Raw genomic sequence first — 117,501 nt, 5'->3', positions numbered from 1 at the left:
CCCAAGACTTCATATGAAATGACTGGCTTAACGTAACTTAGCAGCTAATGCACACACTAGGCTACACTGTCTCTGACGTAAAGGGATGTCACTCAGGAATGGAATGTGTTTCATATGAAGCTGAGAGGTTGACAAGTTGCGATGATGTTGATTTGTTGCAAAAGTAACGTACCGCTTCGTCTCCAGTGTCATGCATGATAGAATGTAGAGCCGCTGCTTCTTCCAAAACGTCAAAAGTTCAAGGCATTCATGCATTTGGCAACTCTTTTCTATGATTTGTCGCATGAAGGAAAACTGGGAAAAGCACTTTGTGGTGGATGATGATATAGTCACAATGTAGAAGCATGGCCACCATCAGTCACACAAGAAATGACTTGGAGGAATTCAAAAACGCAGCGTTTCTTCTCTTCCATTCGAGGGAAATAAACTTTTGAAACTGTCCAACTAGAGGTGGATCATGACATACAGATATGATAATCATAAACAAAAAAACGACAACAGTTGATAATGTTTATATATCTCTGATCACATGTTAATAAAAAGACAAAGAAAATGCAGTGGAAAAACGTTTCGATGGGCTCTTGCCCCTGACACCGGATGGCTTTGCTTCTCATCTGTTTATGCCAGATAATTCAAAATGAAATTAGCTTACTGTTATAGGAGCTAGGCAAGTAGTCTCATTAGAAAATATAAAGTAGCCACAGATGAATCATTCATTGCACGCTTATTGAAGGGCACGAGCGTCGCTATACCGTTCACCGTAACCGTTAATAGTGACTCTCACACAAATCCATTAAGGAGTGAGATGAGGTGAAAATGTTTACACAAAATAAAATGCCAACATTCTTTACAAAGCACCAGCTGGTACCACGGAGGTCCTAATGATACAGTCAAAACAAAAGTTTTTTTTTTTTTAGTTTAGGTTTAGTTCAGCAATGACTCAGATGTTGTGGCAAAGCATTGATCACTGCACACTTATATACTACATGTGTATAATATTACCAGAGGTGACAAGCACTAACAAATAACCGCTGTCACACGATGTTTGCTGCAGCTCGAAACATTTGAAACTGTCTGATATGTTGTTCAGTTTTACTTCCTGCTTTTATGGTTTGCTTTACATTCAACTTTGCAAATATGGATCCATGTGCCTAAACTCCTAAACACTTATGATCCATTTCAGACTTCCCTTCCATGTAACAATGTTGACATGCACACACTATGAAAGTGGTATTCTATCAGTAGAGCTCGTGTTATGATTTGTAAATAAGCATAGATTGCAACCCAATCTATTTCTCTTCAAATAACATCCATAGTTTATTAGATAGCAAAAACAATACCATTTATTATTGGATATATTATTTCAGCATGACATAAATTGCTCTTTCCTCTCTGATGTTTGTTGTTAAAAAGCAAGTATGAAAGGATAAGATTTGCTTTGACTGTATCTCTGTAACAAAGGGTGTGCTTCATTTTAAAAAGAAAATAGAAGACGATGCCACTGAACTGCAAGAAAGACATAAAGATATTTTTATAAACTCGTACACTTATCCTTCACAGCGACCTGTTTACTATGGAATGCACTGTAGGATAGCTTCTCCTTAAATATCACAGATCAAATGAAGCCCACATTTCTGAACAAACAGCAACTTCATATATGTAAGAAAGGTCGGCTTCATGATGTAGGTAGACTTAAAGTGTAATGCTCACACTTTCAGTAATGATTCATTTTAAAACAAGTTATTGTGAAAGATAAGTTCAGTTATTTATATAAGGCATATTTAAAAAGTTGACAGAACTCCTTTGACACTCCTCCAAAGAGGCCTTTTGTGGATAAATAAGGGATGTCTTTGTCCATTTCCAATTTTTCCATTTCTGTGTCTATTTTCACAAACATATTCCAGAGGGGACGAGCTGGAATATGACGTCCCGGGTTACGGGGGTGGAACCAAAAGATTGTGGAAAGAGTCCCAAAGTCGTCATAGGCGTCAACCTATAAAGAGTCTCCTTCACGGGAAGTGACGACAAAGATGGCGCTACATTCAGAGGTTCAGGCAGAGGGGAGCCACCAGGAGCAGGGAGAGTACGCTGAGAGACGGGGCGGACATGACACCTCCACCTGGGAGACACAGAAACAGAGGTATGTCAGTTTTTGCTTAAAGAACACCTGAACCGACGGACAAATTTGCTGTTGCTTTGAGGAAAAAAACATTTTGTCCCTCGAGTGTCCAGCTCTCATCCATCAAACTAAAGACCATGTTTGGTGTGTGAAGTGTGATATTATACCCCATCTGTGTGGAGATCACCCTAAATGCCCCTCCATTTGTCAATGCCCTGCATTTGAAATCCCCCACGGCTTAAATTCCCGGGTCTGTGAAATCAAGCTGTCAGATGGGTCTGGACTGAGCGATAAGGGATAAGGAAAACCACGGGAGGGGTTTCCTCTACTCATCAAGATCAATTACAGAGGCTTAAGGCCTCCTCCATCCAGTCAGCCTACCTGTCAGTCCATCAGCCAGTGAGGGGATCGAGTCAGGGGGCTATCAAGGCTTTAGTCACGGATCGTAAGGTTTCCCATCTTAGCCCTCCAATATAAGGTATGAAACCTGAAGTGTCAGCTCTGCTTTGGCCCATGGGAACCCCTCTAGCTGTGACAAATGATAACCCACCGCCAACTTTCAACCTGGCATAATCTCACTAGCAAATGGCAGGCCAGGAATGAACCGTCACAGTGTGTCACCTCAGCACTATGGATTTAAAATGAGGACAGATGACTGAAGGCTTTCTTTATTTTTCGATCCCCTGATGGAACTAAACCTGGGTGAAAACAGAACACAGTCGTATTTTTCTCTCACTCACTAAATTCGATGAACACTGAAATCATTCAGTGTTCATCGAACAGAAAACACAATTAGTGTAGTAAGAGGATACATCTTTACTAAAAAGAAAAAAATGTAAACACTGAATAAAACTCAGGCACCTAAATTGTACCATAACCCTCCAGAGGTTGCTTTTTGGTTAATTTTGCAGACTTTCTACGCATTCATACCCAAAACAAGTATCATGAATGTTTTTCAAAATACTACATTACACTATTCAGAATTGTTAATGAAGGGGACAAGTAAATGGTGGATTCTCGTGTTACCTGTGATGCTGATTTGTGCCACAGCCCCGTCTCCCCCCTCTGATTGCGCCCGGACCTCCACCACATAGATCTTATTTACGTACAGGGGAAGGTCTATGTTCCGCTTGGTGGTTGTGTACAGATCGCCTTGGGAGTGGCCCTGCTCCCTGTACAGCACCTAGGAATACACACACACATCATCTATAAGGTACGTAAGGTGCCCAGCAGCTACTGCTTCACTTCAGAGAGGTTATGAATAAGTGTAAAAGTAAATGTAGAACTGTACTCACTTTATAACCTTCTATTGATGACTCGTTAGCAAGTGGTTTCACCAGTTCCCAGGCAATATTTACATACTGGCCCTTCAACTTTTTACCAAGTATTTTGGGAGCTCGACTTGGAGCTGTTAAAAGAAAGAAAAGGGGTAATGAATAACAAGTATATTAAAATGACTCGTGTTGCCGTTACCCATGCATATCCCTGGACCAAACCGCTTTAAAGCACAACATACGGGGTCTCTTGGTGTGGATCTGGAGGTGATCGCTGGCCGGACCGTATCCTGCAGAGTTGTAGCCCCGGACCTCAAGAAGGTAGTGGGTGTCTGGCTTCATACCCTCCAGCCTGGTGTGGTTCTCACTGCCGGGTACCACCACCCTCTGGGCCTCACCTTCACTGTCATTCCTCCAGTACTTCACCTGGGACACAGATGGACAGAGGTGAGATGCCTAGGATCCAACACCAGCTTGGTGTGCACATCTTGCTTTTACAGCACTTTCAAGAACTGATTTAAAGCAGGAGGAAGGGGAAAATGTCATAAAAAGCAAAGTAAATAAGATGAAAAATAAATGAGAATTTGAGAGAAAAAAATGACAATTATCTTTAGAAGAATTGCCTATTATACACTTCATATATAAAACATTTCCCACTGACCTGGTATCCATCTATATTGCTCTGGGAGAGAGGCAGCCACCACACGACGGCGTCCGTGGCAGAGAGAGCTTTGCCGTCAACCCTTACAGGAGCTTCAGATGGAGCTGATGAAGACACAGAGTACAGTTCGGTAAACAGGTTGCAGTAAGAAAACCCATTTTCCTAGAGTCCATCAGAGCCAATCTTCATATTGACCACGCAAAACTCCGACGTAGCATATTTTATATGTATGAGCATATTTTGCGCTAATGGAGCCATGACCATAAACTATCTAGTGTTCATTTTGCTGTGTCTCTTGGCCTTAATGATACCATTTTTCTCTCAGCGCTGCTCAGGCATCATTTTAGTAATGTGAATTAATCACTATACGGTACAAGGGAGGTGACACAAATCTCTCTTGGCCCACATTCCTTCACTGGGCACTCTGACACTTTTCCGTGACTTATTGGGCAGTTTTACCCTTTGAGTATAGGCTGCCCCTGCCAAGAATCTGTCCTTGAATGTTAAATTGTCACGCTGGCCCTCTAACCAGCAGCCCATCACGTCACAGTCATTGTGTTGCACAAAGCAACAAATGCACAAAAACAATACCGCGCAACCAGCGTGCAGACGAATAGGAATGGTCACAACCCTGGAGGCAAAGTGCTTCTGCAGGCTGAGCTATAAAGTCAGAGACACTCAAACAAACGGCCAAGGGGTGCATCTCTGTAACCCATCACGTCTGGGTCCCCGGTGGTTATCTCCACTGTCTGTCAGTGGAAGTTAATAACTAGGCTAAATGCTTTGCATCCTTGGGCGAATTATCAGCTTTCTGGTTCATGCTACATAGATCATGGTAATCCCCCCGCGAGGGAAGACGGAGAGAGGGGAAGATAGGTTCACTTTCAAGGGGTATTAAAATTCCTCACAGCTATACATGAGAACTCCTATTAAATGAGTCCTACTCCATTGAAAACCCTGCTCGTGATAAGTAGCTGACACTGACAGATTGAAATAGCAGAGTGTTGGCATATTGAAGAACTCCTCATTCTCTGTGTTACCGAGAAAACAGAAGCAGGTTGATCTGTGACATGGTTTTGAGATCAGTTTGCCACATTTTCCCTTTTTTTAATGCTTCAGCGTTGAGAGCTGCAGATCTCTTCAGTGCTTACCGTCCTGTGCAGAATAAATGGAGGCTGTTAGGCTGAAGGGTCCCTCTCCTTTGCTGTTGAACGCTTTGACTTTGACTTGATACTCTGTCATTTGAGGGATGGAGGAGTCTTTGTAGACGTAGCGCTTGGCCTCGGGGTCAGATACTGTCACCCTCATCCACTGGGATCCATCTTGTGGTTTGAAGGCCACAATGTAGCCAAAATCAGGCCCGTAGTAGTACTGTGGCTGGACAGGCTGATGACAGAAACATCAAACATTACTTTAATGTGGCAAATGTTTTATCTAAAACACCTCTCAAGCCTGCGTATCCCTAAGGTGAATTAAACGTAATCCGTCAATCAATATCATTCACTTATGCTTGTGCTGTATACTAGGATTAACAGCAAGACTCAAAAAAGGACAATTCCACTTATAGTGTTGGGTAAAATGACTGCATTCTGTGAGTGATACACAAGAGTTTAGAGTTGTGACACTTTGCTGGCTCGTCCCTCTTGATCTGTCCTCACGCCTCATTTCCTTTGTTGGCACACTCTGGCTTTATTCTCATCATCATATTTCCAGTAAGACATGCCTGCACTTAGGCACCGCGAACCTATCTCTACACGCAACGCCTCATCCTCCAGCTGCTGGAGAACTGAGAAGCCAATGCTTCAGTCAAGCTAAAGGCAATTTACCTATGAGAGCTAATTCATCAACGGCTGCAGCGGGGAAATAGAAGATAATGATTCAGTTCAGGCATTGATTTTTGTTGATAGTGATTGTTTTTGTTTGGTGTGAAGTATGAGACTATTCAATGCTTCAGTTCCTCTGCTCATCTGTTGATGTACTACGTTGTTGTGTTCCAAAGTGACTGGAAACTTATCAATGGCTCACTTTAAATTCATGGACCACTTTTATTTTGTATCGTCAAAATTATGGCCCATTTTACCAAAACATTGATCAAAGTTGAAATAAATGCAACTGGAGTGATGAGCGTGTGACGATCCATTCTCTTTCTTTTTTTATGTCTGCCTGTGAGTCAGCACCTCACTGGAATAGATGTGCGTTTTCCCCTCATCGTTGAAATGTCTGTTTATTTTTCATTGTTGTGGCATGTTATTTCTTTCCTCTGTGAAGCAACAGTGCTCTAAAGGTTATTATTGTCACTAGAAATTGAATACATTCTGACTTAGAATTAGCTCGAGGTGAGATAAGGGCGGCATGTCTCCTTTCTGTGAGCTTTAACATGAGCCCTGTGGAAGGTCCAGACCTACCGTCCACGTGACGGTCAGCTCTCTGCTAGTTCCTCCACCGCCACCGACGTCCGAGGGCGCCACCACAGGAACTACAATGAGACAGCAGAACTCTGAGCCCACATGCTAAGAATCCACACAAACATCGCCAAACCCACACAGGCTGTAACCTATCCCTGGCAGCAGTACTGAAACATCCTTCCTCTGCAAATACAATATCGATGTCTTGACCTGTGCCAAATGCAACACCATTATGTCAATGCGGGAGCCTTGCCACTAAAGGAGGCAAAGGTCTTCTTGTTTTGCCTCGAGTCTAGTAGCTCACTCGCAAATGAAGGTTCTTTTTTTAAGAGAGGTCACCGTAGGCCTGTGATTTCCATTTTATAATTGAATTTCAGTATACAGTTTCAGCAAAGTGCTCATTTGTAGAGGTTTGTGTGGTGAGTTTGGCAGCATGCTGCTACTGTAGGAAGTTCAGATTGATGGGATTTCTGCTGACTCATTTCTACAGCGATACTTAACATAAGTAAACAGCGCCATAATTGAATGATGTAGAATAAATACCAGGATGGAAAGCTAGACTGTAGGACCACATTTCCATGGCATCTTAGGTTACTCTGAGTCTTCCTAAGTTATATGTACCAAATGTTAGATCCAAAGTCAGGACATGATCTTACATGCTTCCAGGGTTTTGTCTTTCGGTGACGGGCTGCTCGGCTCTCCTGTCCCCAGAGTGCTGGAAGCTATCACTCTGAACTCATATTCTATCCAGGGGAACAAATCCACCACTGTGGCCATCTCTGTATTCCCCTCTACATCTGCGGGAGCTGGAGCGAAAAACACAGATTTCATTTTACAAAGCCAAAAGTTCAGGGTTATACAGCGCTGTAGTGTAGGTTGTGCTTTCCCTCTATTTAACAAAAATATCTTTAAAACAATAATGAAGTTCCATTTTCAGAATACATTCCTATATTTCAAATCCTCGATGCATGACAAAATTCTATTTTAGCCATCTTTAAGAGGCATTAACCACTATGTAGGCCTACAATATTACTGTGGCATGACCCAAATTATTATAACACTGGAGCCAGCTCAGCATTAAGCTAGCAGTGTTTATTTGACCAACTAGTGTGCTGAAGTTCTCACATGTAGTGGCATTCTTCCAGACATCCTTTGAGAAGGAGTCCCTGTACTGGATGGTATATTTGGAGATGGGGTTGTGGTTGTCTGCTCCACGGCTCCACTGCAACGTTACACTCTTGTCAGTTTTGTTCACCACTCGCACCCCACCTGGAGCACCGGGGGGACCTGGGGTAAAGACGAGAATAGGAGACAAGTTAAAAGTGTTGTTCGATGGATGATGAATACAAGTGGGGCTGCACAGTAGTGTTGAGAACAGTGACACTGTCCCCTCGGCCTTCTCAAGTTAAAATCCCCGCAAGTAGCCACTTTGACTTGTCCCTCAAATTGTGGACAGACAGAAAGTGTGTGTAGCGTTTCTGAGGAAATTCTTAGCAAAAGTCATGAGCCGCGAAACAACGTAATACTTCAACACCAATCTCCTCCGTCTGATGCGTATGAAACACAGCACATCAAAGCTCTTACATTTTCTCTTTTTAGTCTCTTCTTTAAAAGACGCCAGCAAAGACAGATGTGGATTACAGCATTAGAAGCCATTAACATACATGAACTAAGGCTGGAGCAAAAGCTCCTGAATCCAGTGTTTCTCTTGGTCCTCCTGCTCCCCTCGATTCTTCCTCTGGAACATAAAAATGGCCTAATTGAAAACCCAGACTGTGTTAAAGTTAGCCTCCCAACCCACAGCCTCAGAAATCAGCCAGGATTTACTTTTTCCAAGTCATGAATATGAGCCGAGACAAGTGAGGCGATTAGACATAGCTGGACAGCCCCCTAAGCTTCCCCTCTCCTCTACAAGTCAGGAGAGAAAGTAAAGTAGTGAAAATATTTAGGCTTTGTACAATTCAGTGTCAGGGATGAAATATTGTACAGATTTCCCGTGTCTGTACTACACTGTGTCATATGGATGCTGGGCACAATGTGTTTAAACTGATTAGCTTCACCGCTTTAAACTAACTGACATCCTTCACTGCCAAGAACCAAATTTAATACAGCTTCCGAATAGTTTTCCCAATTCACAGACAATTACATAAACACAGCCACATTTCAACGCTGTTCCAGGCAAGCCTGGATTACATTACGCTACAATAACACACACGCCCGTCATATGAAAACAGCTCTTCTCCCTATATCTCAAATCCCCACTAATAACAAGCTACAGGTGCAGAGCTGTGTTTTTAGCTCGGACGATCTCCCGAAGCAGAGCTGCTTCCTCGTCTGCCGTGATAAATGGCCGTCTTTCATCTCTACCTCGCTGCAACCCGGACTGCTGGCATTTGGCACTCCATTAGGAGCGGCCCAGGGCCTGTGCTTTGGTTCCACTCTGGGAAACGTTACAGTCAGCCGCTGTGCTTTCACCTGGCCATCTGTCAGCACCTGCTCAGAAAGCAGCAGCGGTGGCAGCACACCCAGCGCACAACAGGGATCACTGGCAACCAGATCACTGCTAGAGCTCTTGGGTTCCTATCTGAAGAGACCCTTTGTCCGCCAACACTGGGCCCTGTTTCAAGAGCCGAGGGCAGGCTGTAAGGCAAGCTCCCACTCATCGGGAAGTGAGGGCTGAAAACAAGCTGATGAATCATCCAGGAGGTGAATTACAGTAAGTGACAGACGGCACACTGCGGAAGAGCGGCGGTGTTCATTTTGTGCGTGTTGATATCTGTATGTGGCTGGAAGAACAAGTGCTGAAATCAGCAGCTCTCCGTATCAAAATATTGTGGTGAAAGATAGAAATCTATGATGTCCTACACACTTTAGTCATCAAATACTTATTACATGACATTACACAACGAACAACCACAAACATACTCGTTGCTGTGCTGTCAACAGCTCTCAGGCTACCCTATAAAAAGTGCTACTTTATTCAGTTCTAATGAAGACAAGTGGAGGCTGACACTCTATTCAAAACACTTCATAATGACACAGAAGCATTGCTTGCCCCATTCAGTTAAACTAAATCTTTCAACTGTTTCTAATTAATCAACCACAGCAACAGCTTATCAAATTAACTACATTTATATACTTTGCCTGCATGGCTGGACACAGAGAGGTTTTTTTGATAAATCGCGCTCTCTCTTTTGCTGTCCTTTGCCCCGGAGTCTCGGGGTCGACAGATCGTCTACGGTCCGGTTACTCTGGAAAGACTCATTTCTCTTGAAACCCACGTTGGATACAGTACTTGTGTTATCTCCCTCCGTCTCTTCTCTCTCTTTTGTTACACGTAGGGTTTGACAACAAGGAGTTGGGGAAAAATTTGAATGAGTAGTTTAGAAATATGTGTCTGAGGAACTGTGAAATTCTTTTGTCTTGTGTTCAGTTTAATAAGCTCGATGGAACTAATGCCCCTGAAAACTTAGCTTTAAATCTTAAGTATTTCTCTACAACATTAAATATTCACAACTGTCAACCATTAAGTTTAAAAAAAACCTCTTAATACTTATTATTTTAAGCAGTTTAACACCAACAACTGCTTCATCAGGACCGTGTGGGCGTAGCTCAATCAGATTTGAACGACAGTACCCAAACAAACCACAGTGAAGAAGAGCACAAACAAAACACAAAATACAGAAATCTGTCATGTAAAATAACTAAAACTGTCAGACATTTGACAGAGAATAGTGTGTTCATGTTGGATGTCTTAAGAGCCTTCGAGACATTTTTTATACATGACTGCATGTGTGATTGTGCCGCTCATGACTCACCCCTGACGACCAGGTGGGCAGAGGCGGTGACATTGTCGATGGGGGTCTGTGCAGTGCAGGTGTAGCGTCCAGCATGCTTCAGCTGGAGGTTCTTAATCAGTAGCTCGCCGTTTGAGCTTCCATTCTGCAATAAACAACACAGAAAGACTGAGTTATCCAACTTGAACGTGAACTGGACGTAGGCTTCAGCTCAAGGGCGTCACCTCTGCTCCTATGAAGAAATCTCAACCTCCACACAGTGTTTGCACTCTAAAAAAAGCCATGACTGCATAGAACTCGCAGATTGAGACTCAAACTTGCTTTGCTAATACCACACAAACAGTATTAAGTAGAACTGGACCACATTTTTTACGAGGGGAAAATCCTCCTTGTGTACAAAAATGTGGTATCATCAATCACAATCATAACAGTGTTTGCCTAGTGGGCAGAGGGGCAAATCAGAAATGCTAACCGCTAAGTGATGGTTAGAGCTGCACGAAGAGAGAGAGTAGGCCATGTCAACAATAATGGATATTAGCGGAAATTGCAATTAAATTGATATACAATGCACTATTCCTCTCAGGGAGGAATGTGAAATGGCTTTTAGAGTCCTATTTATTTAAAGCAGGCTGTACTTTTCCATTTCAGGTATTCCAATAAAACTACTACAGACATCAACCCGACCTGAAATATGATTTGACTGGATGAACTCCAGACTAGAGCAGAGATTTGCGAGAGGGGGCAAAGTTAGGGCTATCAAGCTAAACTTTGATTATTCATGTTTCATTTCCCTTTAAAATACTTCATGAACCAACATGTTGTCTCACCGGGGTGCGTTCATAATGGAGACTGTCCTTGTGTGGGTCAATGACCCGGCCATCCACGGACCAGATGAAGGTGATGTCCAGGGAGGGGTCATGTGACGCGGCGCACTGCATCCTGGTGTTCTCACCCACTTTAACGTCAGCATTGGACGGTGCCAAGGTGATCTTTGTGGAGTCTGGGGAGAAACACGGGAGGACGAGGGAATCAGTGACGATGAGAAAGAGATCAGTCCAGCCGCTGAAACGTCATTTAGGTTATTACAAATGTGATGATATGGATGAAAATAACAGATAAATGACTTGAATGAAAAAGGGGATCTTGAGCAGTCACATGGTGGACAGCTCAATGGTGAAGTATATGGTGTTAACATGAAATAGCTAGAATTCTTCAATGTGCACAAATGTCCAGAAGAGGGCAGAAAAGAGCTTTACATCCAGAACCACATGAGAGCAACGGTAACAAACAGTTTGACAGCTGAGATTGCATGTTTAAAGAAAAGAAAATCACAAGAAAAAAAACTCATATCAATGTTATTATTCGCTATTCAATCAAACTATCTCAACGGGTTCACAACTCAAGTCCTCTCCTCATTCCTCATTGAACAGTGTGTCTCATCACATCGGATCTAAAGCAATCCCGTCTCGCCTTCTGTCCTTGGAGGATGACTGAATATCCGCCAGTAGCCCGCATACTGTCACTCTGCTCAGAGGGATAATAATTCAACAGCAGAAATTTGGAGGTCGGGACTTTAGTAGTGGGACTGAGAGTGACGGAAATGATTGGCAGCGAAGGCTGACATCGGTCAAAGCAACACAAGCTGTCCTGGATTACAAAAAAAGAGGTATGAAGAGAGTTATCAATTAAGCATTGTTCATTAGCTAGAACTTGCCTGTAACCACCAGAGAGCCCGTACTGTTAGCCTTGCCCCGGTCGTTCTCGGCGAAGCAGGTGTACCGGCCTTCATCTGCTCGCGTCAAGTTGAGGATCTCCAGGCTCCCATCCTCCCAGATGAACGACCTAAAGAGAAACCGGAATTAATTTCTTCCACACTGACAAGAAAGAGCTATGCGATATGAAATATTCAGCGCGATATGAAGGTCAAAAGTCTGGCGTATGTTATTCCATAGATATGTGGATAATGATAAATGATGAAAGTACTCTGAATCTTCGCCGGCTCCCTAATGGGATATATGTTTTTACAAGAAAGACAAGTACGTCGACTTGAATTGCGCTAAAACCAAGGGGGCAATGTTTGATTCATTTTCATCAGCATATTTCGTATTCATGCATGACAAATAGCATCGTGCCAGATGCCCGTCACTACTCCACACCACGACAGCCGCCATAGAGATTGTTATGAAGCATATGCTGCATAGTAATTTGGCCACTGCTCCTCCTCTATGCGAGTCACCACTGTGGTGCATGGGGGTGTGTAGGTTGGGGTTGGGTGGCTTAGAGCTCTTAGATTAGGCTTGTTTTGTCAGTGAGGAGGACATGACAGGGGTTTACACATGCAGTCTGTCCACGTTGATGAGCTTGAGAATGAGTTTAATGTCAACTACTGACAGACAGCAGAGCAGTGCACAGCAACCACTGACAAACAACAACACTAAAGATTTTCTGGCGCAAAGTAAATTTAAGAGCTCTAGAGCTTATTTAGATCCCAAAAAACACTAAACTGTATGTGTCAAGCCCCTCTAGGGAGACATCACATTCTCAGTTGCTCGTCCTGGTGTTAACCCAAATGTGTCTCCCAGCCAGAGAAAGGTGGATGAATATTTGCATTAAAAACTACAGTAGAAAGGAAAATTCATGATAAACCAGCCTCTCTAAATGAATATATATCCATACAACATTTACAGATCAGAAGACAAAAAGGAAGTGTGCCATCTTGTTAGGAGACTGCTCACCTGGTGGAGTTGTGGAGCAGCTCGGTGTCTTTGCTCCAGGAGAAGGTGGGCTTTGGAGCCGCTTTGGGTCGACATTCGATCACCACCCGGCCGTTTTTAGCTGCCAGGACTCTCTTCACAGGGTTGTGTTCAAACGTGGGAGCACAGGCTGAGGAGGGACAGTTTGGATTATTCATCACACACATAGCAGAATATGCATTGACTGTAGAAATGCATGGTCCATTTTACATTAATAAAAATGTGTAGTGTGCTGATCTACTATGGTACTTTGGATGACCAAAGTACATTTTTAGACAACATTCTCAAGCTATGTTTTATTCCGCTGTGAAATAGTTGTTTTTCTGTATAAAATCTGACGTTGCGCTCCATAAATCCTAATGAGCTCCAATTAGCCAGCTTGAAACTTGACCTTTAAATCTCTAATGTGACTGCAGCCAAAGTGTGACTCACCGTACACACGCAGTTCAGCATCGGCATATATGACTCCGTGGTGATTCTCTGCAATGCACTGGTACATTCCTGAATCATCAAACGTCAAGCTGCTGAACCTCATCTCTTTCCTGTAAGACTGTGGAAAATAACAGTGTGAAATTAAAATATCATCGCATCTACATTTAACCACATTCATACAGTTTCAATTATATTAGTAAGCAAATGATTGAAACCATTGTTGACATCCACAGAGGTACAGAAGACAATTAGTTTATTTGACTGGGAGAGGATTTCATTAATACATAATGATTTATCTAGCCGCATATATCAAACAACCTCCCCCACTCGGCTGCCTCTAATTGTTACTCTCTTGGGTATTTAGGCCTGATGACAGGTGTTTCTATGGAGGGTTACACAACCCATGCTGGCACACACTCAATACCAACAGGTACTTCCTCCTGACATGATGTGTACCCACAGTGCCAGCTTCCTGTCACTGCTGTGCTACTGTAACAACCCTGGGATGCACACGGTGCACCTCACAGTGATGCTAAGAGGGGCTCTGCTAATATTACAGCTAGAGCTAAATTAAGGTTCATGAGACAAGACGTATATTATTAGTTTCAATTTTACCGGTTGTCCGTTTTTCAGCCAGCGGATGCGTGGCTCAGGTTTGCCGCTGGCTATGCAGGACATAGTGTAATCCCTGCCGAGGTCCTTCTCTGTGCTGCTGATGTGCTCCACCCACTCAGGAAAAGCTGCAAATGAGCAAAATCAGAGTTACAGTGTAAATCTAATCTAAGCAAACTAAAAAAGCTGCTGAATAATATGTGATATGATACTTGAGGCATAACAGTAGGTGTTAGATCTAAAGAAAGAAAAACCTGAGAAATGATACGAGGCATTGGAAAGAACTAAGGGCTGGTAAATTTACCCCACGCAGCAGTGTCCAGAAGATAACAAATACTGATAAAGAATAAGCCTTACATATGATGAACGAGTGTATTCCCTGTTATACACTTTAGAAGAAGAAGGCTGATATGAAACACTTCTTACCTTCTACAGACACACGAGCAGCGTGGTAGTCATTCCCTTTAAAGTTCATCACCTCGCACTGATAGATGCCCGCATCTTCAAACTGCACATTGTACAGGTGCAGATGAGCCCCCGCCATCCGCACCTCGTGATTGGGTGGAAGCTGTCCGTCTAACTTCTTCCAGCGGATCTCGGGGACAGGACTGGGAAGGGCAGAGAGAGAGAGAGAGAGAGAGAAAAAAAATACACAAGGCAGGCGATCAGGCTTCAACTTGTAATGCATCGCTGCACTCAAGTCCTCATCTTTCTGAAACATGCTTTATGAATGATTTAGCTCAGTCAATCTAAGGCAATCTAAGCTACAGTAAACAACATTTTACTGGGCATTAAGGGTGAACCACTGAGAGATTGATACATCATCCCTATATTTAACATTGTTGTTTTTGATAATCAATATATATGTATTGATATGCTGCATCATTTCAACTAACTTATTTAATGCCACAATAATAACGAAGAGAAACCTTTCCTCATTTCATTACTGAGCGAGCATAAAAAACTGTATCTATATTCATTTAAATTCTCCTTTGAGATCCATTTCACAACACTTGGAACTTAGAAGATAAGACTCACTGGCTGATACCAGATTTTCATGAAATCTTTCAGTGCAAACGCTGCACATGTCAAACCCGATTTCTCACACTTACTTCCCCAGAGCGAAGCATTCCAACGTGATATTCTGCCCCACCAGAGCAGTGGTATCTGGGAACTTGACTTTGAGGTCAGCAGGGTATTTCCTGGTGAGACCTAAAAGGAATAAGAAGAAGCCAGAATCATGACTCTGGAGATAAAAACATTTCTAGATGCTAAGCATGAAACAAATAGAGGTCCCAAATGATTTTGTGATGATTTTAACCGTTGCTTGATTCAAGGTTTTGCTTAAAAGCCTCTTCTTTCATTATTTCAGTGGGTCAAATGAAACAAAAGATACTTCTTTGTAAATATTCTTTACTCAGATGTCCCACTGAAGCACACACACAAAAAGCATTACATAACAAGGCTTTTTAGGTTAGCAACACAATGGCTGTTTCTACAGTATTTGGGTTATGACGTTTACATGGAACATGAGAGACCAGTTTATTTGCCTCCCTGTATTCCTGTTCTTTTACAGGAAGTTGTAGCGGCTCATTTCAACTGGGGTTTGTCTCTTGCAGCATAAGTCAGAGGAGTTTGTAATTTTAGAAGGAAACCCGTAAACCCGTAAGCGGGATTGTCAGGATCAAGATTTTGTGTGTGGATCTAGCTGTGCCTCTGATTTCTCAACACCTCAGCCTGTCTGTCACAGATTTACCTCAGCAGGTGGGAATGAAGACACAGTGAAGCTAATATACAGTACCAGAGCACTTACTGGTCTGATGGTTTGAATTTTTGTCGTCATATTATCACTTTTATTTCTAGATCATCCTTTTTTGTATTAAGAACAAACTACTAACATAACTACATTTAATGAAACACATGCCCACACTGCACAGACTGATTGGATCCTCGGATAAGGTGTTAACATGCTGAAGTATCCAGGTTTCAATCAGGGTACTTCAGGTAGCATCCAGGTAGGTAAGGGCTTATCCTGCTTTCTGGAACCAGATTATGGTGTTTACATGCTGCATACATGGACAAGGTAGGAGCATATTTAGATGGTTGAGAATGTTTGGTGCATCTGGAGTTGATTTTTTTTCTCTTAACAGAAAATGAATATAAAGCATAAGAGCAATGTCAGAGAATGTTGCTGCATGAGGCCCTTCGTGTCCTCTCTACACATATGCAAGGCATTTTAAAAAAGCCCTGACAAAATGCAAAGGTATGTTGTCCCTCCAAAACACAAACTAGTTAGAGTTAAAAACAGGACACAACATACCCAGCAGGCATCTCATAATAATGCACATATGCATGAGAGAGCCCAAACAACTGGCCGGCTCCGCTCTGATCCTGACCTCTTTGGTGGGACAAAACATTTTATTCTGTGTTAGGTAATGATAGTACTTTTCAAAACACACCTGCCACAGGTGAAGCAGGCTACAAGTTACATGATCATGAAAGTCTAAATCAAACTGATGGATTCTGGGAAGGCCACCTAGGAAAATGCTGAAATTGTCATCTAGCTTTGTGTTTGAACCTTTTACATACACACAGAGCATTAATAACTACTCCTGTGTACGCTAGTTTGCGGTCTCCATCTACGGTGCTGTTCATGTTCCAGTTCATTTAAAATTCTTGTCTAAAATGCTGGCTCTGTCTGAGAGCAAGTTTGTGCGTGTCAGTTTACCTCTGAGTTAGTTTGTTCCTATAAATCTAATTTAAAGAGTCAACAGCAGTGGCATGACCTTATCACATTTAAAACAAGCACTGTTGTGATGAAACACGGTGCTTCAGCAGGGACGCCAGAGAAAAAAAAAAAATCAATGTGCTACTTTGCTGCAGCCAGGCAGTCACTTCCTATCTTCGAGCTTTTTTTTGAAACTCGTCTTTACACTCACACCTCATTTGGCTGGTAGAAGAGCACAGTCTGGATGCTATTTCTTTATCGAACACTTCTTAAACACGTCTGGCTATTATAGAGACACACACATTCAATCTCTCTGTTGTAATGCAAGATTGTATTCAGCTTAAGTGCATTTTATACATCAAAAAACATATGTACTGTATTGCATACTGAAGTGAGTGGCATTGCATGTAATTAGTGTAAAATACTGTGATCAATCTGGTACAGGACAATTAAACCAACCCAGATTTAGACTTTTATGTCTTTTTTTTTTAAGATCACTGGCTGTAAAACTGAAGAAACCAGGAATCGCAAACAGCTTCAAGGTAATCATAATTTAAAGAAAGGTCAGAAATAAGCAACTGGAACGAAAATGGGAAGCAGAAAGTGAGGTACTAACGTTCAGCCAGAGGTACGAGGGGGATGTAGTTGGAGAAAACGCTCTTGGAAATGGATGTGCTGGACGCAATGCAGGAGTAGTTGCCGCTGTCGGAGGAGTCCACCGTGGAGATATAGAGGTTACCCGTTATCTGGGAGACAAAATGCCTTTTGTCCAGTGGGATGAAGATGGGGAATTCATTGAGGATCCATCGGAATGACAGCTCATCTGCACAGATAGAGAAACGACAAAACGGCACCCGTCAATCAAGGCCCTGGACACACAGCCAAAGCTTTGGAAAGAAGAGGGGGGGATTGGATGTGGAACTGGCTCACTTTGAATAATGTGAAAACACGCAAATAAAAATAGAACAATTCTTTGGTGCTGAGGGGGATTTATTATTCAAGCATCTATTGACCTTTCAGATGAAATCTTATAATTCCTTTAGCTGAGAGGCATAATAGAGGAATACTGTGAGCACATTGGCTTTTTGAGGTAATTCTGATGCTGCGGAGAGAGAGTTAACAATGCTTTCAGACTGCTGTGTTTGACAGATTTGCATAAGCATGAATATGGAAAATATGTGTACAGCTTTTTGGGTTGATGGCTATGTATAAATTAACGCCAATGCTACTAAAACGCTTTATATAATGAGGCCACATGCAGACAAGCAGAAGGAGGGAAAATAAACAACAACCCTTGTAATGACATTTTAGCTTGAACTAGATATGAGACTGATGAAAACATGTTGAATTCTTTCCATTTTACTTCCACAAGGGAGTAGAACTGAAACCAGCAAGGGGATGACTGCAAACTGAGAAGGAAAAAAAAGCTTAAAACTCATATTAAGACAGTGACAAAGTCAGTGATGTCGTTATTTTTATACCTTAGAGGACATTAAGAAGGGCGATTCAATCCCAAGCCAACAGTGGACAAAATATATACTTTGGTTCATTTCATATAATCGGTTCATCAGTGTCATGAAATCCCCCATGTGCATTAAAAAAAAGCTCACAGTAATGTCTAATGACACTCACACTTTCATTTAAATATATAGGAAATGTGCACTCTTCAGTCCCCCTGACTTGCATGGCTATGGACAACAGCAGCAAGCAGTAAACCCACTCAATCAAGCACAGAACATGACACACAGAGAGGACCAGAACTCACAACAGGGAACAGTGCAAACTACTGTGCCAACGTCCGTCCACCCACTTCAATCAATCAGATGCTACCGGCTACGTGACGATGGAGGTTACACACGGACCTGTAGGAACACTTCAGCTGAAGCACACTCAGCTGTCACATGCTGTACCTGGATAATGTGGCGGGGGAGCGCAGAGCAGCACTGCCCCCTGTCCCTCTTTGACGTACACCGACTCCCTCTCCTCCGACGAGAAAAGGTCGAGGTCTGAGAGAGGCAGAGGCAAGAATCAATTGTAAGAGAGTTTCTGATTCAAGAGCTACTCAGAATCTGCTGCCATACATTCACATTTCAGCATCTCTTGTAGCTAATTTATACAAAAACCAACACTAAAGGCTGCATAAAGTTCAACGACTGATTTTGAATTGAGCTGTAGTATACACACAAAAAAAGTACATTAGTCATGCTGGCATCATAAAGTTAGACCATTCAATAATTGCACTTTCCACACCACTTATGATTTGTTGCCCTTGCAATTTCAGTACGCTCAATATGCATGACAGTACAGCTCCAGGGCAGTTCTCTCTTAGGTCTGTATGGTACTGTACTGTACATCATCGCAGCCCAAACGGGATTCACATCTGGGTTACTTACATCCGAACTGGACTGAGGCCTCTCGGCTGACGACTGTGCCGTAGATGTTGGTAGCCAAACAGAGGTACTGTCCTACATGCTGGGTTTTATTGGGGTTGCTAATGACCAAGTTGCCTCCAACTAAACTGTAGTGGTTGCCTTGTGTATTCAAGTCAATTTCTATGTTTTCCAGCTTCCACCTGCAAGAAAAACAAATTGGGGTCAATAGAGTAGTGCATTGTGAAAGCAGTGAGCTGTAAAGTATGATATGGGAGTATATAACTACATTTGGCCCCTCAAAGCAGGTCAAAAGCTGAACAGAGTCTGCATTACAGTTGCTCTTTCTTGCAATCGACGTCTGCACATACTGTAAGAATTAACCAGGCTGTTCTATATCAATGACAAATTGCATGTTTTGAAAGGCATAACAGACTGTACTGTAGATGAACCCTCTTAAACACTTTATACCAGCTGTGGTCAAAGCTAATTCCTTCCCCCTCTGACATCTAATTCTGGGCTCTCTGACAGTGAAACCAATTTGGAGGATGCCAAGCAACATGATTTACATACATTTACATCTAAATTGAAATGGATCATGCGAAGCGCTTTAAATTTAGAGTTGCAAAATGAGGTTGCGACACGGTGGCAGTGCTGTTAGTGCAGCTGCTGCAGCAACAACATCCTATTTGTTATTCATTTTTTTCTGGCGTGTCATATTTTGGCATTCAAACAACAACAATCTAAGTTGTGCCGGTTGTTGAACAACAACACAATAATTTGGGGAAAATGTATCACACAATCATGGCCTGCCGGATGGTCACACACACACACATAATTAACCTTTGAGGTGCATCGTGGGTTAGGATCAACATCTGTGTGACCTTGCCATTTACAGGCAGATCCTAAAACAGTCAGAATTCAGCCTGAGAGATGACAAGCGATGGGAGGCACACGGGATGCGCACAGCGGGTAGTAATGAGACCGGGTTTAGAGGGAACATATGTTACTTGTATGTGGCAGGTGGATTGGCCCGGGCCCGGCAGCTCATGGTGATTTTTGCCTCGGGCGACTCCTCGGGGTAGATGGTATCCACCGGCTGCTCCTCAAACACTGGCCCGTAACCTGTGGCTTCTTCTGCCGACAACAAACAAACGACACAGGGTTAAATAACAAGCTGGGTCAGACCTACAAACAGGAAACATCGAGGTGTTAGAGCTCAGCGTCTGTCTGGCACTTCTGGGGCAGCTCCATCAAAAACGAGACAGCAGGGTTCAGATGTAAGACACACAAAAAAAAAAAACATATTGACTAGACTGTGAGATCGGCCCTGTAAGATATTTCAGTCTGGTTTGTGTTTTTTTCCACACTCTTTTGCTCAGCAGCGAGTTTCAGGGAAATCTTGGTTGGAGCTGAAACTAATCTTATCCTTGATTTCTCTCAAACTGCCTCTTTAAATGATGCAGAGTAATAAGCCCCTGCTTCATCCCAAATCACAACATCACACTAATTTTGACAGAGCTGTGCTCACTCGGGTGCCAGACCACAGCGAAACATTAATCTGTTGCCAGTGCATATGATATTGTTGCACGCTAATACAAATCCTGGAACTGGAAATGCTATCTTGACTTAGCATAATCCAAAACCCTTTCATACCGCATGTGTCATCCTCAGTGCCGCTGTGAAGCGGTTGCACAGGCAAATCCAGGGAGAAGAAGCTCCTTGATGAAAATGCCTTTTACACCACCAACACACACGTACAATTAGCCCCAATTACTCATTAGAACAGACAGACATCACGGGCAGAGGCATGAATAACTCATAAACACAATGCCAGGCTATGAATAAGCAATGAGGCGAAATGTTCCCAAACGCTGATTATTCTCTCAGATCAAGAGTGTATGTAGGTGACTGCAGGAATACAAATGCGCGGCGCGTGTGAATGTGTGCACGCACACGTGTGTTATTCCCCCAGCGCCTCCGAGTTCTAAGAGAGCACAGCTGACACCTCAATGGGGAGAAGCTCGCCCTTTCAGACGGTGATATCCTGCTTCCATTCGATCCCTCTCACCAGCCCTGCATTGGCGCTTTAGGATTCATTACCTCTGAAAATGTCATATTGACTGGCGGCGAGCATCCTTTAGAAACCTGAACAAAAGAGCGTTTTAACTATTTACTCCCACAAAAAACGGGATGTGTTTGTGCAAAAATAACGAGGAAATAAAGCAATAGTCATATACATTCCAGCAGTCAAACGTGTGTGAGTGCTTGACATTGAGGTACAGTAATCTCCGATACTATGTAGTTAAACATCAGTGAACCAGATGAATATGTATCTGCTGTAGGGGAGCAAAAGGAATTAAAAATCTTATAATCCTAACCAGTATGAAGACCGGCTTGTAACCAGGACGGCCAACCAGGAGGCAGCAATTAAGATGTTAGGAGACAGGATCCCCTCCCACTCACACACTCCAGCAGCCGTTGGTGTGTGAACGCTTGACATTGATGCTAATCCCAAGGACTCTGAGTTATTGCTGGCTGAGAGAGAATCAAACATACTCTTAATGGGGCATTCTGGGGCTGATGGAAGGCAAATTAAGTTGGAAAATATGTTCTGGAAACAAGAGAGAAAGAAGAAAAGAGTGACGACGAACTGAAAGAAAGAGGGATGAGTAGAGTAAAGGGAATGTACTACAGTAGTGACCCTATTCTACCGTTGCACTCAGATTGCTCTGCTAAATGCTTTGCATGTAAATATGAAATATAAATGTGGGATGGGGTGGAGGATGGGAGCCACAAAGGCTCTGCAGGCAGTGCTGAACTAGCAGTTGGAGTGAAAATGGGAGAGATGAGCACTGGTGCCGCTCCTATCCTTTCCCTGCAATGTGGGTTGTGACAGATGGTGAAGGGGAGTGTTGAAGCAGACCACATAAGGCCCACTGCCTGGAGACACACACACAGGCCTCTTACATTCTTTCTGCCTCGCTTTACCTTCTCCGTCTATCTGTCTGTAACTCTCTCTGGCTTTGCTGTGTCCTCGCTCCATCTCTCTAACCTATATCCTACTGTCACGCTCTGCTCCTCTTTCTTTACCTTTCTTGGACTTCCTTCTACATCTACTTCCATTCTGAAGGTCTCTCAACTTTCTAGTTAGCCATGGTAGCTACATGGCTCCAGGGAGCGCAACGTCAGTCGCAAGACTGAAATATTCAAACAGTTATTGGACGGGTCGCCAGGAAATTCTACATAGACATTCATGGTCCACTATAGAATGGATCCTACGGACTTGACTGGTGATCCTAGAGTCTGGTGCCATCGTGATGTTGCCGTTTTTGTTTTTGAGTGAAAAGCCTCAACTCACTGGATAGCTTTTTATCAATATGTGGTACAGATAGTCACGATGCTCAAAGAATAAACCCTAATGACCGTTGAATGGATTGTCACAATAATCAGTAGAGACATCCATGTCCCCCTCAGGATGAACTGTTTTAACATGGGTGAATATTCCAACTAGCAGCATCATAAGGTCACATTTTTATTTTGACCAACCCTGGTTTATGGAAAAACTCAAACCTAAAACCTCAACCCTACTTTACGTTTAGAGCTAATTAGAAGATGATAGCATGCTAACATAAAAAAGAAAGATGGTGAAATTGTCAACATTATATACCTGCTAAAATCCAGCATTGCCATTTTGAGCTCAAAGCACCACTGTGCAGCCACAGAGAGCCCCAAAGTATGTAAACTCTGAGTCTTGTTTTTCTCAAATCATCGCTCTTTCTCTCAAACCCTCTCACCTTGAGTTGACTAGTGTATTCTCTCAAAAGCTGTTTCCAGCCTCATCCTCAACATGCCTGATATGTTTTGTCCAAAACACAGAGAATCTCTTTCCAGCTCTCCGAAGCTACATCGCTATATTTTAATCTCTCTGTTTCTCAGGTTCTCGTTTTCTCTGCATAAAACATTTGTTTGTTTTTCTTTTAAAAATGACTTGACTGTGGATTCCCTGAGTTGCCCGGTTAAACAAGCAAGTAATTGTTTACGCACACACACACACAATCAAAGACAGAACAAACTCTCAGGGAAGACCACATCTGTACAAAAAGGGGAAGACAGATACACACACTACTCGGAGACGGTGTCTCCAGGGCTTACTGTAAGTGATCTTCCTCTGGACAGATTTCATTATAAAACACAGACTCCTATTCAACTGAAGAGCAAGTAAGTTTAGACTCTCATTTGAATTTGAGGTACCGAAAAGGCTGTTATTTTAGGAGCCTGCTATCCGTTTCTAATGAGACATCAATTATTCATTGAGGTTTCAGGTATAATTTGATGTGCATGACAAAGACTTGTCGACTTGAAACGGTATAAGACACAAGAACATAAAACAACAGCAATCATCTGTCCTCTTTGTTAAATTATTTTCTTGTTTAATGTCTTCTGTCAAAATTTCCAGCTGTTTCAAGGGGTTGTACTTCCCATTTAGCAAAATAAATGTTTTTGTTTCACATTTAAATCGTCACATAATTAATCAAAACCCCAGAGGAACTCAATCCTCTAATGAATTTAACTTTACTCACAGCTGTGTGTTTCGGCTACATCTGCTGCACGGTTTGTTTGCATGGCCTAGAGTGTCCAAGTGGGACAGATAACACATTGTTTCCTGGAGGCACCAAACGCACAGTGTAGCACTAATTATCCACAAGCCCTTGAGCCACATAATGAGGCACAGTGGCCAACAAAATTGTCCCTTGGGTAGAAATCTACTCTTTAAATTTCCTATGTTGAATGAATCATTTTTCTGTTTCACTGCCAGCAAAACTATTTTGCAGAGGTGTCAGACATGAGAGTGTCAGTGCCCGTCAGCGTGGTGCCAGCTGTGCAATCACAAGTGCAGTCAAAACTAATTATTCTCTGAAAGAGAGCAGAGGTATTCAAACAGGACATGTGAGAGGGTGAACTTGAATCCAGATGTTTTACAAGCCATAACACATTAATCTTAAACAGAGTCTGCTATAATAAATCGATGACAAGGTTTTAAAGAATCTATCACCAAGCGTTATTAAAATAACTTCATCCACTCCTCAGCTGTTCAGCATATTTATTCACTTATACTTTCTACAGAGCTGCAGCTCACGGTGTAGGGCTGTCTCAACCTGAGTTTCTCTACAGAGAATCTCACAAAAGCACCACTTTAAAACTTGTGTTTACCGGAGATGTGCTCTTAAATCTTCACATTTCAAAATCTGCAACCAGCCCTTTGCTAAAAAATAACTAAAAATGGTTATTCTACAATGAGAAAATCATTGCAAATTACTTTTTGCTGATAGACTGATGGTTGCACCTATCATTTCACGGAGCTATTGGAGACTTTAAATAAACTGCAGGGCAGGCACAAAGCTCAACGAGGTAATGCCAACCAATTTAGATGGAAGTGGTGTAGTCTTCCACATGAAAACTGACTATATGGCTGGATAGCTGAGAAGTGATTCAAGAAGTCTCTGTTGTTGTAGTTCAAACTATTTAATGCGGTGAAAACTACAAACTTTTTACAGCCATCTCTCAAGTCTGCAGGGGGTGATGGTCGCTCTAACAGCAGAATAATCCGCATTAACATTGCTGCGGACTGAATGATAAGCAGTTCACTTGCAAGAACAAAAAAGGGATTCTTCATCTTCTCCCAGCTGGAGGGCCACCTACGCAATGATCTGACCTTGGAGGAGAGTGGGATCGACTGCCTCCTCCTATGGCTACGCTTTCATCTGTGTCCAAGTTTGACAAAGCTTTCAACATTTTAAAGCCTAAGCAGCATTTCTCACATTTATTAGTGCCGAGTGAAAAAAATTGTGGTCTAGTCGTGCATTGGACTGATGTGTGTCGCATCAAAAGCGTTCAGCAGAGTGCTAGCTGCTTCATGCTGCGTTATTTCTGGAGATAATGTCAACATGTCCAGGAGGTGACACTCCATACAGGCACACAGACTGTAAAGGTTATATACGGTCGATGCTTCGTAGAGCAGAACAGCGAGTGAATGGATAGGGGGGGAAAAAGAAATGCCACCAAAAAAATGATTAGTCTCCTTACTGAATCCCTCAACATTTCAACCTGCATGCAGCATCCCAACGTGTTCCCAAGCAACGAATCAGCAAGCCTTCCTTTTTTCCAATTTACCCCTCGCTGGCAGTCTGCCTCCACTTTCTTCTTCTCCCAGAGAGAAACAAACATGGAAGAGATTTAATGCAGAGACTGAAGTGAACACTGACAGTACAGTAAACGACAAGCTGCTCTATATTGTAGAAACCCTCAATTTATATCTATCGATAGAGACCTACAGTATTTTTGGACATGGAGAGAGAGAGTGCTACAGCTTTCTGTTGGATGTTTGAAAATCACACTTGCGCTTGGATTCCCTTTGCCAACATTTTGGGAAATGCATGTATTCACTCTCTTGCAGGGTGTTCGATGAAAAGATTGATGCAGACTATTTATGGACTATTTCTTGGCTGGGCAGTGACTTCCTGGAGTTTCTGCTGGTTGCCTGGAAACCTCTCAGCGAATGTGCCCCACCAAGAAATAGTCTGGCACATATCCCACTGTAAAACCTCACAACGATGGATGGGTTGAATAAAAAAATGGATAAACAATCTTAAAAATAACAGTAAAAATACAATGAAATATATGCATACACACAGATTTCACACTGCCATCCATCATACCAATATCATACCAGTAATCGTCACCGATATAACACCCCCACACCCCCCTTACACAATGAGGCATGGCAGCTCTAATACAGTCTCTAATTCTAATGATCCTAGATTCATTTGCGCAGAACAGTCTCATGTCTCGGACTTTAACCATCTCCATTAGGATTGATGTGCATCTGCAAGTAGGAGAATCCCAGAAATAGCTACAGCTGAAAGAAACATGACCTCCAGATAGATTTTCATTAGTCCTGTGCTATTGTGGACCATGACAAAGGGTCTGTCACTGCCCGTCCCTTAATGCATCCAGACAGGCAGATATGATTGCAGTTTTACCACCTCAGGGGCTGCAGTGGGCAGAAGACGGGTAGAGCTGCAACCGAAAGCCTGTTTGGATCTGACATACTTCTTTTCTTCGGCTTTCATTGTATTTCAGTAAATGAGTAAAACAACAGTACAAAAGCTGAATGCCGTGTTTGACGTACTATCTCTCTTATGTTTCACGAAACGGCATTGTTGATTTTTTGAGCGAGTATTCAGAGGGTTGTATTTCACATGAAAAGACATGCCGTGTGGTTTGGCTTTCTACTAGATTTACACAGAACATTGTGCAAAACGAAAGCAGCCCCTTTTCTGGACGTGAGGAGTTTTTGTGTTTTTGTGAAAATCGTCCATGAAAAAGAAACACCGAAGATAACGGTCAGTGCTGAGAGTTTTCTTTACTAAGAATAAAATTGAATTCAAAACTTCATACCAGCAAACGCTCTTGTGCAAGAGTTGTTTTGACAGTGTAATGCAAAAAGCTATCACCAGTCACAGGCCTTTCTCAGCTCTAACAGATCTTGTGGTGCACCCTAAACTATGAATGATTTGTTGCTATAGATATACAATTGAATTGAATCAGAGCCTCTTTAAAACTCCAACACCACAGCCTCACCAACCTACCAGTAAACAGGTGCAGCGTGTACGTCTCCCTTGATCTTGAAACCTTGTCACCAATCATAAAACTTTGGACACATAAGTACTTTTTTTTTTTAAGTGCACGAATTTAGTGTGAAAACTTGCAGTAGCATTTTCATTAGACTCACTCACATCAAAGACAGTGAGTGGCGGAGTTTCTTGGCTAGACTGATGGTGCTGGCAAGCTCGCTGTACAAACATTCAGCAGAGAGAAATGTCTTCTAAATGTGTGTGTGTGTGTGTGTGTGTGTGTGTGTAAATAGAAGCATCTATTTTCATCATTATTAAGAACTCCATAGTAACCATTATTGTTTGGTATCATAATCAGCCTTACCTCCATAGAAGCCGGGGACCTCCTCATGCATTGATGCATCTGCAAGAGTTAACAAAGCAAATCATGTCAACATATTGAACTATGATGCTTTAAATACATCACTGCTGATATCCACATTTGAATCAGAGTTTCTTTAGAGAGGTGCAGGTCACAGAATTCCTTTTTGCTGCTGAGAATGTGACGAGTAGCTGGAGACCCTGCTTTGCAGTGAAACACTGCCTCAGGCTGAGGGCTATCTCCACTATCCATCCTCTACATCCTGCTCTTCACAATAAAATAGAAAACTCAAGACTTTTGCATTTACAGAAGGGAAAAAACATTTTACCAACCTGATGATTAAACAATCATTCTGGTGCATCTTTACACTGCGTGCTGTAGTGTAAGCTTTGCTATGGGCCAGCTGATCCACAGAGAATACACACTCCCATTCTATACTTTGGTTGTAGGGTATGTGTGTGCTTGACGTTTGTTCTGCTGTCAGAGCATTAATGTCATATTAATCATCAAACTTTATTCTTGTTGGGGCTAAACAAAAGTGTCAAGCCAATGTTCCAGGATTACCACCAGAGTCTGTATGTTGGCTGCTGTCTGTTTAGATGGAGCAGCCATACAGTGAACTCTATATACTGAGTGTATGTGTGCCGTGCAACCATGAATGTGGTGTTTTTGAGCGTTTTTTCCGCCCATTTCTTTTTCTGTAGATGAGTGTCAGCGCATTTTCAACAGGATATTCTAAGCTTTAGCTGCACCGCTGCCAAAACCTTTGGCGAACTCAGCTACAATTGCCTCACCAAGTAGGAAGAAAAGAGACAGATACATCTCCCCAAAGTCTGTTTGAGTAAGATGTGGAGGGAAACCGGGAGTATTCCCATTCCCAGCTCCCCCCTCATGTGAAATCAAATCTGAAACGAGTGAAACAGCCCAAGGCACGGGAACACAGAGGTGGTTGTATTATTTTAGACAGGTCATTTTCAGGCTTGCTGTTTTCTGACCACTTTGCTTTGTTTCCAACACAGCTGACTGCACAGCAGCATCACGAAAATAAATGAAAACCTGCAAACTCCAGGCCCTTCAAGTCACACGACTGTCCAGCCTGGCCTATCAGTATCAGTATCAGTATACGTAAGCTGTAGCTTCTTCTACAATATGAGCTTTTTTTGTTAAGTTAGCCTTAGCCTGTGTATCATATCTTAAGTATAGATCTGATTTATTGAGTTAGTTTAACACTTGACATTAACACGCATCTTTACTGTAGTCAATGAAATCGGATTTCTATTTCCTCCCCTGTTATCACCTTCAGCATCGTTATGTTAGTAGCTTGTTAAAACCTTTTCTCTTTTGTGCCCCGTTCATCCTGCGCTTCTATCAGCTACCTGCCACCGGTGTCATTTTCATGCTTTGTAGCTGGAGCCACAAATCCAAATTTACGTATGATATGAGTATATCAGACACATTGTATTGACAGTTTGTAAATTTCCGAGTGCGTCTCACCAACATGGTTTAAAAAGAACATTCTCTGAGAGCACACTGCGATTACTGTTGAACTAATTAAAACATTTAATGTATCACTGAAGCCAAGTAATTCCTTTTTTGTGATTTACAAGGTTTTATTTCAACTGTAACTCTGAGCTGGGAAACTGAATGACTCATGGGGTCATTCAATAATTCAATAGCTATATAAAGTAACATGATTTTGACATTAAAAGGGCTGATGGTAAGGTATGAGTTTTAGAGACGTGTTGCTTTCATCTAACAGCAGTGATACTCTGTATCTCAAAATACACATTCTGCCAATAAATGGAGCGCTTCCCTTTCATCTGAATGTGCTACTGACCTGCAGGGGAGAGAGAAAGGGCCAGGAGATGGAGGAGCAGGGTGAGGCGCAGCATGATGTTGAAGTCAGGACCACCAGGTGGGGTTACAGCTAGCAGCTCAGCTGATGGAACATTAGCAGGACTGCCTGGTTTTCCTAGGAGACAAAAGAAAATAGAAAGACAGAAATCGTCAAAACATAGAAAACGTCAGTGACGAATGGCTGGAGTGGCTTCTGTTTCAGCTTCTGTATGTGTGTGTAGTGCTGCAACTATTACTTTCATAAGTGATTAATCGGTAAATGAATTTAGTAATAAACTGATACATTTTCTATTGTCTATAAAATGTCCCAAAAAAGTTTGAAAGTTCACAGAGCTCAGGGTAACGTCTTCAATGCCTTAATCTATTGATCTATTATCAGAAATGCTGCTAATTAATGTCCGTTTTTCTGAAAATGTATCAGAACGTCAGCAGCCAATCCCTGCCTTCACGTGGCTCAAAGGCCAACAGTGTCGCAGCATCTTTACCGTGTCTCTGCTTCCTGTCAGCCCTCAAGGCACATGCTCCGTGATAGGTTGACGCCTGATGATTGACATTTCGACCGTTGCCAAAAAAAACAACAACTGAGCACTGGTTTAGCTGAGCAGGCACCTCGCTGCTTACTCACTGCCCCCAAGATGATAACACCACACAAGAACCACCAGGGTAGCACCAGCTCTCAGCCTCACGCCCAATAACACAATATGAAGAGCAACAGCTGTCTGACTCAGGGGCGCCGACAGAGACGGGAGGAAGAATTATAATCTCTACATGATGGGTGAGGAAATTTGATTTGAAATGAACGGATTGCATCTGTAAAATTAATATTCTAAATCAGTTTTATGTGTTTATAATGATCTGTTTTTATTAAACATAGCACAACCCCCCCCCCCCCCCCCCCCCTTCACCATAACAGAGGCTAAGATGCTCACACTGAAGATATAGCTGTTGAATAAAAACATAAGCTTGCAGTAAATATGAGTGAACACGATGTGGACCAAGGACTTTAAATTTAAAATGTTTAATTCGTAGCATCATTATCAAATCTTTTGACATTTTAAGAGCCGACAGGGAAACAATGAAGAAAGAAAAATCTCATTTGCGCCATCATTTTTTTTGTCAGTGTCAATCAGTCCTGCTTTAAACGTCTCTTTTATTGCTTGGCAACCTGCACTGTCAAAACTCACAACACCGAATCTAACACCCTCATCTATTCATGTACTGGCCTTACAGTTCTGAGCATCAGTTCAATATTTGTCCGTTCATTCCCAGGTCGTGCTGGACTGGTGTGTGTTGATGAGAGTGTAATTGAACATTGAGGCAGACACTATTGATTCTTTGTGCACAGCCTGAGGTGTCAGCTGGCGGAGACTCAGAGGTGTGACAGCAGGATTGAGATCTCAGCGCTCACCAGACAAACGGAGTCTTATTACAGAAAATTGATTAAGATAGAAGAGAGTTGGTGTAATATTCCGGTTTTGCACGACACAAACATAACTGCACTGTAACGGCTAAACATCCCAACGCATACACACCGAAGCGGACGCAAAAAATGAATCGAGACAAATGGGCAGAGGCGCTGTACAACTACACCACATGCACGATAAGTTGGACACAATGTCCGAGCTGTACAGCTGCAGGAAAGCAACACAGAGGGGAATTCATCTTCACGCCGGCCTGTATCCTAGCAACGCTTTTCAAAAGGAGCAGTTTAGTGTGCTGCGGGGGGGGGCCTTTTGTGACCGGCAATGAAACTATGCAAACACACGTTTTAATCTGGAACAACACTGCTGTTGTGGAACAAAGACCTATATGGTTCTCCGCTCAGCTGTTACAGACATTCATCTCTTAAACTCACACAAAGAAGAAAAAATAAGTTAATTAAAACTCACTCCCGTACTCCACCGCTATATTGATACTGAAAGCATGATGTCTGTAACTCATAAAACATAAATGATCTTAATAGATGCACTTAGGCGATTAGGGGAGACGACAAGGAGCCTCATTATAGCGCCACAGTACATAGTGAAAGAACCAAGCCCGTCCATCCCATTAAGAACTGCCACTGAATTGATATACTGTAAAAAAAAAAAAAAAACATCAGGCGGTACCACTTAGAAAGGCAGCATGCTCTTATAATCAGTATTAACGGGGCCTCGTACCTCGCCTTCCCTACCTTAGCAGCCTGAATGCACATGATGAGAGCGCTCCAGTCATCACAGTAAATCACAAGGCCTCGACGTGACAGCGCTCAAACAAGGCCATTTCTTCTCCCCCATAAATCACACCCTGAACGTTGCCAGAGCTATTACTGCTTGTGGTTTGATTTTGGTGTTTTTTCTTGTAACGCTTCCCCCACCCCCCCCCCCCCCCCATTTCCCAGCTTGCTGAATTTCAATCTCTTTCCCTCTCCTTATACTCCCCTTAGAATTCTCAGCCTCATTGCCCTGAAATCAGAAATCATATTTCACTGAGTAGAGGCTGCTGGGGGCAGATTCTCACTGCTGCACTCCAATGGCCAATCCTGTCATTTATGCTTTTATCTTGACCCCATAGTCCCCTAAGGGCACCGTAGGATAAGTGAAACCCCTCCCTTTTTCTCCGCTCGGTTCGATGTGTGCTGCATAATCAAGTGGGTAACTTTATGAACATGTCTTCCTCTATCAGCTTTTGGCAGATCCAGTGATGTGGGGGAGGAGAGGAGGAAAGGATAGGCTGGGGGAGAGAATGAGGGAGAGGTCAGAGTGCTAGACTTCAAAAACAAGACGTTGCTCCAACGACCCCACCCCCTTACCACCACCACCACCACCGTCATTCCTTACAAACACAAACACAATCATCATCACCATCAGTCATTAACCACAGATTTGCAGTAATCCTGCAAAGGGGAAGCCAAGATGGGGTTAACGCTGGATTGGTCTTAATCAGTTGGAGATGAGAAGATGAGCGCTGCTGAAGACACAGCGTCAACTACTGAGGCATCCAAGGCTTGTCTGAATTCCACAAGGATGCAAACATCTTTAGCAGCCAAGGCACAAAGAGCCACTTTGCTGCTCTTCTGTTTTATATCATTGTAAACGATTTCTCCACGATTTCAAGACATTTTATCGATTAAACAGGAAAATAATTCAATAATGTGTTTCTTCTTTTGAGAGTTGGAGTTCGCAGTGGGACTGGGAAATATTGTATTGTTTATCATTTACTTTCCATTGTTATTCAATCAAGTCAATTTGTCAATTTGTGGTTATGTTCTATGCAATATGAATTGCAGTGTTTCCCACATAATTAGAACCTATTAGTTGTCGTAGCTCGGGGATTTGGTGGCATCTAGTGGTGTGGTTGCCAATTGCAACCAACTGAATACCCCTCTGCTCACTTCTCCCTTTACAAGAATGTGGTGACGTGAGCCATCGAGTGCAAAACCGTAGTCAAGTAATACATCCCCGAAGGCTATACACTCGCCTTTAGAGTTTTCTGCTTTGCTAATACCTGGTCCAGACGGTCTTTGCACCTCCTTAATAAGATGTGCCCTTTTGAGTCTTTGAAAATAATTTTCAATATTCATCCGGATTTAGGGACAAAACATTCAGCATCAGAGTTTAACATCTAAAATGAAAGTGAATCCAGTTGGACGAGCAGTTGATATCGACTAGCAGCTAAGTACGGCATGCTTACCTTCCCAGCTGTATTCTAACGTTAAAAACCTTAGTTGTTTCCTGTGAAGATGGAAGTTTATTTTGAAAAGACAGTATGCATGTAACAAGCGAAAACAGACTCATGTTGCTGGACTTTTGCAGGACAAACGCACGAAAAGTGAGGAGTAATTTTTCGTAAGATATCAATAAAACGGGGATGAATTTATATCATTGTATAAAGAGAGTGACATGAGAAGATCAATCTCATGTCTGTAAGTTAAATCAGCTATAATCACTATTTTAAAGTGACGAGTGACTCGTCTAAAACATTTAAAAAAGGAATAACTTCAATAGAATCATTCTATACACTGTAGCTTCTTTACATTCTATTAGAATGTAAAGAAGTTACATTCTAATAGAATGTAAAGAAGTTACAATGTTGCCTTTTCTTTTCTTTTCTTCAAGAACGTAATTTTGTCAGGTTGATAAAAAATGCCACTTTACTTCCTGACATTATTGTTACTTTACTCAAAGCTATCCTTTAGGCTCCTTACATGCTTGCTTATAACTTATTTGAAGAGTTTGGTCGCCGAGATTGACAGCGTTGTGTTAGATAGACTAACTTATCAGAGTTACCTTGAATGCATCAGGTTTTGGACAAATTTGTGCACAGAGGTGTTTGTGACGCTAACCATTGGTGAACTCTGCATTGATTCTATTCAGCCGTCTACTCAGCGGGGAACAAGAGAAGCGCCTCACTGCAGTGTGTGGTTTGGGGTGTCGCCTCAATGGAGTCAATAAGCAGCGCCCTCAGCCTTTTGTGTGTGTGTTTTTTTTCGGTCATATCACCCCGCCTCTGGGCAGCATATTACTGCTTGGACTGAGGAAAGAAATGTGGAATCTAATGTGAATAAGGTCTCTGATGACTACTGAAAACTCTAAACTCACACATACAGCAGATAAGATTCAATGTCATCACCAAGCGCTACAGGGAAAAACAAGCGAGACAGGCAGTACATCCAGAATAAATTAAGATGAAAGAGGGAGACATTGGGTCTGAACTCATCTTCGAGAGGCAGCAGTGACTCATTACTGTTCAATGTTCAATTTATTTATCCTGAGCCTGCTGAGAACAGTTGCTGTTTTTCTGATTCACATTCCTGATATTGTACACAAACATGCCCCACAGCTGCCCGATACAACAACTTCTACTGAGGGTCCACTGAAGCACCAGGGAAGTTTCATAATTTCATTTTACCATCAAGAATTCAGATATTAAGCTCATTCGAAACCAGTTAACCAGCCACAAGAACAACAACTTCTATTTGTAGTGTCACTAACTATACTCTACTTTCTCTACGTATTTCTATGTTACATATTCTGCTTGGTGGTAAAAGCTATAGGTTCAAAATGCTAACTTTAGAAATTTACTTTGACATGCTTTTCTTTCAAATGGAAATAGAAGACCGCACAAATCATATCACATCTGATGAGATCAGACACCTGGTATGACTACATACTGTGTTTGGGCACAAGTCCCAGAACGAAACACAAGCTGTGACCCTTCAATTTTCATGCTGAATCGTGCTGAATCGGTGATATTTTACCACAAAACAGCAGTGATACACTTATGCTTACTTATAAATTATTCATGACAAAATCATTGATTTTGATTCAGAAATGTGCCACAGACAGCCAGCGTGTCACTTCAACCTCAGCTCAGAGCGATGCACTCCTTCTATACTGTATCTGTGTGCAAAACAAGACTGGACTGTGCTCCAGACAAACAGGTTTGTATCTCCCAGCAGACCAACAGAATGATTCAATCAAATAAAGGATACAGAGCAGAGCGGTAATCCCAAGACACACATAACAACACCTGCAGAAAAAAATAGGCTTTCTGTGCTTTGTGGTGCACAGGTCCACTGTTGCTAAGCAGGAACTGACTCAGCATTTAATACAAAAAAATGATGTTTCAGTTCGTAACTACTTCATATCTTCTGCAGCCAGAATTCACTTTTCATCTTTTCCTTTGAGCACTTTAGGGCAGTAAATAGCAGAGACATCTTTTACCAGCGGAAATCCAGTTCATCTTGTTCTCTTAAATGAGAAACTGTTAATAATTCAGCATTATTCATTGATTTAAAAAAAAAAAAAAAAAAAAAAAAAGGTAGAGTTTGATTTAAGATGGATTAATTGTGAATCTCATGAACACCTAAACCTACATAGCCATGTAATGGAAGATCCCTGCAACAAATATTTAGTGCCAACCATTTTTTGGTACAACTGTGTTAGTGAGGTGTGAATTTAGTCTGTATTAATCTTCAGGCTGTTATTACTTTGTGTGCTAGCTCATGCTTTTTTTTTGTCCATCCCGTGCAAAAACACCTCAACACCTCCTGAACCCAGAGAACAGGCAGCATGTCTCCGTATGAAGTACAGTATTATTCATGATGTAATCCAGCTGCAGACCGTCCAGTCATGGCTAGTTCACCGTGTCAGTCTATCTCACCTCCTTCCCTCTCTCCCTCCCTCGTTCTCTCTCTGTCTCCCACCCAATAGACAAAGTCATGCTAATGTAAGCTATTTATCCCAACCGCTGCAGTCAACAGCCCCCCCCCCCCCTCCCAAGGCCACACAAGCTCAGCAACCACAGCTGACCTGAATACCAATGACACCAGTCAATCAGTCCCTGAGATCCGGAGCTGGACTTCTGTATGAATTACATTAACCTCAATTCAGGTGATGTCTGCGAACTAATGCAGAGGGGCAATAGCACACACGTGACTTGAATCATAAAAAAAATGAATACAACTTTTGCCTTTCACAGTGTGAGTTTGAGGAAGCTATCATTTCATGCCGTGTCTGAATTGCGAGGGACAAACCGAGAGCAGGGAATGATGGAATAATGGTGATGGAATAATTTTGCTATCTGGAGTGAGTAAAGTGATGATTTAAATCTTGTGCTTTTTCCATTTCTGTAGCCGCTTATTAGCTGTATTCCATCCCATCCAATTAGGTGTTCACTTGGTTCACTTGGTAATGTTTCACAGAATGGAACACATTTTTAAAAAAGGACACGTAAAAAGAGAGCTGCACGAAATGAGCAACAGAATTATTTTTCATCAATATTGAGATCACGATTATTTATCACTATTATTTCTTGTTTTTAGAGACACACTTTGCACTTTCACATTTTCACTGTTCTACAGCCTTGCTAATATATGCATCTTTGCATGACGATGAGATGGTCCGTAGTGCTTCATAAGACTTAAAATAAAGTTATTTTTCAACTGAAATTCAGCGAGAGCAGAGTCAGCAAACCGGCAAACGGAGGAATATGCACTATATTACTTTTCTACTCTGGAGGCTGCAACATTCAGGGAAGTTTTTCCCAGGCTGCCGCTCTATGCTGTGCGCACACACAGCAGACTGACAACTCCCCAGAAGGGAAACATTTAAATCGCCCCATGGTGGCTGGCTGTTTAGGAAGCACTTGATTTGATATGCAGCAAAGTTTTCTATGAGCGGGGCAAACATTTTAAACGTCAATATTGGACTCGACCATGTTCATTTTACTGTTGGAAGACAACAATTCATTTTAATAAAATGTAGAGGTAAAGAAACTGTTGATTTACTAATACAAATGGTATGCCGTGTACAGATGTATAAATGTATTTATGCACACAAAAATGATTAAACAAGTAAATTGGATTCAGTTAAAAAGAAGAAAATCTGTAATTAATTTCCATAACTGATCTCTAAATCTTTAACCTAAGGACTTGCCCCAACCCCCCCAAAAAAATCAAAGAGCATCAAACTCCAAGGAAGCAGAGATCAACTGGTCCAAATATTGAATCTATGGCGGCCATATATCATAAAACAAGATGATCATTCTCTCTGCCTCAAATGAACAGAGCAGATCTGCATGCCAAATCATAATATTAGCTACTTCCTTACCCTTTCAGGATCGAAGCAAACATTTCTTGACAGTGTGACAATCTACGGACTAGACAAAGATGATTCCAAATGTAGTATATTAAAAGAGGATTAAAAGATAATCCCATTCCAAACAGGCCTTTATAATATTTAAAATGCTACCAACATAACATTGGTTTGCAGCTGTTTTAATGTTGAGGTAATTTATCGTAACACAGAAATACGTTGACCTTTCAGTGCAACAGCCACCAAAGAGTGTGATGCAGTTTATGTCAGAGATAAAACTCAAGAGAAAGATATGAAATACTAGATGTGCTTCCAAGTATGGAAGGTATGTCACATCATATATGATAAATTGTGCCATATAGGCAAAGGTCAGAGGAGACGTGCACTCACATAAAGAAGGAGTACTTAACTTAATTACTTAACGCCACATCTGTCCAATAAAGATACGGGCTTCTATAGGAGAGCAGTGGCATGCTTTCACTCATGGCTGCACACTCTGCTGTAAATAACCGTTATTAATAAGTGACAGAGTGAATCTCACACTTGATGGCAAAGGCACAAGGAAGAAGAGTGCATATATTGCAATTAGTGCATCCTGAAGTAAACTGAGAAAACAATCAATACCTTCAGATTGCACAAAGGAAAGGTCTCGGAGGGAAAGTGTGAATGCAGTGCATTTATTCCGCATTGGGCCGCAATGAATGCAAACAATAGAGAGATTAATCTAAGTTGGGCCTTCCCCACGACATATCCCTTTCATCCCCTCATTGGATTAGAGGGTGTGAATCCAACATTAGGCTCCAGATTAACTTGACAAACTGAATGTTTAATTGCATGGTCAAGAAGAGGAGGAGCTCACCAATTAGTGGAAAACAATCACCACACAAAACTATAAGAGAAGCCCGGTAAAACAATCAGGGCAAGGAGAGTGTGTGGTGCTGCTCTGCACAGTGCTTACCTTGCTGTGGAGGGCTATCACGCCAGTGGCTATGTGACAAGATGAGCTACTTAGCAGCCTGTGTCCCCATCCCCTCCAACGTGCCAACCCTGCCAAGTGTCCTAAATACGCCGCTCCATTGTCTGCACTCAGAAACGAGCAGCGCTGCTGGATGGAAGCGCTCTCTCCAAGGTGCAGAGAGGAGGGAGGGACGATGGCAAAAAAAAAAGAAAAGGCTAATTCCCCGAGCAGGACAGGGAGCCATGCAAATCGGACACCAGTGAAGGAGCCTCCCTACAGTGAGAGCGCTCCACAGAGGGGCCTTCTCTCATCACCGTGGCCAGCCTGGGGTTTAATCTTTTAAGCCCTCCCACCCCACTCAGACACACCAGCAAAAAAACACACACACACACACTGTTGTGGCAAAATGACGAGAAGAGACGGCGAATTGAAGTTGCAACCAGCGGGAAGTGTTTTAATAAGCTCACGCCCAACATACAACGAGTTTAGCAAATCCGAACAAATCCAAAGTATTACTTTTCACAGATCACTTTTATAGTCAAACTTCAACCCCCGTAAGTCACTTTCCACCAATCAAACCAGTCCGTTGAACCAAAAACAAAGCACATCTGGTCTCTTCATTATGTCATGTTCTCATGACTTCGTTTGGGTCAAGATAAACTTTTGGCAGAACACACGATTCATGTACGGGAAATGTTTTGGTACAATTTATCTGGCGCGCCCTAATCACTTCCTAAGAATATTTCTGTGAAACAGAATGTGTTTCACATAACACGTTATATAAACTGTTTACTTGTGAATCCAAATGTGTTCAGTTCAATCTTAAGTTATATGATGATTTTCTTCAACACAGACACACACAATTTCAAAAGTAACACCCCTTTTCCACCCGCACCCAACCAATCCATCACTCTCATCATAAGCTTGACAGCGGGCCAGACGTGTCATCAGCACTGTCATAAACTCATCTTCCGTTGCAGAGAGAACTATTTTTCTTCTGGAAAAGATGCCCATTTGTGAGGAGCTGAAAAAGACAAGAAAATGCATGCTTTGCAAAAAAGTGACGATACGGCTGTTGCTGCGATATGGATTAGTAACTTGAAAGTCAGTCCGAAGTCGACTGAAGTTAAATTTCTTCAGTCTTTTCTATTTCCCTTCTTCTTTTCTATTCATCTTACTAAAGAAAGCCAACAATAATTGAGCGTTTCTTTGAAGTTCATTCATCTCCTCTCCTTGAATAGAATTCTACTTTTGCTTTCTTCTGCTTTTATAAACGAATGAGCATATTGAATATCTCAAAGCTCCAGTTTCAACCAAAGGCAAACGGAAGTCACCCGACTTAAGACATAAAACAACAGAGAAAGGTAGAATAAGAAGAGCTAAAATAAGTAGTCAAGAACCATTAAGCAAGACACTGAACCCCACACCTCTGCAGTGGAGCTACTCATGGGCTAACAGCCTAATGATGATCTATTATTCAGCTGCTCCTAGTTGTTGTGAGTTTTATACTGAGCCTGTGTGGTGACGTGAGGTTTTAGTGGTGTGTGCTCTGTTCTGTGGACAGGAGGCAGCCACCATTAAACAAACTCTCACATTGTGCCTTTGGGTTGCATTAACTTGGAAAATGCAGAGCAAGTGGTGCAGGGATTTGGTACAGGGGGCACTAGAGTAGATTTAGGAGATTTGGAGCCTTGTATGGCCCACACAACAAATCCGTCTGAGTTTCAATGAGCGTTATGTTGGTATTAACACATGCAGCAGCATTTTTAGCCCAGCCGGATTTGACAACATGATAAATTGCAGGCTTTATGCTAGGACAACAAAACAGAGAGCAATGAATTGATTTAAAGTATTGCATTCCACGGTGCTTAATCATGCAGAGGTCCCGATACCCTATTACCATCTATCTTACTGTGTAATTTATGTCCAGCTGAAGCTCTAAAGGAAGAAAAAGCTTCTTAATTGATATGATTCACTCCTAAAACCTTAAATGATGTCATGGAGGGATTGGGAATGACCCAGACAGGACTGGAGAATTATAAAATACAGTAAAAGAAGATCCACTCGTAACATAAGGCTGTAAGTAACATAAGGCTGTAAGTAACATTAACTTTGTGGGTCATTCAACTTACATAAGTGATTACAGAAAATAAAAGGGATTATGGAGGGCAAGTGGTGAGAGCAGTGTGTTTCAGTGCAGCAGATAAAAGGCAGTGCATTTCATACTAAAATGTTCCAAATGAAATCTGAAATCCACAAATGTCTGCACTTAACCTTCAAGTCATCAGAGCTAATGGATCAGGTCAAGAGGAGAGCTGCAGATGATGCTTGAGACCAAAGCCAACCTAATGGCTTCCATTAAGAACAGTCAGACAGGACACTCAAAAGCCAGGAGAATTGTGCAAAGAAGCAAGAAGTAGAATTTCTTCTTTTTAGCAAACACTCTGTTACTTTTCATGAACCATGAGCTCCCTGGGTAATCAAAACCAATGCAAATCTGTCAGGAGCATACAGCATGTGGAGCAGGGCAGAGCGCAGCGGCAGAGCATCCGGCCTGTGTCTGGCTGGCCTCACTGCTCCGGCTTTTTTTCTTCGGATGCGATTTACCCAAGACGTCTGAGTCAGCACAATCCCACCGCTGACGGGAATAACAGAGGCTCCTTTCCTCCCTTCTGTCTATGTCACGGAGTCGCGGTATACATTCAGAGTGGGTAAATAGTGTTTGTGCTGCTTCACAATACCACTCTGACCACAAAAGGCAAAAATCCCATTGGCATTTAGAGATAGATGTTGCTGTTTGTTTTAATTGGATATAGTTCTTTGGTGTATATCATTTGGGGAACAAGATGAGCAGGAATTGCTTTAATATTGTAAAGTCTGCAACTGAGAGCTTATTGGAAGTCAACTGCATGTTAGATTGGGGAAGGACGAATTAGATGTTCTTACACTAATACTAAGTTTTTTTAAGTGGGTGACCAGTTTTACTCGGGACAAAGGTATACAGGACGGAAGCTAACACACACAAAGGAGACTGAATACAGTTATTCAAGGAATACACTCCATTTTATACCTGCATACAATCTCATCAAAAACACTATTTCTGCCAATATTTCTCACTTTGCCAATAAAATATATGAATCAAAATAATGCCACATACCCACTTCCACCTTATGCTCTACAGCACAGCTGCAGAAAACAAATAAACAATTAAAGAAACACAGCACATTGTCTAAAAGTGCACGGAAAGCATAAACAATGAAATTCCAAACTCGCACTTAGTGTGCATGACGAGTTTTCCATTTGCAACTTGGCTTTCTGTTCAATACATTAAACTGGCTGTAATCTCAGATCATAAGCAATGTAATTAAAAAGCATCCACCATTCACCAATTATCTAAAAGTATCTAAAACCAAGATCAGTAGCTGAGTGAGCTGTGACACATTTTGCTCCTTTTGCTCCACTGCAAATACGGTTTCATCTGGTGTTAACATGGACTAGATTAAACTATTTAACACTGATGGAAGGCATGTGAGCCTCATTTGTGGTTTGTCTTTTCGCCTTCAAATATCTGTCATGCCCTGGTTGTCTCCTCCCTATGATGACATTTGATTTGGAGTTGCATGTCAGCAGTATAACGAGGAGACTGGATGCATAAAAGGAAGAACAGAAATACAGATTCAATGACATTGTCCATGGTTCTTGTTTTCTGTACTCTACAGAGATTTCGGGGTTTACAATCTTCTTCTTCTTCAGCTTTTAACAGTACATCCATTATTCCTGACCTCTAACATACAGTTGTTTACCAATTTGAACCGTTTTTATTCCACAAAACACCCTCTTGGGTTTCTTACACTGTGAGCTGGTTCATGTAGATAAGAGTGTCTGAATAAGTAGCTATGTGTGTGTGTGTGTGTGTGTGTGTCACCAGCTGTCCTGCTCAAAGTAGTGAACTGCAACCTGCTGGTTAAACGCAGGTCAGTGAATCAGAACGTTTTGACGCCACACATGAATTGATCAACTTGCATAATGTTAATAGGGATTTACTGCTGCTGTTTATGGTTGATTGATAAAAGCAGAGACACGACTACAGTCTCTCCATGGCTTGAGTTTAAGCCAAAGTAAATTACCCCTGATTGCACAGATCCGATCCTTTCTTTGTCTAAGCCTTTTATTGCTGCTCAGTGAGTCGGTCAAACAGAATAGGAGCAGCAAAAGCTGGCCAACTTGTGACTTCGGAGAAGAGCCCCATTTGGGCCCAACCTGCCCAAAAGAGCTTTTGTGTGCACGTTAATATGAGTAGTGCTGAGAGGTTTGGCTGAATGAAGCTACCTTAAAAGGCGTTCAGCTCTTATAGCAAGTGCTTTTATTGTATGTCAGCTGGGGAATGAGGTAGGGAGTGGAGCACAATTGGATTACTTTGATTACTTGATAGGGGAGAGAAAATAAAAACACCTTCTTTCAAGCCCCTAGAAATATGAGTTTCAAAATGACTCAGCTGGTTATGCAATGTGCTAATGGTGATCTTTTTCCTCAAGACTGTGTGTGTGTTTTGTGTTTTGATCAATTTGATTGACAGTGACCTGGTGACATACGCAATCATCCCCAAATCTTTCATCATATTTTGATTCAGAACTGTTCAGACTTTGGCAGACATTTCAGTGTTCATGTGGAACCCCATCACTATCAGTAAAAGCTGTTTCCATGGCCTTTCAAGTTGTGCCAAATTCAAGCCAAGGTTATTTCACCTTGGGTTTTCATTTACTTTACTTTTTTCCAAAGTAATTTATTCAATATTCATTTTGCTCATTTGGTTGAAAATGATCTTTCCATTACCATTGCACATGGAGGGTTGGCTCTCACAACATATTCGGAAAGCAAAGCGAGAGTGCCTGAATTCTTAGAGAAAGAGAGGAAACATGTCATTCTGTTGATGGCACAAGCCCAATGACATCAAATTATGCATAGAAAGGCGTTACAAAAAGGTCATTGAGACTCGTTACATGGTGTTAACAGCTTCTAAGCGGGAAAAACACTCACCACAAGCAACATTTCCATCACTGTTCAATACTTCTGACCTACAAACGCAACATACATGGACGAACAATCCACATATAGGGCACATTACATTACCACAGCATACATTACGATAAAGCTAGACTCCGTTTTGCCCTAAGAAGCTACGCTGGGCATAGAGGACAAATACCTCAGAGTTAAGGCTTGATATGAATAAATCAAACACTGTCCATGTGACACCTGATACAGTATAATGCACCAAAAAGAATGAAAATAAACAATTAATATTTGATGAACTGCTGCCTTGGTGGCTCAAACATGTGCTAGTAACGCCTCAAGTAGAGAAAATGTCAACAAGACAAGACTATCGTCACTTACATGATGCGCTTACAGACACACAACAGAGACACACATGCTGTGATACCCACCATGCCATTCCTCATAACAACCTGCAAACTGACAGACACATGTTCAGTGACCACTCACACACAAACCGCTTCAATAGGTTAATCCTTTCGGTGTGCAGCACTGCAGTGTTGACGTAGGATGTTTCATTCTGAAAATCACAGAGCCAGCAGACAGACACACACACACACACACACACACACACACACACACACACACACACACACACACACACACACACACACACACACACACACCAAACAGTGACCCACTCTGCAACCCGCCTCTGTTTCGGCGCACACAGCCCTGAGGTGCACGCAGACGCACCCCAACACCCCTGTAGCTGCAGCCCTGTGAGCGTTGAGTTGGCATCAGTGGTGCCAGCTGTATATCTCTCCGCTACAGTATGCCTCGGGATAAAACCACTAGTCTGCTAGTGCTGGTTAGCAACCGCTGTCATGGCATCCTGCCCCCTTCTATCACAGGCACTCAGGGGCACAGGAGCCCTCTCCATCACACACACACACAAAAACACACACACTCACAAACAAACGCACACTCACGTAAACATTGAGCTGTCAAATCATATGGCTTCCCAGTTGTGACCTCAGATCACAGTGGAGGGGGAGCAGAGAGAGCATGAGAGTGATGAGAGAGAGGGGGTGGGGGGGGGGGGGGGGGGGGGGGGTTGCATATGTGTGTGTTTTACATAGAGAGGGTGAGTGATAACAGGGTATGGCCAGAAAGCATGGCAGTCACAGAGGGGAGGAAAAAATGACAGCATGGAAGGAGAAGTAAGATTACAGTATGTACCATGTGAGGGATGCTGCTGGAAAAGGAGAAGAAGAAGAAAAACAACAACAAGACAAATAAAAAAAGTTGCAGAGCTGAGAACAAACTGTGAGAGTGAGGGAATAAGACAATTACATTTCTTCTCTGTTCCCTCAGCTGGAAACACTAGACCACACAAGAGGAAACCAGCCACAGCGAGGCAGCTGAGCTGCAACAAAAACAAAAACAGCTGCCAGGCTCCCTGCCCTGCTGCAATCTTCACCTTCATCCCCTCTTCCTCCTTCACTCATTCACTTTTCTTGTGGATCAACTCTTCCTCCCATCTTCACTTCCCCCCTCTTCTCATTCCCTCTCTTTCCTGTATTTCCACCCTCTTATCCATCTGTTCTGGCCTTGTCTTTCATGCTTTCTCCTCTTTTTTATTTTCCATACAACCCTCCTCTCATCCATAATGGATAGTTTGGAGATATCCGCTTCCTGTAGTGGGCCCCGTGCCCCTGGAGCCAGTCAGAATGTATTGATTCCTGCACCGGAGAAGTCATCAAGGCATAGATAATAAGGCTTATAGTCACACTGAATTTTCTGCATCCTTCCCTCACATCGATCTTCTCCTGTCCTACACTGTCTGTCCTGTCCATCATAAGATGCACACAAATCCAAATAACAATATGGATTATTCGGTTAAAAATTGGGAATTATCCAATCCGGAGGTGTATACGGAGGTGTATCTAAGTGAGTAAAAAAAAAAATGAGAGTAGGAGCAAGAATAAGCAAGAGAGGGACTCAGAGAGGATATGGAGTCTCTAGCAAATGTGTGTGAAGGTTTTCATGCGTGTCGTTCTTATCCAGATGGCAGTGATCTGCATTGCACAACAATAAACCCAGAAAATAACGATAATTTGTTTCAGCTAGAGGAATTCACCGAAGCCACAGAAATCCAGTCTCTTCTCGGCGATCTGTGTCGCGTCACTGGGTGCTGCTTTGAGGCTCATTAGACTAGATATCTGCCCTGTGCAGTGGCTAGCCGGCCCCTCCTTTGACCCAGGTCTTCATATATAGGTCAACATTGGCAGTCAAGTGACTAACATGTCTCACACACACACAATGCTGCTCTTTTAAGGACTGGACAGACAATCACTTATGCCCTGCAGTATCGGAATATAACAATGTCCAGTCCAAACGGGGACACACCAGAAATCTGTTGTTCACTTAAAGCAGCACCTTCTGTGAAGTTAAAGGAGCCTTTGGAAGAGAAGGGTCAGTGAGTTCTTCTCTGTGCTTCAAGAAGCGTTGCATCTTCAGGAACATGGTAGGGCGTCATTAAATAGGGCAATTTTCATGCCCGCTGAACAAAACACATACAATGTATGTAGTGGGCGGCTAGATGCAAAGAGACAAGAGAAAATATGTCAAGACAACACATTTTTCAAGCCTGGAATTTGATGTAAAGGGAATGGTAGATGGATGTCAATGGAAAGAAAAAACATGATCTCTTTTTATTCAACATCTCTCTAGTAGTTAAGACTGCATACATTGGGGTCAGCTATGGCTGCAATCTCCCACAGCACTATCTTTATATAACAACAGCGATATATATTACACGCTGAAGCACATTTTCTGTAATTCAGCTGAGAAACCATTTATGGATAAAACATAATAGCATGGGCCACTATTTGCAGAGAAATGCCAAAATATCAATGTCGAAAGTAAGAAATAAATGCCGATCACAATTCAAGTTGAAATATCCATATTGCTTGTTTTCTGCTCACGAAGAGACCAAAGCACAAAGATATTAAATGTAAAGGATTCAGATCGAGCCAAACTGGGCCCTTGTGGAACAGATCACTGGAACCAACACTTGTGACAGTGAGAGTGACATTTTTGCCGGATTAAATCGCGTTGTTACGTCTATGTTCGCAGCTTTATACAGTATTCATGAGAAAGGGCAGCCCATAGAGTTGTATCTCTAATGATACCCCTAACCTTTATTCACATACACACACGCCTGCACACAAAGTAATAAGAAACCCGGGGAGCCAGCCAACAGTAGTGGAATGAGTGTTCCCATCGCCTTCTGGCAAACTAAGCCCGAAGACATGAGCTTTTTTTCCTCTGGAGTGGAAAAATAGGTCTGACACTTAATTAGCAAACAAGGTCACAGCACAGAGCCCAGGTCCCACGTTTGTGTCTCCCGCTGTCCTGGAGATGCGACACTCTCTCTCTCTCTCTGCAAAGCACCCAAATGCAAACATTCTCAATATAAACAGAACACAATCTCTTTCCCTCTAACACTAGAGTATGGAACTGAACCCTGAAAATCAAGCTGTCTGTCAATTATTGCTGTATATCAAAGCATTAAGCCTAATCATAAAGACACAGTGTCCATGGCAGCTAACTGCCCAATCTGCAGTGTGTGGCTGTATGTTTGTACAAGAACAATGCGTCTGAAATGGATCTGCCAAACAGCCAGATCTGGAGCATCTGTCCCTGTAGAGAAACCTGTGGATGCAGCTTCACTCACATTCTCATGTCAAACCGTACAGCTTCATGCAGACAGGAGCAGAAGGACTTATGCGTGCACTTGACGTGCTGAAGCTTTTGGAGTGATAACTTCATTAGGTGAAGCCGACGTGGCTGTTAACTCCCGATGCCACTGTAGCTTTGATGCAACAGCGGCCCTATTGCCAAAGGGCAGCGAGGCCCAATTTGCATCTTTAAGAACTTGATAGCGAGCTCTGCAGATATTTGTTTACTTCTGTTACTTCCCATTTCAAAATGTCTCTGCTAGGCAGATGTGGATGGATGACAGATCATTCCAGGAAATGAGAAGGAGGGGGAAAAGTTCAGGAGGACATGTTCCCTAGTGCACCACACACATGCTGAGTTGTTTACTTTCTTTCCCTCCAACAATAGAGTATGGAACTGAACACTGAAAATCAAGCTGTCTGTGAATTATTGCTGTATATCAAAGCATTAAGCCTAATCATAAAGACACAGTGTCCATGGCAGCTAACTGCCCACTCCCTCCTTTTCCTCTTCACCATCAACATCTCACCTCTGAGCTATTTTGTCTTCATTATCCACGTCTGCCCAGAAGACTGTTTGAACAAACTACAGGTGAGAAGATTTCTTGAAGCAGGGACTGTTATGTGTGGACTGGCTGTAATCTTTACCTTCCTCTGCAGAGGTTTGACACACAGTCGAACCAAACAATCCTCCACTCACTGCCTCATTTCCGCATTTTCTCATCAGCTTTGTCAGAGAAATCCAGCAACTCAAGAGTAAGCGAGTGTGTGGGTGGGTGTGTGAGTGCCAACAATTGTGTATGTGTAAGTGCAAGTCAGCTGAAGAGTCCAGTGTTTCGTCGCCTCAACACTTGAGTGGACCTTTTCACCTCCAGCAAAACTGATTGTAAAATGGCAGGAAGAAAATGTATACCTTCCAAGCACATGAGAATATAATGACCACTGAGACACAATGAAAGTCAGTGAGGGTCACGGGCCAAACAAGATGCTGTTCACTGCAAGAAGATACAGCGACGTCTTTGTGGATGCGGGCGAGACGTCAGCCAATCATTTACATTCATGAATCAATTCACTTGTGTGCTAGAATACACAGAGCGATGCCTGAGAAGATGAAGGAGATGAATCAATGTTCGTCAGTAAAGCTCAGGTAAATCTGAGTCAGAGAGGCTGGATCAATCGCACTGAATTGATTTGTTAATACGGTGCTGAATACCTCGGTATCATGGCACACTAGGATTAGGATACTTACAGAAGGAACCTCCTTTGATTCCAGTGCTGCAGTTAGTGGTTGTGTTTCCCACTGTTTCTAACAAAGACGTGTGCTATTCTGTATTGTTCCTATTGTCAACAAAGCCCATGTATAGACCGAACCCATCTATGTTTACTTTCTGACTACCCAACCCTGTCTGGGGCTCTCAGCCCATTCATTGCCACTGAGGAAAAAGATATTTCAGAACTGGTCAAGAATATATACTTTAACTTTTAAAAACTGCAAAAATAATTTCCTAAAGCAGCCGAGCACTGTGCTAGGACTGAATAATACATGTGTTGGGTACTTTTCCGCTGTGGATTTGGTGCCCAAGTGAGTGTTTACGGTAGGACAGTGTATGTTCTAACAACCTCTATTGTTGAGCCCTGATGAACTGTGGATGTCGGACCTCTTGGCTCCCCATGCTTGGAGGGAGTCAGACTTCAACATCAAGTCCTCTACCCTGGACATTATTTCACAATAGGCCTTTGAGTTACTTCACCATATTGAAAAGCTCTTTGTTTGCAGTGGAGTCTGCACAGATTCTCACGCCGGAATGAAATGTCCTTTCGTGCCATGAGGCAATCTCGCAGAGTTTTTATGGTTTGTTCACAGTAATTACACTAAACCTTTGCTATATACGGCAAGTCCCCATATTTTGTTTTTGCTCAGATTATATTATAAGTATATTGTATATCTATGTTTCCTTCCCAATCTGCAGTGTGTGGCTGTATGTTTGTACAAGAACAATGTGTCTGAAATGGATCTGCCAAACAGCCAGATGTGTTTTGCTTGTTTTTTTCCTCTACAACTGTAGAGAAACCTGTGGATGCAGCTTCACTCCCATTGTTAAGTAAATGGACTGTAGATGTCATCATTCACCCATTAATACACGGATGGTAGGGACTACCATGCACCTGCCCATTCATACAATGCTGGCACAGCCAGCGGGAGCAATTTTGGGGTCAAGCGAGCTCTACAGATATTTGTTTACTTCTGATACTTCCTATTTCCCAATTTCTCTCCAAGGCAGATGTGGGTGGATGACAGATCATTCCAGGAAATGAGAAGGAGCGGCGCATGGACCACAAGAAGAGCTTTGTTAGGACACATTAACGAGCCCTTTTAAACGATCCCTCGTGCACCACACATGCCGAGTTGTTTACTGTGGTAATTTATCACTTAGCAGTTCTTTAAACCAACTCAATCGGAATAAATCCAAAATGAAAAGTCATAATTCCAAGTTGGGTAGTGGAATGTAAACACCCTACGATCTTACTGATAAATAAGTGATTAACTAGTGAGGGAGGAGACATAACACAAAATAAGGCTCCTCGTTCTAACATTTAAAGATTTTCTTGAACAAGATGAGAGATTTCTCTTTCTGATACTTCTGTAGAGGCACTTCAGGGCTGAACAGTTCAAACAAGAGGCTCAGACAAAGCCTGCTCTGTGAGACCGTTGACTGCCATACTGTATTAGTGTGTGCCAGTGCTTCTAAGCAGTGCCATGCATATTCATGCCTACCCATCAGGACGTCTTTCTCCACTTCTTGTGCCACGGCGAGCTCCACAGTCTCTTTCAATGGGTGCGTTTATGTGTAAAATTATATTCCCCTGTTATTTGGCACTCAAGTAACTCCCTCCTTGAAAAGCTGCATTATACTATTTAAAATAGTCAGCATGAGCTAGAAACCTCAGTGTGACAGCTGGCCAAGCAAATAGTTGCTGAAATATTACAGCATGTGAACACATTATCCAATTTACTGTTTCTGTGTTGGTTGTTTCCTTTGTATGAATTAAAAGATTCTGTTCATTTGTGCAAGCAGGAGTATTTGCAACAGGGATAAACACTTCATTAGGACCAGACCCCTCCACCATCATATACCTTCATGTTCGGGACACAGTGTCCATGTCAACAAACCCAGTCAGCTGTGTTTAGCGCAGAGCACATGGCCACAGTCAGACGGCCTGTTGAAAAAGCAGTGTGTGTGTGTGTGTGTGTCGACTGACAATGAGCACAGCTTGAGCAAAGACCTGAGTCATCTGGTGCCTTTTGGCCAAGTCACGCCATGTGATCATGGCTCATAAGGCCGAACAGGTGCCCACGTAAACAACAGAGAACAACAGAGGTACTGAAAAACAGTGCTTAGGTCATGTTGCCAGACAAATGATCAACCAATTGTGTAGATCATTCTGCAACTATGACAAGGCTAATGTGCCGTCTCTTCAAACACCGACATTTTCGGAACACAAAATTGCTACGTCCTCACATTACGTGGCTGTGTTAGCGTACGGAGGTGCCGATGTGTAGGAGCTTTCTGGCATTCAGATCACAAGATTATCACTTCACATAAGGAAACCATCGCCACTGTTATGAAGCTGCTTGCGACACAGTCCAACTGCTGTAGAAGACACAGCTCAGATAACAGCCCACGCAGCTTTCAGCATTTCCAATCAAGCTTGTGTTCTCTACAGTAGCAGCCAGAGTGCTAAACTAGGTTAAGAGACTTTTCATATATTATGCTTCAAACGGACGCTTTCGCTTGACTGCCCAAAGAGTTCTCACGGGGCCTTTTCACCTACATTGTGTTGGGTTTATTCCTGCCAGTAAATAAGTAAAACTGAGCGGTGTTTTTTTTAAAGTAATATTTATATGACTCTCGCTCCCTAATTTAACCTATATCATTGCATTCAGCAAATCTCATATTTCATGGAAAAATTAAATTCTTCAGTTTTGAAGAAGATTAATGCCAAGAGACAGTTAAAGACAGGAAGCAGGGGGCAACAGCGAGCCTGGCTTTGTCCAAAGGTAATCTGGTGTCTCTGCTGGTCACCCGGCAACCTAATGGCAACAACAAGACTCCAAGAAGTCACTGCACTCGCCCTAAAACTACTTATAGTGAATTATAGACTTTGTTTTTTGTATGTAATATAACATGTTTATTTGTGAGTGTTAGTGGTTTAGGTTGTGTCTTATACATTTGGACACAACCACGCTCCCCTGCCTCTAGTCTTTATGCTAAGCTAACTTAACCTACATGTCTGCCTGGCTCCAGCTTCATATTTAACAGACAGACATTATAATCACCTCCTTAGAATGTCAAACTATTCCTATAATAAAAAAGTGTATTAACTTACTTAATTCTAATTTTGTATCCATGATAATATTCTCAGTTTTGTGTTTTGTTTGAAAACCTTTTGTGGAAAATGAAGTTCTTTAGCTTCATGCTCAGTTATTTGAGGCATTCATTTTCTCTTTTCATTGTGCTGGAGTTAAATTATAATCTGGTTGGTCATGGGTCAGTGTGAATAACAATAAGTCTCCAGAAGTCTCTCTAAACACAGAGTAGTTCCTACCCCTCTTCAGTCATAGAGAAGAGCAGTGCTTTGCTTTGTCTTGTTGTCCTCTGTTGCAGGGGAATTAAGAAAAGTCCAACACCTCCTCTTTCCATCCATTGTGCATTTGTGTGTGTGTGTGTGTGTGTTTGTGAGTGTGCATATGGAGTCTATGTGTGCTTGCCTGGCTTCGACGCTGTGCCCTTCGCTCCGTCTGTCCTCCACACACTATGGCCCTGTGTGTGCAGCATGAGTGAAGCTGTGTGTTGCAGATAAGAGTCAGAGCACTGCAAAGGCGTGTGTGTGTGTGTGTGTATGTCTGTGTGAAAAAAGGATTCAGTGCCCTTTCTCCCAGTCAGACTCACCTCTGGATGCCCTTTCCTCCACTCACTGTCATTACACCTTCCTCATGAATAATCCAGCCAGTGACACTGGCCACTATACTACTGACACATTTCACCACATGGCCCACACATATACAGTATGGAGGCAGTCCTCCTCCATGCCCAACTGAACTCTGAACAAATGCCATATTAATATTCATGCATGGCTTATTTTTCTCCATGGAATAATGTGAGAGATAGTTTCAGTCGGGCGGTGAGTTGATGTTGTGATTGTTGGCACCTCCCTCAGTCTAGACTGCCAGTAATGAGAATAAAAAGGGAGATGCCTGTTTACTGTTCATATAAATTATTTTACAGTCAGGCTGGAATGTACAATGGTAGAAAAAGATCTATAATTAGGAAGCTGGCTTCCCCTTCTCTCTCTTTCTTTCCTTCTCGCCCTTGACCTCTCTCTCTCTCTGTTGGCATCAGGATGACTTGCTCAAGCAGTAGTTTGACTCATGATAATTAAAAAAAGATGAATGTGTTATTTTCCATGGGGTGATAGTAGCCGCTTCTTCTCTGGGGGCAATTAGATGTTGCTGAGCAAAATTGCGGAGGATAATTTCAGCAGCGTGAATTAGCAGATTGCAACAAAAGCTCCTGCAGCAACAAACCGAGCCAAGGAAAAGAATCTGCGGCATAATTAGTGCACAAATCTCATGCATAAGTCAGCCAGATTCCCTCAGAATGCTGGGTTCAGATCTGAATAATGATATGCCAACTGAAAGGAACAACTTTTTGTTCAGGGACGTTTTAGGCTAGTTTGTCGGAAGCTATTAGCGCTGGTGTATTGTCCCACCAGCACTTACAGAAAACATGACGCAGGTGGTTACATCACCTTGTGAGTTTGTGAGCCTGATGTGACAGCGATACCTTGACGTGTCAGTTGGCAGGGCTGTGATTTATACAAATGGGACACAGCTTGGACTAAAGGAGGCCTGCATTAGCATTCTTTGACCTCTTTTATTCACTCTCATTAGCTATGCAACAAGAGGGTTGATTTGAGACCCTTTGAGAGGATCCAGAGAGCGCAGGTTTGTCAGCGAGAAACGGAAAAACCAACCTGTTTGTCGTGCTCGCCTACAACGAATGCTAATGTTGGCCACATCAATGGGCTCTTCATGTCGAGATGCAGCCTCGGGCCCAGGAAGCTCGGAGGCTGACCAGTGAAACACAAGCGCGTCAGCAGCACAGCAACAGAGCCAGGAGAGGACAGCGGCGGCCCGCAGCCCAGAGCTTACACCAGCCACAGCTTTTATTTCTGGTTACACTGATCTAAGGAATGAAGGGAGAGCTCCAAATGTTTTGTTCTTCTCCGTTTCTCATTATACCCCCCAAACCCCCCCACCCCTTCTTTCTCTCTCTCAATCCCCTTTCTCTGCCTTTTACATAACCAAAGAGCTGGACTGACAAACAACAGGCATTTTAAATAAGTGTCGAATCAATACAGACAGGCTGCAGCCAGGCTCCGGTCAGCAGCATTAATATACAATCAGCTTGCACACCGCCAACTTGGAACTTTCAATCGATCTTAGTGAGGTGCTCTCGGTGTCCTGGAAATGACAGCATTCAATGCATGATTTAAAAGTGCAGTGCATATAGCATTATCCTTAGAAAAATAACACCAAATGGGATTACCATGGGATATTTATGGATGAAACTGTATAGCAAAGAAACTGGAAATCAAAGACAATTTGATAACATGGTCATAAAATGACGACGGGTGGTCTCGGCAGAAGCAGTGCAGGTAAACAAACAGCGAGAATGAATAATGGGCATAGCAATAGCACTTGCGGAGGCCCCGAGTGCTATGCTTCCCATCTCTGCCAAAGGTAATGGGATTTCTTGGGTTTAAATGCACTTTGCTCACTCTGTGGAGCCAGTAGGAAGCTAAACTATTGATCCACAAACAATTTAGCTGTCCAGCTGTCCAGAGAGAGGGAAAACAGGACGCCCCTAAATGTATAATGAGGCTTCCCAAGAGCTCAGTATTCGCTCCACGTGCCAAGAGGCCTTCGCCTTTGGGCTCTCTCTGCGATTAGCCTTCCATCCATACACTGCTCACACATGCAGGTCCCTCCCGGAGAAGGCTAAAGGTCAGCCAGCTAAAGAGCTAGTACGCTTCTCACCAAGGACGTTTCTGATTAGTGCAAGAATCCTCTTTGACCCCCTCGGTCTTTCATTACATTCAACACACAACTGATGGAGAGTTCATGGTTTCAGTTTAGCATCACAGTGACGGGGCTGGGCTGTAAACAGCATGCATCATCACTATAAGGTGGCGTGCACTGGGATAGCATGAGAAACAACATTCAGTATACCTGAAAGGTGACAGTATACGATGAGGAGAGTGTTGGTTATGCTTGTGAGCCTTGCGTGCTGAACTAGCATGTAGATGAAGTCGTGTCTTCCACACATGCTCCCATGCAGCGCCATAGCAACAGGCCTTGCTCAAAGGCCCCAAGAGTGGCTTGGCCCCAATGAGAAAGACGCTTTGGTACCTAATTGGACAGTTCCCTGCACCATTGGGCTTGTTTTTTTTATCCCCGGCACTATAAGATAACAATGCTAGCGGTTGAAACTATGGTTAAGCTTTCACAATCCCATAATAAACACAGATTAAATAGGATTAAAACCAAAACAATGCAGGCCATTACTGAGACTATGAATGACGATGGATACAAAGGTAAACTAAACTTTACAATGATGCTAAATTCTTGCTTTCATGTGCAGATTATGGAATAAATTGTTGTCAGATGGGATATAGCTGTAAGGTTTTGCCAGCATCAAAGGTGATTATTTCTGTTCCAACCTTTAACCATCCAAAGCGTCTGTTCTACTCTATACAAGAGCTAGCCCTTATTTTTGCAGTCTTATGATCTGGCCTGATCAAGACAAAAAAACAATGTGTAGAGCCATGAAAGGAACAAAAATATCTAAACAGATGAGGAATGTACATGTTAACCACTGCAACAACAACACTCTGGCTGAAATCCCAGGGAATAAATCAGACACACGCCACTGATTTTCAAATTGCATGAAATTGAAGATACTCGTACTGGACCAAAATAGCATATAGTGTTGTCTGACTGCACGGCTTCTCAGCAGCCCTGTAAACAATGGATCTCACTGCATTTAAGAAGGTGCAAAAACAGATGGCTCAGAAGTCCACTGTGCATAACGCTATCTTTCTGCTCAGTGAAATGTTTCACAAATACACAAGAGGTAATCTGACACTTTGAGGAAGAGTTTAATTAAGACCCATTCATATTAGGATGCTTCACATTGACTACTTAATTAGGGAAAACTGTCCTCTGAACTTGTTAACCTTCCAGTGCTGTCACTTTCACTTCTTATCTTCATTAAATACAAACTTCTTTAGAACGAGTTGACAAAATGCAATTAAGTATTTGATGAGCAAACAGCTCTTGATATTACTGCGGAAATTGAATGCATGCCAATGAAGCCAGATAAGGCTTGCTCTGCTAATAAGAACACAAACTGTCGTTTGTGTTGTTATTGTCATGTAGGAAGTCAAATATTATCTGAAAAATCTCAAAAAGCCAATCATGCTGTATAGAAATTAGGAGGCGAAGGGCACACATTTGTAATCTTCTTCTGATTGAGTCCATAAATCCCAAAAGATTTACTGTGATTGTAAAGTCTAAAAATAGAGAAACTGAGCGACAAATCAGAGGAGAGTGGCGGAAACTTGTCAAATATAACCTAGTTAAATGATGTCTTCACTTCAACTCAAGATTTAAAATCATCAGACAGACACAGGTCTTTAATTAATTAATCATTCAGAAAATGAATCCTTTGCCCAGTTCATCAGTGACCTCTTTAATAAATAAACCTTTATGCTTTGTTCCTCAATATCATTTAAATGTGATTTTGAGCAGTTGAAGCCTTCAGCTTCCCGAACGAACAGACCACAAAGAAATCTCTACACATGGAGCTTCTACCCTACTTCTAGATAACATTCTGATGACATTGATCAATGTCATCTTATTTCCCCCAAGAGTGACAGGGGGGCGATACCAGGTAATTTCCGAACACTATACCTGCTTGTCCGGCCCACAATATCTTAATGGAAATGGGGTAATCTGATTTTGAATGAGACATCACTATAGCAGATAGACAAAAGTGTATAGGAGCCACAGAGGAAGCTCAGCACTTTATCAACAAACAAAATCACACTGATAAAGAGCGGGGGAACAGATTAAATGTTCCAGGAGAAAAGACACTTTAAGTTTACATCTTTAAGCCATTTCATCAAAAACCTTGTCAGTAAATAAATAACATCTTACTCCAGGAGCTTTATTGCTATAAATAGACAAAAAGCCAGCAGTTGAAATCAAATATATCTATTTTTATCTTCAGCATTGTGCTGCTTTTGTGTAAAGCAACAAAAGGCCATTTATACAGGCAGTATTTTATCCTAATCTTAGACATGGCAGATACAAATCATGGACTGCAGAAGACCTAGATGAGCCATACACATGCATTTATGCGCGCACGCACTAAAACAACTTTAATCCAGCGTGGCTGAATAATTATTCATTTGGGGTTCTGCCTTTAAAAGTAAGTAGCCTCCAGAAGTGCTGGGAGCAGCTATTTAAGATCATTAGATTCAAGTAGGCAACAATGGCCCCAGAAATAGAACATGAGCCCCGGCAACAAGACCTTATCCAGTGAAACAAAGTGACTGATTTGAGAGTCCTATGTATTTAACACAATGTATAAGGTGCTTCAAAGATCCAGCTGGCTCTCACATCAGACAAGAAAAGCAGCAATTGCTTACATCTGAGAAGCTAGAAGCAAGTGTTTGGCATTTTTGCTGGAAATTAATTACCAAAACAACCCAATTTTTCACTTCAGCTTGAACCTGCATGGCTCTGTTTTCTACCTATTGGCTACACAAAGCCAACAAGTACCACCATTTTACAAAACGATGAGATATCTGAAAGCTTTGCCACATGGATGCAGAGAGCAGGGAGCTGTCCGCAGTGGGAGAATCTATGGTCGTTCTGGTGCAAACTGTATCCAGACATGGCAGATGGGGGACTGAGGGCCTTTCTCCTCCTCAGGCATGAACAGAGGAGAGGTCTGTCTCCAGGCAAACATAGAAGACGTCACGTCTCTGCCTCACCGCCGTACCATTAGTGGATCTCGCTATTGATTGCCACTGCGTAAATTGCTGAGCAATCTAAAGGAAGCGTCAAGACGAGAGCAGTTTTGTCAGCAGGACAGAGAGAAGAAGCACTTGTACATGCAGTGAAGACAGTCGCCGCAATGAGGGCTTGTGTTTGTGTGTGTGTTTCTGCACACAGACGTTCATGTTCATAGGCTGCCTCGTGTTGCTGTATCCTCATTCATTCAGTGCATTCAATTTACCAATGAAACAAGTCCACAGGACGAATTCCCTCCAGCGTGACTGACGCTGTATTCAGTGTGACAGCACAAACAGCGACAAACAAACCAGCTCTGTTGCTGGCAAATGTCAACGATGCCAATCAGTTTAAAGTCTGCTCAAAATCGCACGCAAGATCTTTCCCTCTTTTTAGCTAATGCTTTGACTCTTTGCCCACAAATGTGTCGCCCAGGGCTCAGAAGGACATCTGGAAACAAATCTAATCTCGTGAAACGACTCTAAAATGACTTAATCTTACATGGCTTACATCCAAGGTTCTGCTTTGATCTCCAAAACAATGCTGCTTGTATAAAGACATTAATTAAATTGGAAAATCATTGTCTTTGTGTATATATATTCTTCTTTTTTTTTTTTTCTTTTTTTCTTTTTTTTTTAACTGTTCATGCATTTGACAAATTTGCAGTCAACATTTATACAGCAGATGAATAAAAGCAATCTGTCTCACGTTCGTACTCAAGTTCATAAGTTACATTCTGACTTCAGTGGAGATGGGGAGGTTGAAGGCAGCTCTATTTTCTGCCTGAGGTGAGGTTAACCTGGGCTATGACAGATGTGTGACTGAAGCTTCAAACCAAAGGAGAAGTAAGTGTACGGCTATGTCGAGTCATTTGACTGTGACACTAATGGAGGCTGAGGCTGTAGCCTCGAAATGCATCACAGAACAGCAACATCCTGCAGGGTACTGTGTTACGTAAAGAAAGTTCCCCATAATGCAGACCACTCAAGCCGCAGCAGCCTTACAGACAATATGCTGGCAGGGAACGGCTCATTGCAAAATTCAAAACGCTATATTCAGACATGTTTCGCTACGCAGCAAGGGAGATCAAATATGTAAGATGATGCCTTTGCATGCAAGATTCACAAAGTGCTCCACCTGACAGGCGGCCACGGAATCCCTCTGACATTGTGTGCCACATTTATGGCTCTGATTCAATCAGGACAAATACACAGTGAAGAATTTCACACATGGCACCGACCGGCAAATAAGGTTGAAATGAAAATTTGACTCAAAAACATGTAGGTGTACAGTGCCCAGGAGCAGGAGGAGGTCAGACATTTATCAATTGATCATCTGGAAATATACACATTTTTGTGTACAGCTCACAGGCGTGGGGACACAATTCCAAGAGCAATTTTAATATACTGTAATAATCTAGTCAATAAACCAACATTAACATGTTAATCTAGAACCAATAAACCAAGAGACCATGTGGTTCAGCCACATATGCCCATCACAAAAGCAAAACAACTCTATCATAATTCCCTTTTAGTTTGTTTTGGTATTGATTACATCATTAATCACAGGCTTTGAAAGCTCATTGGACCACAATGGAAAGCTGTGGCTGCTTAAATCATACTCTGCTATCTGCTGCAGGGAGCTGTGCCAAATCAAGTCTATTAGTCAACGGCATTATGAAAACCATAACTGCGCTTGCATCCAAATCAACCCATTATGCAACAATCTTGAGTTGCAGAGACTTGACCATGTAGCTTATTGACGGTGACCGGCGTCAGTTCAGCTATTAACTGAGATCACAGGTTCAAAAAACAATGTCTGATCAATGACCTCCCCCCCCACACACTTAGATGCAGAAAACCAATGTAATATTTCAAAACTCACATCTGGGATTTTTGTTCACAAGTCAGTGCATAGTTGCATGCACTGACATGCATGATTTATATGAGGCTACCATCATCATTTTTGTCATCAAATAAATAATCTATCATGACAAAAAGAATAACTACTAATGAAGTAATCTCTCTAGAACTTCCTGAGGTCCCTCAACATTACTTTAGCAACATGTAGCATGGACGGTTTCTCTCCACTGAAGCCCTTTAGTCTGGTGAGTCAAGGACGCGCCCATGACACCTTCTCCAGCACCTGACATCCTGAAAGAATAACCCTGCGATGGGCCATTATGAGCACTACACGGCTCAATCTGCCAGTAAAGATGACAGAGCCGAATCACACGCCTCAATCGATCGCGGCACTAAACACCAGAACACGCGTTTTAGTTCCACCCCAGATGAAAGTGTTTACAGCCGTCGGGTGCTTCGAAATCTTGTGGCTGTTAAAGGCAGGCGGTAGTTTGAATCATCGGTATGTGCGGCGCTGTTATAGGCTATGGCCTCTGGCGTGCTCTGCAGAATGTAATACTCTGATTAATTGCTTTAAAGCACATTTGCTGTGTGTTGAAATACGTCCTTACATCTGCTCTGTGCATCGACTCATTTTTTTGGGTGGGGGGGGGAAGAAAGTGCATGGCAAGATATGCAGCAAATCATGTTACAGCATCACACCCCACCATGCCACGATATGTCAGATATTGCACACACGCAGTATGTCTCTGCATCTGTCAATACGACACACACAAAAACAACAAAATACAGTTTCCTCGTACCCATGTCGTAGGATTCTGCATTGCGGAGGGGCTGCGTTTAAGCTCCATCCCATCCGCGCATCCCACACTCAGTCTGTTGTAAACAACACTGATTTCCCAGCTGTCAAAACGCAGCGCCCGGTTTCCTGATCGTACTGTAAAATAATCCGTTTTCACTTGATATCTTGCCCGGTGCTCGTGTCCTTACCTTCCGTAGCGGGTTTAAACGCGCCAGGTCCGTCCGTGCTTGTGTCCTTCACGACGCTCGCACCTTCTCAGCACCGCATCGCTGGGCGCTCAAGAGAGGGGGAATAAACTGGCGGTCCTGTCCCCGTGGATTGGATGAAGGGTTATGACTGTCAATTTAGGGGGGCGCTAGACTTGCTTGTTTTCCACGCAGCACCACGGAGCTGGTGGCTCCCACAGTGGTGTCCGGTTCCTCCTGAGCTCCTTCAAAGGGGTTCCCCAGCACGAGGAAGACCTGAGGGACATTGAAAGAAGTGCGTTATATAAAACCTTTAATATCTTTATACATTTAATGACACAAGTTTACCTCAGTGTGTGATAAATTAAATACATTCCTCTTATAGTGGAACGTTTAAGTGCTCGTCGTGTAACATAATATCAGATTTGATTAGCAGTAACAATATCCCCACAGTGAAAATATTTAAAAGGGTTGACTGGTTGTCAATGGACTGATGGTTTGAGGGGTCTTTTCATTAAACGGCCCCATGTGGATTCATAGTTGACCGACATGTAATTAATGGGGAAACATACATGCCATCTACAATATCTTAGTTATTGTTATTAATGTGATGTTTCGGCATATGCTTGTTACTAATTTAACTAAAGGCTGCCTCGAGAGTTTGCCACAACCCTTGGGGTAATGTTACATTACATTACAGTCATTTAGCAGACACTTTTATCCAAAGCGACTTACAATTCAGTCTATCACATTTCTACACCGCAGGCACAACTACAGGAGCAATTTTGGGGTTAAGTGTCTTGCTCAAGGACACATCGACATGCGACTAGCAGAGCCGGAGCCGGGGATTGAACCACCGACCCTCTGATTGAAAGGCGGCCCTGCTATCCCCTTAGCCACAGTCGCCCAGCATGTTAACTTTAGAACAATACACAATAAAGGGGATTGAACCACCGACCCTCTGATTGAAAGGCGGCCCTGCTATCCCCTTAGCCACAGTCGCCCAGCATGTTAACATTAGAACAATAAACAATAAAACATGTTAACGTTACACATCTTCAGTAAATGTTAGCGAACAGCTGCCCACCTTGAAATATAGACACCAGCAGGTAACAGTCATTTGAAGTCGTCTTTCAGGCCATCGGAAGGATATCCGTCTCCTTTTCAGCTCTTTTAGTCTCCTCCGACTCCTGAGAACATCTCTGCGTCTTTTGATAGAGGCTTTACTGTGTTCACTTTCCATTTGCTAACTTTAACTTTGTCTCCCGTTTGGGCAGGGCGCATTAAGGGACTTTATCAGAGCTTTGTTGCTGGAAACGGCTCCTAATGGCAGTTGATGATAAGAGCTGCTGGAACTCAATCGTACATTAAATGTGCAGTCATAAAAGGGGGAAAAAAGCTTCATAGAGCTGCAGAGTTGGCTTTCTCCAGTGTTTGTTTTGTTCAGTATTAATATCAAAAATATGAATATGTATCTTAAACGGTGACATATCTTCACCAAAGACATGGCAGAGTTGGTTTTGTTTTGTTTCCAAATGGACAGAATTGCAGTTATGTTAATTGTGCCTACAAATAAATAATTATATTCCTGAATTGAAAGAAAAAAACCCCGTGTGCACATATATTGATATTTTAATCATGCTATCCGTTGAATGAATGGCGGATGCACCATCTGTTATGTCACAAAACTGTGATGTTTCATCTACTTGATCTGCTTCTGACTCCATTTCTTATTTCTTCCAGTTGTCAGGCTTTGCTATCCTCTCCAGTCACTACCTGTCATTCCTCACCTGGCCACAAGTGGTCCTCAGTGTGTTTTATCACCTGACCGATCTCCTGCCTACACACCTGCTTCCCATCAGCAATCAGCCCCCACCAAGCATTCACTTTTGTCCATAGTGGTTTTTAGACCTGTTTGCCATCTTACTTCCTTTCACTTCTTGTAATAATGAACTGTTTTTGCCCATCAACCTCTGCTACACTTAAGTTATAATTCTTGTCTTTGATTCTCGCAAAAAAAAAAATAAGTTTAAGCGATGTCAAAGATCACAATGTTTTGTTTAACCTCTTTAAAAAAAGGAGTCCAAAAATTTGACACTGAGGTTTGTGTCAAAATGCTTCTAAAAACCTTTCCAAGTGTATTTACCACTTGGTTAATTCCATTCCATTGTTTGTAGCAGCAGTTCAAGTTTCAGAGAAAGAAATCTCACAACATGAGCAGTTAAATGCATTTGCATGACTAGACACAACCAGGGGTAGATGAGAAACGAGTGACACGGCACCCTGCATGTTAACCGTTGCCATGTTTTTCATCTGGCAGATATCGAAAGGGCACCTCTGCTAATTGCAAAGCCTTGCCCGCGTGTCGGTCCAAACATGAGACCGTCTCAATCCCTTGGGATTAGATTTAAATCTTGGATGTAAACACCACACAGCAAATAATAATCTGCTGTGGCGGCGGCCCATAAATAATGCAGGAATCTTTGAGAAAGAGCAGGGTAGAATTAATTGAGGGTCTTAGCCCTCTTGGATGAATTTGGGGGAACATAAAAAATATCTTCTTAATGTGACCACAAACTGACTTTACATGATGGTTATGGCTCCATCTCTTTTTGAATGTTGCTGCTTTGTTCCCTAAGGCTGTTGTTATTATTCAGAATTTCAGCAAAAAAAACGTATTGTTTCCTTTGAGATGGGAACTGCTGTTAATCCACAAGAAAAAAAGGCATTATCTTGAGCCGAGGGGATGTATTAGAAAAACATGTCGCTCCACAGAAAATAGTCACGCCAGAGGGATTCAGTAACACTGAGGAAATTCATGAAATCCAAATAGAGCAGCATAATACTGGGCCCAAAAGGATGTTATTTTGTGTGCAGGTTATCCAAGATCTAGGTGTATTCAAGCCTCAGACAAACACTTTTGTTCCTCTTACAACATGGCAATGCAAATAGAGACAGATCCTGCTGGTGAATAACATTGTTACAATGCCGGTCTCTGGGGTGGATAAGAGGAACAGCAAACACCCTGCTGTCTGGAGGAAAGAATGGGTGGCTGTCATCTATCTGCCTGGCAGAGGAGGAGGGAGAGGTGAGGGTAAATATGATTTAGCCCCGATGATCTCCACAGGGGGCTCATGCAAAGGTAACCCCCACCCACTCGGTCCAAATACACATGGGACATGGAGGGGGGTGCATGGGGAATAGGAATCAGGGCAGGGAATGAGCTATAATCCTGGTGCTGTCATGATTAAAAAAAAGTATGGGGGGGGGGGGGGGGGGGGGGTGATTTAGAGTATCAGATCAATAGAACAAAGCACTCTCACTTCATGTAGCATCCATCCAACAGGACGGCAATGATATCTGCCACCAAATCAGCTCACTCCCCTCCCCCCTCAGGGAAAACATCCTCCTTGAGTTGATAGAAACACTGGGGAAGAAAAGATACCGTCACACTTGGAAGGGGTGATTTTCCTCCTACAATTGGGGTTTTCAATTTCAGGCAAATCAAACCTACCATTCGGCCTCCAAGCAGCTTGGTCTTGACAGATGTGTGTGCATAAGCGAGTGTGTGTGTGTGTGTGTGTGTGTGTGTGTGTGTGTGTGTGTGTGTGTTGGCAAACCATTTGTCAGCCATATGGAAATGTCACAGAGTAATCATAAACAATTATCCTCCTCAGCTCTCAGAGCATTCAGGATAGGGCAAATCTCCATAAAGGCACAAAGGCTCTGCCACGCACATCTAAGAAACAGACGACCCGAAGCTCAGCGCACACTTAAGAAATATCAGAAACTAAATGTTTTTTCTAATACCTGCCTTTGATGTCCTTTATTCTATATGGTGTCTTGTTGGGAAGCTTGTAGAAGCTGAAAGATCATGTCCTTCACTTGAGCGTCTGAGATGCAAATTATGCGTTTTAAAGCTCGCAGGTTGTTTGGAAAGAGAACATCACTGAGAGACCATGTAATGATCTTACTCCCCCATTGAAAGCAGACTGGAGGTAGACATAAAACCAGCTATAGATCAAGTCAAACAAGGCTTTCCGCCCAGCAGTAAATCAAGGAGCTGGACACAGAGGAGGAATGGGTAATGGATGCTACGGCAGACGCACGGCCGACCCTGAATGAATCCACCGAGGATTGGATGAGGAATGAGAGGACGGAAGGAGGGGTGGGTTGAGTGCAGAGGGGGTAATGGGGCAGCTGCTTGTTTGGTCTCAATCATCACCAATCGACGGACAAATAATGTGATTCTGTTGCCATGAAAGTAAATAGCTAAGCCTCTTACCGGAAGCCTTTGTAATTGAGGAGTAGGGACGTCAAGAGAGGGCCAAACAAATTCATAGGCTGTCGGCTTAAATGTATGAGGTAATTGAGTATATTGTGATTTGAATACAGTTAAGATTTCTTTCACTGTTGTTCCCCGGAAATTGATTACCAGAAAAAATGTTTTCAAACAATTCTATTGACAGTTTAAATCATGTGCCTTGCATGACATTTCCTATATTCACTGTTTATTAAAAAGCCTGTTGCTTGTTTCAGTCATCGGTGTGATTGCCTCACATCACTAGGGGGCAGTAAAGTCAAGAGGAAAGATCTGTCAAACAATTACAGATTGATGAATCGTCACCCGGTAGCTGAAGGTCATCAGGTCTTTGAGCTCATTGCTGCTGAGAGAGAGAGAGTCATTTCGGGTGAGATATTATGGACATTCTTCCGACCAGCTGTCGCTCACACTGATGCACTCATCCTTCACAAAACTATCTTTGGCTTTCATTTTGAAAAAAAAAAATGAAAAAACATCATCAAGCCTAGTTCATTAATATGCGTTGCAGCAATTCATTTTCTGTCACTGCTGTTATTATCTGCAAACAATGCTGCGAAAATATCCCCAAACAGCTTTACCTGGGAAAATGAATTAGAGTACCTGAAGGAACAGAAGGCTAAAAAAAGTCCTTGCCAGAGGGAGAGAAAATATTTCCAAGACACTATACCAAGACTTCCCCGCTTCCTGACACCATTGCTGTGTTATAATGCACCAGATGGCGAGCTGGTCTCTCGCTATTACCCTGACAATATGACTGTAATGGAAGTGGAAGTGCCACAAGTGGTAGCCAAAAAGATTGGAGCCCAACTGTCGTGTTCCATAAGGCCTCTCTATAGCTGCTTCACACTAAGGAGACTGAGGCAGGTGTGTTGGCATCCTAGCCCTCAGTCCCTGCTCACTGCACAGCGGAGTGTTACTGTGGGGTGCGTATTTGAGGATGTAGGTTTAAGTCTGCAGTGTACATGGTTGTGTGTGCATTTGTACGTTGGTCTTACTACTCCTGCAATGAAGTTCTGGAGGGCTGAAATCCATCTCGCTCTAAATATATTCCAGGCACGTGAAGCAGGAGATGGTATTGGTCCAATGCCAACACACTGACACAACATTACATTACATTACAGTCATTTAGCAGACGCTTTTATCCAAAGCGACTAAGAATAAGTGTATTCAACATCGGTTTTCGAGAGAACTACTAGTCACCAGAAGTCATAAGTGCATCTCCTTTCCTCAAACAAGCATCTAAGAGCATAAACCAGAGCCAACGTACAGTGCAGAAACAAACGAATGCAATAAGTGCCACAAACTAATAAGAAAACAATAAGTGCAATAAGCTAGTATGAATACAATAGATGCTAAGTAAATGCTAAGTGGAAGGCTCAGGGTAGGCCTTTTTGAAGAGGTGAGTTTTCAGCCTGCGCCGAAAGATGGGCAGCGACTCTGCTGTCCTGACGTCAGTGGGGAGTTCATTCCACCACTGTGGGGCCAGGACAGAAAACAGCCGCGACCGGGTCGATCGGCCGCAGGGACCTCTGAGCAACGGGGCAACCAAGCGCCCCGAGGCAGCAGAGCGGAGTGGTCGGGCGGGGGTGTAGGGCTTGACCATGACCTGGAGATAGGAAGGAGCTGTTCCTTTCACTGCCCTGTAGGCTAGCACCAGAGTCTTAAACTGGATGCGAGCTCTTACAGGTAGCCATTGTAGAGAACGGAGAAGGCAAGTTGTGTGGGAGAACTTGGGGCGATTGAACACCAGGCGAGCTGCAGCTTTCTGGACAAGCTCCAGAGGTCTGATGGCCGACGCCGGGGCTCCGGCAAGTAGTGAGTTGCAGTAGTCCAGGCGGGAGATGACAAGAGTCTGGATGAGCACCTGCGCCGTCTCATCAGTGAGGAAGGAGCGAATCCTCCTGATGTTGTAGAGCATGAATCTGCAGGAGCGTGTAACCGATGCAATGTTTGCTGAGAACGACAATTGGTCGTCCAGGGTCACACCCAGGTTCCTCGCAGTTGGCGAGGAACCGAGTTGGCGTCACCACGGTATCGTCAATGGTGATGGACAGGTCTCTGTGCGGGCAACCCTTCCCCAGGAGGAACAGTAGCTCGGTTTTGTCCAGGTTGAGCTTGAGGTGGTGTGTCGTCATCCACTTCGAGATGTCAGCCAAGCATGCAGCGATGCGTGCCTCCACTTGAGTGTCCCCGGAGGGAAATGACAAGACCAGCTGGGTGTCATCGGCATAACAATGGTGAGAGAAGTCATGCGAGCAAATAACAGAACCCAGAGATGTTGTGTAGAACGAGAAGAGAAGGGGGCCCAGGACTGAGCCTTGTGGAACCCCCGTAGTTAGCGTGCGTGGTTCCGACACGGCCCCCCTCCACGTCACCTGGTAGGATCGACCTGACCTCTCGCTGCGTGAAGCGACTCCGTCACCGCAAGGAGGGCTGTCTCAGTCGAGTGACCGACTTTGAACCCAGACTGGTGGGGGTCCAAGAGGTTGTTTTGGTGGAGATAGGAAGACAGTTGAGTAAAGACAGCGCGTTCAAGTGTTTTGGAAAGAAAGGGTAGAAGAGAAACCGGTCTGAAGTTCTTGACATCAGAGGGGTCAAGTGATGTTTTTTTCAGAAGGGGGATGACTCTGGCAGTCTTGAAAGCTGTGGGAAAGCATCCTGAAACGAGGGATTTGTTGATGAGGTGGGTGAGGAAAGGAAGGAGTTCAATCACAACCACACTGACAGTGGTGGAAAGGTATTTAGATTGATTTACTCAAGTACTGAACGCACAATTGTGAGGCACAATACTGGAAAATTTCTATTTTATGCTTCTATATACTTTTATTCCACTGCAATTAAGAGGTCTCCCTGCCCTCTATTCATTTGACAGGTGTAATTACTTGGTACGTAATATATTCTATGTAAAATGTATATATTAAACTAAAATACAACGCAACATAAATCAGTGATTCCCAATTTAAAAAGGCAGTGTCTAGTTGGGGCTCCTTGTCACCTTTTAGATATTTTAGCAGATCCACTGAAGCCAGATTTCCCCTCGAAACTTCTCTAATTGTTTCAGTTCAATAAATGTTTGAGGCACAAAGAAGTAAAACTCTCCATTATTTCATAAAAAGTAATAGCAGAAATGTGTTTTTCTGCTTATGTTCATGACTCATTGAAATCTCCGTGATTCAGAACATCACTCATCTTTTCGAGAGAGGGCAATGACATTATTGAGTAAACAGTCTGAAAACTGAAATTAAAGCAGATAATTATTTATTCATTCATTATATTTCCAGTAGCTTGAATTTCATACTTGCACTAAAAGGGGAAACTTAAATAGACAAAGAAAGTATCTGTTAGTACAAATCTGTTTCTTAAATACAAAACCATTTGCAATACTGTCAGAAAAGAGCATCGGTTTGGCAGTAAACTGGGACTGCGTAGAACCAATACAAATCAGAATAATAGAGTTTTGTGCATCAATTAATATTGTTGCTAAATACTACATGTTGTACAATACCAAAGTCGTATAACTCGCTGACAAGCAAATCAGAAAACGATCAAAATCCAGATTTATATGCAATTTTCTGTCCAGTTAGTTACAATACAATTTACACTGTGCACAGCAAAAAAAAAAATGAATATATATTTTCTACAAGTACTCTATATTTAATACAGTCCTATCAACAAGTTAAACCATATCATGCACAATATTGCCTCTTAGGCTGCTTGTCCCTGTACAATCAATTAAGGTATTTACAAATTCAACAGATATTCTACACGTCATTAAAAAAAACAAAAAACTTGATGCAAGTTAAGAGAAAAGAAATCTTGATTCCGTCCAAAGGCCCTCAAGTGTAGTTAGTACAAGTGAACGATCTTTGCCTAAAAGGAATTGAATAATGTGTAGTATTCACACACAGATGTCCGTACATTCATACACTGCAGAAATACAATCAGGTTCTGTACATAATGACTGCAGACTTTGAAAAATGCACCAGACGTGGTTTTAATGATGTTTTAGTCTGATCCAATTTAGGTTGTGCTTAGCTTCTTGGAGGAATCAAAGCCAGTCCTGTGTCTCAAGGCATTGGGACGTCTTTACAAAAAAAGATAACAAGAGTATATGAATTATTCGTCCTTCCACAGACTCCTCTTCTCAAGCTTATCTGATCCTTTCTTGGATGTGACTTCCGCAGTCCTACTACTGTCTCTGTTCCAGTCACTGAACTCCGGGAAGAGACTCCAGAATGGAATTGATGCTTTGAAGAAAAGGCACTATACCTGCTGAAAGGAGCATTGCAGGGATTGACGCAAGCCGTCGCACCCTCAGCATTTCCCATTGGCCTTCAGATCAAGCTCAATAAGAGGTTACATGCGGGGCAGAAGGTCACATGACACGCCATGCAGCATTTCAGCTTCTTCCTTCATAGGGGCAGTTGGATCATTCAACAGAGACAGATGAGGATGTATCAATGCAGAGATCTCAAGCATGCTTTGTGCACTGCTCCCAATATTCAGTTTACAGATAGTTCACTTTATGTATATACTATATACATATATTTAGATATACATACACACACACTGTACATCTGCCTTGTGCACTGATGGAATTGCATGAATGAATTACATAATTAAATACAGATTCCAGTCCAAGCTTCTGTGTTGAAAAAACAAAACATGGAGTAATAGTCTTTAGACACTGATTACTATTTGAACATAGTAGATGATATAATAACCAATAACAAAATCCAATATAGTTGAGACGAGCACTGCATAATCCATAAGAGGTTTCCGGTGAGAATGCTTCACTTGTTACTATCAAAGTGTAAATTCAAATATGGATTTGGGTCATATCAGGTGTTTCATGCGTGCACTGTTCAAATCAAATGTGTGGTTGAGCTACTTCATTCCTGAATGCTGCGTAAGGTATAATGAGCCACAGGTCTCCAAAGCCTCTCCATAAAGACTTCCAAGTGAAAACATAAATGTCTTCGACGAGTTGTGTGCATTTCATGTACGACACTGGGGATGGAGATGTGATCATAAAGCCATGCAGTGTTGGGACAGCCCTCTAAAGAGAGATGTGGGGATTGAGGAGTCCGTGCAGCCCCTCATACCGGTCGGTGACGACTGATTGGCTTACACAAATGAGTTCAAGGAGTTCATGGCATTAATCGGGGAGGGGGCCTCCGAGCTCTCGTGGCCCTCAGCAGTCTCCCTGATGGCACTCTTTCCACTATACTGGCCGATAAACGAGCCATCCTCGTTGAACTGTCCGTCTCCTCCTTCCCCGTAGTCAACTAAACTGTCGTCACTGTCGTCTCTCTTAACTGTCCCATTAGACGGCGTGCGGCTCCCTTTTAACGGTTTATGGTCCTCATTGTCACTGAAGGAGAAAATAACATGCAGGTGTTACAGGTGAGATGATGTGACAGATGCAACAAGGAGATTAGTGACTTTTTTTTTTTTTTTTTTTAGATGGAGCACTGAACAGCTAATTTTACCAAAACCTACTGTACTTTTTGGTTATGGTAAAACCAACGTATTGGTTCGTTTCTTTAGCTCTTCACTTTTTAAAAGTGTAAACTCATGAACATGCAACAGTGAACCACTGCACGAGAAGCAAGTTTGGATTTAGCTTCCTCCATGTCTAAAAAAACAGTAGCAATGGATGATTAGTTGGTTTCCATCAGGCAACAGGGGAATAAAGCTCAAGCAGCCATACCCTGTTCAAATTCCCCCTGAAACCAAATATGAAGTGGTAAATGTATTGTTTGACAAAAGCATTCCCCCCCCCCCCCCCTCCCCCCGAGGCTGTGATGAATAACAGAAAATCCAAGGCAATGATGTGAATAAAACTTGGAAAAGCAAGGTTTTCAGCCAAACATCCCCCAAAGCAAGCATGATAATAATCACAAGTTGGCACAATGCACGAAAAATCTGCAAAGAAAGATTTCTTTGGATATCAGATACATTCCACATACATGAGTTGAACATCAATGAGATAAGATCACAAAAGCCATCATAATGCTGAAATGTTTTTAAATTTAGAATAGAGATTAATCAGTCGGCAAAAGCATTTTTCAGGGAGAGAACTTGCACCAGGTAAGCAATGAATGACTTAAAAGACATGATGAAGGCTTTATGACCAAATATTAAACTTGATGACAGCCGTGAAAGAGCCTGGGATGCTTACACAGCGAGCGCTTTTCTCCACAGTGACTCGGCTGTCCACTGACCCTCCTCACGTGCTAGATTTACATGTTGACCCTCAACCTACCGACACACCATCGTCACCCTTACCTTTCCTGAGACCTACACCCCTGCCATCAGATGAGGAGATCCAGCTGAGATCCCACACAACACAACAGTCACTCCTCACAATGCACTTTAACAGGCACATACGCCGTGTACACGTATAGTCTGAACTTACAGTACGCTCTCCTGCAGTCAAACAAAAACAGCTCAGTTGAGTGAAGTTCTGCCTTTATTGACATACTGTAAGGTTCCAGCTGAGCTTAATGAAACAGCATGGATAGAAAGTATACTCTCACAAAGGCACTATAATATTTGTACACTTTGCCTTGTGATTTATTGTCTACTTTGTCCTTCGAGTTGATGTCCATTTGAGAGATTCCCCAGCCGTGTAAATGGGTCTCTCTGCATGAGTTTTAAAGGATAAGTGTGGTGATGTCAACAAATCCTGTGAGAAGACCAAAACCATCAATGAACTCATTCTATAAGTCTCGCATAGATTCTACTTCTGGGCCATAGTGCTGCATTATTGTCCAAAAACAAAAAACAACACCAGTGATCCACACTGAGCGACATATTGCGTCATTACAATGAACATCTGTATATTTTTAATTCTGCGGCTGAAAACAGTCCCCAATAAATTCTGTTTATTTCTTAAACTTTAAAAAACTAAAGTTCCCAGCAGTTTTAGGAAATAGTTTGGCTTTTAAAATGCATCTTATAACTTATATATGTGACCTTAAAAAAAAAATAAAAAAAAGTATTGTGAGACAGACTGATTTTGGTCTATTAAAAGAATTTGTTGACAATAATAAAAATGTAGAATATCACAGCCTCATCCTTTAAGGATGCATCACTATTAAAGAATGGCTACTGGCTTCATATAAACAGCATTAACCAGCTCGTGTACACTCAGTGAGGATTGCTTCCCTCAAACATGCTGATAATTCCATATAAGATCCATATTCATCTTTGTACCGTTTATCTATATATGAACATGATGCCATTCAACATATTATTGCCTAGAGCTAATTTTCATATATCAGATCTTCACACCATGCATGTCACATATTATATATATATCGATATGTATTCATCACAGCATAAAATCCATATAACAGATTTATGTTTACATAATACAAAAATTAATACAAAATATAAAAGCAAGACCATTTTATAAATTGACTTATAAAAAACAATTCAATAATGCTATGTATACAGAAGTAAAGTGCTTTGTTGTTCTTTATTCTGCGTGCGATTGGAGAAGCAGCCTAGACTGAAGATGCTAACAAGCACATCTGGATAACCGCTGTAAGTTAGAAGGAATGATGATTTCAGTGATTTTCAATCCTATCAGGGTTGTGTATGTAAGTAACAATACACTAGGCAAAATGTTAATACTATATATACTGTACACAGGATGTTAATGAATAGCTTATTAGTTGGAATGGGATTTGATGCTTTGGGTCAGTTTACGATGTGTTGCAAATGATTCTAGCTTATATTTTTGTTTTCCTGACAGTTTTCTTTAAAGATTTAAAACACCTAAATCCTAAATCCCTTGAACCTGAAGAATCCTGCTTCTCAAATGACACCACAATGTCATATCAATAGAGTCCGACACAAGTGGCATCCAGGACCTCCCAGAACCCAGAAAAGAAAAAAAAAAAATCTTGTGCTTCACGGTGGTAGAGGTTCAGAAGAGGTTCACTTCTTCTTTTTGTTTTGTATTTCTCTTAATGTTGATCCTGGGTCAGTTATTGGTCAGCTGTAAAGGTTGAGAGGAGGGAGGGAGGGAGTGCAGAGCTTCAGCCCGGCCAGAGAGAGCAGATCTGGATAGAAAGCAGGGACGGGGCAGGGGTTGATGGGTAACAATGGGGCTCTGGGGGCTCCAGAGGCCGGAGCACTTTTCTCTCACCTGTATTCCCCAAAAGTACAGTCATCGTCTTTCATTGGCTGGAACTCTGGGTCTGTGTGTGCGTCCTCCTTCTCTTTGACTGGTGAGAGAAGAGGAAGCAATTTAGACAAACCGGCTTACAAGGTAAAGTAAGAAACAATGTTGATGATTCCTCATTATTCAGACGCAATGTGGCAAAAAGCTACGGCAGAGTGTTGAAAATATTAGCTCCGTTTTCGTTATAACCAGACCCTTTTCTCGGTAGAACAAGATATGTTTCTTGTCATTACTACATATCAAATGAACCGGTTAAAACAAGAAACATTTGTCGTTATAATAACGTATGACTTTGTCAGAAAACGTTCCTTCTGTTATTCAAAAACGTATCTTCTAAAAAAATGAACGTTAATACATTGGCATGTTCAAGAGACTTCCACATGTTTTAATGAGAAAGGTTTCCTGCTTTAATGAGACAAGTCAGCATGTTGTTTTAGTGAAAACGTATATTGATTTTGTGTCGTAGCAAGAAATTACATACTGAGAATGAAATGTCAAAATACCATTAAATATGTTATAGTGTCAAAGAAAATTGCAGCAAGATGTTTGTGGATCTTTAATTAATTATGATCCGAGAAAATGTATCTTCATAAAAACAACTGGGCAAATATCTTCTCGTCATTGTGGCAGCCACACACTGCCACAGATAAAATCAGATAAAAACACACCAATATGCCAGAAAACATAAAATCTAATCATAAAATCGTATTAAACATAATGGAATGGTCGCGAACAAAGCATTATAGTGTGGGTTTATATACGAGTGTGTAAGTGGTGGTGTTTGTGCGACTGCTCACCAGGGTACTTTCCTCCCTTATTCCTCTGGATGAAGCAGATAATGAGGAGGATCAGGATGAGCAGAGCGATGGCACACATGAGGCCAATGAACCATCCCTGAGTGGCGATGTCTACCTGTCGGCTCGCCACAGCTGGCCAGAGGAGGAGAGGAAGAGACATAACATTTATGACTGGATGATCTTTTCCCCATTGGGACGGTAAAATAGAAATATTCATCCACAGTCATGTGCTAAAACAAATGTGTAACAAGCCATTCACTTGGTATCTATTTGTTAGAGAAATCCGTTCATGAGTGTGGATCATGATTGCTTATTGTCACAGAAAAGGACGACTTTCATGTTAGAGAAGTTAGAAATCTCCTAGATTAAGCTAATGGTGATTTAGACACATTATCGAAACCACATTAGTACACAGTGTAGGAAATCAATCCGTCTCTCATAGGTGCACACACACACAGACAGTCACAGATACACACAGATAACACACACACTGTACGTACGGAGGATTACTGTTGGTGATATTAGGTGGGATATTATATCACTAAACAGATATCAAACTTCTATATGAGGATTACCAAATCTACAGGACTGACTTTAATTCAACTGAAATGAAACCACACAATCATGCACGCTGCTACACACTGTCTCTCTATCGCTACAGTACATGCCTGGCATACAGAGCCACCACAACACATCTGTTAAACCCATGCTTGACTGGATTATGACTACACAACGGCACCAACTACCACACGGTTCACACACGGCACAGAGCAAGGCCAGGCCGGGCCAGGCCATGGTGGAGGCGACCGCCGAGGAACTGCCTCACCTGGGACCGAGACCAAAAGCTCCTCAGACAGGTGGAGCGGCTGGTCGTGGTGACCTTTGGCCACCAAACGCACCCTATAGGAGAGGCCCCCCTTTAAGCCCTTCAGCATAACATTCTGAGTGCCGTTCACAAGCTCTTTCTTCCACTCCTCTTCACCTTCACCTGCAGGAGGGACGTTCACGAAGAGAGGTACGTTTGAGGGAGCAAACACTTCAAATGGGATCATGACATCACGGGATCACGGGATCTAATTACTTGAACAAACATCTACTTACATCGGATTACGCTGCAAATAATTCTGTCTATATTAGATTTGTTAATATTCATGGGATTATGGAGTTCTAAAACCAATTAAGTCTATGAATTAATTATTGCCCTGAAAGTAAAAACACACTGTAATTTAAGAAAACACATTTCCCAACTTCACTAACAACACGTGCAGCATGCTGCAACAAAGAGGAAACATGACCATATACAGAAATGCTGCAAGTTGCACAGGATGCAACTAAAATGAGTTACAAAGCAGACGTTTCTAGGGGACGACAAAAAGTGCTAAACACACCTGGAAACTTGTTTTGTAACTCATTTGTGTCACAATCTGCAGGATTTGCAGTGATTTGTGATCGTTTACTGTATTAGGTTGTGCTTTCTGTATGTTCTTATCTCACTTTGCAGCATTTTTAGCCATGGCAGCCGCATGGCTCACGGCTGGAGATGCGAGTCTGTTGCTGTGCACGTGTTGTCAAATTGGTGGAGATCTTTTCTTCGTTTAGCTGTTCTTGAAACCATTTGCATGCGTTTCTTAAGTTGCAGTGTGTCGAACTCTCGGGGCCACAATGAACTATACATGTGGTGATGAGCTAAATATGACACGACTGATGAGCACAAGATATTGTTTTTGATGACAACATTTTTCTAAATTACTGGGAATCTATGATTATGATATTCCCTAATTGAATCCATTGAAACAGTAGGTGTGAGAGAGCCATACTACAAACAACACCGTTTTTCATCCTCACTGCAGGTGGATAAAAACAATGGAGAGCGCTTGAGTCAAAATCGGTTGGCACAACAAGAATGCTTGTTCTGCCTTTTATGATGTTTGTCTGCATAAGTTCCAACGAGATTGTTAACGGGAGCTGCATGCAACTCCAATCAATAACAGGCCTGGTTAATTAGAAATCCAATCACAGACAGCCTTGTTTATCACATCTGGGTCCACGTTGGCAGGAGCCAGTGTCAACGTGACTGCCAATATTTCTATTCACCTGCACATGCCAATAATGAAGTAGGAGTCTCTTGCCACCTATGTGTGGAACTGAAATAAAGGTGTGTTGCTTTGCTTACTGTTTTTCACTATGTATTCTACATAAAAGTTTTGCTCGGGGCCCCAGTACTCCCAACTGATCAGGGTCCCGTCCTCTCCAGACAAGGAGCTAACGTTCCCGAAAGGATTCACAGGCCGCGCTGAGCACACAAAAGAAGAGACAACCATCAAGCTCGGTCTGTTGGTCAAAAGACAGTCCAATAACTGGCAATTATTTGCTTTGATTTAATAAATGAAGTCCCAATAAAAGCTCTTAGCATCACCAAATCTAGAACCAGCAAATGCCCCCCCCTGTGGGACTAATAAAGGATTATCTTATCTTACCTCATAGCCTGACACGATAGCAATTTAAAATGGGGACACTATGCCAGCAAACAAAGGAATACACAAAGCTGATCATGTAACAAATCGGACATGTACAGTAGTGTACTAAGATCACAGCAGTATCTGTACCCTCGTGGGGCGGACGGCGTGGAGGAGACCGTGCAATGGGATGAGGGGTTTGCGTGTTTCCTGTAAACAACATGGAGAGGGGTGAAGACCGCACCACACACACGAGACACACACAGAGACGCAAACAGAGACACCACAGACACTGAAGTCATCATACACAATGCACACAGTTCATTGGCATGCCAAGCAAACGCTTGTCATGCAGCGGGGAAGCATCACTAGCAGCCAGCGTGGAAGAAGTGAGTAAGAGGACCAAAGTCGCCAAAGGCACAAGTAAAAGAAAAAAGAAAATAAAACAGCAGAGACTCATCTAGTTTTATCACATGGCGTTAAAAAAGGCACGCGTCAAATAGCATCTTTATCTATGTGGCTTTGAACTTTACTCAGCTTTGAACTCAGCCGAGCATTGTGGTGCGCTGCAGAAATTGATAGAGACGAGGGGAAATTGCTCAATGAGTGCATGCTTGCGGGGGGATTTGAAGCAATGGCTGTAACTGTAAAAACATGCACGAGTCTAGATACGAGCGGTACCTGCGCCCACATCTACGTCATGCTGTGATATTAGAGCTTGGAGAGAGAAACAGGACACAGAGAAAGAACAGGACACGGGTCACTATGGGAGGAACCCCCCCCCCCCCCCCCCGCCATCTGTGTCACTGCATGAAACAGTAACAACATTCATGTTGCCCATGCAGAGAAATATAAGAGACGAAGTTTACAGCAGCATGGGTCACCTCATGTAACAATGCAACTGGATCACACTCATGTTCCACTCGACGTGGATGAAGGGCTTGTGTACGTCATGCTACTGAATGTAAAATGCTAAAAATAAAAGACGATGCTCTGGAAGAGTGCGCATCATACATGGCAGAATGACGAGGATGTGACATTCACAAAACACACGACAATGTTCTGACTCAACAATTAATGTCTTGAGCATTTTGTCAGTTAATTAATTGTTCAGTCTGTAAAATGTCAGAAAATAGTAAGAAAATGCAGATCATAATTCTGAAGTTGGCACCTTCAAATTGCTTGTTTTGTCAGCCCAGCAGTCTAAACTACAACATACTGTATTTAATTATAAAACCAGCACATTTTTAGATTTGAGGCGAAGGAATGTTTCTCATTCTCGTATTTAAAAAAAAATCACAATAAAATGTGCTGTTGATGCCGTCAAGTGTCAACTAATCAAATTGACTTTACAGAAAACACACAAAAACAAAACGCCCTGATTCACAATAAAGAGCATTTCACTGTCTGGAGGAATGTTTTTCAATGCAAACCAACAATTTCTTTAATTTGAGAAGACACACACAGCGAGGTGCAACCAGTGTGAGCTTCAATGGGTCTCCATCCAAACTTTAAACATGTCACACGACTCCTATCCAGAACACCATGCTTCATTCTTCAAATGTTTGAGGTTGGATTCTGGTTTCCTCACTCATGAAATATGGTGTACTGACGAGTTCTGTAATGCGTTTTCTTTTTGCATGGACTTCATACTTTGTAAATATGATCTGTAAATCAATAGCATGTTTGGATTATCTCACCCGAGTTATAGATATAATAATTCATGTCAGTCAGCTTTTCCAGTTGAAGAAACATGAATACAATTAAGGTCATTTACTTTCAACAGTCTGCATTTGCTGACTTACCTTCATCCACGATGGTGACAGCTTCCTGAGAAATGGCCAGGCCTGCTCCCCTGACTGTTTTCGCATTCAAATAAAACTTGTAGCGCGTGCTGTACTTGAGGTTGAGCAAAGTGACTGAGGTCTCATTGGCGGGCAGGGCCAGCTCCTCCACTGGGCCCAGCTCATTGGAGTTATTGACTACTGGGATGGAGGATGGGTGAGAAGAATAATTGGGACGGGGATGGAGGTTGGGAAGCAGTGAGATAAGTTGAATAGAGGTATGAGGAGGGGGAGGTCGGAGATGGGGTCGCAGTGTCAGTGATGAGAAAGGTGGAAATGAAAATGTTTGGGGTACAGAGGTGTAGGGTTCAGGAATAGAAGACGGGAGTGACAAAAGTTGATTTGTTAATTTGTGTTGTAATTTAGGCAAAATAACTTGCTTGAAATGCTCTTAGTACTACTCTAAATTTATATTTTTCTTATAATCTCTGAACAGGATGACACTACAAGACATGACAAAGGAAGACATACAAAACTACAAACTACATGAAGGAACTAGGCAAAGATATAGAAGTCTGATAGAAAAAAAGCCTCACCTGGCTGATATTTGAGGGTGTAGCCAGTGATGCGTCCATTGCGGTCATGAGGAGGACTCCATTCAAGGGTCAGAGAGTCCAGGTTGGGATTGGTGACTACCAGGGAAGTAGGAGCACCCGGCACTACAGAAAACACATTTATCATGAAACCTTACACAAATTCATCCATGTAAAGCTAAACAGGGCTACAAAATTATATTTTAAAGGCATTTTAAAGTCCCCCTTTCACTTAAAAATGTTTTTTGCTTCTTCTTAATTTGTTTGGATGTTTAACATTTTACGTTCATCTGCTAAAGGAGGAAAGTTTCTCTTAAACGTGTAGAAGATGAAGCATGACTTTGTGACATCCCAACTAGTTTGAAAGCCAATCGTGGTTCAATATGCAACTTGCACACGTTTGATGCTCGAAACTTCCAGCGGTAATGCACTGAGATTGGAGTTTTCAGTGAAGTAGAAGGCAATTTGTTAAACTAGAAAATATTAGCTTATTAATGGATTCTGGATTGTTTTTCAATGAGGGAGAAGCAGAAGATGTGCATTTAATGTTTGAAAAATCAATTACCTAGTGAATAATTTCAGACAGAAATTATGACAATTACATTAAGATTTAATAAACATAATACTCAAATTTGTATTATTTGATGTTGTTGTATTAAAAACCGAGTGAAACAGAAGTTCGAGCGTCCTCAGCTTCTGCACGGTGACACATTCTCCAGTGAAACGGAACATTTGATCGGTAGTTACAAAAGAGATTTAAATCAAATCCCTTGCATTTGATTGGACCGCTAAAGCGTAGGCTGGCTTAAAATGCAGCACTATAGAGAGCAACAGAGACCAGACACACACACACACACCTCCATCGTTGCTAAAAGCTGCAAATTGATTGATGGGTGATGTCATTAATCTGTTGAAATTGTTTGGTACTCGCTTATGTAAGCACACGTCATATTTCGTTTTACAGGAAGGACGTATGATTGGATTTAACATAGATTAAGTGATATTTGGTATTATATATACAGTATGTATATACGTATATATATATAGTTAAATAAGTGCACCATAGGACAGTAGGTCTCAGTTGTGATAAAATACAAAGAAACAAAGAGTATTCCTTGTCTTACCTCCTTCAGGTGTATCAAACCGCAGGGTGGGGCTGGGGGGACCCTCTCCCTTGCCGTTATAAACCCTGACATTGAATGAGTAGCGACTGAAGGGGTGCAGGCCAGGCAGCATTCTGTGGGTGTGGTTCCCACTGAAGGTCAGGATCTGGTTCTCCATTAGATGGGGGTTGTGTTTGTGGAGGCTGTGCTCTCTCCAGTAGTACACCTACGAGTTACACAGTTAGTATACAGTAAGAGGTGTGTGTGTGTGTGTGTGTGTGTGTGTGTGTGTGTGTTATGGTAGGCGGGATTGGTGTACATGTCACACTGCATGTGGTCTGTTGGACTGTACCTTGTATCCTTTGAGATGTCCTCGTATTAATTTAGAGGGAACAGGATCCCAGTGCACCTCTGCCAGAGTGCTGTTTAGCAACACCGCCTGCACATTCTCTGGAGCTGCTACTGGCACTGTACAATACCGAGTAAATGTTTTAGGTTACACAGCCCAATGCATCCCCCCCAGACTCTTGCACATAATTAATTTTGAAGTCGATCCAACTCACAGTCCTCTCCTGAGTAGCCGTGGGCAATAGCAGGCTCAGGTCCAGCTCCGTGGTTGTTCACTGCCTGAACTTTCAGCTCATAAGGAACAAATGTGGGCGTTCCAGACACAACAAACTTGGAGTTGTTAGCCACAGTCACTGCGGTCCAATCGCTGTCCACCACCTTCTGCCTCCACATTACTTTATAGTGAAGCCCTGGACCGTTAGACTGGAGGCCTGACAGCGGCTGCACGGGAGAAAGTTGCTGATATTTCATTACTTAATTTTTTTCAGGAGAAACAATGACTGTACGCCATGATGTATATGTTTTTTGGCAGATGATAGGAATCTCATAAGAGCAGGCAATAACAAAATCATGCTTCACAGTACAAGGACACTTTTCTCATGGTACTCCCTGGACAACAGTAAATGCTTCAGGATTAAAACAGATGGCTTCATACAACTTTATTACCTTCCATGAGATTACAAGATTATCATGTTCTGTTCCAAATCCCTGTACACCTGTTGGGTTCTCGTCTGGAGCTAAAATAAGAATAAAGACAATATGAAAAGGTATTTAAAGGAAAACCTGAGGCTCAGCTCAAAATCTGATGAATATGCTTTTGCTACCCGTTTACTCACAAAACAGTTGTGATTTTAGAGAAAGATCATTTGTATTTAGAAGATTGGTAGATTATTTATCTAATATTTAAGCGTGACACAATGAATTTACAGAGTGAAAACACACAAGGCCTCAGAAACACACCCCAAGGAAAAGGCGGAGGAGTCTGTACCTGCAGGTTCTGTCTTAACCATTCTGGACGGGAAGCTGGGGCGGCTGAAGTCCACAGCGTTGAGGGCCAAAACTCTGAAGGTGTAGTGGATGTATGGTGACAGTTTGAGGTGAGCTGTCGTCCTGGTGCCGGGGACCTCGGTAAGATTATGCCAGTGCCCTCGGTGGTGCAGGGAGTCTTCATACTGGATCAGAAATTCTGTGGACAATTTTTAAAAAAGTATTGTACATGACTGGGCACTTGATACCCTGCTTGACGGTATATTTGCATAACTGAAATAAATGCCCTCAAGTAATTTTTGGATGCTGTAACTCAAAGAATGCTGTTAGAACTTCACCATTGTAACCAATTATTTCAAGCTGACCTCAGCTGTCACTGAGGAAACTACACTCCGTTACGAACCCCTTTCAGTCCTGTAGGGTCGGTTGTGTTTTTCAAAAGACACATTTGGTTGATTTTTCCCTTTTTTCACTGACTATCTTACTGGTTGATTGTAATTATGGATTTCCATAAATCATTGTGATTTTGTTCACATACGGTAAATGTCAAAAATGGAATTAATCAAAAGGTGAATTCAGTGATCAGCATCTTAATAATGTTGGGAGACCCATCGGAGACAATTATCTTTTTAAAGTCAAAATTGATGCAGCAGAGGCCAAGATATCTTTTAGTCCCTGTATGGATCAAGCTCCAAAAATGCCCGATACTACAATTCCCACAATGCAACTTAAAAGCATGTTGAATTAGACCCTCCTTGCATCCTAAATGCCAACTTCTCTCAATCGACACATGTTTTTAATACAGGCTTTCCTTTAGAAGATAATAAAAATATCTCTATTCATATGTGAAATAAGTGAATTGTACCTTTAAAAAAATTACGCCTTCGCATAAAAATACCAAACAGACGCCGATAAATACACCTTGATACAAACACACTTAAGACATACTCTGAATAGGACTGTTATGTTCATCCCCAGGGATCCAAGTGAGCTGAACACTCCTCTTTTTGTGGTCTGTCAGCTCCAGGTCAGTTGGGGGGTCGGGTCGATCTGGGGGGAGAAACAGCACAGGCAGCAACATCAACACACAGTTACAGTTACAGAATATGGAGGGTTCATGCCATGAGAAGATGAAGCAAAAACAAAAGAGGGTATCTGGTTACATAAATGTGTTTCTCTGATACTGGTATCATAACAAATTCTGTGTATGTTGGTTTAACCAAGCACACCTTTCAGTTACTCCTGTGTTTCTTTACATGTTACATTAGACCGTGTTATGTGCGCCGTGATGCACATGCAGACGCCGCACCATGCAAATGAATCGACTGACGCTCAACTGAGCATCTTCCATAATCACTCTGCATGAAATAGAGTCTCGGGCTCACCAGAGAGGTGAAATTGATGCTCATGTTTTGGAATTGTAATGATAGAGTGAAACGCATGCTTGGAATAAATGAATCATGAGGAAACGGAGCATTTGAAAAGAATCCAACCGGTGCTTTGGGGAGATGTCTGCTTTACAAATGATCTTGGGTACGAGTGGAAATTTCCTCCCTTTTGCCGAAATGTTTAGTGTTTGATGCATTCAAACTTTATGCATTTTTGTGAAAATGGAAAAAACATACAATTCATTTAGAAATAAATAAAAATACAAAAATGATGATAAAAATAAATCAAAATAAAATACAAAAAATACAAAAATGCACTGTGATTGTCCAAAATAAATCTTCTTAAAACATGCTTCACTTAACAAAAACATCCAACAAACAACACCAGCCCATGTCAGCTGAGCACATCTGGGTGCTCTTGTGTGCCGCAGGTTTACCGTAGACAACAGCTGGTGTCGTGGCCTCTGCCAGGTAGGAGGACAGGAGTGAAATAGGGAGTTTAGTGGTCAGTCAGCCATAAGAAAACAAAGAAGATTATCTGGCTCGCTGAGAAGACAACAATCAAATATTCACGCTGCTGACACGATAGCTGACTAAAGCCGTCCTGACCCTCCTAAGTAAACTCTCAGGCAATTAACCTTGACGGGCTGAAAGGCAATCTGTCGTGTCAGTTATTGGACAGATTCACTTCTCTGGGAAGAGCTGAGGTGGAGAGAAGTTTACACTTTAATAATTTGTGAGTTTGTTTTCCGAGTCGGTGAAATTGAGCTCCGGCAAAGCTGAACATACCGACAACAGTGAGCTCAGCGCTGGCTGAGTCATGGTCCAGAGTGGTGTTCATGATGCAGGTGTACACCCCCGCATCGCTCTCTGTCACATCAATGATGGTGAGGCTGTCAGAGCCTACGATTAATCTGTGAAAAAAGCATTTAAACAGACAGTTTAGCGATGCATCCGATTGAATCAAATCTTGTTTTTTAAAAAGGTAGGATTCATTTAATAACTAATTAATTCATAACTAATGTAGACGAACAGCAAACACAGGTCTAAGAAGTGATAGTTGTGCAGGCAGCTCTGACCTCTCGTCATCGGGCAGCTCTCCGTCGTCTTTGAGCCAGGTCATGGTGGGGATGAGGGAGGGGTCGTGTTTCACCTTACACTCAAACACCACAGACCTGCCCATCTGGACCACTTTGTACTCCGGCTGCTTCAGGATGCGGGTGGGCTCTGATGGGAGAGGGAGGTTAGGTTCAGTGTGAACAAACATATACCATGTGTTTGGAATAGGGCTGACTCCAAAGGTTAATATTAGGGCTGCTATCATTTTGATTAACAAAACTTTATTTTTTGATTGATCAATAATCGTTTGGGTGATAAAGTTTCATATTTTGTATTCTATTTAAAATGAACAACAGGAGAAAAGCAAATCATTTGAGAAGCTGTATCCACAAATACTCTTTTTTTCCAGGTTATTTTAACAGTTTTAAACTAGTTTTATTCATTTGACTTTTCTTGTGGATCTTCTAATAGTTGGACACCGTAACCAGAAATGTTTGACATATATGTACTTTAAATACCCAAATTGTACATGCTTAATCATAAATATCCCACTGCAATAGCATCGTGTGAGTTATGAGCTAGTTGTGATGATCATATTTGGATCTTAAGTGAAGAAACGCTCTCACCTTTGACCTCCAGATAGATGTGGTTCTCGTAGATACCGAGGATGTTTCTGGCCACACATGTGTATTTGCCACTATTGTGAGCTTGAGCGACGTGGATCTCCAAAGTCCCATTGTCATGCAGGATGTAAGGGTCTCCATCGAGGGTACTGGACCGACTGTCTTTGAACCTGAGACAGAGAGGCAGCCACTGTGAGCTTTGTGAAGCAACACAAAACGCTCTCCTCAGTTAAAAGGTCATTAACTCACCATGTAATTTTAGGGATGGGTGACCCGAAGGAAGCGCAGTCCATCAAGGCCTGGTGATTTTTGATGATCTGGTAAACTTTGTTGGCTTGTGTCAGCACTCTGGGCGGCTCCGCTGCAGTGAGGCAGCAGCAATTATTGCCAAGTTATTTATTACACTACGGAAATCAATGTAAATGGGGAACAGCATTCTAACACAAATGGATCTAGTGAAATGAACTTACAGAGCACATTGACGAATGCGTTGGACAGCAGGTAACCGAAGTCATTGGAGACATTACACTGGTAGACAGCGCTGGATCCAGTCTGCACATCAGTGAAGATGATGGTGTCGTCCTCCACCTTTCTGCTGAGATCCTTCGGGGAATCTGTTTGTGGATAACAGAGGTTACAGAGGTTACAGATGTAACTCTGGCTCTTTGAATTCCCGATTAATCTTATTGAGAAGATATTTCCTCATTTACATCATCATTTTGGTAATTTAAAATGTACCTTTATTTTGTTAAAGTGATTTTATTGCTGCTCTTAGTTGAAGTAATACTTCAACATTTGTGGAAAAATGCCTCATTGTCAAATTAAAGGAGAAGCTACAGCCAGCAGCTGGTTAGCTCAGCTTAGCATAAAGACTAAAAACACGGCGGAAAGCTAGCATGGTTCTGTCCAAAAGTAACAAAATCTGCCTACAGAACCTCTAAAGCTCCCAAATTAAAAAGTAGTATCTCACTTGTTGAACCGGTACAAAAAAGCAAACCCTATAATCAACAAGTTATGGTTTATATATGTCTTGGCTAGGTGTAGTGACTTCCTGAAGTCTCTCTGCTGGTTCAATAACTTCCTGTTACTCAAACTCAGGTAACGTAAATATAAAACATCAACAACATATGGAAGAAAATGCTACACAATACCGAGATATTTACAAATCAGAACCAAAATCACGTCTCAAATATTAAAATTCACAGCTGCTCTAAAATGAATGAGGCCATAAAGACAGTGAGTTTCAGACTAGGGAACAGGTTGCACTCACTCTCTATGGGGACGCCGTTCATAGACCAGGAGACGGAGGGCTTGGGCGTGCCACTGGCCCTGCAGGTCAGCACACTGCTCTCTCCCGGAGCTAGGACAAGGTTCCTGGGGGCGCCGCTGATCCAATATGGAGCAGCTGAAAATAGAACAGAGCGCAGCAGAAGGCTGGAGAATTAATCACTGAACATGCTGCCCTGTTGGCATCTGTGCATAAATCCATTATGAGATGGAGGGAGAATGAAGAGACAGAAAGAGGGATTGTCTGTGTCGCCACACATGGTGAACGAATGGCCTGATGAGACACCGCGCGCTTCATCACAGACACACCTTTGACCGTGACGTGGATGGTGTGGTGCACCGAGCCCAGCGGGTTCCTGGAGGTGCAGCGGTAATCTCCTGCGTCTGACTCGGACGCGTCCACAATCTGGAGGGTCTTCTGGTAGTGCAGGAAAGATGTGCGCTTGGCCGGGAGGTCGCCGCTCACTTTGGTCCAAGATATGTCAGGGGTGGGCCTGGATTCAAATAGAAAGAGAGAGAGGGAAGAGACAAAGAGAAAAAAAAAAGTGATGATGCACTTGAGCAGGTGGGCACTTGAGGCTTTCAGGGCTGAAGTAATGGCGGATTCTTTCACTTACAGTCCTTCGGCAATACACTCCATCTCCAGCACCTGTCCTCTCAACACCATCTTGGAGCTGGAGGGGCCAGATGGGATGAGGAAGGTTGGCTTCCGCTCATCTGCTGGGTCTTCTATAGTTACACACATATGCACAAAGAGAACCATTAGCAGCTCTTCTGCATTTGTCCATAGCAGAGGGAAGATCCAGGCCTTAAACAGACCCTTCACATTCACAATCCTTTCTTCTCTGCGGTATAATGTAACCTCTCTCCTACAATGGGTCTGCAATGCACGGGCACTGAGCCACTTCATTACACATTCTCATATTTTATGGTTTGATGTAAATTGTATTGTCATGTTGTGTTTTCTGTGGGTGTTTATAGCCAATGAATCTCCCTCTGGGGTTATAATAAAGACTCAAATTAATCTGATACGGAATTGAGAATTAGAGACATTAAGAGCTGCTTTCTGCTACTGAATGTGTTAAGAAGTAATCTGCTACACCAATAATACAAAAGTCAGACTTAATGTTTATGATGATGGTGATGATGATCTATTAACACCCTGGCACGTGAGCAATTCGATGAGGAGCTGCTTGCATGTTTCGGGTTAGAAAACGTGTGTTAAAGTTTACACAAAGAGACAAAGCAGAAGATATTTGGAGCAATTAGAAAAGAAGTGATGTGAAAACGATTGGTGACAGAGAGAGAGATTAACAACTAGCTGCGCTTTAACATTAGGCAGGGCAGCCGGTAAAGAGTGATTTTGAAAATGAAGATTGCAGCCGGCTGTTTGACAGGAAAGGCAAAGAAAGAGGAGCATTTTAACAAATCTATACTTACAGGAGTTGTATTAAGTGCTAATTCACTATTTATCATTAATCAGATTCATCAAGTCTGCACAGATGGTGTTACATGTCCAAGTTACACAATCAGCTCAGTTGACATTAGAATCATCATGCAGTGCTGGTTTAAGCAATTCACAGGAGGAAGTGAATAGTTATCAGAAGGGTTTTGATTGGATAGAGCAGGAGTGACAGAGGGATGGAGAATTACCTTCTTGGATTTAGGGGTTAGTGGGTAACAGCTTTAGTTTAGAGCTCTATGTTTGGGGGTAAACACTAGGGGGTGCCAGATCTCACCACTAAATAAATCAGTGAGAGGGTGAAAAGCTTTGGGTTGTCCGGGAGAAGGGTTAGTGTTAGTGGGTAAAAGCTAGAGTTTGGAGCTCTACGTTGAAGGGGGGGGGGGGGGTAAACACTAGAGGGTGCCAAAACTCACCACTAAATAAATCAGTGTCATTGTAAAAAGCTGCCATTGTGTCATTGATTGCATCCACTGTAACACAACAAAAAGAATCAAACACGCAACAAGTTGAAATCATCAGGCACATGGAGAAAAAAAATAACAAATCAACATGAGTGTTCAGGATTAAAACAAAACTGTAAAATGACTCAAAAGTTGGGAGATGATAAATGATAATCATAAAAATCTTGTGGGATGAAGAAATGTCAACTGCAAAATGTTTCCCTGAATGAGAGCGGCCTTTGTTGTTTGGTGGAGAGTGCATATACAGAACGTCTCACAGAAGTAATAAAATGCACGCCTGCCTGGCAGATAGCGCTGGGAGCCATGAGAGCTCTGACAATATGTCTTTTCAGTGGGATGACAACCGCTGGCGTCTCTGAGGATGGGATCAGAGATAGGGAAGGCTGTTTCCCTCCTACGCAGTCACGCTACCACATACTACTGTGAATTAACGGCCTCTCACGCGTGCACGTTACACACAAACGTACACTCTCGGAGTCTCAGTGATGCTCACTAATTACACCCACATTTGACTTCCTTTAACTTGGTTTCTCCTCCTCTCTCTCTCTCTCATACACACACACACACACACACACACACACATTACACATTACACACAAACAGTCAGACTTACGATTGAGGACCGTGACGGTGATGGGTTGCTTCTGCTGGATGGTTTGTGTGTACAGGAAGCGGGCGTAGCAGATGTAGTCGTTCCTGGAATCCTCTCGGAGTACACTGGAGAAGTAAAGGTCTCCGTTCAGGGACTGGGACACCCTCCTGCTCTGCGGCAGCCTCTGGAAGTCTGAAATGTACCGCAAATTTAATAATTTGAAGCATACAGCAATTCACAATACATGCTGATAAGTGGTATGGTCTTCAAGTTTTCATCGGAACACCGTTCTACTAAAGAAATAGCAGCGTGTTCTGTGGATTATCCCAAGTAACTGTTTTTGAAAAGAGGCATAAATCTATAGAAAAGAACACTGATGGGGGTTCTTTGAGAGCAGACACATCAAGGACACATATCCAAGATTTCCAGACCGACCTGGGCTCATGGGAAAAACCAAGTCAGCAACAGTGTGCTATAATGTGCTCATGTTTGCAACTAAAACGTTATTTTCCACGACTGAAGCGCTCACTATCGTCCATCCAGAATATGATGGGAGGAGGCAGGCCAGCAGGGGGTCGACACGGCAGCACCAAGGACACGCCCTCCTGAATGACGAATGGCTTGATTGTCTCCTTCGACCACAAGGGGGACCCTGCATCGGTGGGAGAAGGATACACACATCAGCGGATGAGGAGTCTTGTAATTTGACATTGTCGCTGACATGACGACAGATGTGACGAGGTAGAACGAGAGGGATGATGCCTAACTGAATAACAATACGCAGAAGGGGAAATACAAAAGGGATATTCGCTCTATCTTACATCCTACATGCAACCTTTACCTTCCAAGAAAATAGAATGATGAGAGAAAGATGTGACATATGCACGACATTAAGAAAATGGAGGAGAAAGAAAAATGAAATGATAGACTGCACCCCACTTACTGGACTGTTGTACGACTATGTTGTTGGAAACAGCAGTTCCGTGTTTGTTCCTCGCTGTGCACTGGTACACGCACTCGTAATGCTCGGCCTTCGCTCTGCTGATGTCCACCACCAGGGTCCCAGTGTGGGGCTCCATGGTCACGTTGGGGTCTTCGTCGATGTCAAAGTGGGTCCCATTTCTGGTCCAGGAGAAACTGAGGGGGAAAAAAACAGACCAGTGTTATAATAGTGTCCACAGGTGAGAAACTGTGTTGTGATAGTCTGGTGAAGTGTACAGGCACAACACTGGATAGTAATAAAGGCTTAAAATGGTACTGAGAAAAGGTTAGACACATGTTTACTGGTTAGGATGGAGAAATAGCTTTAAAATTATGTCACCTACTGTATTTCTGTGCACCAATCAGAGGTTTGCAACATTTAAATCAAAGCCAATCAATTCTCAAGTCCTGATAAAGCCGTTTAGCTTTTTGGCTGTAAATTCTAGCATTGATTTAATGCTTAAAGAGAAACTCTTATGATTTCAATTCAAGTTTTCATGGGGCTTTAAAGCAGCCTTTCAAAAGATTCAATCTCTTTTGCACTTGCTGGGCTTCACTTCTTCAAAGGGCTGTTTGAGAGTTACAGAAGACTTTTCAGGGCTACGGTTATGTTCAAGTAAAGTGAAGGTTCAGGGCTAATGAATATATTTTGTCAATGAGGGTCCTTACGGCGCGTTTGCATGCAGTGTTGGTGCCAGCAAATGAATGAGGCGTTACACTGAGATAGATGAAGCAAAGAGGATGCCATAACTTGGAGCGAAAGATTGAAAAGCATTAGCTACAATCATCAATTGGCAGGGGTAGCCGGTGCATGGATAAAATTCATTCTTTATTTATCGTAGCTTGAATAAACCAGAACTTTACTCCTCACATTTAGACTGAAATTCTGGAGACTTCACAGATTCCTACCTGGGGTGTGGCTTGCCCTTCGCCTCGCAGTGGATTACAATGTTCTCTCGTGGGTCGATGATGTAATCCTTGGGGGACTGGTGAGTTATGGTCGGTGGCTGCGGCACTGAAGGCGATCAGAAAGAGTGTGATATTTAATCGTGACCTTTACTGCATAACTAAGCCTTTTTCTGTAGTTGTATTGACCACACAAAGCAGCCATTACCAATCACATGCAGACTCACCACACTGAATCAAACCAGACGGCTGTTTGCTGACAACACACGAAAAGCTCTCGTAACATTGGCAACAGCAAAAAAAGGGCCATGCGGCACACTCAGGTACATTTCCCTTTATTGTAATGATCCGATGCTTAATGTGTTCCCGTCAGTGCTGGGGAAATAACTAATGGACGATGACGACACAAATGATACTCATGCTCTTTGCAATAATGCTCTTTGGAAAAAAACGCTCTACCACTGCAGAAACACACAGCAAACAGAGAAACAAAGAGATCAATGCATGCAATATGTTTAAGTCCACTCCAAAACACACTCAAAATATAATACAAAAATAAAATTAAAATAAAAAAGATCAAATATAGCCTTTAATGCACAACAAAAACACAAGCACAACCTCTGCAGTGAATGCACACTAGTTTGAGACTTACATCCTTCCAGAACTTTAGTGTTTTCCCCCAAGAATCAGCAAACAAGAAAGAAACATTGTGACAGTAAAGAGAACCGGACATTAGTGGAGGAAAAAGATCTCCCTGCATTATTTCAGCTTCAAACATAGTTTAAACAAGGCCAGCTCCCAGTTGTGAAACGACCAGCCTCCAGTGGTCAACAGCTCCAACCAAACGATATGTAGCAGACCTACGACAGTAGAGTGCCACCGTGACATCAGACTGTGGTGCAGGAAGTCAGGCTGGAATACTTGTCGCTATTCCACATCAGTCTTAAGGAGGAACAATAATTGCTTTACAAAACCAAGACAAAATTTCCACCAAAAATATAAACATTAAAACAGGAATTGGACCTCAGAAATAGGTAGATATGTAGACCATCTATCGATAGATGGGTAGAGTAAATGTGATTAGAGCTGAAACAACTGTATTCAATTCATCAATCCTCAGAACATTAATCTGCAGCTGTTTAGATAATAACATATTTATTTCATTCAATATTCAAGCAAGAAACAGGCACCAGTTCCTGCTTTTCAAATTTGAGGATTTGATGCTTTTTTTGTCGTATATACGATAGCAGACTGAATGTCTTTGTATTCAGCTTTTTAGGTTAGATTTTTATTTTTTATTATAATTTCACATTGGGCATTTTTCACTAGTTTTTGAGATTATTATTTTATAACCGTTAAATACATTCCTCAGTGTGATGATATCAAACAGTGTAACACAAGATGAACCATCAGGGAATTTTCACCAACCAAATTCTCAATTTGATAAAATACGGATTGACGGTGACAATTATTTTCCAAATCAATCAATCTGATTATTTTGTCTTCTAACTAAGGAATAGTGAAACATTTTGGGGAAAAGTCGTATTCACTTAATTGCCAAGAGTTACGTGAGAAGCTTAAAGCCACCCTCCTGTTTGTATGGTAAATATTATACTGAAAACAGCTAGTTGGCTTAGCTTAGCACAATGACTGGAAACAGGGGGAAACAGCTAGCCTGTCAGAAGATTGAGAAAGTAGCCCGCAGTTATAGTATATATCAAAATTGCTTGTTTTGTCCAAATAACAGTCTAAATCCAAAACACATTCAGTTTTTCCTCATATTTGATAAAGAAAAGCAGCAAATCCTCACATTTGAGAAGAAGCAACCATTAAATTGTACTTTTGCGCCGACATTAGTCCGTTGACACTCTCGTGGATATAAATGCATTCTGTGGTGTGTGATGTGTTGCCTTACGGTCTAGTGGGACCTCCAGCGTTGTGGCGAGGTGTACCAGGAACAGCACCAGCAGTGCTGCGTCCATCCTCCTTTCCATCATCGGTGTGTGACACGAAGGTCTGCCCCCAAATACAGCGACGCCCCGCCTTTCTGCTCAGTCACACTGTCTGAGGACACGTGCTCATCAACAACTACAGGGAGAGAAAGAAAGAAAGAAAGAAAGAAAGAAAGAGAGAGAGAGCGTCAGAGATAAGAGGGTAGAGGCAGGAACATCACTGGGTTGAATAGCACATCCAGTTACTGCTTCTATCCATCATAATACTGAGTTTGTTCTGTTTTGTGCTCATGGTGAGAGAAAGAGAGAGAGAGAGAGAATGAGAATGAGAGAGATAGACACATACAGCTCTGGCCACAGATCAATGTTAGTTGCAATGCAGTGCAGTTTGCTGGAAGCTATCTTTTTGATCTGGTGCACTCCAATGCAGACCGACGCGGCTCACATGGTCTCACTTTGCTCGGCTAATCACCGCCGTGGCCAGCGGTGCCATTAGGCCTCTCTGCCACATCGATCACATCAGCCGGCGGATGACATGCCGTTTGACAAAACAAGGGGACTTTACTTTCCATTTCACTCTCAGCTTTATCAGTTTGATTGACTGAGTGACGGACTGAGCCTGCAGCAAACTGATCCGCAATGAGGTCAGATTTCAGGCAGCGAACCATCACCCTTTCACAGAGACTGTCGACGTGGGAAACATCGTGTGTGATTGGGCGGATCTTCAATCTCTGACATCTAAGCGGACACCCTCCAATGAGGACAGATGTTACAAGTTCAACAGAGTGTTCAGGTTCAAGCAAGGTGACTTGTTTACAGGTTTTCCAAATGGTGAAAGGCTAATTGGCTATTGATTAACTGTTAATGGAGTGAGCATTTTCTTTTCCTTTGTTACACAATATAACTTAATTATGCCTCCATCACAACATCAGTGTGGATGGACTGTGAATAGACTGGAAACAAACATGTTTGTACAGTATTGAACGGGTTTGAAATCTTTCTCTTGTTGCCAGGCAGCTCAGTGTTGCCAAATCACACCTCCGTCCAACCAGCAGCAATTATTTATGTGAGACAAAGCTGGAATGAAAGCAAAACGCTAACGTTGAGATAATCACTGCCAGGGTCATAAAAGCCAGCGTGACCCCGTGCTTCAGAGAATAATCAAAACTCTCGGTCATAATGACTTTGCTCAATTTAATTCATATTCGTCTGCATAATTCAGCACTGTCACGAAGAACTGAGCAGTATAAGTCATTGTTTTCCTGTGAGCAGCTTGCAAATGATCAGTAAAAAAAGGTGAAACGGAACTCATGAGGAGTCGTTTGTCTATCTTTTAAAAACTAGTCTGACCTGTTTTTATCTTGCTCTCCTGTCTGTCTTACCCCAGGCATCCGCTGGCATTCAAATGTCACAGCTCAATTTGGAGCTCAGGCAGAGTAATTTGCGGCGTTATCACAAAAGCACATTATCAAATGTAGGATACTAATGCCGGTTACTGTATGAAAGAATCAAATCGAGCCCATTAAGAGTGGAGCTACCGGTGTGCTGCTCTCCTGCCTTTGGGTTTGGGGCGGGTCAGGGCTGCAGATGAGGTGGTGCGAGCTGTGTCTGGGACCAGAGGCTAGGCAGTCAGACCCTGGCCTGGTTCTCCTTGGGGATCTGATGTATTTGTTAGTGCTGCCCTACAGTCATGATTCGGCACCGGCGTCTGGTGGCATGGGAAGAGACCAAGGTTAACGTCGGCTGCCCCCGGGTTCCACTACACCTCTCTAGGGAAGGCATGTATTATACGCCTGGGGCAGCCAATCCCACTGCTGTTTGACATTAAAAGATCCAGGGAGGAAGCGAGGGGGGAATCTCATCAAGCTAATAGGCTGCAGGGAAGGAGAGGTGTTTGCAGCAGCACTGAGCAGAAAACCTGCAACACACCTTTGTCATCAATGTTTATTTTCAATTTGCAATGTGTTCAGAATTTACAATCAGATGCCATTTATGTAAACTCCACCCATGGCGATTAGTTAAGAATTGCATTGTTATAATTTGCCAAATACATTTTGTTGATGTAAGAAGTTGTTAAAATCTCTATCATTTGTAAACAAGACATTAAAAAAAAGCCTGAACTTGGCAGTGCACAGTCACAGGTGAAGCAAAAAAAAAAAGGGGAGGGGCAGCATGCGACAGCAAGAGAATAAATGTGTTAATTATACATCTTATGGTGAATCCTCGAATGCCTAGTGATTGTTATCTGGAAAGGAGCCAGGGCTTCATCCAGGATTCATTTCCCAATTTAATGAGGTGTAGCAGCTCAGCTCAAGCCGGTCAGCATGTGTGTGTCTCTGTGTGCATACTATGTGCGTGCCTGTATTCATTTGTGTGTATGTGTGCTATAATTATCCCTGTGAGCTGCAGTGATACGGGACCAACCCCTTACATCCCTCTCACAGCAGGACGACAGTGGAAACTCAAGTGGGGCTCTTAAGACGTGAAACTAACCACCAGAAACGACTGACACCCTGCCTGAACAGAGAGCATACAAATGAATTAAAACAGCCAGACTTCACCCTATTTAAATCAAGCAGTGGAGTATTCAGGTTCTTCATTCTAAAACCTTCACTTTACCGATGTGACATGAGGCAGAAGCTTGCATAATGAGTGTATTCTGAGCTTAAGCCCTGCACCTCGAAGAGGAAACTACAGTTCACAGCCCACTTCTCATATGAATATACAATTCTTCGAGGGGACACGCAATCAGAAAATATCCATCACAATTGTTGAACTTCCTATGCATCTTGTGCTGACGGAACTGGAAAAGCCAAAGTCAATAAGGCTCACTTCGGCACAGGGGCTGCTGAGGCCGGGATAAAAACACGGTAGTGTTTGGAGTGCTGTGCCAAAAGCGTTCAGACTGCTGATGAAATCGAACAGGAAATGGTCTCTTCGAAAAGAAACATGGCAGGTTGGTGCAAACAGTTGCTTATTTACACGCAAAGCAGATTCAGAGCAACATCATCATGCATTTGAAGTCGTTTTGTGGCCACCTGATGAATGTGCACTATTCAGCCTTCTCTAAGCTCTGTGTTTGGTTTCCACTAACTACTGAGAGAATGATCTGGCTCCTGAGCTGCTAAATGCGCCACTATGTTCACCAGCTAGTTGCTAACCGGGTCTGTCTGCCGTCTGGTGGTGCAAGTCAATGGCTGCCTGGATTGCTTGGAAAAACAACCTGAAACACAAACAGCATGGTTTACAAAATGGTAAGCTGTGATGTGAGGTAAATTAGATTTGTATTAAATGAACTAATGAATACAAAACCAGCTTTAAGGACCTTTAGATGCCACTACATAACCCATATTGTGTTTCTTCGATGGAAATCAGCACAATGAAATTCTCCAATGTTAATTACTGTCTGTAACTACACAAGACCCCCTTCAATCAGGACTCGGTTTTCTCTCCGTTCATTTTGTCCGTGGAGAAAACACTCTTGTGCTTGTGTAAAAGCTGCATTGAGCTGTCTGGTCACTCATTATTCCAGCCTCTTCAATTAATCCATTGTCATTTTTTCCATGGCCAGCTACTTCACCCTCCCAAAACTAATTGGTTTTGTGCACATTTCAGAGACGTAGCACATTGCAGCAATGCACACGCACACACACATACACACATAAGCAACCTATGCATGCGCGCTGGCTGCAGAACGTGAGGGTCAGGACATGTCTGCGCACACAGATGGAGCTGACAGGGGCACGAGCTCTGAGAACTGAAGCACACCACGTGTAAATGAATAGCAGCCAGCAGGGGAAGAAGCCCAATTGAATTTCTCTTACAGCAACAGATAATACTACTCCATACGCTTTATGCTAACCACTAGTGAGGATACTGCCATTGTCTGTGCCAAACAACAGTGATGAAACACTGCAACGCTGACAGAATCACTTCCGTTGCATCAGTACTGTGTACAGTTTTGACATCCATGATGAAAGAAAAAGCCCTTCTCTCGTGCCAAGCACCCTAATTAACTCCTATAATCAGTGGTATTGATGGCTCATGAAATCGGGGGTTTGTGAGCCTCGGTATGGCCTTAATGGAGCAGCGGGGATGCCCTACAGACGGCTGAATGCGGGGGTATAATGATGAGAATGGCTCGCATTCAGGAAGGTGGTGATGAGAAAACGGATACGGTTGGAAGAGTTTATTTTTCCGAGGCTGCCGGGCGCTCCCGCTGCAGCTCAGGATGTCGCTGCATGGTATTCACGCCCAGGGCTGCGTGCCATTAAACATCTATGGGGGAGTTGGAGGTCGCTTGAAAGGCCTTGATGTAGAAGATGATGTGAGAAAGTCCTTCATTTGGTTATGTTTGGAAAGTCACAATCATATTAGATTGGGATATGTCATTTTTAAAGAAAAGCTGAAAGGAGCATTACATGTTTTACTGTCTTTAATTGCTCTACTGCGGATTCAAAGCTAATGTAGTTGACATTAGGCATAAGCACTGATATGAATTACAGCCATGAATGTTCAGTGGCTTTGACTAATACCTCTCGCAGGCCTTGTATCTGCAGCTACAGGATTCACAATGCTAAATTCCGCGGGCCGGCTTCAGCGTGCGTTTCCCATAATCTTCTCATTAGCTTTTATAATTGGGGGACCGTATGCAAATAATTGGTGTGGTTACCATATGAATTGGGGTCCTGTTGTTCAGGGAGACCCGACAGCTCAAAGACACGCCGTGGCCCTTTCATCTACACCGTACAATGCCAGACAATGAAGAGAAGATCTGCTACACGGTGAATATGCGCCCTTCTCCTTTCTCTCTTGATGGATGAATACTGGAAGCTAAAACTGGTTTTGATACATGGACATCTAATCCACATTATTTGTACATTTCCTCATAAAAACCTTCACACATGATGTGTTACATTTTACACGTTAAAGATCATAAACTTAAACCTTGGATTGGGTTTGAAGGCTACAGAAAGCACGTGGTGCAAACAGGCAAACAGATGTGGAGTTAAAAATGCAGGCATTCAACAGGCAGGGAGAGTTTATTTTTTTTTAAATCGGGCCACATTATAGGACATTTTTTAAGCTGGAGCCATACCAGGAAGTAAAAGTCAGAATTCTTTTTGGCTTTTGCTGCATACATTTGGATCGTTCTCAATAAACTTGATGGAACGGCAAATATTAAATCACTGGAGCAGTCCTGTAAACATATGTTGCCGTGTTTTAAATACTTCTCCCCCAGCTATCAATCCACCACAACACCTAATGACATCTGCTACTAATGCAACATGTCCGGCAATTTGTTTGGTCCTCCTCCTTTCACAGAGCACCGCACATTGGCATTCACTGAGCTTCCTGCATGTACACGCCAAAAACACTCTGGGATTTGCTCTCTGTCCTCTCTGCCCAAATGCTAATCACTGCCGGCGCCGGCACTTCTGAGAGGGAGCTCCTCTTTAGCATGCAGATGGAAGCAGCGCCGCTAGACGGGACGGCTGTGTGAAGGAGGAAATCCCTGCCTGTTCAACCTGAATGGTACCGAAGGGCGTTTTTGCTTTCATCTTATCACTGCAGACCAGCTAAATATGACATATAGTCGGTGAGTCACGTCCTCACATCATACCAGCACTCCCTCTGAGAGCCTTCTGGTGACTAAATGGGCGTACGAGGCCCTCTCTTTCGCCTGAGGATAATTGTTGGTGGCAAATTGGAGGTCTTTCCACTGCCTCACAATCACAATGTGGCAAAAGCTATAAATTATTAGCTAATAAGGCAGCAAGGTTGCAAACGTTAAGTCCCTAAAGTGCATTTGTATATGCTTGTCTGACACCTGACTTCTACAATAGCTCATTACTGGAGTATCAAGTGAGTGGAGGCACTTTTAAAAAGCGTTCATTAAAACGAGATCAGAAGCACAAGGCTGAACGAGCAACTGTGGATCTGAACTTGACCTTTCTTTGATAGCTGATCCCGATGCTGTAATTACTCCTTAAAAGTTTCAATATTGCCAAGCAGTCCTGCTCATGTATTTTGTGGATGTGAATTCATTCTTGCTTACAACCATTTGCATCCTTCTTGTTTGTGTGTGTGTTCACAGAGTCTTTGGGTCAGTGTAGAGAGGGGGGTCAGACAATTCAAGATGGAGCTCGAGTACGCTAGGCCTGCCACATGAGTGTGTTATGGGTGAAGCCATTCATATGCTGAGCAGAGGTTCATTATCATGAGCAAACGCAGGAGAGTGGGTGGAATGCATGCCGCCTGGCTTCCTGAATAGCCAAAAGGGCTCTCAGAATCCTCGGCATACAACGTCACAAAACACACTTTAGATACAGAAAAATAACAGCTTTCAGAAAGTAATCAACGTAAAACTAATCTTCTGCGGCAAGACAAGCAAATCCTTTGCGACGGCAGACCGAAACACCCATGCATACGTGGAATGAGAGACAAATTGTTGTTATAGTTTTACAATTTAATCCATACGACTCAACAGTTCAGCAAATGCAGGAAAGTATTTTAAAGCTAAATATAGTGACACTCCACAGCTTTCAGCAGAGACACTCAAAAGTGCACTCCAAAAGTGCACTCTGTATCCATGGAGATCCCCTCCTGTTCTCAGATCTCCATGCTGACAAGAAGTTGTCAACCCTCTCATCAAACACAGACATATAGGGGAGAAAAAAAGGAACAAAGAGGTCCAGACCCATTTGTCATCTCATAAGTAACCTTGGAGAGAAACTGTACGCTTGGCATCTGCTCTGGCTCAAACAAAAACGTCTCAACCTCCTCTGAGCTCAACAAAAGAGGGATGATTAGAATCTCAGTTTGCCACCGTGTCCGCACCGGATGGCTTACTCCACACGTGAAGGGTCTCTCACGATGGGGCCAATATGTGGAGTTTACTTAAAGCTTAGGGGCGCAACAGAAAGAGTGTGCGAGACAGGCGGTGGAGGAAATGTTCATCTCAGACACACAAAATCTGGCAGCCGTGATGTTTTACAGCAAATGAACTCCTGCGGGATAACACAAAGAAACAGTGTCTATGTGTGATTGCTCAGAGTCAACAGTTAATGCAGCCAGGCCTTTCTGGAAAAACGCTACTGTATAATAAACACTGTTCTGGTGGCGTTTGGATTGTGCTGATACAGTACCGGCAGGCAGGCAGGGACGAGTCATTTAGAGCAGTGTACGCTTCGTATGGTACCATTCAGTCTAGCAAAGCATCAGCCGACAACATCAGATAACAAAGCATGAACACTGACAGTGGGCTGGAACGATCCTTTACCACTGCGTGTTACCAGAACATGTAATTTGCCAGTGAGAAAGTAGCAGGTGGACAGAGGCAGCAAAGTCTAGTGTTATTGAGTACAATCTTCTCTGCCCTGAGGCCATGTCGGTACTTATAATCAGACTTAACAGCATGCTGGAATTCCTCCACCGTGTGAAAAGGACTCGGAGGCATTTCAAGTACAGGAGATGAAGTAAAAACCTTTCATGCAGTCTTTAAAACGATATAGACCTCTAAATGATGCTGAAACATGGGTCTAGAGTCTTGCTCGTAGCACTATGAAGCTGTCCTTTCAGAGCTAAATCAGTTTGCTAACATGCTCACAGTGACAACGCTAACATGCTCATGTTTAGCAGGTATAATGCTTTTAATATGTGTGCCTTTTTAGTGCCAAAGTTTTTGGGCATCGTGGATATCTGTACGAACTTTCATAGCATTTATCAATTGTCAAGATAAATCACTGAGAGCCAAAAATGATAACTTGTTGGCGCTAGTGGAAAAGTCAGGGGATCACCAAAGTCAGTGGGATTCATCCTCTGGGGACCATGAATGCCTGCACACACGACATTGGAAATCCATCAAATAGTTGTTGAAGTATTTGGGTCTGGATCAAAGTGGTGGACCGACCAACCAATGTCCACACACCGACATTGCAATAGAGATAAATCACTTGCATGGCTAAAACAAAAGAGGAAATTTCGCAGTAGAACTAGAAAAATCTACTTACAACCATCAGATAACAAAGCGTGAAGACTGACAGTGTGCTGGGACAATCTGTTACCAGAACATGTACTTTGCCAGTGATAAAGTATTGGTGAGAAAATCCTCAGCAGGTGGACAGAGGCAGCGAGGTCTAGTGTTATCGAGGGCCACCTCTACATTCACAGAGCACCACAATAGGCCTCTCCTGTCGCTCCCCTCCTCAAGCCCCTTCCACTCCACCCCACCTGTGTCTGTGAAAGGTCAGCGCAGAGGAGGGTCCTCACCCCCTCCCTAAACCTACAGCTCCCATTCCACAATCAGCCCCAACACTGGAGCCCAGTGCCAGGAAACTCAATCAAAGAGGGGCTTCAGAAGGTTCGGGACCTCTCAAACCCCTCCATTGTCTCCAAAAGGCTTCCCCACACCGAGGCCGGTCCATATGTAACACTGTAAGAGGAGTTGCTCATTACCGCCCGTCCCCGGTTCCACTTTGTCTCCTTTGTGCAGCTGACGGAAGAATCCATTTGCCCAGCCGGGCCAATAAAAGAGAGTGCAGTTACGTAAAAAAAAAAAAGAAAGAAAAAAGGATTCATTTGCAGGACTGGATGATGACAAGACACACATGTTGTATGTGTTAGTGCAGCGTATTCAGACGGGACAGAAACACATAACCCCGTCACCTGCGGTGTCACCGCGAGACAGTTCTTTAATGGCATCTGTTTAACATTTGCCATTCATCCCACGAGTTAGTGAGTATTGACTGATAGACACACCACACCACAATGTGTGTGAATGTCAGAGCAATCCATTATCACATAAAGGAGGCACTATGTAGTTGCCCCCTCGCTCAGCCCCTCCTCAGCTCCTTTCAGATACGGCAGGTGAATACAAATCATTTCCCCTCCGCTGCTCTCTAAAAGGACTCACCATCCAATTTCAGACATAGAGGACACAAACAATAGTCCTTTCAAAATGTGAGAAAATCAAATCACGGCATTTCTTTTAATGAAAGACACAATCAGGAGTTAACCCTTGCAAAATGTTCTGACAACACTGCTACTCATACAGACTTATCAAAGGATCTGTGAGTTGTGTTTTTTTACTCAATAATAGTATAAAGCTTTGAAACACAACTGCAACTAATGATTACTTTGTTCATTGTTTCATTACTTGTTTTGATTAGATGAGACAGGCCATTACTGAAAGGTAGGATACTGCATATAAGAGCAACAGGTGAAGCAGAGAGACTTCTAAAGAGGAGATAGTTTGGGTCAGCGGAGACACTGTTTCACTCATCGAGATAAAAAAATGTGTGATTTTGCAGACGCATGCAGAAAGAGTAATTAATTTGGTAAAACGTTCTATGAAGCAAACAATGGCCACTTATAATCACATTATAATGCATCATAACAGTGATTACAAAGCATTATTATTAAAAAGTGATCATGTATTCCAACAATTTTAATTCTAATATTCATGAATTATAAGTGTTTATAATGCATCATAGACATGGGCATCATGGAAAGTGTGACATTAATTCACATGTCCGTTCGGCCATCTTTGCTCATCATTGCTTAGTTTGTATTAGTATACAAAAATTGTCATAATTCTATAAAATGTTTTATTTCTCAAAGATGAATATTATTTAATTGTAGTCTTCTTCTGGTTGTGATAAAATGCTTAGCAGGTAAAATAAGAAATCTTTCAATTTGAGAGCTGAATAAATACCTCAAGATGATTAACTGATTAGCCAAATTGTAAGCGATTAGCATTCAGATCGACTAATTGATGCATGTGGAAGCAGTAATGTTTTATAATTGTTGCTTTAAACAATGAATCTAGATGCATCATCACAATCAATTGATGAATCGAGTTGAAGTAACACTTTTGGTTAAATATATTGGACAGACTTCCATTTCTTTTGTAGTCCCTCTATTCAGACAGAAGCAGTGACACTAAGCACACAGCATTCATCCAACCTGTTGGTGTATGAAAACTGAATCAAGCAGAATATAATCCACTGGAGACACCGAAATAACACGTGCAGAAATGCTGCTTAATGTGAGAACAGTGTGTGTGCCAGCTGCACTGATCCAAACACTCTCTTTCAGCCAAGTCTGAATGAGCTTTGATTACACTGGCTTGAGCTATTGCCACTTATTTCACGAGTCAGGTTTTCATATGCTAAACACAACAAACAACTCAGGGGAGGTGAACAATTCATCAAAGACAGCCCTGAGTAAACTCCTCACACTATATTTGAACTGACGAGAATTTGAATTTTAAAACTTCCCCATCCAGACTTTTGATGGAATTTGATCTAATCCAGTTCTGAGGCTGAGAAACGTGTGATATGTTACCAAAAGTTAAATAACAGGGGAAGAGATAACATCTCCCTTCAGTGAATGGAAGTATTTTTTTTTGCTAGCATGTAATTGGATGACCCCATTTTAATTTGAAGCACAGTTTTTTGTGTGTGTAATTAAAGAGAGAATTTTGAAGATAAAAGAATACTACGGAAAAGCCCCGGTGGTGACTGACTGATGGCGCCTCAACAAGGCTTAGTGTGAACATGTTTCTATCCGTCTCATGGGTCGGGATGACTGAAATCTTGGCTAATGAGTAGTAATGATACTAACGAAGGACTTAGCCTTCTCATAAAGGAAGTCCCTTTATGTGCTGCAAAACTCCCCTTTTAAGTAATGTGAAGACGAGATGTGAAAACTCACCAGAGACTCAAACGTTTCCTGGTGTTATAGCTTAAGAGATTTTCCCTTTTACATCCATCATGTGCAGAGTTTGAGTGCGTTTTTGAGTGGGTTTAGTGTTCGGCCCAGAGGGTGTCGCAGCTCAGACAGACAGTGCTCCATCCTTACAGATCATCTGGCCCCATCAGAAATAATGGCCCCGGCAAGAACTGCTCCATCAGCCCTCATTTGTCAAATGGTGATTCCGGAGGAAACATTGCTCCCGTTTAACACCAACAGTCCGCCCGGCTTCCGCTAACAGCCTCTGTCCTGTGTCTGAGTTTGACGGGATGAGACTGGTCCCTAATGCAGGAGAAGTACCTGCTGAGGGTTTGATAATGGCTGGTGGAGGCGGTCGTGGAGGTTTTTTCTGACTGCCTATCGCTCGGTGCGTGTATATAAAAAGGTCGGCACTGGGAGGTTGAGCAGCACCGCTGGACAAGGTGTGTGTGACTTGCCTCCAGGGAGGGAGACCAGAGGGTGTTTCAGTGCGTTTGTGCCCTCAGGGTCACACATGACAGAGGAATGAATTACTGCCATAACCGATAATGGTACAGTGGCTCTGCTGGAACCACCTCGCCCTCCGCTGTCTGCACGTGACGAATGAATGGATGCATTTTATGGTCACCTAAATATAGCATTAAACAGTAGGACTCAAATGCAGGCGTACACTTTGCTACAATCATTTAAGAGCAGAGTATTCAGTGTTACATTCTAACAAAAGGAAGCCAAACCAGAAATCCCACAATGTTTCAATGAAGATGAGAATACTGATGTCTGTAAAATTGTAAAATGTAATAATGTATGAATGTAAAATGATCATTCCATCTAAGATTGCAAAATGCATCACAATACCAATATCTGTCAAAATAATTGCAATTAGATATTGGAAGATAGAGGTTTGATGTAATTGACTAAGTGGTAAAAATCTCGAGACAAAAGACTACAGCATATAGCTTGTTATATCAGTGTGCTCTCATATTCATCTCATTCCTTTACTCTCTCTCTCTCTCTCAGTAGGTAAAGAGAGATATTTCTCATTAGAATTGGTGGAGATGCAGGTGAGAGAGGGGTTACATCTAAATTCATCCATTTGTATTCCACCACAACACCCGCCGGCGCAGGCTGTTTATATTGATGAGCAGATAGACTTGGCCTTGGACCAGGACCCGCGCCTAACAGCCACATAAATCATTTGGTTTCTTAGAGGCCCCTCAAACCGAGAGACCCCACCAGTTTATGATGGTGCGAGGACAATATTCTCCGTCCTGAAGCCACGTCGATACTCAGAATACGTCCACTGTGTGAAGAAGGATTCAGAGGCATAATAAGTAAAAAAAAAAGATGAAACAAAAACATCTTTAATCATGCTGAGTTTCTTTACAACCCTGTACTTTGAGATAGAACATTTGGTATGGGCAATTATTGTGTGCCCCAAAAAAGATTGCTTGCTTTAAGATGGTTAGGGTTTGGAACCATCGCTCTGTCAATATAATGAATAAAATCACTACAAGAGAGCAGACTACATGCTCTACTTTCTCACTTCAAAAAAAATCCATCCTTTCTGGCCAGTGAAGTATTCTGTCTGAACATCTTTTTTTGTTTAGCTCGAGTGAGAAATCCAGTTTCTTGGATCACTCTGTTAAATAAGTCATTAAATGTGAAACTATACTTATTGGCAGTTTTTTGCCGAGAGTTAGATGAGAAGATTGATACCACTCTCATGTCTGTACACTAAATATGGAGCTAGAGCCAGGAGATGATTAGCTTAGCTTAGCATAAAGACTGGAAGCCGGGGGAAACAGCTAGCCTGGCTCTGTCCGAAAAGTAGTTCCAGCTTATAACTCACTGATGAACCACAACTTTGGAAAGAGCCAGGCTGGCTGCTTATGTCCTTATGCTAAACTAAACTAAGCTAATCGGCTGCTGGCTTCAGGATTATTAATTAACACTAGATTAATTAACTTGTCATTAACTTGACAAATGAATATAGTAGGGCTGCCCACTGAAAGTCAAAGAGTTGGATTGTCTGTTGGTGACCCCTCGGTCGACTTGAAATTCTTCAAATTGAGCTGTTTTTTTCTATATAGAATATAGACTATAGAGGAGTAAGTATAGATGAATTCAGCAGTGCAAGAAAGGACTGGACCAGATAATTGCACCGAGAGGGCAGCGGAGGTAGAACAGGGCCTCGAGGAATGTTGGCAGGTGAGAGGAGTTTGGAAAAGAAAAAGAAAGACGGAGCTGCAGAGCCGGATATAGAACAGTGTCTCCTCAGACTCTCCGGGCTGTCTGCTGAACAGTTTGTGAGTCAGTTGTGCATGAAGCCGGCTTCCTCCACAAGCCTGAAAGATGCAGAAGCCCCTGAGGAGGGGCCTCACAAACCTCTTTCACATCACCCAGCCGTTTTCTCTCCCTCACTGTCTTTGTATCCATCTATTCATCTATCTGTTTATTCATGTCCTTCTTTCTGACACTTAAGCTGTGTCTCCCTGATTCTCATGCGGCCTGCCGAGACACTGAAATACACACACAGACATCCACTCAATCACATCCACACAACCCGTTTCTCACACAGTAGCTTTTGCACGTAGCATGCGCCGACAGGAGTGTTGACACAGAGAACCGTCAGAGAATTGTCAGGCTGGTACCTAAGAAATATCTCGACGCGTTCATCTGAAACTGCGCGTACTGGGAGCTGCCCAGGGGCCCTCTGTGGGTATTTGGATCCCTTTACTCATCTGCAGCTCGTCTGATCTCAGAACTGCTGCGGTGCATTGCTTTTGAAAAGAAACAACAACTCTGAGGTTAAAGTGCCAATTCTAAGGTTTATAATTGGACAAATTAAAGGGGGAATTTCTTAAGTGTTTTGGGGGCAAAGAAGGGAAATGAGATGCAGCAAATGTTTTTGCGGTTCATGGTAACTCTAAGCAATACACTAGATTTCTTTTCTTTTAAGTATCTCATCATATTTAATATTTGGTTGCAAATCCTTTGCAGAAAATGACTGGATTCTACAACCCATAGGCATCAGAGGATTGGCATCTCCCCTGCCGTTGCTCTGCCAGGCCTGTACTGCAGCCATCTGCACTTCTTGCTTGCCTTCAGTCTGGTCTTGAGCAAGTGAAACACACGATGAGCTGGCCTGAGATCAGATAGACGATCAAGAGTATAACTCCTCGGTTGCCATTTCTGTGTGTTGAAGATTGTCGTCCTGCAGCACTAAAATTGAGGCTTTTAAAAAGGGCCAAGCGTCCTTCTCTTCATGTCAAATGCTGGAGTCAGCACTCTAACCTCGCAGTCACGTTCTCATTTCTAATCCAATGTGCTGGAGCAGAGTCAAAGAGAAAATGCATCAATCCACAAATGCGTTCTGACTGCACTGTATATGAAAAGACCGGGTTATGCAATCAATCAAAAGTCATACTCATGTAGAGTTAACAATATCATAGCTATTTCTGTAAAGGCAAAGCTCTGATTGGCCGATCCCCAATCTTTTTCCCCACCTTCCCCCCACTTGGCATTAAAACACACAAACAATAATACCACACTCCCTGTCGGCCACGTGAGAAAAAACCAGTGAAAGACAGCACTATGGAGGTAAACAGAAACCTCTGCGGCCTTCTATTGAAGGGCCTGGGACCTGAATGCCGCTGCTCACAATGGTCGCTTCACGCCTCACTGTGTTTCAAACCGCAAATTCGGTCTGCCGCTCCTAAGTGTGGCCCTCTATGACTCGGCCATTGAAAAAAATGTGGACTCAGCCTCTCTGGCCGGCAGCGCACATTCACAACAACAAGCCCTCGACTGCCACAGCGGGATGACGAGAGAGGAACGGAAAGAATGAGCAATTCAGAGACAAACAGACTGACAGATAGGCAGAGGCGAAGCGAAAGATTAAAATAGGCACATGAATGGATAAACTGAGAGAGAGCGAGAGCGAGAGCCCATACCTATCGGCAGAAATAAAACAAGCGTAGCAGCACCGACAGCAGAGGTAGATGAGCTCCGAGCCGTCAGAGTCCCTTAGCTCTCCGCCGGGCTGTGCGTGCAGCCTCCCCTCCCGGCTCGGCGTGCTGCGAGGCCGAGGTGGGATCCTTCCTTCACACTCCGCTGGGCGGTGGACACACATCACACCGTGTCACCTCCGCTCACAGAGCATCAGATCAACTCCCCGCTGAATCACAGATACACTTTGAGTACTACCGAATGAGGGGATGAGCCAAAGGTTACTGAGGGTCATTTAAAGTAACCTGTGTGAGCTGTGGGTCAATTCTCTGGGCTCTAATGCACACCGAGACCTTCGGCTTAAGGGAGCTACTTTAGCTCTTAAATGGGCAACTGCCATTAGGGAACTTTTACACATCTGCGTGCTCCATTACGACGCATTATGTGTCAATAAGAGAGAGCCACTTGGCATATAATAAAGGCTCTAAGTGCTATTTTGTGATTTTCTATGTATTGACGCCCACCGTCACAGCAGTGGGTGAGGATGAGAGGGTGTGCTACCTTGACAACCATATGCATCAAACAGACAGTTTGACACTTGAAATCCGTTTTTTTGAGTTTTTTTTATATATCCCCTGCCAAACATGGCTGCCAAAATGGAGGTCGACACAAAAAGACACTTTGCCAGTCCAGCAAGCGGTGACCTTTGCTGTACAGCTAGAGCAAGAGAGCAGGCATCACAACAGAGAGCGAGAGAGAAAGAGACGTAGCGGTGGAAGTCGTTCAGGGACGGAGGAGCTCCACAGAGAGCGTTCGTATTAATACATTCACACTCTGGCAGTAGCATAGATGGAGATATTTGGACTGGGGACACTTGCCAGGCATGGCAAACAGACTGACATTTGTGTGTGTTCACATCCTACGAGAGGGGAAATGGCTTTGAGAAGAACAAGAACGTTTGATTCCGAGAGGCAGGAAGTTCACACAGTTTTGGAAAATGATGATGTTGGTGAAGATATAAGTCTTGAGGGGAAAAAAATGGATTCAAAGCCTGACGGAAATGTTTCCAACTTACCACAGAAACTCAAATCCCCTCTCTCCTCCTCCTCCCTGGCTAGTCGTCTGCTGCTTCGTCTTCTTCTGTGGTTTTCTTCAATCTGGTTAAACAAAAATGGGAGAGAATAAAAAATTGAGTGCTCATAACTCAAGATTTCTCAACCCGGGGCTTTAAACCAACCACACAAGAAAATACAATCTTTCTTAATAAGCGGCAACAGTACGCATATTTTCTAACAACCAGTCGATCAATTTGACTTCACAATGGGCCTACTCATCCATGTTTGGTTTTATTACAATCTGCTAAAATCCTTATCATATTGGAAGTCTCCTGCTCTGTCACAGATTACACACCGGGGTGTTCCTACTTGAAATCTCTCCTCCCCTTCAAACGCTTGGTCTTGTGAAAGGAGCGACTTCTTTTTTAAGCGTAATCATCAACCTTACTCTTTGGAAATGTACTTAAATCACTTCCAACTGTGACTAGTTTTGATGGTGAAAAGAAAGCAAACATCCAAGCTGTGCAAACCAAAGTGTGAACATGGATTTTCTATGCGTGTAATCCAAATTGATAGACACAAAAGCCTGTTGCCGAGAGCTGGAAGAGGACACATCTCCTCCCTTCGTCTCTCCTCTTGTCTCGTGTCTTTTTTACTCATCTCCTCCCTTCTTTTAGTGAGAGTTTTTTCAGCCTTTAGATCAAAACCCCCAAAGCAGAAAGTGATGTTAAGTGATATATGGATGATCTTATTTTCAGTAGTAGAAAGTACAAAAGTGTGTTTCACATGACAACTCCTTGCTCTTCTCTGAATTTGGGAGGATCAGAACAGTCTGTTCTGATCCATGATGTCATTTTCCTTTGTCTTCTCCTTTCCGATTATCTCGTAACATGAGGTCACGGCCCAGAAAAGGCTCCCATGTCCTCTCTTAACCTGTCCTGTCCTTTTCCCCCTCCTCCTCCTCTCTAATAATCTCCTTACATTATATCTACTCTCTCCCCTACCTTGTTATTATGTCCTCCCCTCCTTTATTTCATGCCTGATCCTCTCCTCTTCTCAAACACTGTCACAGTGAACACAGACACACATATCGGAATCGATGGGGAAAATGATTGAAGAAGCCGATCCAATTTACTTCTAGCAAAGGCTTATCGACTTCAGTCTGCTGCGCCACATAACTGTGTGGATTCCCCATTGAGAGACGCTGCCGTTTCCACCCGGTTAAATACGAACACTGCTTTCTGCACCGCTACCCAGATACTATTGCGAAATACAGGTTTACATTAATTCTGTTTCACACAAATAACAGATGTGGTTTCTTCGGTTGTTTTCTCTGAAGATCCCCGTTTTGTCTCACCGCCCAGGAATCGATTCTGCGGCATGTGCACACTGGAAACATGTCTAGAAACATTTGATGTGTTTCTTAATGCTATTCTCCTAAAACGTACATAATTCACTTCAAACTTTTGTGCAATACAAGGATTCAGAAAGCCTTAGAGCTCGACTCTATACAATATCACTTCTTACAGAATATTACAACAGAAAATCTGGACTTCCCACAGCCCTGGATTTGAAAGGCTCCTGACCCAGATTTATAAACCACTGACATACATACTATTCACTCACAGCATCAGGTTATTGCTGACACCTGTGCTGACACCATACCTGTGCACAGAGCTACAGTCCAGCTATCATGTTGTTCAGCTCTTTTACAGGATCACGTCTGCCTCGCTGTGCATAGATGGCAGTGAAACATCTGATTACAGCTGAGAGACCTATGAATAAAACACAACAGCAAAATGACCTTTCCACATCCTGTTTGAATGAACTGAAGGAGGGCTGATCCCATCAAAAGCGCCAGCGCCCCCCCCCCCCCCATGACATCGAGCCAGCCATCCCGCCACGCCACCTCAGCTCTTCGACACCACAGAGGCGAGCTGAGCTCAGTCCAGCTCGGCTGCCATGGTGATAAGAAGAGAGAAACAAGACTGAAAATAGCCTGAGATCGGATGCCGACAGCTGAGCGGGACTACAAAACACCACACAGCAGGAGACACGCGGTAGCCTCAAAGCCTTGGGGAGCGCTCTCGTGTCACGAGTGCCGACAAACGAAACAGACAGCTGAATATAGATGGCGTACCAGCATTTTACAAGGAGAAACGATTAGACGTAACAGAGGATAAACAGAGGAACTGTGTGTCCTGAAACTAATGAATATCTTTATGTTAACACCTGATCAAAGGAATGTGGGACCCAAAAGGGCTTACTCATGGTGATGAACCCACAGAGAATCATCACCTGACTCTACAGTTCCTCTGAGCTCTATTGAGGGTTTTTAGTGTCCATCAACTCCCTGTTTTGGTTTTATAGCCCACTGGTTCACTCTCACTGCTCACAGCATTCAAAAACAGTCCACTGTACATTACCTGCCCACCAACACATGTCACACAGAACATAACGTTTAGTGCCTGAAGAGATAATATCAAATGAATATCAAAAGAACCAACATTCATTATCGGCCAGAAACACGACTCCAAATGAATGATAATGTTGCTCCATAGCTGGTGTGAATAAGAAACCATTCGTTAACACATTAGCCATGTCAACTTTAAAAAGTGATAGTACATCGGTGTTGTGGTTACAGCTGGTTGTGCTGCCTCCAAGTGGCCAATAAAGGCTTCTCCTTAGCTACAAAATAGTAGAGCTGCATCATAAATGATTCATCCTGGGGAAATTATTAGAGTATCTTTTACGAAATACATCTATATGAATTTAAATTCTGAAATATAAGATATTTAGTATTCAGTAATGTGACTATGCTAAGCCACAGTTGATTGAATGCTGTTCATTTCATTCAGCACAGCAGTCACTTAACTGCAATGCTGCTTTACAGACTTGGGAAACTTTTTTTGTCCTCTATTTAAACTTCTGAAGAGATATTTTACGTTTCCATTAGTCGCATCACGCTGTCCAGTAAAGTGAGATGTCCTCCTGTTGAGACAATGGGTAAAGGTAGTGAGGTGTCACACATTTCTCTAATGAGAGTCTGCTGGTAGTCTCCTGCAGGCTGCGTTGTTTTGATGTGTGTGTGTGTGTGTGTGTGTGTGTGTGTGTCCTCAGAAAATGGAAGGGGGCTCAGCAGCACCAGCGTAGCGGCCTGTGCGTTTAATTTTAGACTCTTGCCTAATGAGAGGCAGAGTATGGCTGCAGAAGATACCGCTCTCCCGATGAAGCATCATTAGCGCCAAAGAGGGGAGAAATAATTGCAGCCGGAACACCGTCTCTCTTCCTCTATGATGAATTTACATCACGGGACACGGCTCACAGAAGTGTGGGATCTGCTTTTATGCCATTACACTGAAGAAAAGATGAGATTCAGCAGAATAAACAGCGCTATGAAGATGATGTGTTGTTTTGTGAGTGCTGGAAAAGTGCAAACTATCTATGAAACTGTTAAAAAAACCCATCTGACTGTCAGAGGACATCTCCCCGAAAATGTAGCACACTGTAAGAAATATCCTCACATCCTCAACTGTCACGCTGCAGGCTTCAGTTAGCAGACAAAAACAAATGGATTTGCTGTTGTATTAGATATTTTGGGAATCATCTAGAGCTGTAACTGATCATATTCCTTATCGATTCATTGTTTTGTGAATAGAAAAAAATAATGGAAAATGTCTGCAACACTTTCCTTGGGCCCAAACTGAATGTTTTGTTTTGTCGAACCGTCTACAACCCAAAGATATTCAGTGTACTATCACATGAGAAAAATAAAAACAGCAAATCTTCACAATTCAGAAGCTTAAATTGCTGAAATAGTTTAAGGAATGTTTAAAAGTGTTTTGCTTGAAAAAATGACTAAAATCACTACTGATGAATCAATTATCAAATTAGTTGCTGACAAAATGTTCTGTTAATCAACTAATTGTTTCGGCACTAATCGATATGTTGTTAAGTCCATGATCAACAGTGAAAAACATTGAAAAACAGCCATCACGAGTTCTAACGCTAAAGCCAACATCATCAAATGTCTTGTTTTATATGGCCAAAAGTTAAAAAAAAAAAAATCTTTAATTTACAATATTAAAAGAAAGAAGAGCAGCAAATCCTCACATTTTAGAGGCTTACATATTTAATATTTTTCCTTAATAAATGACAAACGATTTCTTGATTATCTAAATTGTTGTTGATGAGATCGATTAAAGGTTCCAGCAGTAGAATCAGAGAAGTTTCATTAGTTCAAGAGAAACAAAACATCTTCTGAACTTTAACAACAAATCTTCATTTGACTTGGATCACCTGCAGACCGTCAAGAGCATCACAAAAGCTGCACTTTCCACACAACGGGTGACTATTGGTCATAAACCACCCATTAAACAAACGAGACAATACATCACCTTTATCTCTGTACGAGTCAATAAGAACAAGTCCCCTCAGAGTGAGCATCCGCTGTGTGAGAGCATAGTTCAGTTGACATAATCCCAGAGGCTGCGTATTCCTCGATGTGTCTGCTGGGACCGAGTGACAGTAAAGAGAGACGAGCCGATTCCCTCACAAAATCACCCCCCACCCCCTCCAACACACCCACACACCCTCCTCCCCTCCTCCCACGTCCCTCCCCTGACCCTCCCTCCCCTCTCACAGGGGGATTAAAACAACCTTTTGTCTCTTGACAATAGAGGTTAAACATTTCCTGGTATCACATGAACAGCGAGCAGAACCCACAAAGTTACCGGGTGGGTTTTTTTTTTTTTAAACACATTTGTACAGACTCATTAAATATTCGACAAGTTATTTGTTTCGTATCAGACACGACCGTCGGCAGGATGAGGAGATGACAGAGCAGAACATCCTGCTGCGATATGAATTTGGCAGAACATAAAAGCAACATTGACACTGTAATTGCATGTTAAATCAAATGGCACCCAGTGTACACTAGAATAACTATCAGCTGCACTGATTGTGCTCGTGTCAATGCAGCTTTCTGGATGTTCAATGGAGGGTGGAGTAAAGCCAGCAAAGAGACATGAATAAAAGGAAAAAGCCTCAAGGCACATCCCGAGGACTTCCTTTCCCAGACAGTGAGAAGCCAGAGAAAGTGCTCACCTACACTCAACAGATGTCCCCCATGCAATCTAATCTAGTTGACTCCGTGAGGGGAAGCTTATTTATTGCCGACTCTTCACCGGTATTATAGCGACCCGCTGTAAAAGAATAGATGTGAAAAAGGTCTTTTGACGTCCGTTAGCTGTGGTTGCAGAGGGCAACAATGGTGGGAGCTATCCCTTTGAAAGAGTCACTATTCTCTGGGCCCGGCCCTAAATAATGCTCCTCTCTTTACAAAAGCACAGAAAATGTAACATTATCTGCCTCAAAGCACATTGTCCGTCAAACTGAACAATGGTGCATTGGTGGAAAGTAACTAAGTACAATTACTTATGAACTGTACTTCATGGAGAACATTTCAGAAGGCAAATAATATTATACTCCACAACATTTCTTTTGGCAGACTAGTTACTTTTGAGATTAATATTTTACATAGAAAAACGTATGATGACCTTATTAAATTCAACAAATTGTTAAAAAATGAAACCAGTGATTCTTAATCTTTTTTATGAATCGTCTCAAGACCCTTTACATTTGTCTTGTGACCCTTTGGAGGGGCCCAACCCCTAGCTAGGGAACCACTGGACTAGGCCTAAGAGTATATTAAAAAATATATATATTACCCTCCACCAACTACAACAGTAAAATACTGCTTTCACATTGATGCAGTGTCAGCAGCAACAATTAGGAAAAGAGGAAATGTTACTGTTGAACCAGTCACCAATACATTTTACTAGCTAGGGTTGGGCAATATGGTGGATATCTTATTTTTGACCAAATACCTTTACATCCATATTGCAATTGCATATTGGTGCTTTAACACAATTACCATACAATGAGAATGTTGATGAATAATCATCAGTAACGTTAAGTACCGAAAATGTACATCTCTTTATTGTAATGCAGCCTTTGAAACCAGGAAAAGACAACACCTATGCCCTACTACAATATAGACGCCAAATTATGCACCAATGCACCAGTCAAGGTAGGGAGGAGGAAGAAGAAGAAGAAGAAGAAGAAGAAGAAGAAGAAGAAGAAGCAAGTAAACATGGATGTGTTGCATTTTGCAAATGTTTAGTGAGGAAGCAAATACATTTCACACATTTGTTTGAGCTCAAGGTTACACACATTGCGTTTTGTTGCCCACCTCTAAGTAAAATCTCTATGTGTGGTGTTCCTTGCAGGTTTGGGAATAGCCACTTAATTATCCCACAAAAGCATATGAATTCTGTCAGCGCCAGTGGGACAAGTTCAACGGCTTCACAACATGGTTATTGTTGCATGCTACTGCGAGTATATAATTTCCTCCCACTTACCATGATGAAACCATCAGCCTGCAGAGCGTCAGGGCTTCATTGGTGGTCGAGAGACCAGAAACCTCTGCCCTGGAATTCCACCTTAATTCGCTAATGAACGGCTTCGGTCGTTTTCTATGTGCACATAACTCTTCACGTTAAACTTTCGCAGCATCCAGCGTCACCGCATGAGAAGGCATTCATTTTGAAAAATGTATCATAAATAAAAGCCTTCATAGTGGCAGACATCTTTGGGAGAGATGATTGATAGCGGTGAGGTGTATGCATTATGGGATGAAATGAGAGAAAGGGCCATATTTCATTGAGCGAGGGGCGTGATTGACCAAGTCTAATGGGCATTATTTCTGCACACTGACTCTGTTGAGCGGAGACACTGGGCGAACCCCGCCGGCCCATTGCTCCTTCAGACTCACACTGAGATAGGACCGGAGCCCTCCCTGCTCTTTGTCACAACACCAATAGAATAACAATATTTCAATGGCAACTGCATATTTCAATGGCAACTTTTAACAGAACAAAGTTCATGCTGCGGTCTAGACCAAGCCCTCCTAACTAGAGCTGCACCCTGTCTTTATGTGTGTGTGTGTGTGTGTGTGTGTGTGTAGTTGTGTGTTTAGGTGTGTGTGTGTGTTTGTGCGCATTTGTTTATCAGTGGGTGTTCGTGGCGAGGACTCCTTTCAAATGTCCTATTCAGTAATGTGAATGGGAGTGAAATATGATTGGCTCAAGAGAGAATGAGGGCTGGGTTCAGAAGGCTATCTAGGCGGGGGGGGGGGGGGGGGGGGGGGTACTTCAGACAAGTATGGATGATTTAGCCCTTTTTAAGTTTTCTCCTAATGCAAATCATTTTCAACGCTTGTTTGTTTGACTACTCCAAACACGTTTTTCAGGTCACATCGAATCAGCAATCGTTTGAATGAGATCCTCTATCAAGTATTCAAGCCGTGACAATAACCCCAATAACACAGAGCAGCGCTGTTCTCTGGTACTTTGTTCATTTTGTCCTCGTCCATGTCTGTATTAATTTTCGCCTTGTTAACTCTGGCTGAACTCATTACAGCACAATAGCGCTGAGGACTCAGAGGTATCACGTAGCAAGGCTATCACGATAACTTGAGGTATCTGGTTAACTGTCACGAGGAGCTGGGTGAAGGCATTAAGGAGTGTTGTTTGCTTGTGTTGCATCAAGCTGCATTGATGACACAGGCATCTGATCTGACTATGAGGAAAACAAAGCGGCCGGGGTCTTAAGGGAATTTACATGAATTACAGCAAGAGGCCCATAGGGACGGCCGCGACCTCTCCTCAGTTTTTTGGAACTAAACAAGACCCTGATCCCGCCCATCAACACACACACACACACACACACAAAGACACACTGGTAAAGAATGGTGTGACTGGTTACCATGGAGCCATGAGGCTCACTGACAGGGCTGGAGTGTTAACATGCTCACAGACAAGAGAGAGGATGATGGAGAGAAAAAGTAAAGGACGGAGTGAGAGAGAGAGAGGCAGAGAGAGCGCAGTAAAATAAAACAAAGAAAGTGTAGAATAGGAGAGATTTACCACACACAGGCAGCAGACCGTCCCCGAGGTTAAGGACCTGTAGTGTCTCGTATCGTATTTCTTTTTAACTGAAAGACCCGTAATGACACAATTCAAAACACACAATAGTCCAACTTAACAGGAGCCAGAGAAGCACTGGTCTCTTTTTACTTTCCCCTCACAGTTTACAGCATCAATTCTGTTTCTGTGAGAGAGTTAGGGTTGGTAATCTTCTTCAAAAGAAGTTAGGATATCTTTGTAAGAATTCTTCTTACGTCCCAAAAGCTATCAATAATCAAATGCTCTGACAAAAAGAGGAAACGATCTGGCATCTGTGGCTGTCGCAGGACTCCAATAAGCTCGATCGCCTAAATGAAACAATTAGACGGCTACCTTTGTTTACCTGCCTGCCTTCGCTTATTCTGCTCCTGCACTCATTGATGGTCACCGGAGTCTTCTACAAGCTGCTAGCTCAACAGTTTTAAGTACCAACAATAGCCATGTTCGTTGTTTATGTTCCTAATGGTCATCAAGGGAGGCCTTAAGGAACGGGCTGTTAATGTTGCCGACTTTGCGACTTTCTGGCTAGATTTAGCAACTTTTGCAGCTAGTGCTGCTCGCTACTTTCATTGGAAAAGAGTTGGCATAGTTTTCAAAACCTAGCGTACTCTTGGTAGTTTCTCTTGGTTAGCGACCCTAGCTTAAAGGGATAATTGAGTTATATTTCAATTTGGGTCTTATTTTTGTAATTTAGGCCGTTATTCCTATAATAATTAATATATAGATTGTAATATTTAAGTTAATTGCTGAGAACTGGGAATGCAGCAACACTGCAAAGAGGAAGTCCAACAAGGCAAGAAACAAGTGCGATCAGACAATCACACAGATTGTCAAACAAACCCTCAGGGGAGCCAAACTTATTTGTGAGAGATAACAAAGGCAGAGGGTGAAGTTATAACTCAAACGTTGGCTTCCCAGAAAACAATCTTAAAATCCTGAAGCTTGGTCAGTGGCCCTCGGCGTCTGATACTGACACAGCGAGGCACGCTTCAGTGTCTGTACGAGACGCACCAGACTTTCAACTAACTCTATTGGAAACACATTGTCCATCCAAGCAACTGACGTAGAGCGAGAAACTCGCACACAACTACAGCAAGTCGAGTGAGAATGTGTAAACTGCAATGGATGCTGACAATGAATAATCATTTGAATGTTCCCCTTCATTATCTCTTTCAGATAGGTTACTGGGATGGGAGGATTTGTTTACAACACGTACGATTGTCTGAACATTCGTGTTTGTTTCCTCATTGTATCCATTTCTAGAAATGTTGCTGTGTTCTTGGATCTCAGCAATTACTTTGGCGAGTACAATGGTATCATAGCCAATAAAACCTAATGTGTAGTAACTCGTAGTTTTCCTCCCCACTCGATGGACATCATAAGCTTTGTATCTCAGAAGAACAAAAATACAAATACATTTGTCTACATTGTTTTTGTTTGACTGTACTGTAACTGGAGGCCTCTTTAGGTTTGTTTGTATTGCATGTTTCGCTGCTTGTTTGCCATGTTGCACAGCTTCTCTGTGCAATGAAGAATTACCACCGATATTTCCACTGTGCACATTTTGAGTTTTAACTATGAAGTGATTTAGATTGCTGGCTTGTTTGCAACCTCTCTGATCCTCAACCAAATTTCGCTTTAAAGATAGACCACCAATACTGCTTCGTAGCCAACTGAAACAGGAACCCCTCCTCCCTTGGCTATTGTTAACTCACCATGTTCCAGCCAATGACTTTGAGTGACTTGCCAACAATAGTCATACAGTATATGGCAATATGGCAATTGTTCAAGTGGTAATGAAGCAGTAGAGGAAGCACTACGGCCTGGTTTGATACAGTGTGTGTGAGGGGCTTTCCTCCAACTGCAGAGAGCACCAGCTGAGGACGTGAGGGGAGGTGGAAGAGATCCAGAGTTTTCTGCAGCAAAGAGCAGGTCTCCTCCTCTATATGCTCCATTCTGTCACCAATAAGAAGATCATCCTAGGTCCGGTGAGCATCCGAGGCAGACAAATAACACACACTACCCCCCACACACACAAACAACACACACACACACTCTCTCAGTATGTACATGTGTGCTCAGCCCTGCATCCATATGTATCCACAGAAGGCGCAGGCATGTGTGAGCCTCCTTTGCTTCCCCACCAGGACCAATTTCCATCCGCCGTCTGTGTGAGAGTGTGCGATCGATGCTGCACGGGGCGCGTCATCCAGGCTGTTCATTACTGTTGGCAACACTGCAGCCATGAGCAGAAACAACCCGGCCCGTTGACGCATTGCACTCCAGCCACGGCCCGGAGGAATGGACGTCGGTTTCATTTAACGGCAAGCTAAAGCATCAACTCGTTAGCACAGTAAAAAGCAGAACTAGCGTTTGCTCCTCGACTGTCATTACCGATGTACATGTCATCAGTTTTCATTAGTTTCATTAGCGAACCACAACAACAGCTGAGAGAGCCCAGTGCCATCTTTGAAGTGCATGTTTGTGGCAGCAGGAGGGGAATGAGATTCCTCTTCTTCCCTCCTTCTTATCCTCTTCTTCATCCTCACCCACGCTGTGTGTTCAGCTCTCACGCCACCTGTCTCCTCAGCACCCCCCGAGCCTCCCAAGACCACACAAACACATATGGTATCCACACAAAGGCAAACACAGTCCAACAGAAGTGATGTAGCAGTGCAAAAAAAAACAACTAAGAGTTTAAAGCCTTAATTCAAGCCAAAATATACTTTATGCAACCATGAGGGTCCTCGAGGGATTTTGTGACTTACATTTCGTCATCAGGGGGTGGACATGTAGGCTCTTGTTGTTACCACACAGAATTTGTTCGAGCGAAGTGCGCACGCCAGAAAACGGCGTCATCGCGGCGAGCACAAGTTGTTGCAGCGCTTGATCGTGCACCTCTGAATATTTGTAACTAGGCGCTGGCTGCTAGTTTATGCATTAAAGTTTCTGCCAATTTTACAAACACGACCAATTCGTTTTAAACGCTTTAGAAACAGGAGGGATTAAAAATCGACTAAAAGGTTTGCGCACAAAATCTGATTGTTTACAGGGTTTTCAACCTTCGTTTCATTATCATACATTTTGGCAAATCAAGTGTCCATTAATATGAGATATGAGTTTACAGTTAATCACAATTCTTTCTCGGCATTGTGGAGTTTACCTC

At 42.6% G+C, this 117,501-nt stretch overlaps 2 protein-coding genes across 18 annotated transcripts; both read right to left on the bottom strand.

Moving 5' to 3' along the window:
- Positions 1 to 496: 496 nt before the first annotated feature.
- On the bottom strand, positions 497 to 60,548 carry LOC142947660 (contactin-1a-like). Of its 2 annotated transcripts, none has more exons than XM_076089400.1 (25): positions 60,356 to 60,548; positions 59,272 to 59,544; positions 28,986 to 29,120; positions 27,152 to 27,190; positions 20,161 to 20,287; positions 19,175 to 19,353; positions 18,692 to 18,787; positions 17,398 to 17,604; positions 15,166 to 15,265; positions 14,480 to 14,661; positions 14,057 to 14,181; positions 13,442 to 13,559; positions 12,992 to 13,139; positions 11,971 to 12,098; positions 11,084 to 11,256; positions 10,278 to 10,401; positions 7,585 to 7,746; positions 7,116 to 7,265; positions 6,460 to 6,530; positions 5,206 to 5,440; positions 4,055 to 4,158; positions 3,636 to 3,819; positions 3,415 to 3,527; positions 3,146 to 3,302; positions 497 to 2,119 (listed from the first exon to the last, which is right to left on the bottom strand). In XM_076089400.1, exons 3-25 carry the CDS (start codon positions 29,038 to 29,040, stop codon positions 2,043 to 2,045), a joined length of 3,054 nt encoding a protein of 1,017 aa, XP_075945515.1. In that variant the 5' UTR covers positions 29,041 to 29,120; positions 59,272 to 59,544; positions 60,356 to 60,548; the 3' UTR covers positions 497 to 2,042. The 2 variants fall into 2 exon arrangements, with proteins under 2 accessions (XP_075945515.1, XP_075945516.1); XM_076089401.1 differs by having other exon boundaries at positions 20,161 to 20,284.
- An 8,171-nt stretch (positions 60,549 to 68,719) lies between these two features.
- On the bottom strand, positions 68,720 to 87,826 carry LOC142947658 (neuronal cell adhesion molecule-like). 16 transcript variants are annotated; one of them, XM_076089383.1, is made up of 26 exons: positions 87,676 to 87,826; positions 87,262 to 87,384; positions 86,754 to 86,924; positions 86,093 to 86,149; positions 84,832 to 84,943; positions 84,524 to 84,708; positions 84,198 to 84,332; positions 83,398 to 83,541; positions 83,177 to 83,288; positions 82,931 to 83,097; positions 82,325 to 82,472; positions 82,035 to 82,159; positions 81,683 to 81,709; positions 80,806 to 80,907; positions 79,859 to 80,056; positions 79,537 to 79,607; positions 79,086 to 79,311; positions 78,875 to 78,990; positions 78,544 to 78,748; positions 77,423 to 77,545; positions 76,848 to 77,024; positions 74,760 to 74,879; positions 73,413 to 73,568; positions 72,587 to 72,718; positions 71,754 to 71,832; positions 68,720 to 68,966 (listed from the first exon to the last, which is right to left on the bottom strand). In XM_076089383.1, exons 1-26 carry the CDS (start codon positions 87,809 to 87,811, stop codon positions 68,720 to 68,722), a joined length of 3,594 nt encoding a protein of 1,197 aa, XP_075945498.1. In that variant the 5' UTR covers positions 87,812 to 87,826. The 16 variants fall into 16 exon arrangements, with proteins under 16 accessions (XP_075945498.1, XP_075945500.1, XP_075945501.1 ...); XM_076089385.1 differs by lacking the exon at positions 86,093 to 86,149 and having other exon boundaries at positions 84,832 to 84,931; positions 86,742 to 86,924; XM_076089386.1 differs by lacking the exon at positions 74,760 to 74,879.
- Between the last annotated feature and the right edge of the window lie 29,675 nt (positions 87,827 to 117,501).

Source organism: Anarhichas minor, unplaced genomic scaffold, assembly GCF_050575085.1.
Source record: "Anarhichas minor isolate MPS153535 unplaced genomic scaffold, ASM5057508v1 ptg000011l, whole genome shotgun sequence".
In the NCBI taxonomy this organism is placed as follows: Eukaryota; Metazoa; Chordata; class Actinopteri; order Perciformes; family Anarhichadidae; genus Anarhichas; species Anarhichas minor.
The sequence above is the reverse complement of the archived record's forward strand: the minus strand, read 5'-3'. Positions and strand labels throughout refer to the sequence as shown.

Coding starts and splice junctions, on each gene's coding strand:
- LOC142947660 (XM_076089400.1), bottom strand. CDS start 29,040: ATGCTGCGCCTCACCCTGCTCCTCCATCTCCTGGCCCTTTCTCTCTCC. Junction 17,605..18,691: donor TCCCCCGCCACATTATCCAG/GTACAGCATGTG, acceptor CTATCTGTGCAG/ATGAGCTGTCATTCCGATGG. Junction 13,140..13,441: donor TGCTGAACTGCGTGTGTACG/GTGAGTCACACT, acceptor GTCCCTCCTCAG/CCTGTGCTCCCACGTTTGAA.
- LOC142947658 (XM_076089383.1), bottom strand. CDS start 87,811: ATGGAGCCCCACACTGGGACCCTGGTGGTGGACATCAGCAGAGCGAAG. Junction 83,289..83,397: donor CGCATTCGTCAATGTGCTCT/GTAAGTTCATTT, acceptor GCCTCACTGCAG/CGGAGCCGCCCAGAGTGCTG. Junction 79,312..79,536: donor ATCTTGTAATCTCATGGAAG/GTAATAAAGTTG, acceptor TCTCCCGTGCAG/CCGCTGTCAGGCCTCCAGTC.